This window comes from Ammodytes marinus (assembly GCF_949987685.1).
Source record: "Ammodytes marinus genome assembly, chromosome: 5".
Classification (NCBI taxonomy): domain Eukaryota; kingdom Metazoa; phylum Chordata; class Actinopteri; order Uranoscopiformes; family Ammodytidae; genus Ammodytes; species Ammodytes marinus.
In genome coordinates, this window is record NC_137234.1 from 16,013,181 (window position 1) to 16,148,522 (window position 135,342).

Here is a 135,342-nt window from a genome sequence, read left to right on the forward strand (position 1 = left end):
AACTCTGTCCAATCCATCAGGGAGCTGGTTGTAAATCAAACTGAGCAGTCCCTGGAGAAACACATTTCACACACTCACTTTCAAGGTGTTGCGAGGACATCCCCACCTGGGTCTCTGCTCCTACTGTAAATACACAGCATGGAGCCAGGCTTAACAGGTCAGAGTGCTGCTGTACAGCTAGAAGCATGTCACGACCTCATGTACAGTCTCTTTGTTCTCGGTGCTCCAGCCCTGTTCAGAGGAAAGGGTCATGGTGAGTTCCTGATGAACCAGCATCTGGTTTACATTATTGTGGTTAATCTGGGGTCAGCTTGTGTTGCTCCCTGACCAACAGATTGCCCTGTCAACCCTTTACATGGGAAAACATTATCCTTTAGAGCTGAGGTGCAGGCTCTTTTTGAAACTATGGGTTGATAGATTTGAAGGAGAGTGGAACTAGTTACTTAAATTTTAACAGTCATTAGTTTTTACCTTCATTAACTGTTCCATCATAGCCTGTTATTGCTCATCCCTGCTGTGTGAAACAACTCATTCACATAGGCCTACATGTATACTTAATCGCTACACTTTACAATTTCCCCAGCATTTACAATATTTGCATCATACAATATGACTTCCCAGCCTCTGTTTCCTGCAGCTGTGTTCCAAATGGCCATCAATCTGCACATCAACATGGTGCAGCAGAGACAACATCTTGCTAACAAGATTCAGCCCCATAAGTTACCACTGCTGCTAACGGCATGGCTCACAGTGTGTCCCTTGAATCTACTGATGATCCTCTTGGTCTGTTGCCTTAAATGTATCCCAGATGCTTCAGTCTCTCTTCTTCAGCTTCCTGGGTCTACTCTCCCACACAATTACGCATTCATTAGCAGCTCTTATTAGCTAGTTTAAAATTACTCTGGATAATGTGGTAAGCGCTCCAGTGTGGCCTGTTCTCTGTCCTGATGTCACCACACAGTGCGACAGTCGTGGGATGTTTGGCGTTGCACTGACACTGACCTGCTGGGACTCCTGTTGGCACTGTGGCTTCTTGTTGCAGCGGCCATTGCTTCCCTCTTAGCACAGGTTCTTAATCACTTCTTCTAAAAGCAATATGATTTATTGAAAGTCGGAAGTAGGATGATAAAGATAAAATAGATCAAATAGAATAAAATAAAATAGATTTGTCCCCCATTGTATCTTTGCTCTGCCTGAGGAAGTTCTTCCTTACTTCTCTAAAAAATCATGTACTGTATATCCTATGTCTTTCTTTCCACAAGTAGATTGTAACATTGAGGTATCAAAGCTTTTCAGTCCTCACTTTTTTAACAAACTGTGTAAATAGATTGCATCAGCATTGTACTTAAATTCCTTTAGAGATGAGAGTGTAGGTCAAGTTTATGGTCCGAGGACTGGAAATGAGGCATCTGACGTCCCTTGAACTACCACGAGTCAGCTGCTTGCTCTTGACTTCAATTTTCAGAGGAGATCTATGTTCAGGGTAATTTGATCTGAGCATCATCAGTCAGGAGCTGTTCCTTATTTATAATGTTGAAAATAATCTTTGTTTCTCAGTCTACCATGTTTGCAACAATAAACTAACTAGTTACCTTCGAAATAATTTGCCACTCAAACAGTGCATTTGTTTGCGACCGTGTTTTCTTGTAGTTCTGCCGAAAGTAAACAAGACCAGGTGCTTCAAATGAGGTCTATAATCATCTGATCTCCTGAACAAAGAGCCTTATGAGCCGATAAAGGCAGCCCCCTCAAAATGACACTGATTGAATCAGCCTGTTATAGTTGCCCTACAGAAGAAGGCACTTAGATCTTTGTCACCAAAGGACAAATTACTCCACAGTTCCCCTCTGGAGGGGATGTTCCACCCTTTTAATTATCCTTCTACTTTTTTTTGGACACAGACCCATCAGGAAATCAGCAGCAAAAGTAAATGACTCTTTTGAGCCCAATATAATTAATATCCCCTCTAAATATATTAGCCAACCAGTCCAGGCAGCGAGTTTTCCAATTTGTTTAGCAGTGTCATTTGTAGAAATTACTTTTAATTACATAATAATGGCAAGGGTCGCATATTGCTCACAGCTGCCAGAGGTTGAATCACTCAGTGTGCTGTGTGTGCACTTCAATCAAAGGTCATGGAAGTTCTCTGAACCAGACAATGCTGCTTTCTATGGATAAGAGGTCTGGTAACGGTGATACAGGGGGTCACACACCAGCTTGACCTGTAGCCTGTGTTTCCATCATCAGCCAAGCAAAGACAGCAAAGAGGAAAAGATGTATAGTTTTAATTCCTATGTCTTTAGTTACATTATACAGTATGAAAGGTGTGACAAATGCACCAGTAGATACTTTCAGTTCAAATACAAAAAGATCATTGCAACGGTTTGAAATATTCACATTTAGAAGATGTTTTAACTTCCAGATACAAGGTACATTATATTTTGTCTGTGGTGATCAAAGAATGGAGAAATCCGCAGTGATGTTTTATCCCAGAATACAATGACCTAGATACTCAGACAATCTGCAGATCTCTGTTTTCACATGAAAAATGTTGACACTGGGCTTTGCAAAGGGCCTCTCATGGCATGGATCTTACCTTATTTGCACATTGCTTTGGAAACACATCTGTCGAATGAATGAATGATTCAATTAATGTCTTTCCACTCATTTATTCACGTTTTTCCTTCAGTGTGTTACTGTACAATACAAATGTCTTTTGTATTTGAACCTACCCTATATATGCTTACAGTGGAAAGGCTTATGCGGCATCCTGATCTTAACCTTTTCCATATAACAGTGAAGCACTTTAAAGTAGTGACCAATCTATTATTCATAAAAAAGCTTTCTAAAGGTTCCTTCACAAGAAAAAGCAATATGAACAAGAAGTCTTAAAAAAACATATTAACATTGCTAATAATAAACTTAATTTGTATAGCAACTTTCATACAAGAAACACAGCTCAAAGTGCTTTACAATTTAGAAATAGAAAAGGAGTGGCACATTCACTGCGGTGTAAAGTAATGTACCTCGTCAGTAGTGACACACCAGTGACCTGCCTGCCCTTTCTGACACCCTGTCTCTGTGGCTGCAGCAGATACAAGCAGCTCTTCCACTCTTTAGTGCTTCCTCTAAAGCGTCCTGTCGTCTTGCCTCTTCCTGTTGTACACCACAACATTTCTGGGGCTGCATTGTCATGAAATGGCCCCTCAGGAATCCACCTCAGACAACAATAGAGGGGACACTTAAAGAGACAGTGGCAAGTTCAAGTTAGGTGCACTCAATAGAAAGAGATATTGCTTAACTTTGTTTGACCTCTAGCAGTGATGCTGCGTGGTCCTGGTTTTATCAACCAACCAATATTCAATTCACAATAAGACAAACAGAGAAAAGGAGAAATCCTCACCTGTAACCAGTGAATGTTTGGCATATTGTTTGACAACATATTTAAGCGATTCATCGATCACTATTTTTTGCTATTAACTTTCTTTCTATCAACTAACCACTTGACCAACAAATCATTTCAACACTACCAACCGCAGAAACGTAATAATTTATTAAAATGTTCTAATCAATAAATCAGGACACGTTATAATAGTTGTTCAGGCATAAAAACATTACAACCCTAAGTTTACAACTGTAACCGTGGTTCTCTGACAACATGATGGAGGCAGTTTTTTCAGCTCTTCAATTTGTTACCTCTTAATATTTCTTATTGGTATATTACAAGCGTACGATGCTGTATTGATGCCATTGAGAACACACATCACAGTAAAGTTGCTGGCCAAGATATATATTGGTAGCCTATATTTAATCAAGCCAGTTATTGTAGCGCTGTCACCAAAATGAGTAAGGTGAGCCCAGTAAGGTTGAGGGCCATCTGTCCACAGCCTTTAATCCAAATCCATTTGTAGCAATTCGGTCCAATATGATGTTGGTCCAATAATTAAGCACGCAAACAGACCAGAGTGAACTATTTGAATGTTAAATGTTTTGGTCTCCACCAACTCCTGAGAGAAATATCTGGCTCTTTATCTTTTTGTCTGTAAAATCCAAACAATTTGCAGAAAGACGCTAAGACACATTTTTGAGATAGAGATAGACCAATCGATTCTTGGAGGAATATGGTATTGTAATCCAATAAGTTTGATAGAAAGATGATAAATGTTTACCTCAAATTGTAAATGGAAATGTGGTTGCAAACCCTTCTGGACCTCTGTAATGACACTCAATTAGGGGCCGTATTGTTTTTCTTAGTCAGCTGTGGTCTTTAAGTATGACAGTGGTGATCCTACTCCAGAGAATAGTTGTGTAGATATCCTCCTCTGTGAAATTCCCTCTAAGCTTTTATTTTGGTTTAGGCTTTGACCTTTGTCTATCTTTCTCTGTAAATCACTGTTGAACTTGCCTAAAGCTCTGTGGGGAGGAAGGCTTGGGGGGAGGGGGGGCGTACCAGCGTGGAACAGCACTCCATTTATCCTGAAATGACTGTTAAAAGGAGAGAGAGAATGTTCCCAATGGGTTCATGTACAGTACGTATGAGCAGAGCCTCTTGTGGTTTCACAGACATATTTAACTACAATATGGCTCTCTGTTGCTGTGGTGAAGGACTGCTATTAACATGTTGTTTTCCCGAGGGAGAGGAAGTCTCTTAACCTCCTGCAACTACCCACCGAGGTGAGGTTATACCAGGTCACAAGTACTACTGTGCTTTGTATCAGTACCACCTAATGACACCTTGCTCTATCTGAACTGGATTAGTTTTACATCGGAAAGTGCTTTAATTGTAATTGTTACCACCAGCATCTGTGGTTTTAATTAAGTAAGTGTCTGCTGTCCCTGAGTCTGGAAAGTGAAAATTGAGTAAAAGGCAAATAATGAATTTTTTTTTTTGTGAATTTTATTTATTTATTTTTCAAAAAGCTGCATTTGTAAGAAGATTGAATTAGAAAAGAAGGAGGGTTTTGTTTGGTTTCTTATCTCAGATTTATTTATGATATCTTAATGGATCAAACTGATTAAACATTATCAAGTCATTCCAACTTACACCAAAATACAGGATTTAAATTGGGGGACACCATTTTAAACTCCTGAGTGCTTTGCCTCTTTTGGGTATGAATGATGAAATCGGTTGAATTAATTAATCGCTGTTATATTATCAAAGTTTTTGGTAGGAAGATGTTGAGTGAAGAATAAGGTCAAAAGAAAATATTAACAAGGGATAGCCTTGCTTTTATATGTTTTTATTTTAATTTGAAGTTAAACCCCCAGTTCACCCCAACTCCAGTCATTTGTGTACTGTGAACAACTTTCTTCTACAAAAAAATCAAATCAAATCATTGCAAAAACTCTATTGGAGAATCTCCCTCAATAAAATAAATAGAGTTCTTTGCTCTAATATTTTTCCCTTATTGGTCAAATTACAGTCCTGTATCAGAGCTTCAGTCACGTCAGGTCTCCATCAGCTCCCCGCTTCTGTTTATATTGGCATGCAATTAAGGCAAGGTGTTCAAGCTTGGCCAGCAGTAAAATATTCCAAGTTCCTGCAAGGTTGAGATACACACAGGCCTTTTAAAGCAGTGATTAGAAGAGTTGATGATTTAACCCTTGGTTTTGGCCAAGGGGTGTTAATGTGGTTGCAGAAAATCACTCATTACAGGAGAAATATGAGGAGTTTCCTCTTCCTGTTCGTTCATTCTACGTCTCTCTCTGATGAGGAGCTGACTGGATTTAGAAGACACACACACAAACACTGCACGTTGATTTATTTTTATAAGTTATTATTTTTATTGAATACCGCATGAGGCCCAGGTCCTTTGTTGTGCTGTAGATCTCCTGTAGTAGCTATTTTGTGATACAAAGTCTAATACTACTGACTCACACTGAAAATACTTCAGGTTTTTATATCCCCAAAAAAACACTGTTTCCGGAGCGTCGCTTGGAGATCTAAAATGTTGACCATTTTGCTGCAACATCCCCAACTGTAGTTGTCATTGAAAACAAGACAACTCAGTGATGCTTGTCAATAGTGGCACATTGTGCCAGTATGTCTAATTAAGATCATAGTATATCTGTGGCGGACACCAAATGTTATATGAACACATAATGCTTTCATTTGCATATTCAAGTGCCTTTTTTGCATTTATTTTTTCATTCTTCACTGGCTTATAATGGCGTTTATCAGTCATAATGTACTGTATCCTCTTCAAATCCAAAATTGTCAGAATTACACTTTATGTCTCCTATGTCTCTGTCCAGATGCAAAGGAAAGGACAACCAGAAGTTTCTCTGCCGGCAAGGTCTTCAACTACACCTCTCTGCTCCTTAGTAAAGAAGACAACATGCTGTACATCGGCGCTCGGGAGAGTCTCTTCGCCCTCAACCTCACCGATATCAGTGCAGTCAAGCTACAAAGAAATGTAAGACCCAATCGTCTTTAAACTGCAGTATCATATAGTACACTGTATCAATGTGAATGTAATTACAGTAGGATCCCAGAGGTACAATATGAATATGTTTATAAATGTGATATGATCACTGAAGTCTAATATGAACATAAACCACTTCACTGTATTAAACCTTCATTGTGAGTCTGACAGTGTTTCTCTCATGCAGCTCACGTGGGAAACTCCAGAGAAGAAGAGAGACGAGTGCAGTTTCAAAGGCAAAGACCTGCAGGCAAGTGAACTGCTGCTGTAAAAAAAGCTCAAGTAGTTTAACTGAAATTGCTTTGACTGTAATGACATGACTGCAGCTTTACAGCTTTGGTCAAGGTGACCATTGTTGCATGTCACTTTGTAAACAGACCCAGGGCAGAAAATTGCATGTCAAGTTGTAGCTTTCCATTCTCACAATGGATTTTTCCCCTTCCTTTCAAATATACCTTTGCTCCATTACACTCTATCTGTTGGCAACTTAGTGCACTACTTTCATATGAAAACATACAGTTTCCTGTTAGGGAACACTTAAGCAGGAACAATCTCGGTTTGTTTTGAATACTGAACTGTATCTCATAAATGCTTGGTAAAAAAATGGGAAATTGGATTTGAATGTTTTTCTACATAATTGGTCGATCTAAACGGCATAAAAGTCATCAGATTGTTTTTCAGTGTTCTTTAAGTTTTAATCTTCAGTCGCTAAAAGGCTTTTCTAAATGACTGCGTATTCAGACAGGATATAAGATAACTGTAAAGTATCAGTGTATATTTTGGTTAAAGGTGGAGTCAGCAATTATGGAGAATGCTTGTTGTCAAGATCACTTTTTGTCAAAATCAGTGAATATCATCTCAAGATCTGCTACCTATCCATACTATGTGTGCACTGACAAAATATAAAAATAATCTGGTGTTATTACACAGCCTAGGCTCTGTAAATGGGCATGTACACAAAGGCGCCCAACGTAGCTAGCGACATGCCTTGTTTATAGAGCATAGGCTGTGTATTAAAACTGGATTTCTTTTAATCTGCATGGCAGATTGCGAGAAGATTTTCACTGATTATGATCAAAAGTGAAGCGTTCTCTAGAATCGCTGAGTCCACCTTTAAATCCCCCCTTGAAATCAGCCCTGTTTATAAATACAGCCTTATCATCTATGTACAATATGTTAGTCACTATAAAAAAGTTATTTTCTACCATTTTCATGAAATGATTTTCTCTTTCTAAAACAGACGGATTGCTTCAACTACATCAAGATATTACTACGTATGAACAGCACTCATCTGTACGTGTGTGGGACATATGCCTTCAGCCCCACCTGCGCTTACATAGTAAGTGTTGATATGCAGTGGCCTGTGCATGCGCTGTTTTGTGAGGATCTAGAAAGCTGTGTCATCCATTGTTTTGTCCTTAGTTTCTTTTTAAGAAAAGTTGAATACACCATGCCTCTTGAATCTGTTACTGCTTCCTGCCTCTTATCTCACTTAGCAGTCTGGCTGAGGCCCTTACCCGGATAGATAAAATAGTATATATGTGCATTATTTTTATATCTCATGTGCCAAAGGGAAATGGATCAAAATATATAATACATGCAATCAGATTACACAAGAAAACGACCCAGTCCATAACAAACATATGGGGACAACCTGTGCTTCAACCTTTAACCCCCAGACACAGACGAACACCTTGTCACCAGCTCAACTTTTAGACTAAGCATATGGAATGTAATGTGTTTGTGTTTTTGTGTGTACGTTCTCCAGAACACTGCAGACTTCTCCCTCGTCAAGAGTGAAACTGGCGAGATTGTGACAGAGGATGGACGGAGCCGCTGCCCTTTTAACCCTGAATACAAGTCCACTGCCATCATGGCTGGTAGGTTCCCTGTTGTCAGTTGTCAATAAAATCAAGCTTTTTTTATTTTTGTGTTTTGATTTGTAGAAGCCACTCTCTCAGTAAATAGAAATACAGGTGCTTAACATGGAGGCAAACCTTTTGGATTTCATTAGGGTGTTTGATGCACAAGCCCAAACACTGCGATCATGCTGGTCTTCTTCTTTGCGTTGCAGACGGAGAGCTGTATGCCGGTACAGTCAGTAATTTCCAAGGAAATGAACCCATCATTTACAAGAGTCTAAGCCAAGGAACTGCTCTCAAAACAGAAAACTCACTCAACTGGCTTCAAGGTACAGCACTTTGGCTGTAAGGCAGTGCTTTTCGTCATGTCTTTTTATAATAAAATTCATTCATACTATTTAATGTTACATCTTATAGAAGATGAATGACTTGCAGAAACAATTGAATACTGTTGAACTGTTCGTATGCTGTATGAGATATACAGTAGTTGAAGTTGACACCATTAGATATTATGTCAATCAAACTTGTTAACCTTCAACCTGTCAAGAGTGCTTGGTGCAATCAAATTTTCCATGCTGATGTCAGAGGGATTAGGCACATCTGAATTTCATTTACTGTAGGTTGACAGCATTGTTCACGTTGTTTTTCTCCCCAGACCCATCCTTTGTTGGCTCTGCCTACATACAGGAAAGCCTGCCCAAGGGCAATCCAGTGGGCGATGACGATAAGATTTACTTCTTCTTCAGTGAAGCAGGAAAGGAGTTTGATTTCTTTGACAACACCATTGTGTCACGCATCGCTCGCGTGTGTAAGGTGAGTGATGTTTGAAGGCAGATGGTCCATCTAAAGGGGCCTTTTTTCCCCCTTAAGCTACATTTCCTGACACCCTCTTTCCCATCAGTATAGGAATCTATCATACCAGCAAGGGGAGGGGCGTGTTTGTTTTCAGGTTATGCTCCCGTACAAATGTAGGCTACTCAAAGTCTGAATATGATAAGTATAGCTTGCAGTCTTTCCACGCAGTGACGCAGAAGCTCTTGTTTCAGAAAAACATTCCTCTCGAATGTTCCCTCTGTTTGATTCTTTGACTCCAGATCCTCTCCTCCCTTAATCCTTATCGTGTTTCACCAAATATTTGTGTTCCGACAAAATGGCTTAGGCTTACTGTAGTACAAGATCCATGCACAAAAATTAGCCAGTAGATATTTGTTATTTCCTGGTGTGTGTCTGACAGTCATCCTGCTCTCACATGAAGTCACCTGCAGTGTGTGCGTCAGATATGAACCCCAAGGTGGTATCCTAGAAAGCCCAGCTGTGAATCACAGGCCTGTTTTAGTCACTACCCATAGGGTTGTTTTTACTCCATCTTTATGCAATTATCCACTCAGTTTTTCCACACATCCGATTCAAAAAATCATTCCAGTTTACAAAGTTATATAAATATTGACTCATGCAGCATGGAAATGAAGGCTTTTTGTTCTCACATATGGTTCAAATATGTGCCTAGCATAAAGTATTTTCTGGTACAGATTAACCCTTAAGGAAAAGAGTAATAATGTGTCACTTTATGGGAGTGTGCTTCCCAAACAAATGTGATTTTAACAAATGAACAAAACAAAGATTTGAAATCAGGTGAATGATCAAAAGATACATGATGTCAGTACCTTTTAAATAAATTAAATCCTATCTCCATTGCTCTTATTCCTTGTTTCGCTTACTATGATGGCTATCGCTTGTTTGTTGTTTATTCAGGTTTTTAGTGCGCAGGTTCCATTGAGGCTAACTATGGAATGGTAAACAGTGTTTTGCTTGAAACAAACGAAAACAAAGCATGGTCTCATTTGCAGAATAGTTTGGTTTCCCCAAAAATAAGCCATTACTGCCTGCCCAATTGCATTTCTTTTTGAAGGGGGGATGCTTTTTACAAGGGATTATGAAATGGATGCATTTGCTTCAATTATTCAGAAGTCAGTTTAAGTACAGAGTTGGATTGAATTCTAAAAGTAGGTTCAGCCAGTACTAGAGAATATACTGTATGTTGCTCATTATCTGCCTGGGTAACTACAGTAATTAATTGCTTTAGGATCTCAGCACTGGTCACGTGTCATTTCTCTTTCCTATCCAGCACTGCCATTTCGTCTGATTAATGTAAAACTAAAGTGGACTCAATTGAGGCTTCATTGTTAAGGGGTTTTATGTAGTTTATAGAATTTAGGATTTCTCTTTGGTCTTCTGCTCTGTACATTTTTGAAACTATTTACAGCCAACTTTCATCTTGTTAAAGCTATGCCTTTTTACAAAATTAATTGTTGCCATGAACTGAATGTAAACAAACAGTGGGATTTGTGCAGAAGACCATTCTCCTTTTTCAAACCCAGGTCTTTCTGCAGAACTAAAATCTCTTGGTGTGTGTGTGTGTAGGTTAACCATCTGTAGTCACATCTCTGAGGCCTGTAAACTCCCTGTGGAAAACACTCTGTTTTACACTCAAACATCAGATACTGTAAATTAATTTCCCGTTGACATTTAAAGATGTAGTGTCTCCCCAATTTGCACAAATATACTCTTGTGCAATCTCTGTGTAGCACAATTAGTCTGCATGTCATGGAGGCCCCGTGCCACACATCACTTTGAAGGATAATGCCAAAGGCGCCAAATCACAGGGTAGAGGGATTGTCACTGAAGAGGGATTGTTGGGGAGTAATGCCTCTTTTCCTTTTCGTTTGAAAGGATTTGCCCTGCTCAAAGCCTCAAGTCTTGCTTTGTTTTTTATCTTAGACATTTGTGATGATGTATGTATATTGTTTTCATGACCTACTAGTCTGCTGCCTTAGGGCATGTCTGTGTTACCGGAACAATTGATTTAGCTCATTACGGTTCTACCATACAAGGTTAACCTTTTCCAATTACCTTAATTCAAACAGCTTCACCTTTGCACATACTTTTTCTTTCCGTTTCAGTTTTTCTTTGTCATGATTACTACAGAAATCATGCGGATGTAATGTAACTTACAATATCTTCTGTATGTAATGGTATGCCATGGCAACATACCATCTGGTGAACATTATTATTTCATGCCTTTTACAAGCCTGTCAGATCTCATCAAATCAGACAACTGTTTTATTTTATCCAGAGGCATTGTCAACAGAACCGCCTCAGACAGGGACAGTCTTATATTCTTGCACCCTCTACTGGCCACATGTTAAAAAGCTCCGAAGTCTGAACCTCTAATGTTTGTGTTGCAGGGTGATGTGGGAGGTGAGAGGGTTCTGCAGAAGAAATGGACAACCTTCCTGAAGGCCCAACTCCTTTGCTCTCTACCCGATGATGGCTTCCCCTTCAATATAATCCAAGACATGTTTGTGCTGACGCCCAGCCCCGAGGACTGGAAGAACACTGTGTTTTATGGAGTCTTCACATCTCAGTGGTGAGGATCATCTTTCACTGTGTTGATTATCAGATTTGAAAAAATAAACAATGTTGTGACACCGTCAGATATTCTGTTTATTTTGGCAAACAAGATGGAATAAAATAAGTATTTTTGTCTGAAGAACGCTTTACAAATGTTCTGATCGAAGTGCAGGTGAGTCAGTAGATACCGTTAAGGACACAGAATCTTTGGGGGATCGTTTAAGAAATGAAGGATGGACTCTAAGAAGAGGAGTTAACATTGTACAATAACACACACTTATACATTTGTTTAGGGCTTATTTCTGATATTTTTAGACAGAATACTTTTAGGCATAAAATAAAATAAGAGAGTATTTTCACAATTCAGTATTTACCACTACAATTTACATACCTGTCACTGTTAGTGGTGACTTTGAAACAATATTTAGACCATGATGTATGGAGATACCACAACATAACAGAATATTAAAAAGTTTTAAATTGTTGGGTTTATTATTATTTTCAATACCGTTCGTGTTTGCTGTGGATGGAATTGTTCTTGGGGAGTTCTAATGTATTTGATTGAAATTTTTTTACTTTTATTTTGACAGGGACAGTCTAGAAAAAAACATACAAACAAGACAAGAGAGGAAAGATTGTGTTCCAGATGAGCTAGCTACTTTAAACCTGCATAATTTAAGCAGTAAAACATCACTACACTATTTCTAAAATCAGGTACACTCTAGACAGAGTGTAAGTTACATTGTAAATAATCCCCTCTATAAGGACACTCATAGCTTTTTTTAAAGGTTGTACAAGTTCAAAATTAAATAAACGATCACTCAGTTTTGTTAAGACAGTTGTGTATGTTTTATAAGGTATAAAGGGGCTTCGGGAAGCTCCGCAGTGTGTTCCTTTACCATGGACCAGGTGGAAAAGGTGTTCAATGGGCGATATCGCGAGGTCAACCGAGAGACGCAACAGTGGTACACATACAACCATCCGGTCCCGGAGCCTCGGCCTGGAGTGGTGAGTGCCTGTCTACTGCCCTCTGCTGGAAAATCTGTAGACACACACACATGTCTGCACTCAGCATTTTTTGTCAGTTGCGAATGAGTGAGTTTCATCCATTTCTGTATGTTCGTCAGTCAGTTTGTAAACAGCTGGATATGTTGCCTCCACAGTGTATCACAAATGCTGCAAGGGCTCAGGGCATCTCCTCCTCGCTACACATGCCGGACAAGGTGCTGAATTTTGTCAAAGACCACTTCCTAATGGACGGCGTGATCCGCAGCCAGCCTCTACTGCTAAAACGCAATGTTCGCTACACGCAGATCGCTGTCCATCGAGTCCAGGCAGCGAAAAAGGCATACGATGTGCTCTTTATTGGCACAGGTACGCCACACCCACAATCACACACACACACCCTATTAGCATCCACTGTCATCAATTTGTAGCATTTGTCAACAGCCCCAAAGAGTTTAATCTAATTTCAAGTTATACTGTGTGTCTCTCTCTAGATGATGGGAGACTTCACAAAGCCATCAATGTCAATAACAAGATGCACATCATTGAGGAGATAGTGCTCTTCCGTGATTCCCAACCAGTGCATCACATCGAGCTGGACATTGAAAAGGTATAGTGAAGTGGAAGTGCCAAGAGAGAGAAAACAAGCTCTACTTGTTTTAGAGAGCTTTCTCATGGTGTGAACTAATAACAAGCTCAGTAAATGCGTTAAGTGGCAGTTTAGAGATTCCATGAGCCGTGAAGAGTCACAGCCTTAAGCAGCCGTAATGTTCAATCAGATAATTACAACTTTTTTTCTCAGGGGATCTGCAAACAGCTGGGGTTTTACTAGTTGGAATTGTGAATGTTGGCTTAAACTGTATTAGATTATCTGCTCGTATTTATACATTTGAGCAGAGGAATTTATTTTAAACTGGTATTAAGAAAAGCTAAGTGTGTATTTAGTTCAGGGTCAGTTGAGGAAGATTGTGGATGGAAATTAAAAAAAAAAATTTAAACACAAACTGTATTTGGGGTCATTCCTGCTAGTCTTCTGACTTTTTATATCTCTCATCTACAGGGTCGGCTTTATGTTTCCTCTTTCTCTGAACTGGTGGAGGTGCCGGTAGCTAACTGCACTAATTATCAGAGCTGCGGGGAGTGCATCCTCTCCAGGGATGCTTACTGTGCCTGGAACGGGAAGCAGTGTGTGGATGTCAGACAGGCGCTACCAATCAAGTATGCATCCCCAATTTTTTTTTTCAGCTGAAACATTTAAAAAAAAACATTTGTAAAATTATGGTTTCTGATTAAATCTATGTATTTCAGTGCCTGGCAACAGGATGTAGACGGAGCAGACACATCAGCTATTTGCAACAAGACACTCCCCAGCCCACGTTTCTCTAAACCTCCATCTACACGTAAGTGAACTCCTTTTCTGTGGACTGTCTTAGATTTACAGAGCAGCACTCTGCGCTGGAATCTTTCCATGCTTTGCATTTCAATTTGAGTCACGATTGCCAATGCGATTTATTGTGTCAAACATTAACTATATTGAATTCTGCACTAGATAAGATATACATATATTTCACTGTCACGCATGACTGACTCTATCTGACTTTGCATTGCCTTTCCACAGGAATTTCTTTATGCCAGGTGATCATTATCCCAGCCAACACCTTCAAAGTACTGCCTTGCAAGCTGCGCTCTAACTTGGCTGAAAGGAGGTGGGAGTTCAGTGAGAGCGCAGGTCACTTCCACTACCCCAGCCCAGACGGGGGGCTGGTGGTGGTAGCTCAAGCTGACAGACAGGAGACGTACGAGTGCTGGTCAGTGGAGGAAGGCTTCAGACAGCTGCTGGCTAACTACTGTGTGAGAGGCGAGGCCAAGCAGGAGAGCACCACCCTGATTGGCCGTTCACGTACGCCACTGATCCCTCAGGAGGAGTTTGTCATCCTGCCAGAAGAGACCCATTCACCGCAGATCAACACCAAGACTTACTGGAACGAGCTTATTGTGGTGTGTGCCCTCCTGGCCTTCTCCCTGGTGGTTTTCTCTCTGTTTGTGGTCTACAGGAACCGCGAACATATGAAGTCCATGCTCAAGGAGGGAGAGTGCCCCAACATGCAGCAGAAGAAGCCCAGAATTATAGCGGGGGGTAAACCGGCCGAGAACTTGCCGCTAAACGGCAACGCGGTCACAGTGTCGGCGTCTGACCACAAGGGCTACCAGACCCTTAACGACAACTACATCTGCAGCACTCCGCCGCACGAGTGCTCATCACCCGACAACAGTAAGAGCTTCTCGGAGTCGGAGAAGAGGCCGCTGAACTTGAGAGAGAGCCACGTAGAGGTTTCACCCACATGCCCACGGCCTCGGGTCAGACTGGGCTCTGAGATTAAAGACTCAATAGTGTGAGGCAAGCAGTGAGTAATTTTTTAACTGAAACAAGGGAGTGCACCTGCTGAGGAGAACAAACCCCTATAAGAGGGGAGACTGAGGAATACCAGACTCTTCATGGAGAGAAATTTCATTACACAGATTTTGCACTTTGTTTTTTGTTTGTTTGTTCTTGTACCTGTGGTCCATGTACATTTCTCACTCCCAAATTCAAGTGCATTTCAAAGCACACTGAAGAAGTTCCAGTTTGCCTTCGCACTTTTGATGCTTTCACTTATGGCTCACAGGAATGTAACAAGGGTATAGAGTTAGTATCAAAACCATGATTCAGCGATTGAATTCCATAGCATTGCCACTCAGTCCGTCCATAACACCTATCTACTGGTAATGCTTTGAACGTGATATCCAAACATGTTCCTGCTAACAGCGGACGCACTGTTTGCTGTTTTATTTCCATTCTGTCACCTAGTAAGAGGTTACCCTTCACTGAGGCTATGCACTATGTACTGTTCTGTAGCAAAGTAAACACTCACACCAGAATATACACTAACAATCCAGTGGCAGGCACGAAAGAAGAAAAATGTCCCGTCAAGTGATTTTTTTTTTTCAGATAGCCAGCGTGTGTTTGAAGATGAATGTTAACGGTTTAGGTTTAAATACAACACAGCAACAGAGAAAGAATCCAGAGAAAAGTTGTGAGTTGATAAAGAAATGCATTTTTTAAATAAATATATATAAAATGTAAGAATAGACAAAAAAAGGAATCACCTCAGTGGAAATATTATATAAATGATTTCCACATCAATCTCTACACCAAAAATATTAATATTGTGTCATCATCAATTAATTCACACAAATGAAATAAAAAATGTAAAGTATTATTAGTATATAAAAATATTCCTCTGTGGAACCCTGACTTTTAGCAGGGGTTTCTTTCTTCAAATGTGATAGGGAAAATCTCATTCCAGGTATTATCATGCTGTTCTTAAAGAGATATGCAGTCTATGCAAAGCAAATAATGTGAAGTGGGGTAAACACCAAGAAAACCTCCCCTCGAGACTGAGTAAGCACAAAGGTGTTGGCGCTGTTAATTACTTTAGGATCAGTGGCACTGCAAACACACACCCATGCACAGAACCCACACGCACACTCGCTCTCACCACTCTTTACTCAAAGTATGAAAGAGATTTGAGTCATTTGGTGTATTTAAAGGAATTGCCAAATATTTATTTTACAGAAAATTTTTAATATTTTAAATATCTTTCCCTGTTCACGAAAGGAAATAATACATATTTTAATAATATACTGCACCTATTCATAATCTGATATAAAAAATAACATATCTGTTTAGCCTCAACGTTGATATATTACTTGATGAGTGATAATGAATAGAACATATGCCCTTTGCCTGCTTAAATGGCCACCATAATGGCAATAATTTCCATTGTCATCCAGTAATAAACACGTTTTAGTTTGATTATTCAGAAATAATTCATTATAAACCACACAATCCACCAAATTCATGAGTCAGATGTTGGAGTAACTTGAAATCATGTATCATGCCATACTATATTATTTAAGTCTTACTTGAGATCTGCTCTAGTGTTGTAACTTGGCCAGCAAAATTAAACTTTCACAAGAATGCAGGACTAGGCAAACTGTTTGACTCAGAATGCATAGGATTTGCACATGACGTTGAAAAGCCTTATTACAATGCGGGTCATGAATTTGATCAAAAATCTGCCTTGGGGCAAATGGAGAATGCCTTCTGAAACAATAATCAAGAGATGTGCCTCTTGGAAAAAAAACTAACCAGGTAGTAATGCTGTCGAGTCAAATGCTAAACTGTAGGTGTGTCAGGACTGGACATGCTCAGAGTCAGGAGTGAAAAGATGTGTAATTAAATACTGTAAAGGTTGTACATGATGTGCTCATGATGTGTTTTTTTTTTAAATCTTTTTTTTATTTATTTTTTATGATGGCTTCGACCTCAGTCAGTGACTAAATTGTATTCTAAAACTGTAGCACATAAATAACCACTGGCTGATGTTAAAATATTGAATTATAGATGAGCATTAGTATTATGTTACATTTCTTGTAAATGGCACTGCAAAAATTACTTTTATGTCAGTTTCAAAGACTGGTCAACTATAATCAATCCTGCAGTATGAATGATTCATGCTTTGACTGTTATTAAATACACAAATGGCAGCTTTTGGTGAAGTGGCTGTCACTGGGACAATATTCTATTTGCTTATTGCAGAACAAAAATAAAGTGGCAGCGACCCTTTCAAATATGTGCAGGTACTGAACATGCTTTTATTTGTATACAAGCCTAAACTAATAACGCCACAGTGAAAATTTTGTCGTCTGCTCTCTCTTAATGAACCACTATAGTCTGGCCTTCTATTTGTGGCAGTTCTAGTTGCTCAGACTCTTGTCAACATGTATTGTAAGTAAAAAGAGTTTTTATGTAAAATTGTTTTGTAAATTCAGCTGCCAATGTAAAAAAAATATTGTGAATTGTATTTTTTGTATCATACATCACTACTGTTTGTTTGTTTTATTCTTTTTTGTATTGTATATAAAAAGCACTTTATTTTAATTTTTCAAATAAAGATCCAATGGATAATTTTTATTAGGAGTGCCTGTCATCTGTCATCAGATGAAGGTAACTACTTCATCAGAAGGTTTAACTAGTAGCCTATATTGTTTTAATGTATCCGGGTGGAGTCAGAAACACTCAGCGAACTGAAGGCAACAAAGAGGAGTGTCTGAGATAAAACTCTCCCATGCTGCACCACACACCTCAAAGGCAAATAGACGCAAGCACCTGCGTATCTGTCGTAGGTCTACTGGATCACAGCTGTGCGCAATTTGATGACATACGCTATCAAAAGAAGCCAGGGGAATAAAATACAAAGTTAGGTTACCGCTGCATACGGTAGGCTACTGATGGATTCCGGTTAGGTAGTGTCACCCTGGATACCCGCCTATACCGGGACCTGGACCAATGAGCGGCTGTAAATTGACCAACATTGAGACTTTTTACAAAGGCTTTTATTTTGGCTGACAAGCAGCAGAAGCGTGGTTTGTTTTTTAACCTTTTTTTTGTGTGTTTTCATATTTTAATTTATTCATTAAACAATGGACCGACCCAGCCTTCGGAGACTATTTTCTGCATGTGATGTGGACAAGTCCGGTAGGATAGAGTACGAGGACTTCACGGCTGTTTGCCGGGAGCTCAACGTCCCTGAGACTGAGATCAAAACTCTGTTCGACAAGTTCGACGCAGACAAAGACGGTTACATCGACTACAGTAAGTTTTCTTCCGGATTTCAAAAGGTTTCAGAGACTCTGGACGTGGCGCCTTTCGGCGCTGGTTCGTCCCAAAACCCAGGCGGCCCTTGGGAAGAGTTTGTCGGCAGGATAGATGGGGAGTCTGTCCTCTCAGTCAGGTAAACACATCCGGTTGCTCAGTCGCTTTAACCAGGATTTTCAAATGAACGAGCCAGGTGATGACTCATAAACCGTAGCCTACACATATAACGTTAAACATCATGAGGCTTGAAGAAGGGCTCTGCTACAGCAGGTGTGTGAGACGTGTCGGTAATTTGACACTCGCTAATGAGGCCTAGGCCTACACTAGTCACTTCCATAACACCAACACTTTTTTCCAACATAACCTGGCTGTGTTCATATAGAGTGGGGTGGATTAAACTTTTTGTTCACACAATGCCCACCTTTTTTGAGCTTTAATTTTTGTTTGGAATTAGTTCTGTCATGGAGATGCCCCAGTTGTCGGATGGCCCTACTCAGTAGGCTAAGCCCATGTGATACGGTCGTGACAACTAAGCAAACACTATGGGGTGGACTTGATAAAAGTAATAGAGAACACCTCCTAGGCCAGGATAAGGTTATGTAGGCCTACTTCAGTATGAATCATGACAGAAGGGTTTGCTGAAGGGATCTTGTAGAGTGCATTAGTTTTAGCTATATATGTAACTAAAACATAGAAACTGAATGCTATTTTAATTCAAAAGTATATGTCTATAGACAGGTGTCTTTATAGGCATGTGGTTATTTTATTTTGTAAGTGCACTACAAGTGGCCATGAGGAGCGATAATGATAGAAAAAACTGGGATGCTAATGGATATGCTGGGGGGGATTTAAACACCCGGTCATATTTTTAGTTTCATAAAATGTTGCTACTGTCCAAGTAGGCCTATTTTCAAGGTTCATAAGCTATACCGTTTCAATAACAATTTTTTTCAAAATATGCTTTTCCCTCCAACAGTCTCAGGGAGCAGCTGGCTGATCTTTACCAGGCCATTCACTCCTCTGCAAACATGACTATGCTGCGGCAGTATGAGGAAATCATCCAGTCCCTGAGCAGTCAAAGCCTGGACAACATGACACAGTGTGAACGGCTGGAGACCAGTCTAAAGCGGTAAGGACAATGGAATCAGTACAGCTCAGGATATCTTCCCTGTGGAAAAGAAAAAAAATAGAATGATTATGAAATAATGGGCTGTCTAAATGAGTCACCATACTTAGGTGTATGTGTACTTGTGCGACTCATGTAATAAGATTTAGAAGTGACTAAAAAAAGAAGGTTGTACTAGTTGGAAAGTTAGTTTTTAGAGTTAAATAGTGCTTTTAAATGTCCTTACTGTAAACAAAGTGCATGTAGATTTATTTTGACCACAGAGCAGAGGGGAACTGCTGCCCTCTTGTGGCTGTAAACCACAGCGATGAGAGACCCTGATGCTGAATCCACTCCATCAACTTTTACCAGCTAATCGCTAACTTTGTCTGTTTTGCTAGTCACTGGTGACATAGAAAGATAAATAAATAAATAATGAAGCATCTCTGTGATTTTCTAAGTTGTTGGCAGGACATTATCAATAGCATTCACATGAAACTAACACACCATATGTTTGTCTTTGACCAGTTTATTAATACCATTCTTTGTATAAGTAGTTTATTAGATTTTGATAAATATTTGACAAATGGTATGAATTTCATCCTGCAGGCTCGGATTACAATATTGTTTTCACAGCCCCCCCCCCCCACCCCCCTCCCCATAGCAGCAGAGAAAATAAGCTTGTTTAAAAAATCAATTCAGGGGTTTTCACAGTGGTTACTGATATTCCAGTTGAGCAGTGATTGTAAATAATGTAGGTTGCATTTGAAAGGCTTACGGAAGATGTGAGTTAAGCCGTTAAATAATTCCCTTTTTAATCTACATTGAACTAACTATTGAATTTCAGTCCTAGACATGGGAAAGAAATGTCTTTTAGTTGGTTTTGTTTGGTTTCTCTCTCTCTCTCTCTCTCTTTGTGTGGTTCAGTAACTTTATGAGAAAGGTGACATTCCTTTTTCAAGGAAGTAGGAAGACTTAAATGTGCTGCCCTGCCTTGTTCTTTTAAGCCTTCAACAAACTGGATATATATGACACCTACAGTATTGTTCCACTATCTGGTGTAAATAAAAATACCTTTTTAAATCCTCACAGAGAACATGCAATAAAATAAAATAAATACTAGAGGTTTTATTGAGAAATCTCACCGACAAAGTTGAGTACACCTGTGGAATCTGCTTTTTAAAGTGTGCCCCTCCCTTTCAATCTGGTTGGTTCATGACGAGACAAGAGTAGAGCAGGCACAAATTCAGCACATTTAAACTCAAATGAGGCAGGAAGAATAGATGCATTGATGGATTCATATTTATTTGATATCTGGGACTACTGGTGGACAATCTGTTTGGATTTCAAGGCTGCCGGCACATATGTACATTTTCTTTCCAAACAGAGCTGAGGATCTGAACAACAGCCAGCTGTCAGAGCTAGAGGACGATATACAGCAGCAACTTGCCAGAACAGAGGAGAGGGTGAGAGAAGAGGTAAGTCTCAATTCTGCGGGATTAATAGTGGGTGATCGCTCCTTCGATATACTCCAATATTCATTTAAAAAAACTAGATGAATTGTCTGTCGTATAAGCAGCTGCATTTAACCAATAAACAAATTTTATTTCATAGTAAAGTGAATCTACACATTCTTCATTGGTTCTTGTGAGCTACCTTTTTACATTTGAGGTACAGCACACAGCAGCAGGTTTACAAGTCTCCTCACAAAGAGCCTCTGTGCAGTCAGATGAAAGCCCCTCTTCAAGGCCTGAGCCAGTCTGCACCTCTAACTGCTCTGGTTTCATGTTCGTAGGAGTGTAAGAAAATGGAAGGAATTTTGGCAGCCATGCAGAGGAAGCATGAGAATGAGCTCGCAGACCTGCATGCAAATATGGACAGACTGTTAAAGGTACGGTTTACACAACGTTTGCATTTACTTTGTTCTTCCATGGTAAACAGATTGTATGAAGGTGGCATGTTTTCTTACATCATGAAAAAGAGCAAAACAATTATCTGTACCTGGAAGACATAACATACAGTACACAGGAAAATGAAAAAGGAAACACAAGAGATGAGACATAACTAAGAATAATAATAATAGAGAAAGACAAACATGATGTTTCTGTTATGTTAAAGAGGCGGTCGGGGAAACTGCAGGGCAGCTTTGACCTATGATGCAGTTAGTGAAAGGGCAAGTATAGATATGCATAATGTTTGATAAGACTCCCTCTGTATACAACCTGAGGAATGCTGTTGTTAGCCCACTAGCCATGCTAGCTCCCAAGCTCCCATAGTTTATGCAGACAATTCAGCTGCATGCTATTTTTTGTCCGGCCTGACTACCTGCTGCCACCACAGCACACAAATACATTTCACACAGCATTGTACCATTAGTGGTAATTTTCACCATTTTAGATAACCTGTTAAAGAGCACCAAAGTTAAGTTCTAAATAGGAACAGTACAGATCTACACACGTCGATGTTGCCACCTACAGGTTGATCAGTACCTGCTAATGGCTACATAGACATGTCGAGGCAGCAAGCTGTGATTGATTATCTCACGCAGCTTGTCTTTAACGGATATGTACTCACTGTCAAACTGAATCTTACTTTGTTTGCCAATAGATGGTACTTATTTTTATGATTTAAACTCATTGTCTTGTAAAAATCTAAAACTGTTTAACAAATGATCTGTTCTGAAGAACCAAAAGGACTCCAACCGTTCAAAGGAGGATGTGGTGAAACTGAACGAACAAATCAGTGATCTCTCACAGGTAAGAAGTGAGTCATGTCTCATGCTGTTGTTGTTGTTGTACAGAAATGGTTCCACTTTAGTTATTCCCCCAAATCTCTGCACAGGAAAATGAGCAGCTGCGATATTCTCTGCTGCAAGCCCAGACAGACATCTCCATCCTGCACTCGGAGCTGGACAAGCTGAAGAACATGTATGCAGACCAGAAAGCTCAATATCAGAGGTGAGGCACCGTCTTTAAGCCCAGCTCCAGTCATGTCTGTTGACACCTCCAGCACACAACATGTGCTCTGTGCTTCTTCACAGAGAAACAGAGGATTTGAAGATGATGGTTGAGGAATACCAGTCATATTCCAGTCAGATTCAAGTTCTCCAGTAAGTCTGTTTTCCACTTGATGAAGCTGTCCATTGTGGATATTTAGTGATTTATTTTTAATCAATCAATAATTCCCCAAAACCTGTTTATCAGCAACACTTTTCTTTAACTGACCCCTATTATGCACTTTACTTACGCAGTTGTAAGTAGACAAACATGTTTATTAATGTCTTTTTTCAACCACTATTATATGAGGTATGCAGTAAAGCAATAAAGTCATACTTCTGTGTGCTCTTTTTCATGTGTTTTCTTACTCTGCATTTTCTAGATTGGAAAATACTATTCTGTTTTATGAGTCAATGTGTGTACATGTATCTCATCCTGTCTTGTATTTCCTCACACATCATAAGGGAAATGAACAAAAACCTGTATGACAGTAACGACGGATTGCGCTCTGCGTTGGCCAGTGAAACCGTTGCAGCTAAAAGGAGGGTGAGTCTCTTGTTTTGCTGATGACATATTTCCTCATACTCACTGGCATCTACATCAGATAGAAGCTGACAGCAAATTGCTTTTACTAGTTCAAGTGTTAAGGTTCCTCCCTGATATTCCTGATTTGCTCAACAGTTGTCTCCTCTCAATGAAATCCCAGCACGAAGAATGAAACCCCTCAGACAGAGCACGCTGAACCACGGCAGGTATAGAATGTTTTTTACTCTGAAATGTGGATTGATCTTGAGGAATTGAATTGTAACCGCTTATGCATGTATGTGTGTGTGTTTGTGTGTAGGGGTAGCTCAAAGCGGTATCCCGCCAAAACCACCTACTCTCATGTGGCTACTTGGGCTGATAAATACCTGGACAGTGGAGTCTCCATGCCGATGGACATAACTGACAGCGCATGCAGCGATTACGATAGTGATGACAGTAGGAGCTCTGCTGAGACTGTACACCACAGTTACTCATGCGTCCCGTCTGATGTGGAGGTCAGAACACACATTGGGCTCAAATAGTGGGGTCAGATCTCGCAAAACCGCTGTCGAGCTGTGACGGCTTTATATGAGTATTTTTTTTTCTCTGTTACAGATATCAGAAGTGAAATCTGAAGCTGAAGTGTCAATGTCTCCTAGCAGGGCGAGCTCCATTGCATCATCCCTACGAAGACGTTTGTCTGCATTTTCCTCAAAGGTAAAATGGCTTTTTGATGCAGGAGACCTCCTCATTTGTGTGTCAAACTTCTAGACGTCTTCGAAGTTCAACGCTAGCAGTGTGTCTCAGGGGCCCTTTACACGGTGAAAACGTGACAGTTTTCCCATTTTTGGTTTCAAAAGTTAAACCGTTCAGACGCAATTTATTTGAAATCTTCACTCGTACACATGTTTTCAGAGGAAACAGGCCGAAATCGCTGTTGTAAGCATGCCAAGCCAATAGTCAGTGGTGACACTTAGCCTAGTAGATAGCTCTTCCGGTACAATTTGATGCATAAAACCTTACTGTAACCGAAAATTAATGCCCCTAACGTTCATAAAGCATCTGGTGTAAGCTTGGGGTTACAAGTTTTGTAAATGACAAGGTTTCTGTCCTCTTATTTCCAGACAGATATATATATATTTTTTTGGCAGATTACTAAGTAAACCAACTTATTAAATGCTACCAATGCTACATGCTATACTTGTATTTATTGTAAACATTTAAACTTGCTAAACACATTTATTGTCAATGGGAGCATGTTAGCATGGGGTTGTTAGCATTTAGCCCATAGCAAGGTAAGTTTTACCAGGATCTTAATGAAAACATTTCAAAGTGTATTTAAAGAATTGTGGGGGCGCCCTTAGCTCAGTTGGTAGGGCGTCCCCCCATGGGCCTCGGCCAGCAGCGGACCCGGGTTCAATTCCAGCCCGCGGTCGTTCTCTGCAAGTCACTCCCCTCTCTGCCCCATTTCAACTCTGTCTCTACACTATCAATAAAGCATAAAAATGCCCAAAAAATATCTTAAAAAATAGAAATAAAAGAATTGCATAAAATCTTGTCATCTAAAATAAAATCTGTAAGATAAACTTTTAACTTCTTTTGACGTGTAATCAGTATAAATTAAAAATTAAAATCTCAATTCCAGTTTGACTTATAATTTGCTATTTCCAACGACACTTTACGCGTTTTATCAGTGGATGCTCAGTTGTCATTACATGAAATGAGCACAGAACATGTCATGGGTTGTTGTCAATGACTGAAATGTGATCAAAGGCTCCGGTAGAGCAATAAGTGGACCTTGAATTTAGGCAAAATGTTTATTTCCAAGACCAAGTATCAACATACACTCTCAACAACATAAATACTTACTGCAATCTTAATTACTCAATAAAACAAACTGAAAGGATTTTCACATACAACTGCTTCTTGTGTTTTGGTCCATTTCGGAAGCCTTCAGAAGCAGACTTAGAAGAACCAGAGGGACCTGTTCCGATGTATCGTCTGGTTTTAGCTGGAGACGCAGGATCTGGAAAGTCCAGCTTTCTGCTGAGACTAACGCTCAACGAGTTCAGAGGAGACATTCAGACAACACTGGGTGAGTGCAACACATCAAATTTAATCACATAACTAGACGTTAAAAAAAATCTTGATTTCAGAGGTATTGATACGGCGTGTTGGTTCTCAGGAGTGGATTTCCAGATAAAGAGGATGCTGGTGGATGGAGAGAAGACGAGCCTACAGATATGGGACACTGCAGGACAGGAGAGGTGTTGTACTTGCTCAAACATTCAAACAATTAATCAATCATTTAGTCCTCTGTCAAAAATGTCACTGTTATAATGCCTGTCTTCACTGCAGGTTTCGCAGCATTGCCAGGTCATATTTCCGTAAAGCTCATGGAGTCTTGCTACTGTACGATGTAACTTCTGAAAGCAGCTTCCTTAACGTCAGAGCGTGGGTGGATCAGATTCAGGTAATAGTTGGTAGGCTGACTGGCAAAGAATGAGTATATAGAGTGTATAATATGTTTTACAATGTCCTTTTGTTTTTAAACAGGATTCAACGGACGAGAAGATCCCCATGTGCGTTATTGGAAATAAGGTGGACCTCCGAGAGCAGCTTCCACAGGGAGGCAGTGTGAGCAGTCTGCATGGAGAGAAGTTGGCTAAGGTGCGTTAAAGTTTCATTCCACCTAATGTAAAAGTGTTTGAAGAGCAGCCCGGCCTCCCAGGTGTCTAAATAAACCAACTGCAGTCAGTTATGTGGATGTTTTGCTTGCAGGCGTACGGAGCCTTATTCTGCGAAACGAGTGCCAAAGAGGGAACCAACGTCGTGGAGGCTGTGCTTCACCTAGCGAGGTAGGATGTCAGAGAGAGAGTTTGAGTTGAGAAGTGTTTCTCTCCACAAACCATGGCAACACTCAGACTTGTTTTCTTGTTCACAGGGAAGTAAAGAAAAGTGTGACACTGAGACGGGAGTCAGATTCTCAGGTCAGACTGAGTCAATCCAACCCTAAGAAGACTCTTAACGCTTGCTGTGGACTGTAGGCGACTAATATACGTATGTACACACCTTGGAGCAATGAAGGACATTTTGACTTTTATTTTTTGATGAAGAACCTTATTTTACACATTTTTAACCTTTTTGAAATATTTTACTCTCACTCCTTGAATGAATTTTCATAAATGTTTATTCTATGATCAAAATGAAGTTTTTTCTATTGTTGGAAATTTGCACAAATATAAATGCACAAAATGTAATCACACTTATATTTTTCTTTGCTTTTGTATTTATTTGGTTGTAATGTCAATTCAATGAAGTGTATAAATAATGAATATTAAAGCCTGAATTGGGATTCAAGTTAAATAATTTTGAATGGTTAAGACTGGTTGAAATGGTTAAAAAATGAATGCCCTTTTCTTTTTTTTCAAGACCGCACTGAATGGAGGAGCACGTTTCTTTAAAAATCAAGAGAAAAGGACAAAGTACCTTTCTTTTATTTTTCAGTGTAAGCAGTATTACATAGCAGTCAAACACCTTAAATGATCCTTTTTACTAAAATAACTTAGTCTGGTTACAGTTTTTACAAAAGTTTATTTTTGTAATGTATGGGTCTTTGATACCAGAATATTTTCCTGGACCCATAATCTTTGAAGACAAACTGAAATGTAATCCCCCTTTCAAATAAAACAGACGTCCAGTGACGGATGACTGATGAAATGTCTGTCTTATCGATCAGCAGAAATCTTTTCTGGTTTTGTGAATACATCAGATGCTGTAATATCATAAATAATGTACACCTTCAGAGAAACTCCTGTTCCACTGTTAAAAAAAAATTATAATAATTTTTCAAATTAACCTGACAACAAACTCTGCACCTGCACATTAAGATGATGATGATGAGGATGATGATGTTGATGACTTTCAGTTCCTTGCTGTCATAATCACTGACGTCACTAAGCTGCCCAAGGCCACAACCAGAGCGCCGAGAATAAACTTCCAGGAAATTCCCTACAACACAGACAGTCAAAATCAAGCATGTTGGTCATTTGAATAAAACATATTGGATATATATTCATGTTGTGGCTTACAGATTCTTTCTTCTTGGAAGGTATCAGAAAAGGTGTTATATTGTCTCCAAGCATCTGCGCCGGTTTAGCTTTCAATTCCTGAGTGCCTCTGCCGCCTGACTGCCTTTGGACGAGTTTAGATAACTCAACGTGGATCGCCTAAGGAAAAGAAAAAAGGCAAACATCTTAACACATGCTGATAATGCTGTAAAGGCTGATTTCTGTAGATCAAATGTTGCAAAGGAGACATGAAAGATTTCTTCTTGAAAAAAGGCACGAGTTGCAGTTTTAAAAATGTCCAGCAGGTGAGAGCAGAGTTCTGAAACACAAACCTTCACTGAGGAAGTCCCAAAAATCTCGATGAGACAACAAGCCATAATAATCATGACATTTAAAATGCATGATAACCTTTATCCTAGATTTCCATGCAAAGGCTGGAAGGTCATATTTTGTAACTAGTTTAATTAGATCAGTCCTGTGATGTTTTAACTTAAATATTTAATTAAAATGCCTTAAAATGTAATTAAGCATCACATGTATGCTGGTTCATCAATATGCTTCATCTGTTCTGTGTTCATCTTCGGAATGCAGAACATTAACTTTCTCATAGAGCAGCCAGATCTGTTTTCTCCAAAGTATTTAATCCTGCATGGAGACAAGGGTGCAATTACAAGAGCAGTATATTTTAGTTTTGTCTCGACAAGACCAGACATATTTGTCACGGTGGCATTGTGCCCTATGGGTCAGGTCATTGTAATACTGGCAACAGTGTGCTGTAAACAGCCAATGGAAATGTCCTCCTCCACTTCATTAACCCAGCCGGAGGTCAGTGAAGCCAGTTAGCTAAAATAATCTTCATAAACTGAGATTAGTGTTAATTTTTGTTGCAACATACATAATGCCAGAGTAGTTATTTTAATTATACAGTGTATAGTCTACATTGTAGCTGCGGGGGAGTGTCTGGCTCTTTCTGACCTTAACTTTGACTACTTTTGGAGCGCAGGACTTCAGAGTGAAAGGCCTAGCTCGCATGTGTGTTATTTTTACCAAGTTGCCGGACAACACCGACCACTGTGGTCCACATCTGTAGACTGCCAGATGTGCAGTTTGCTAGACCCTCTGCTGAGGATTTGGCAGATTAGATGAAACACAAACAAGACAGAACAGGCCTTCGACAAAAGTAGCACACTGGGATCTGAGGCTTCTCTTTTCTTCGGTCTATTGGGTGAACAACTTTGTTTCTCAATTCTCTAAACCTAGGCTTGGCACATGAAACGGGTTTTCTGCATGATGACCCGGCATCCACATCTTCCCAGAGATGTTTCCTGGTAACTGAAAAGATGCAATGAAAACTTTGACAATTGAATATTAAGAACATAATGAGCTGATAATTGAAATTCATTGTGTTCTCGACTGTTTTGATTTGCAGTAAAGTTCAAGTCCATATTTAGACTTGACAAGGACTGTAGATGGAGATACAACTGAATATTGTTTTTTTGACAATTTGACATTTTATTATCTGAATATTGGATGGTTTGCGACACAATGTGGTAGACTAATTCAAGTTTGGTGATCCCTTAATGTTCAATTAGTGCAACCATCAGGTCAAATTTGTATTAGTCCAACACTTCGGTTTATGATCAAATACCAGCAATACTACCAACATTCCTATCAGCATTGCTGTATTTTGTGTATAGTGCTTATTGGCAATTGTTAGCATGCTAACATTATAAAAAATACTATGATGAACATGGTAAACAACCTGCTAAACATCAACATGTTAGCATCTTCATTGTGTTGCTGTACACTCATGTTCCATATAAATAGTGTTTATAAGTGGCTGTGTTTGAGTATATTTAATGTCAATGCTGTATATCCCCAGGGACATAGACACAGCTGGCTGTCTGAATTTTTGATAAATATATTGTCAGATGCCAGTACACATATTTAGATTTTGGTATTTTGCTGATTAATGTCGTTCAAATAATTGCATGAGGGATGGGGCACATAAATGATCATCATATACAGTATGCTCATTCAATCATCAATAATTTATGAATTCATTATAATACGCACGTTCAGGCCTGACAGAATTCCCTTAAGATTGAAATAAAGTCCATTTTAGCAAATGGAATCGGAAATGTATCCAAATGTTGTGGACCTATGTGACAAATGCCACGCCTCCTCTTGTAACTTGAGTCATATGTTTTTTTATTGTCCCAGACTAAACAGATTCTGGAATGACTTTTTTATGATCATGACAAAGGTTCTAGGAGCCCAAATTAAAACAGACCCCTTAATTGCAATATTTGGAACCCCATCTCAACAACCCCATATTACAGCCTTACAATCAGAAACATTATCCTCTCACTTGATCGGCTCGCAGCCGAGTGTGAAGCGGCTGGGATGAGGATCAGAGCCTCTATATTTGAGGCCATGGTTCTCGACAGGAAACCGATTGACTGCCTACTCGGGGTAGGGAAAGAGCCCTTAGCCCAAAATGAATGAGTTAATGTTCCTTGGGTCTTTTTCACGCGTGAGGGGACAATGGAGTGTGAAATTGTCAAGAGAACAGGAACAGTTTAGGAAGTATTGCATTCGCTTTAATGCACCGTTGTGAGGAAAGGAGAGCTGTGCCAGAAGGCAAAGCTCTCGATCTACTGGTCAATCTTCTTTTCCTAAACCTCACTATGACGACTGTTGGGTAATGACCAAAAGAACGAGATCGCGGGTATAGTGGCTTTTCTCAGGAGGGATGTTGGCGTCTCCCTTAGAGATAAGGTGAGAAACTCAGCCATCCGTGAGGAACTCGGAGTACAGTCGCTGCTGCTTTGCGTAGATAGGAGCCAGTTGAGGTGGTTCGGGTATCTAATAAGGATGCAACCTGGGCGCCACGTCAAGGTTGGAGGAAGCCCCAGGCAAGAAGCAGGACTAGGTGGAGGGTTATATCAGTGAGTGAGGGAGGGAGGGTGGGGATTCACATGCAGATTTGTAAGGAAACGTGGTGACGAGACGGGACGGGCTCAACTCAGTCACATAATCTCACTTTGGTGGCCGGCTCCAGTTTCAAGGCCCTCTTTAGCACCTCCATCGCCTCTTTGTATTCACCCTTGTCCGACAGGAGCTGAAAGAGAAAACCAAGGTGAGCAGTGCGGGAGGACCCATTAATTAAAACAGACATACAACAGATAGCAATAAAGTAGTAGCTAGTTTTATCCTCTTAATCTATTCCCATATTGAAAAAAAATCCTCTTCCTTACAGGAACCCTCCCTCGATAATAATTTATAGATTGATAAGGATCAAATCAGATACCCCTTGTAGTTGCAGTCATGTTGTTTCTGACTTCTGAGTAATATTGCCACAGGAATAGCCCTCACCTTCCCGGTCCTGTAAAGGGCCTTGACGTTATTGGGCTCGCAGCTCAGAACCTCCTGGCTGCTGTGCAGCGCCTCGTCATACTGCGCCAGTTTGAGCTGAGCAGTGGCCAGGTTGTTCAAACACTTCACACGGTAGCCCTGCACCTGCACCTCCTCCTCCACCTCTGCCTTCACACCGCCATCTGTGCAGAGACACACAACCCTGATGTTTGCTCTGCTGAGGGCATGTGAACTTGAGTCTATTTATTGGTGACACAAAAAAAGTTCAAGAGAAAAGTTTGACAGATATTGGTAATCTAAGAGGATTTATATAGTTCCCATTGGTGTCATTATAATGACAGTCCATGTTTTTACTTTTTATTCAGCTGGATAGTGTATCAATGTCCCCTGATGTAACTGGATGGTTTCAACATTCGATCCCAACAGCTGATCAAAGTAATGATAAAGCCATTTTGGTACAAATGCCTACTCATAATTGGAGTATAATGGATAGCTCAGGGATTATTTATTATAACACTTTACATCTTACATTTATTTTGAATTAAGCCAATTCAATGCTCTAAGTAAATCAATGCTCTATTCAGACATGATAAAGAGCGTTTAAACTGCCCACACTGATTTATTTACTTCCATTTAGACCCATAAAATAATTTCAAAGATCAACAGATGATATCTGTTGTGAATTAAAGCGAACATTTAATGTCACACGATCACGAGTCAAATCAATTTGACTTATTTGTAACCTTCAAGTGTGGTGAATCCCACTTGTAAAATAAATCAGATCGACCCAAAATGACCCATGAAGAGCTAAATGTTGGTGTCTCTGCTTCATTATATTATTTTCCTGCCCCTAGTTGTCTTCTCCACTAATTACACAATCTCGATGCCCTGATAAACTCCCCTCTTCAGTGCCAGAGCAAGTTCACTCCCTGGTCACACCATCATTGACACATTACGAAGCAGTTCATGCTTTTCTCTTCACTGACTTGTTCAGCTGCATTTCCCTCACAGGCACGCTGCCATGTCAATGATTGATGCGATTAAGAAGGTGGAAATAATAAGAAAGCTGATTAGCTTTGATTATGCAAAAATTAATTAAGCAAAAACATTTATGGTGGCACTCAGCTCAGATAGATGTGGCTGTGCATGGTTACGGTGTGATTAGTGTGGAGGAGAGCACTAAAATGTTATGTCATTCTGTGCTGAGATTGATACAGAAATGGTGTGGATGAAGTTTATCAAATGCTGTTTTATTGTATATTCCTGTGTGTGTGTGTGTGTGTGTGTGTGTGTGTGTGTGTGTGTGTGTGTGTGTGTGTGTGTGTGTGTGTGTGTGTGTGTGTGTGTGTGTGTGTGTGTGTGTGTGTGTGTGTGTGTGTGTGTGTGTGTGTGTGTGTGTGTGTGTGTGTGTGTGTGTGTGTGTGTGTGTGTGTGTGTGTGTGTGTGTGCGTGCGCGCGCGCTTGTGTTTTATCTGTATCCTGTTTCCATTTGAACCTTATCCCGAGAAGATAATGCACACATCAACTACTCTAACACATCCCTGGCACATTACAGAAATATTTCTCTATGAATAAATTGAAGTTTTGAGGCTCGATGTACCTTTGCTGCGTGTTGTGAGCACATCCAGAGCCATACTATAGGCCCTGGCAGCCATACTGTATTCCTCCCTCTGGAAATGAAAGTTTCCTCGCTCTCGTTTCTGGTTGGCGATGCGGAACCGGTCTGCAATGGGCACAGTTAACGTGACTGGTTTGTCTACGAAGTCCAGCAGCTGGAGCTGGTAGAGTAGTGGAGCCCACGCTGGAATATCTGGCTCCCTGTGTATAAGCAAAGACCAAAGGAAACTTATAAGCATAATCAATATCATCACAGAGTAAAAGAGCAGAGGAGCATCCAAGAGTAAACTCGGGGTCAGACAGACTCACCTTTTAAAGATGATCATTAAATCAATCAAGGAATCAATCTCTTTTGTATGTGGAAAGCAGAAACTAGCTTGTCAACATCGTGCACACCAAACTCAAAGCATTGTAACTCATCCAGGAAATTTGATGGCCACGTTAAAAATGTGTTTCAGTGTTTAGACAGATATCGTAAATTTGTACTAGGTGCTATGAGGAACTTTTAAATATTTCTGAAACAATCTAATTTTTCCTCTGATGATCATAAATGACATGTAACTGCAAACAAGACCATCAGTGCAAAACATTTTTTTTTTAAATAGTTTTTCTTAAGGCCTTTTTCATGGGAACCACAGCTGGCGTAGTAAAAAAAACTATCCCTTTTGTCCAAAGGGGGTTCAAGAATGAACACAAACTAAAATGTCCTCAGAGCACCTTTAAAAAGAGTGTTGTAAAATAGTTTAGTAAGGAACTTGTCTAAATTATTTGCTTTTTAAAATGTTGTATTTTTCCTTTCCGGAGACCCAGTGGTTGTCAGGGAGACCATGTTAACACCAAGTGTACTATATGCAGTAAGACAACTAAACCAGACTGAGTGAACATTGGGATGTGACCAGTTGTTGTATATTAAAATAAATAAATCAAGTTGGATTATAAGTGAAATATAATTTGGTTTATGCTTTTGTCACACATAATCATCTTCAACAACAGACAAACGACCAAGGTTGTTGCATCTTGGACCCCAAGAAGACGACAAAATGCTTTGATCAACACAAAGTCTCCCAGCAAACACACAAACTCAGAGTGCTCTGTGTTCTGCCAGACCCATGCTACAGTATATAACCGCCCCTCGTTTCTTAACCATCTATAATTAATAAGCTGTCTGTCTCCGATAAAAACTATTTCACCTCAACTTCCCTAAACACATCACACACACCATTCGCAGATACAGGACTTTAAAGTATGTATTTTCACCTCACAATACCCCACTATCATATGTACAAAATGGTGAAATGTTCCATTTAACAGTGTAACAAATGGAAGAGGACTTGTTTCTATCTTTCTAAACAAAATAATTAAATTGGCATAATATTTTTAGTGCAATAAACAGTTCAATGTGCACATCCTTATACACATCCTAAGATAAATATTAATTATATTAAGTGCTTGGTTAAGTACTTAAACACATACAAGTTAAATGTACATTCACCATGATAACTAGCTAGCACATCTGAACATGTTAATCAAAAGCCCCCTTCACACGCTCAGACATGAATGGTACATCTGCTGTGGTTTTATCGAAAACGAATAAAGCCTTGAGGAGGTTTGTTCCTCCGAGTGATGACTCAGTTGAGCAGAAGATTTTTGTGTTAAATCTGAAGTTATACATTCTCTAACTGGAGTGACTAATAGAAATAGGTTTATCCCACGGCTCCACTGAATACCTGAGGGTTTAGGTCATGGCCTCTTCTTGAGCATTTAATTTTTTTTTTTTTTTACAAATGCAAACGCAGCGTCCACTGCAAACTGTAGATATTTTTTTCTCACTTCAAACAGTTGCTTTTAAAAGCTGATTTGATTCGATTTTTATTTATCTAGAACAATCAACATTATTTAAAAGAAAAGAAAAAAAATCTGTCCGTACTTTAGAGTATTATATTGTTACAAAATAAACAAGTATATAAACGAGTGACTCGGACGTCTGACTCGTTTAAGCTGAGGAGAAATTGAAACTGGTATAAACCTGTGAGCCCTCGCCGGCTTCAGCTTACTCAAGAGTCACTCAGAAGGAAAGTTAATTTGGTTTTCAACCATCTGGCTCCTGTGACCACATTGTAACACAATGGTCCATTATTAGTGACTCTGAGGAGGTTCTGATTGTAGGAGTGTGTATGTCTGTAAGAGAGTGACAGAGGGAATAAATCCAATGATAGCTTGAGTACATTTTGAAAAGCTGTTTAAGGGGCCTACATTATTGATGACAAGACAAAACAAATTACCAAAATATAGTTATTGTTGTTTTTTCACAATAAAAAAACAAACAATTCTAATAGAACGAGCATACAAATCTATCAAGTTCAAAGAGGATCCTGTGGATTTTAATTAAGTCAACAAAACAAAGATCTGAAACCAAGTCAGACTCCACCCAGTCACTGTTTACTGAAAAGTGATAGCACTGGGAGTCATGTCCGGTCATAAATTATACAAACTGGATGTGTCAGTGACACAATTTATGTCCCTCGAACAGAATGTGTTGTGTCCCTAGTTACTGCGAGGCCGTGTCAGCAGGGTGGGATCAGATTACCCTTTCACCTCTCCTCTCTGGAGACCTCGTCCACTGTCACAGGAGTGTGAAACTGCCAGCTGAGCCGAGGCCTTTGGAAACCTGACCCAGGCCCCTGCGTTCTCCCTGCGCTGTAAAGGATGTGGCGCTTGGAGACGTTAACGCTTAGGGCCGCAAAAAATAAGTAGAAGAACTGCTGCATGTTTGCCAGAGGTCAGAGACGGGTTGTGTAACAGAGCAGCAGAGAAGAGGACAGTTGATTCATTTATGAGGAGCATACGGCACATGGCCGGGGTCGCACAGGGTAATGTTAGTGTTTCTAAAACTGGCGTCATACTTCTGATCATTAGAGATGGCTCTTTCTTTCCAGCTAATGTCATGCATACTAAGAATGCCGTAAGCATCACCAAACGAATCACTGCACAGTTTGTACCTACATATGAACAGACTGTGGATGTCTGTTGTCCTCAAATACTTTTCTCTTCTCTTATCTGAAAATATTACACAATATTCTGAAGGCTGCATATTATGTAACAGTGTTTGGTGTGTAACAATAACACACAGTGTCCTACCGACTGTGACCCACAAGGCCTGGCTCCAGCTTACATGGACTTCTGTGATGTCACCTCTGAACCCACTGCTAAAGAAACTAGTAGTTGTTTTGAAGTTACTGAATGGATTCCAGTGCACAATAAAAAAAATTATTATATGTGTTTACTATTCAATTTGATTTTAACTTGATTATTTGTAATACCTTTTGTCAGTTTTGGTTCTCCACACCACAGTTATAGAAAATGTGTACTTAAGAACAGTATTTGAGTAAATGTATTCAATGAAATAACCTCCAAAAGGTATTAACAATGTGTGTCATCATCACCAATGTGATGTAGCTTGTGACTTTCAATTAATTCATTTATCAGTATGTGAGCAGAAAGTAGTGTACATGCAGAAGGGACAGCAATTTTTAAGGACACTACAGTCTGTCACAAATTATTATACAAATTGGAATTAAGTGTCATAAACATTAAATTTTTTGTATTTTATTTAAACTCATGGATGGTATTGTGTCTCAGGGCACTTTGGATCATTGAAATCAATCTCAGACACCTGTGATAAGTTTGCTAAGTAAGCCCAATTAAAGGAAATCTACTTAAGAAGGACGTTCCACATGATTAAGCAGGCCACAGGTTTCAAGCAATATGGGGGAAAAAAAGGATCTCTCTGCTGCCTAAAAGCGTCAAATAGTGCAATACCTTGGACAAGGTATGAAAACATTAGATACTTCACGAAAACTTAAGTGTGATCATCGTACTGTGAAGAGATTTGTGGCTGATTCAGAGCACAGACGGGTTCGTTCGGATAAAGGTAATATGAGGAAGGTTTCTGCCAGACAAATTCATCGGAATAGGAGAGCAGCTGCTAAAATGCCATCACAAAGCAGCAGATAGGTATTTGAAGCTTCTGGTGCCTCTGCAGTCCTGCAAACCTCAAGGTGTAGGATCCAGAAGTTTGCAGTTGTGCATAAACCTATTATTCGGCCACCCCTAAACAATGATCACAAGCTGAAACAGTTGCAGTGGGCTCAGGAATACATGAAGAATCATATTCAAACAGTCTTGTTTACTGATGAGTGCCGTGCAACCCTGGATGGACGGATGGATGGAGTAGTGGATGGTTGGTGAATGGCCACAATGTCCCAACAAGGCTGCGACGCCAGACAGGAGGTGGCGGAGTCATGTTTTGGGCCGGAATCATGGGGAGAGAGCTGGTTGGCACCTTCAGGGTCCCTGACGGTGTGAAAATGACCTCGGCAAAGTATGTAGAGTTTCTGACTCACCACTTTATTCCGTGGTACAAAAAGAAGGACAGTGCCTTCCGTAGTAAAATCATCTTCATGCATGACAATGCACCATCTCATGCTGCAAAGAATACCTCTGTGTCACTGGCTGCTTTGGGCATAAAAGGAGAGAAACTCATGGTGTGGCCCCCATCTTCCCCTGACCTCAACCCTATTGAGAACCTTTGGAGCATCCTCAGGCAAAACATTTATGAGGTTGGGAGGCAGTTCACATCAAAACAGCAGCTATGGGAGGCTAGTCTGGCATCCTGCAAAGATATTCAAGCAGAAACTCTCCAAGAACTCACAAGTTCAATGGATGCAAGAATTGTGAAGGTGATATCAAAGAAGGGGTCCTATGTTAACATGTAACTTGGCCTGTTTAGATGTTTTTGATTGAAATAGCTTTTGATTTCACTAAACATGACCTCCTAATGTAGCCTGGTGCTACCAGACCATCGTACTTCATTTCATTTGTACAGAAGGTCTGGCAGTGCTGTAATTGACAAACGTTCACTCATGGAGGCGGGTGTCTGTTAAAGTTTAAAACTATTGGATCTGCCCAGTGCCACTCTGGATTAGCCAACCAATCGCATAACGTTTGGTCATCACGTGTGTCATGAGCCGGCTTCTGGCAACTGAAACTGGAGCGCGACTTCGACGTCATCGTTATCAGCCACTCGCTCTGTTCGCTGATTGGACCGGCTGTCGAATCTCCGGCAAAACTGGGAAATGGGCTGTACACCCAGACTGACTACTGAAGGGAAAATAAAATTTGGCCGGAAGTAGGCGGGCGGGCGGAGCCAGGCTACTCCTAATGCTGCAAATTGAACAAATGACCATTTTTAGTCGTTTACAACCTATAAAATGTTTTGAAACTCTGTTGTGCATAATGATTTGGAACAGTGCATTTGGAGTATTTTATTTTTGAAAAAAATACTTTTATTATTGTTCAATAAAATTCGAAATATGCTCTAACGGTTGATGACTTGAAAATTATACTGACTGTGATTTGCATCGACTATTTAGGAAAACCTGGGAATATCTAATTTGCCTTATAATTTGGAATGCAGTGTATAGTGCATACATTTTACCCAGAATTCATCAAGGGAAGGAAGGGATAGGGTCATAATGTCATCATTTCCAACTTGCCAAACAGTGTTTGGTTTGTAAACAACTCCTTAGCAAAAGCCCTCACTCATTATGTCATTAGATATTGATTCTATTTCACGCAGAGGAAGTAAACACGTTTTCCTCCTCATGACTCACGCAGATCGCAGACGCAATAGATGAGAAACGATGAGTCATTTCTTATTAATCGATGCAGGTACAGCTGCTTCAGTGCTAACCGTACAAACTCAATGTGCCACATCAAAACTGAATTAATCACAATTTATGAGGTGTAGACACACACACACACACACACACACACACACACACACACACACACACACACACACACACACAGGCTGCTCTCTGCCTGACAAGAAGCAATTCCTCATAATCATGACTCAACAGGTGACATTTGAAGCGTTGTGTCGTTAGGCCAAGAAGCTAATTTGAACCAGCACTAAGCAGGGAAAACACTGCAGTATATAGAACGCCAACGGGGGATTTATGTCTATGACACTGTAGAGTGAATAATGTGAACAACCGTGACCCAAGCTTCCACTGTTGCAATCATGAACATTAAAACAAAATGGGCATGACTGGCGAGCTGTCTGGTGTAATCTGAGAATGCAGAGCACTGACAGATCTATAAGGTTTACAGTGTCACGTGGGTCACTGGTGATTAGCGCCACACAAAGTGTTCTGCAGCGCTGAGCTCAGCCAATGAGCCCCCGGGGTCTTATTAGTGCAAACAGGAAGCAGAAACAGGCTGGTCAACGGGTTGAGATCCCTCCACATGGATCCTAGTGAAACCTGAACCTGCAACTTAAAGCCGGGTCCACATCCTCAAACCACAGAGCCAGCCTCACCGTCAGCTCCTGTCAGCCATCTCTCTGATGTTCTACTGTAGAAGGGACTCATCACATCAATACGATCTTTGCTTTCCAAGACAACCAGTAAGCTTGACATGGTTGTTATATTCATTTTGGGTTTGATTATTATTACACAATGGAATTTTAGTTGTGTATTTTCTCAGCCTCAGGGGTCAGGAATTTCATGTGGGATTGCAGAGACTGGTTTACAGTACTTGTGCTGCATTCGCGCAGCAATGGCGGAGTAGAAAAAACAGGAAAAACCCCCCGTCAGCAATTTTATGTTAACAATGGCCTGATCCAATCAAGTGCCCCAATATCTGCTCTGAAAGGGATCTATTCCCACTTGAGAACAAACAACTCCAAGATGGTTACTGCGAGCTTTGTATTTTTACACTGTTTATCTGCTGGTATCGCTGACTCGGCAGCTCATAAATACGGCCTAAACAAAATAATGCGAAAACTGCTTTAGGCACATCAGTGTTTTGAGCTGAACTCTAAAATCAGCACACTAACATGAACATAATGCTACATACTAAAGTTTAGAAGGTATCATGTTTACCAATTTCAGTTTCAGTGTGTAGCTAACATTTGCCCCACAAAGTAGAGCCAAAGCTGATGAGAATGTCATTATTATCTGATCTTTATCTTCATCACACAGGCCATGTGTTGAATGAGTAAGTCCAAAAATAGTCGTCTATAGTATTGGCACGTGTGATAGATTGATCCCAGTAATCATTAATAGCAGCATGTCAAACAGCTAGCCTGACTCCATCCAAAGGTTAAAGAAATCCCCAAACAAGCACCTTTAAAGTGCCAAAAAGACAAAGTGTAAAAACAACAAGTTGAAATTGTAAATGAGATGAAGTGTTGGGCAGCAAGCACATTGACCTCCTGGAGTCATATTGTCCCTATGAACCTGTTGAGAGGGGTATCAATCTTATCATTTTGGCGAATTCTCAGCAAGATAGCGATCCCTAATATTTTTCAAAATGTGATCTATTCCTTATGAAGTTGTTGTCAACCTGCAACCACCTGCACAGCTGTTTTGCCCTAATCCATGTTTGTGAGCATATTTTTGTGGCTTTATTTATTAGGCTATGGCAGGGGTTTTCAAAGTGGGAGAGAGTGAGCCCCCCCTCAGAGAACAAATTTCAGCGGAGCCCCCCCCCCAAAAAAATATCCTAAATCCCTGTGTGTTTCGAAAGATCTTTTAATTATTTTACAAATTTAAACATATTTTTGAAACATTCTAAAAAAATGTGTGCGTTTTTAAACAAATGTTTTAATACTTTTTAGCATCTTAACCCAGTGTTTTAATCCTGCTTCCTTTAAGCATGGATAGTAGGGACTGAGTGTGCAGCGGAGTGAGAAAGATAGGCAGACAGACTTGCCCAAATTATTGACAAGTTAAATTCACACACCCAGCAGAAGAACTCTTGTCCAGCTATGCCGTGATCTTAATATAAAAAACACAAACTCAGGGGGGACGCGCCCCACAGTTTGAAAACCACTGGGCTATGGTATGGCACAGGCAGTTTACTAGTCTGGTCCTACCAGACCATCGTACTTCTTTAATTTGTCCGAAGGTCTGGAATCGCTTAATTGACAAACGTAAACTCACTTGAAGGCAAGTCTCTGTTGAAGTTTAACTATTGGATGTGCCCAGGGCCACGCTGGATCTGCCAACCAATAGCATAACGTTTGGTCATGACGTATGACATGCGCCGGCCTCTGACTTCAACTGAAACTGGCGCACAACCTCAACATCAATGTTCTCAGCCACTCCCTGGCTGTTCGTTGATTGGACAACCAAAAATCTGCCAGGGAGAAACCAAGAAATCCCGCGAATATACCGAGGACCCAGACTAACTACTGAAGGGATATGAAAATTCTCATTAGACAGAAAACAAATGCCAACAAGTAATGTTTCGTTTGTTTGTATGAATGAAGATGATAAGGACGACAGGCTCTTCCCTCTCATTAAAGGGTGAATTTGATATGTGTGTTGTGACTGAGCAAACTTCCTCATTAAGGTGAATGATAGTGCCTCTGACTCACCCTGTTATCTGCCACGCAGGCCCCTCGCTGCTCTGAATGAAAGGACAAACTCCCTCAGAGGGAAAAGAGTGGTCACTTTGACGTCATACTTTCCTTTTTAAAAGATGGAAAGGCCAGCGATGTACCTCATATGGGTTTCCATGGTTACAACCTCAGATAGGGCACTAATACACGGTATAAAATGTGGCGTGCAGCTTGTGTGATGATACAAAATCTAAGAGGATTTATGAGGTTGTTTATTTTTTACAACGGTGAAAACAGATCTACTGCTGCTGTCGTTCAGCAGTCTGTTTTGACTTTTGGATGGACACGCCGCACAAATACAGGCGTGCAAAGCAGTTTAGCTATAATCCCAGCATTTTGTGAGACGTCACAGCTGTTTTTTCCTCGCATGCTGCAATACTAGTTAATTTGCAGCACAACAGCCTCCCATTATAGACAGAGTTCTAGAAACGAATTCACTGGCAGCAGCACACTAGTGTGGTGCTGATCACCAGTGACCCAAATGACACCTTTCAGCTGCCACCTCGGCATGTGCTTTCCTGTCCTTTTTGTTTTTATTTGCTCCTCCAGCAGTGAAACAGTGCTCACAGGGATCAAGGGCAGCTACTGCCTACAAACTGGCTCCTGAGCTCCTCAAAAGTCTCCATATAATCTACAGCAGATTTCCCTAGCCTGTTAAACTGAATCTAATCTCAGGCCTGGACTACCTGCAGGGCATATAGTGGCTGTTTAAAAGCAGGGATGTGTAGCTGCCATGAAATTTCACAGAGACTCTTTGGTCACACAACTTCATTAAACCAGCTTTAGGTCGAGAACATTTTGTATCTGCAGTAGTTCTGCAAATGGAAGTTTTTCAGTTGTCTGCCTAACACTTTTTTAATCAGGCCAGGTGTCCTTACACACATCTACACTTTCCCCAATTGGGACTTGGTATTGGCAAGGACTTCACAATACGATACGCATCTCGATACATGGGTCACGATACAATGAATTGCAATAAGATGCCTATTGCAATAAATTGCAATTTTCTGCTTTACATTTAGACAGTTTACAACCCGTTTAAAATACTATTTATATCTTTCTTTGTTTTTTATGTTGATTTTTGGAGCTGGAAATCGATACAAATTTCATGAAAATAAGTATCATAATATGTCGCCGTATCGATGTTTTAGCACAGCCCTTGCTGCATAACTACAGGAATTGTGTGTTAAGATCTGAGCGAAGCTTGGTGTAGACATAAAAAGTTCCTGCAGCTGCTGCTGCTCTGCTAATGTGCTAGTCACATTTGTTCGTCACAACACTACGCCTGTGTAGACACACATGTGTTAAGGTAACTATGGTTCTAGCAACTTGACTAATAAAAGTCTAATACTGACCAATTTTAGATCCTGTTTGGTCTTTAACAACTCCGGACGGAAAGCGTAAATTCGACTTTCCTCACCAAGCAATAATTTACTTAATATCTTTGCTGCTCCACTCTTTTGCAGAAACTTAAAATCATAGCTGTGCCAAATTGTAAAGAGCTGGCTGTATATTCTCTACAGACCACTTTTAATGCAACACTTTTTTATGTTACAGAGAAACATTTATATATATTTAAAAACTGTCACTTGATGAAGCATATAACAATAAATCCTCACACCACTGCACACGTTCAATAATAAATTGCCTAAAAGGTGTAATGACTGATAAAGATAATAATCCACCACACTAGGCTCATATTTATCAAATATTTCAAGTCTCACGTCACGCTAATTTATCAGTATAATTAGAGCGAGGTCAGGTGTGAACTCCACCTCTCTGTAAAGAATGAGTGTGAGCAAATCAATCTGTACAGCGTTAAAATAAAATTAAACAACAGCTTCGTTCTGACTCACAGGTTTCAGGTGCTACGTTATGCAATAATCTGAAATCCATCCACCGTTTGGGCTCTGACATGTGGCAGCTTTTGTTTGGAAGAGAGCAATCTGTTTTACACAGAAATATAGCACCTGAGGTAAATTAACTAGAATATCAGACTGGCTGTTGATTGAACACATCTTATCCCAGGATTGACTCTAAATCCATAATCAATCAATGGGAACAAGCAGATTTCTGGGAGGTGTGCACGGTGCGGTCAAGTGGCAATTCCTCAGAAAGCCCAGAGGACTGAGGTTTAGTTTCAGTGGATTTTTTCAGTGAAGTAAATGGGAAGCTGTAGTGTACACCAATGACAGCTCGGTTCTTTCTTAGCACAGATGTTATGTCTACTGCTGATTAGAAAAAATAAAAAAATATCTGCGAGTTTTGGATTTCACTTCTCAACTTCAAAGCGTCACAACAAATTCTGAGCAAGGAGCCAATAACTTTTTCTTTTTTTTAAAGATGAAAGTGCTTCTCTTCAATTACTGCATAATGCTTCACACAAGAGTCTTTATACTTCGGTTAACCAATAAAGCCCCAAATGTTGGACGAGTATTTTATGCTTTCTGTTTGGAGGAGAAATTTAATTTGCATTCAGATCAAAGGTGTACTTTTTCCAGATAGTATGATGTGGGCATAAAATATGGTTAAGAAGTCCATTGTCATACATCAGGGTTGCAGAGTTGTGACCATTAATGTGTGTGACCACAAGCTACACATTGCTTTATGTATGACATTCTCATAGGGGAATAAATGTCATGAAGAGATATTGATCAGAAATTAATTTCCCTTCTAAGTCCGAGTTGTCACAAACGCATGTGCTGAAAGCAGATAACTCCAGCAGAGGAAATGTCACCTTTTCTAGAATATCGTTTTGCAAATTGAGCGCACAACAAACGAACAGCAGTTATCACACTCCCTTGCCTGTTGACTAAATGAGATGTAACCTTAAAGCATGTCTGGCCTTCATGTCTCTGATGTGGGGCTTCCCTGAAGAGTAATTTACAAACACATACATTATGTGTACATGTTGACTTTCCTGAAGCTGTTCAGCGTATATACATCAAACAAAAACATCATCGTTATCATTCATTGACGCATTCCTGTCTACCAGAAATACGACTGCCTCTGTAAATGTGTGTGTCTGTTATAAGCCAATAAAGATCCAGCTTCCTTTCAGCAGCAGCCAGCTCCACGCCAACTGTGCAGTTTGTGAATCAATAGCAGCACACTGAACTCCTGACTTATTAGTCAGGTTGTCACTGAGGAGCAGCCTGCATCTGCTGGCTGAATAAAGCAAATGTAGCGGGGCCATTAGCACGGCGCTTAACTTAGTATCTCGCTGATGTCTGTGCAGAGCTATGAGACCTGGGGCATCAATCACCAGTCAAAGAGCAACATTTGTTTGGAGGAAGGGCGTGACTTTACTTGACCAGAGCCAGTGGCAATGGCATAGGTCACTCTCATCACAGAGGGCTTGAAAAGCCAACACAGGGAGCCCATCTATGAGGAATTTTGGTCCGTTTTTGCTCTTTTGATATTGAAAAAGCGGTTTGTTTTCATGCACAGATAATGCATTGTTTTGCCATACATGAGCTCGCTTGTATTGTCCTTTACCATCTGGAATGACAATATGAAACAATATCAGAGTGCGACTCATCCCATCAGTGCTAATAAACAACTGAGATGGTTTAATTCATAATGAGACCTACTGAGTTAATCCCTCAAGCTGGATCACTGCACATCTGATTTAGATTTTGCAGTGAGAACACTAGTGGGAGTCTGCCATTAATATACTTTGAGAGGAATATTTTGAAAGTATGTTGGGTGTGTGTGTGTGTGTGTGTGTGTGTGTGTGTGTGTGTGTATGTGTGGGTGTGTGTGTGTGTCCGTGATATACTGCTCCAGACAACTGACGTAAATGACGGTGCACTGACGTCTCAGCAAGGTGACTCACACTTCATATCCCCAATGACGGGGCCTCTTCATACACACACACACACACACACACACACACACACACACACACACACACACACACACACACACACACACAGTCACACATACACAATGGCCAAACACAAACACCACTTGTCTCTTCAGCTACATATCTCCTTCCATCAGGCTCGCAGGCAGGACCCGCCACCTCACATCCCTCCACAGCTGCTTAACACTGCCTTACAGACTCATAACTTTATTTCCTCACTTCAGCGTATTAAGTCAATACAAACCTGTTACAAGCCCAATGAGTGTATATGTGTGTCCACAGTGGGTCACTGTCAGTAAGTCCCAACTCGCCCATCCACTATCCCACCTCTTTCTATTCTACTGGAGATATAAATGAGCTAAATGTATAAAGTACAGCAACTCTGTGTTTGTTAACTTTAGGCAGCCTTTTTAAACTCACATTACAGGAAAGTTGCATTCTTTTGCAAAATTGAAAATTGTAAAATCATAATAAGAAATGACAAGTGGGACTGGGTGGTCCTGGAAGTCAAAGAATCGTTGTTTAGGCAATGACAAGGGAGATTGAAAGCAGCTATGAATACAAAGCAGTGAGTGCATTCTACAAGGGAGTCAAAAGGCTGGTCTATGCATGAAACAAATAAGTTTGTACAATGTGTCTTGGGCAAAAAAATGTGTCTTGGGAGAGGTGAAAAGCCAGCTGTCATACAGACGGGGCTACATGAGCTACATGCTAACGTCAGCACATTGCAATGCTAACATGTCTTTGCTAAACAGGTAAATTGTTTACCATGATTGATCGTTGCGTAAATTGGACATGATTATTGTTTTGTTGGTTGCAAGGATTGACAGGTGTAGCCCCCAGTGGGTGACATCAGAGATATATCAGGGAAAGTGTTTCGGACGCTTTGTGACAATCCAAAAAGTACCCAAGAATAATCCTTTTTTTTTTACATTTTCATAGAGGGCTTTTATATTTTAATTTGGACATGGTATATTCAAACACGGGTAGGCCTAGCTGATAAAACACAGCATAGTGCATGTGTGTTTGTTACCAAGAGGTTACTTTTAACTGACTCCTGTGCAACCATCAATTTTTTTCATATTTTATTCACTCCTCTCTGGAGTATTGTGTCTCTCTCTCTGTGTATTGCACACAGCAGGCACAGATGATTTAAATAGAGTGGCTGGCAAGGGTCAGAGATGTGCTGGTAGTGCTGAAGTGACATCCCCCATGTGTTTTCTCATGTGTGTACCTCTTGCCTTGCCTGTGGAAAACAGACTCTGTCGCAACATCATGGTTATACAACACAGCAGCCACTGACACAGCAGAGGAGATGCCAGTAAAGCATGACAGTGATGTCAGTGTTCTGCAAATCTTTATTTTTTTTAAATAACTTATACCATTCAAGCCAACCAAAATCGAGCAGCCGCTACTGTGAGTGAAGCATAAAAAATAGAAAGTTGCTGTGCACCTGAAAACTATCTACCTCCTGCTAAAGGATCAAATGGAAACAGAGCCACAACCCCAAAATACCACCTTGGCCTCTAAAACGCAGAGGTATGAGCCATCAGTATGATTTTTGATATTTGCCATCATAATGTACACGTTATTGGAAAAAGAAATTGCAACAAGGGGGTCCCTGCCAGAGGCTAATGTTATATGGGGGTCCTTTGCATGGCAAAGTTTGGGAACCCCTGGTCTAGCACACAGCATGTTTTTACACCACCAGAATAACATATCAGAGGTTAAGGGTAGGGCAGGTGTGAAACAGAGACAGCCTGCCTTCAAAGTCAGATTTACACATTTTAACTGCACATTTTTGGAGAGCTTAACTTAATAAATCAACAAACAGCCTTAATATTGGACATGATTCATAATTTTCATATTTATCTCTCTTTTATCATAGATTTTTTTGAATACATTGCAAGTCGTCTCGAACACTGGACATGTAATGTAATTCAGCACACCAAAGCGTCAGCTTGTTCCATTATCCAACTTGTCGATGGGAATTGAACAATTAAGTTTATCTCTCCTTATTGACCGATACTAAAATGTATGCCCTCGAATTTGCAGGCAGGGCGGTTTTCTTGACTTTAGACATTTCACTTCTTTATTTTTTTAACTTTTACCATTCAATACAAAACATCAATCTTCCTTTGTTCAAAGTGGGACAAATAAATAAATAATAATGACACAAAGTAATACAAAACTAAAACTAGACACTGCTATAAAAGCTCTGACCTGTTCTGATCACGTAATACAAAGCCAACTTCACTACACCAAGTGTTATCACCTCTATCTACCTAAAATTTAATAAAAGCACATTTTAGTTGACGAGATTTACTGTCCCACTAAACACCCCCAGACTGCGGAAAGCAGAAGTAGATATAACTGAGGGGAGAGGTATATTACAACCAAGCTTGTGTCGATGAAGAGATAAGCCTGCTGGCAGTAGGGGGAAAAGGTAAACATCCAGGGAGATTAGATGAGGGACATGCACAGTTCAAACACTGGTCTGAGTGGCAAATACTGCTCTAGCGCCAAAACAACACACCATCTAGTTTTCAATTGAAAGAACAAAGGATCTATCCTGTCTAAAATTAATTCATAAATATTTTTTCACTTAAAGCTTCAAACTTAAGTGGCAGAGGTTGTGACAAACAGAAGAGCACATGCTGATTGAGAGCTAAGCCCGATCTTATCTGGAGCGTGCTACAGCTGTCGGTGCATGCTGGCCTGCTCCTGGAGCGTGAGGTCTGGGTGTGGTTTCTTGTCAGCCTGCTGTTTCAGTGCTGGGAAAGAGGCGGTAGGGGCCAAAAAGCTACAGTCAAACTTGTTTAGATCACGTGACCACGCAGCCAAGAGTTCAGTCGTGCAGTCTGGAATCCTTTGATGACAAACGGTAAAACAAATAAAACATGTTCCTCATACTGGTCAGTTATTCCAAACAGCAGACTGTTTGGCTAGGGGGAACACTGATGTGGGGAAGAATGGTTTGGATTCATCATTGTGTTTTCCACAGAGGAGCGTCTCAAAGGTCACATTATTCATTTGACCCAGGTGGTTTTGCAGGGTGAGTCACACTACCTTCAGCACAGGGAGGAACTCCACTTCAGAGATTGTTTGAGTGGACAACATGCTCACATATCTGGAGACAGTGGGAGGAGGGCTCGTGTGCATTAAAGTGACAAACACCAGTCGAGTGAGTCACTGTACCTGTCTAATGCTATGAAAAGCAGAAATGCCAGTTTGTGGTTGAATCAAGTAACAACGGGTAAGCAGAGGACAGATTGGTTTGCAACAAGGCAAAGAACAACTTTTAATTGATGCTGGCATACACATACGAGGCAGTTTTTTCTACTAGTTGCTCAAATTTCTCACATCTTTCAAAAAAGATCGCTTCACCTGAAAGGATCCTCACTCATCATCAGACTGGAGGCCTGACACTGACATGTTGCAACTTTGCTCTGTGTATCACTTGGCTTGTTTGCATCTGCTTGGAGAAATGTCACTGTTACCTTTTTCAGTTGAATTCCCCGCTAGACACGGGAATTCATGGGTGCGTCTCAGAGGCCACTGGGAAAAGCTTCTACCCATGCCAGCTTCTTCAACAGTCAAGAAAGATTCTCCTTTAGCACATTCCCAAGATGACATTTCACTGGTCATTGTGTGTTGTCTATTAGTTCTTGGTAAATATTTGATATAATATGACAAACATAATGCTTCCACATGGACTACAAATAATTGGGACCTTATCCACATAATTTAATCCGAATGACATTCCAGTCTGAATGAAAAAAACTGTCTGATGTAATGGTTACATATAAAAACAAGTTTGTGTGCCAGCCTATTGATTCTGAATAGCAACTAAATGGCAAACTTATTTAAATTAGATTTATCTTTAGTGTGTCTATCTGTGCTATCCCACCCATGTGTGTTGCCCAGAGGTCGGAGGCAAATTACTTTGGTAATCCCCTGACTTTTATTATACTGTAGTGCCATTATGTTTGACACATTTACACCAACTACTCTAAACATCAGACAATGTCTGCTATGTCCTTTCCCACTATGATGGCCTGGCAGTGTGCAGAACCAAAAAAACACAAACCTGCAAGATCGAATTATACCTGTCTGTCTAGTAGTAACATATGATGAATATTATCAAATCACCATTAATCATCAAGGCAAGCATTATAGTTTACACTTTCCCACGAACCAAAGCTTCACTCAACTTGCCCTACCCTGTCAGTGCATTGCCAGATCAGTAAACCTGGTGTAATCAAGGCTCCAACAGCCATCACGCCCACCTCCCCTTGGGGGTCAAATAGAGGGAGATTCTTCTTTCTCCTCCCATAGTAGCACTTGTTTGTTTTTCTACCCTCAGAAACGTACGGTGATAACCATCTGACATGTCTCCACAGTGTCTCTACTATTCCATTAAAAAGTATTTTAACATTTGGACATCCCTTCTTCAGTAATGTTCTAGCTGGGAACCTGGGCCAGATGCTCCAATATGGTTCTCAACATTTTAAGATATATAATAAATTCAAATTAAGGCACTTCCTTTACACCATGCCTGACTTGGAATAAAGATGATCATACACTGGTATTCCCAGACTTTGCTCTGTTCAATGTCAGCAATTTAAATGTAAAATAAGAGGCAATATCAACCCTCATACTTATTTGTTATCGAAGCAAGTTCAGCTTATGTTTAAAGTTCTGCTTTGTTTCAGAGCCTAATGGGTGAGTCACATACTGCATAAATGCAACACCCCTATTTCCAACATAACAGCTAGGTGCCTGTTGTTTAATGTCTCTCGCCCCACATTTTCTCATCTTTTCTTCACGGTCTACTATTGAATAAAGCCAAAAATGCCCCCCCACGGCCCACATCATATTTTTGTATAAAACACTGTTGTACAAGCATCTTTCTTTAAACGTATACATTATTGAATAGATAAAATTGAACTATACAGTGCTAATCATAAACCGCACATTATCCCCTGATGACATATTAATGGCAACAGAAGACTGATAAACTGGCTGATATTGTCCATCTGGATTTGGATTACACTATTAAATGAATTTAAACACTTCCCAGTGGTCTAATTAACTCCACTTCAACATGTGCCACTGAGGTACCCACAGTAAAATTAAGACAACTCCTTTGCTGCCAGCACTGGGGTTTAAGCTTCTTATATGTTGACAGCCATCCAGCACAACATTTTTACTAATTGAATCTTATAATGTGTTGTGCAGACTTTAATATATGGCTTAAAACACATGCATGTTCTGAATAATGGAAGTATTGGCTCGTTGTATTTATTCAGACGAAATTAAAGCAGCTCAGCTGCCAGTGACACTTCATGTTGTTGACTTTAGCGCAAGGCTGATGAAGCCAACTCCTTCTGGACCCTTGAGGGTTTATGAGCATTAGAGTTGTGTCTGTACAGATATCAACAAAGTATAGCTCCCAGTACTCTGATAATGACCTGCTGACAGAGGGGATGCAGTCTGTTTTTACGCATGCTGCTGTTCCTTGAAAAGGCGAGTGCGATAGTCTCTCGTCACATTTACACTTTCAAAGACTCAAGGCTTTAATGACTCACAGGAAAAACGTCTGTGTGTCTTACAGTCAATTTACTCCCGAACAGCTTGTCTGTTGTAATCAGTCAGGTAAATGTGCCAGACTTTTCCAGGGGTTGCGTTTCAATATCTGTGTATTCACCTTTTTCAGGACTTAAAGCTCTGGTTGCATCAGACTGCTGCATCAAGCCCACCATCACCCACACAGCAAACTGCAGACCACTCCTGCTGTGTTGAATCATACTGTCTGACCAGCTTTGCACACTGTTCTGATAAATAACTGAAGTGTTCTTGGCAGCGATGTTTGCAACAGGCAACTGACAGAGCTCAATCAATGCATCTGCCAGAAAACAGAGAGAGGCTAATGTGATTTTCCCTCATTGCCTCTGTCATTTTACAGCACAGACACGCTGAGCCTGTCAGATCTATTCTGAAACATGATGTCTGTCACTGCTTTTCATTCTTGCGTATTTGCATTTTTTTTTTATTAAAAAAATTATAATTTTGTAATGAGGTTTAGCAGATATGTGTCACCATTGCCATAGTTTATTGCTAAGGTAGAAGTTCTGTGTCTTGCTGAAAGGAGAAATGAATGTCTATGGTAAATATAATGCTGTAGGTTAGCTTGGCTTAACACAAAGGCTGGAAACCAGGGAAATGGACAGCTTGTCTTTGTCTGAATGTCCCCTGGTGTCAGGAAACTATTCAGAGAGAAGAAATAGTTCGGCACCTAACATATCGTAAAATGTATTTCGTAGTCTTAGTTTTTTGAATAAATTAAACAAACAAGTTTCAACATGGTTATGAGTGAGTTTGAGATGTGCGTGTCCGCCTATTTCCAATCTTTATGCTAAGCCAGTTAACTGCAGGGCATAGCTTAATATTTCCCATAGAGGCATGGCCATGGTATTGATCTTTTCATTTAACTTTTGCAAAGAAAGCAAAAAAGCGTATTTCAAAAAAATGTCTAACTGTGCTTCTAAGGGTACCTTAGCAGATGCTTTATAGTTTTTAAAGGCTGAGAGCCATTATCGGATGACCTGTTCAACCTTTTTACTTTCGAGTTTAGTTAAGGTTTGAAACAAGCCGTTTCATTATGTGTGTTGTTGATTCTGTGTATTTTACTTGAGTGACTGGAGAAAATCACATTGAGAGGAACGAAGAACCTCAGTGACAGACTCATTAAAGAGCTGGCATGATTCTCTGATTGTCTACCGTATGGTACGGCTACATTTTGACTCCATAGCACACAACCCTTATCAGCCACATTGAAACAATCATTTACCAAACTCCTGCTGCCTCCTTCTTCTTGGCACACAATATAGGAAGTAACTCTAGACAACACCGCAGAGACTCCTCGTTCTTACCTCACACGCACCATGTCCCATTATCCCTGCACACACAGTAGGCCTATTACACTCACACTGAAAAAGAATGTTCGGTACCCTTTGAACATTATGTTGTCAGTATTCAAATGTACTGTTTTATTCAGCCTAATCCAAATCGTACATTTACCCTAAATGAAGCACCTGTTAAAGGCGTGTTTATAATGTGTTTTTATCAGGCTTTCATATTAGCAAAATGTCCTGCTTCAGTTGACAGAAGCTGACTGTAGGACTGCTGCACTCACAGAGCACACATTGCTGTAGGCTGAGTATTTATAACTAACAGTACTTTGAGTTTGTATTTACTATAACGGGTCTGTACTTAAATAAACACTGGCATATAGGGTTAATATGATCGCTTTCTAGATTAAATTAATATTCACAATTAAGCTTTTATTTTGTTAAGATATGTGACACAACATAACCAAGCAGAAAATAAATCAAATCACATTAAACACATTTGTTTTGACCTATTCCCTCTGGTCTGTCCTCAAAATACTTTGTTTTCACATATTTTCATTGATATCTTATGAAACACAATCTCGGCAAATCACATTAATGTCTCACTCTTGCATGCTCCGGTTATCTGAAGTAAACATGAAAAACTATTAACAATGGGTTTTCGTCACCAATCTCCTCTGTGTTTACACTGGCTCTCTAATGGTGTAAAGGTTATACACCTAGGCTATTGGCTGTAATATGAGTGGTGTCCTCCCATAGGTTGGGGGGTTACAAACACACTGTGGATAGGCTGCCTCTGAATGGTGAAAAGAGGAAGCCATCTGCTCCTGTTTATGGTTCATTAACCCCGCTGCCCCTGAATAACCAGGCTGCCCCCACAGCAACAGGTAAAAGAGGTCTGGGCTTCTCTTTGAGATGACACTTGATAACCAGCCCAGTCTTGTTCCTGCTTCAATGGGCTCTTAAATTATGTGGTTCACCATTAAAACAACAATAACTGGAAAATCCTTACCTTCCCAGAAGTCCATAGGCATACTGTGAATCTGCCAGCAGTAATGTGATCTCACCCTTCTGCATGGACATGGCACACTCCTCCAGGGCCTACAGGTGTCAAAGAACAACGTGTTATTCAGAGGACTGACTGCACTTTTCAAATATTAACACAAATACATTTTAGCATGACTTTGTCCTTCACATTTAAATGTCCATCTAAGTAGATAATTGTTTAGGTTTCAAGCATGTGGACTGGCTTTTTAGCAATGCTTACTCTTAGGTGACAATGTCGGTCAGTTGGTTCAGATTAGCAAAACTAATGCATTCAATGAGCCTCAGCTTTACTTGGTGTTTGTGCCTGTGCTAATAAGCAAATGTTGGCACGATGCTCATTGTGATGTAAGCATGCTGACCTTAGCATTTATCTCAGAGCACCACTGTACATAAGAACAGCATGCTAGCATAGTTGTAAACAGTAGTGGTCACTATTGCAGATTTGATGTAATATAAATGATCTACACTGGAAGCAACAAGCCTGTCCAAGAAAAAGCTTTTTTACCTGGTGAACATCTCCCTCTCCAATAACAAAGACAAGTTTACAGTCCTTCTCCACCACAGTGCGGTCTTCCAGGACACATTGCATCTTCACAGTAACCTGCTGGCCCCAGGAGGGGCTCAGGTCCTTCAGGGCGCTGGATTCCAGCACCTTCTTCCTCAAAAGCTGGTCCTCTGCACGAGGAAAGAGGAGGTTATTCAGGAGGAAGCAGGGTTAATCTGCAATTTGTTAGACGTTAAACACATGCTCAGAAACAGCCACAAACACACGCACGCTTGATCTCATTTACTTTAAGGTCACTCCAAATATAAAAGGGTAATGAAAAGCACTAGATACTGATAAGTTACCTACCAATTCTGAAGTGTGTCTCTACCTGCAATGCACAGTTCACTGATGTATCCTCACCTGTGATGTCCTGCCAATCATCAGCCATGAACAGCTCCTCAAAGGTTGAGGAAGTCCACTCCTCCACCACACAGTCTGGAAAGAGGCTCTCTGCCGAGCTGTCCCTTTCCAACACATCTTCTTCTTCTGATGGGTCTTGGAATCGTACCATCTTCCAGCTGTTTATTTTTTTCAGTTTCCTCTGGTTCTTGCATTCTGTTGCTCCGCTTTCTCCCTCGGGATCCGACAGGCTTTTTATCTCAGTGCTTTTAGTCTCTCCTGCACAGCTCTCGGTTTGAGCCGGCTCTTTCCCAGTCAGCCCCTCGCCTTCCTCTGCAAGCCCACAGGGCAGCACCATGCCACTGTTCTGGTCAGCACGCTCAGAAAGAGGCTCTCTTACCTCAGGTTCTGAAGGCTCTACTACAGGATCTTTATGCTCCTCACAACACAGCTCTGTCTCCCCTTCACTGCAGAGTGCCATGGACATCATCTCCAATAGTAGAGAGAATATCCTCTTTGTTTATCCAATGTTCCACTTGGCTTGCAGGTTGGTATGCCCCTGCTGTGAACCACCCTCTGCCCTCAAAAAAAAAAAATCTCAAGGAAGTAGTATTTACAAAAATCCACGATGTGTTTCATTGAATCCAACCCAGAGAGCATAGCGGAATCCTGGCTTCATGTACAGTTTTTTTAGAGGCTTTTTTCCTCCTGCAGCTGCATAGTTTTCGCAGCTCTGTTGCACTATGACCTCCTCTCACTCCAGCTTGTTGTCCATCTTTGTCTAAGTAGTCCAGTGATGTGGCAACAACATGAAATGATCAATGCAAAGAAACTGCCCGGCGCAAAGAAGCACTCGCAGCCAGCAGGTTTGTGCATGGGTAATCTGCGGGATTAGAAGAGAAAAACCTAATCTGCCAGAACGTCTGTAAGCTTCTTAATGACCTCACCGTCATGCCCCATAATGCAGTTTCCATGAACGCAATCCACCAAGAAGTTCTCAGGAGAATCAAGCTCCAACTTAATTTGCTTTAAATTAGGTTGAGGGATATTTTATTTTCACTTTTTAAGAAATGCCACAACAAGCATTGAAAGAGCAGTAATTAACCAGGGCTGTTAAACTCACACTGGATTACAGACCTCTACAGAAGACACATTTCACATTGTGCATAAATGATTTGGGAATCTTCACTTATTCTTGAAAGCTGAAAGAATTGCAATGCTTTAAGTCAAGGGAAGTAATTAAAAGGTGTCGGATATTGATAGGTTCAAGGAGAAAATGAATTGAAATTTTTTCTGAGCCTGAAATTTCACATAAAGGCTAAACTGAGTATTTAACCAAGAATGTGTTCATTTCCATAGGTAGATGTTACATTCTGCACCTCATTCAACCAGGAAGTTCACTGGAGTGCACAAATATTCATGGTATGTAAGGACTTTGATCTGGAAGGATTTAAGTGACAGTTTTAAGAAAAGTGACATTTATTATTTGTTCTAATCTTCTAACGAGACTTTTCTCATATGACTGAATCATACATTTGTCTAAGTGCTGAAAGCTTCTGGCCCATAGACGGGGATGGGAATGAGATCACTTCGATTAAAAGGTCATAAGACTGGTAAGGCTTTAATAGATGTTATTTTCAGCAAAAGTATGGCACAGATAGTCATCAAAATCAAAGTCAGGAAAAGTTATTCACCACTTCACGTTATACCACAAGGAATAACACATTATCCAACATTATATCAAGTGTTTGGTTGTCAGGTCAAGTGCCTAAAGAATCTGCACTCATGTAACCTAATAAGAATACTAGCCAGACAGAAAACACATATGATTTGAAATGAACACAGCATTGCTGACTGTGAGGCTGCTCTTCAATCCACATACACAGCATATTGTCAGAGATTACATTCATCTCTAATCTTTATTTGTTTTTAAATGTTTCTGGCACAAGGAAAAATTATTCACATACCAGAAGTAAAGGTGTCTTCCTTCATGGCATTTGCTTGGGGCTTGTTCTGATTTTTATTTTTTTTTTACATTTTTAATATCGTTATAATTTACTTGTGTTTCAGAGGAACACATTGCAATTTTGGCACTACTGCCTTTATTTGACAGCTGCAGTTACCTTTAAAGCTATAGTGCATAATACTATCAGCTCCACAAAACTCTCCCTGTATTTCTCAGTATGGCTGAGAAAACACCTAGACATACGCAATCACCGAAGGCTTTCCTCATGGAGATGCGCGTGCGTGTTGTTGTAATTGCTGATGGGGGTGACGGAAGTTCCGCACTATGCTATAGTTTAAATCTAAAGCACAAGATTAAATTACTCAACTGTATACTGGCTAAAACTAGCTCAATGCTGCTTACAAGTTCACAGTATTAAACTATCAATAATCTAATATTCCATTTTAATTAGAGCTGACACAGTCAGTCAGCAGAAAATTAATCAACACCTATTTTTTGATAATCAATTAATTCTGGTGATGTTTCAAAAAGAAATGTAAGACATAGTGAATATTTATTTGCTATTCTCCGTTGTCTCTTTGGAAAGTACAATTAAAATATTTTGTTATTTTACTATTGGTCGAGCAAAACAAGAAATGTAGATTATTTTTAAACGCTATGAATCGATTACTTTAGAAACCAGTCAGCTGATTTGTCAATGATGAAAATACAATAAACGTTTTTTTTTTGTATTAGGCCTAATAAGTATTTTTGTTAAAGAAACCTCAGTAAATATACTTGTACAAATGTATTTGAAACACAAATAACATTATGAACATAGGCCTATATGAATGTCGTCTTTCAAATATCTAATTTTGAACTGTAGCCTGTATTAAAACCTGTGCTGTGTCGAAGCCCAGAACAAAAATAGCTCAGAGGCAAGAAAAATACAGACTGGAAAGTCCGATGGCACAAGTGGCCAATGAGTGTGACCCATAGATAGTATGTGACCAGAAAAGCGAAAGTAAAATAGTTGCTTTACTTTGTACCGTGTAGGCTACTGAGCGTGTGTGTTTGTGTGCGTGCGTACGTGTGTTGGCCCCGCCCAGGCGCTCGTGACGTATCGGGACAGAATGTCGCCAATAGTCTTCAGTTGTAGAAATGGCAGCGCTGAGACAGGAGCATCGGTATGGACTCTCCTGTGGCAAAATCAACAAAAACAACCCAAATCAGACTCTGTACCACGTCAAACTCACTGACACTGCCATCCGGACCCTCGAAACCTACCAGAACCTGAAGGTAAGAAACATTATCGGGTTGAACTTTCGATCTTGCGTGTTTTTATTATTGTTTTGTTTTTTCTAGCTGTAATTTCAATCTCTTCCTCCAAACTCTGGGAACAGTAAAATCCCTACTGGAAACACAGCTTTATGTTTTTCTTCCTTTTGGTTTAATAACAGAAAAAGTAAAGTTGAAATAGTTCAGTAGGCTATAGGCTAGATCCCGGATTTCTCAAATCTCATCGACCAAGCGTCGGTCGCTGGTAAATGTTGGTTTATTCTGGCTGGGATACAGTAAAAGGAAGGCGAAGCTTGATTTATTGTGTTCATAACAGGCAATTCAATAGACTGTGATGAATGGAGGGATTTCATTAAATCATCCTATGAGCTCTTGAGTAAAATGTGTTTCGAGCAGACAAACAAAGGTCGGGGCTTTAAATGGTGCATGTCCGCTTGTTTACCAAAACCTAATCTCCCAAATAAAAACCAAACGGTATCAAAGTTCCCATATGACGGATGTTTGTCATTATGCCCCTATCTTAGAAAGCCTGCTGTTTGTTTCTGCTTTTCTTAATGTGTTAGCCTACATTACATCTGAAAATCATTATTTAGATCACGGGGGAACACTATGATGGTTGTCAGTCATTAAATGTTTTTTCCTTCTTTTTTTTCTGTCCGTTTCGCTCTCGGGAATAAATAGCCTAATGAACAAGCTATCATGCAAATTCGACTCCTCTGAATCGACAGACTGTTTTATTGCATTTATGGTCCATTAGATTACACCGAGATAATTTAGTCTATTCAAATGCTTTTCCCAGAGCAATGCCTGATAGTCCCACAGTTATGACTGCAGTTGGAGGCTCATTTGTTTTCCCCCCCTCCTCCTGAATGTGGGAATCGGTAGTTCAGCTGTAGCCTATAGTCCGCATATCGGACTCGACAAATTGTTGCTGGGCTCTTGTATTATTGTGACTTTGCCTTTTCCACGCCTGGAAGCCGGCCCAGCTCCGGTGCCCATTGGTCTGTGAAGCAGAGTAAACTAGAGCTCGCCCAGCCTGACAGCTCCCCCCCCCCCCCCCCCCCCCCCCAAGCCAAAACAGACATGCAGGCAGGAGAGGTTAGCCTGCTGCAAAAGTTTTTCCAAGTCAAAGACCGCAGGACTCATGTCCGCAGGAACCTCAACCTGACAGAGTGTATGTTATTTTATATGATTAATTTATGATTTTCATGATTGTTTTGGTAGTGAGGAAAGGGGCTTGTGCAATCTAAAAATAAAGAGTTCTAATACGCCTACAAGCAGTCTACTATTAAAGCTTTTATAGCCAACTAACTATTAACCTGCCGATTGTTTTCTCCAAGTCAACTAGGCCTAATTATTTAGACCAAAGAATGGCAAAATTACACAAAGCCCAAAGGCATTTGACTGGGGAAAACAAGCAAATATTCCGTTATGAGAAGCCAGAACAATTAATTAAACAATTAATACATTAGATTGATTTTCTGTTGATCCATTATTCTGTAAAACTCCCTATTAAGGCATACTTTGTGTTAAATGCTTTGCTAGTATAAATAATGACTTCATTATTGGTCATTAAATAACTTACTAATGCAGCATCAGTTACAAGCCATCAATAACACATTTTGGGTTGCCATGTTGGAAAAATCCCTTTGGTGGGTGTTTCATAATTTCTATTCTGAAATACAGCTGTTAGAAATGTTGGTCATCCATTAATAAAACCCTGAGTTTCTCACTCTCTAATTATCATGTCTGCAGTTATAAATGGATTGTTGTCCAAAAGGCTCCAGCTCGAGGAGAATAAACATCATGCAAAGGGGTTCACCACCTGGCAACCCAAAAAACTGATTTATGACTAAAAACTAATCTATGAATATTTTCGTAGTAATTTTACTGAAATTTAAACAGTTTTTTATTAAACATTTTTTTATTACAGCCTTCATAAGAAGTGCCTCATTAGACAGTGGAGCCAGCTAACCGACTAATCGATTCGGCTCTACTAAATACTCCAAAGTATTAACAATTATTTGCATGTTTTCAATTATCATATTAAATGATGAGCTGCTTAATTTTCCCACTTATGAGAAACCCTAGTGAGTGACCAAATTCAGACTTTTAGTCAGTAAGTCTGAAAGCCCTACGGCTGTGTTTGTAATTCCTGACAAACATGTGCTTTAATATTTATTATTCCATTCAATATTAAAATCTAACGGATGATGAAGAAAATCACAACAACACTCTTCCATAGGGAAGACATTTCACAAACCATTAATAATAAATTAAGAGCGCTGTCAATCACTGGCACACTCTAAGGCAGATATTTTCTTTTACGATTCTAATATTTTTTCACACGTGAAAGAAACAATAAGATGTTGGGGAGCTGAAGCCAGGTACACAGTGGTCCGGGAGAACACTGCAGTTATAAACTACAGCATGGAGGGCTCATAAAAAGTAACCTTTTCTTTCTACTAAAGAAATATAACTGGTTTCATGAGATGCTTTATCTTTTCTCTGAAGTCTGTTGTAGCGTTTTTCTTCATTTAATCATTTAGAGGTGGAATCAGCTAAACATGCCCAGTAAACTGATAGACATGACCAACATTTTCTGGAAGCTACAGATCCAATAATAACGCACATTCCTCTGAAGATTGGGGCCAGGAACCCGAACTGTATAGACAAAATGATAAGAAAAATATGATAGCAATTCATCGGGGGAAAGCCTGAATGGTAATGGCAGTTGTGCCAACATTTTGTCATTTTATCAGGAAAGTTTACCTAGCCTCGTCTTATCAAGCCAGACCGCTGTTATCAAGAGAAATTCACTGAGCAGAACGGGAAAGATGGGCAATATTTTTCTCACTTGTATTAGCTGTCTATTAGCTTAAACATGATTAACTGAATCAGTGACCAGATTTTTTTTCTTTCTGTCTCTCTCTCCTCAGGCATCGCTACCAAATCATCCAGCGATTTGCTTCAAGGGGAGCCAGGGGGTAAGATGCTATGTATACTCCTACTTACTCCTCAGAAACTGAATGCTCTTATTAGTTCTGAATAAGTGTGCTGGCACCTGTGACAGTTCCTCTGAACGACTGATTTCATTCTTTAGCTTTCAACAAGCCCACCGACGCACCCACCTAAGAGGTCTTTCCAAATGTCGGGATGATTTTAATGTCTGTGAATTTTTGTTACCTTGGATTTTTTTGCTAAACTGAAGTAGTCAAACGTCTAGTTTGAATGAACCAGAGCCTAAATCATTATTTGCTCAGTTATACTATATTGTGTCAAATATCCTTAACTGCATGTGTATATTCAGAGTCAAAGTAAATAGTAAACACTTGCACTGAGAGCAAGAGGGCATTCCTGCAAAGCGTCTGTGAAGAAAGATGCCTGTGTCCGTCAGATTAGCCGCTATTACACCCTCCCCAGCTCTGCCTGCTAGGCTGCTACACATTTAACACACAATCGGCCCTGTCTAAAAGGAGCTGTTCTAATCCCCGCAAGAGCCGATTGCACTGACGAAAGTGACTTTGCTCTGTACACAAATGCTGGCACTGTGTACTCACACAGGCCCTGGAAGCCCTAAGACAGGGTGCGCTATACCCTCAGGCTGCTAGCCAGGTTACTGGGTCAGGCTCGCAACTGGGGAGGCTTTGTTCGGAGGAGGGGGAGGAGGTAGGGGAGCTGACGAACCCCAGGGAGCCCCCATGTCTCCCCGCCTGTTGTCTCTGTGCAGACATGAAAGATTGGAAATACAGGAATGATACATGGAACAGTGGAATTTTGTATCCAGACAGCAGAAATAAACACATGTCCAAAACACAAACAATATGTATTTGAAACCTCTGTAAAAGGACGGAGTAGCAGACAAACCTGCTTATGAGAGGTTTTCTGTGAAGCTATGTTAAGTGAGTGCAATTTAAGTGTTATTTAATCACTGAATAGGATTTGGTGATTATATCTCGGCTGGCACATTACATATTCAAATTGCTTTGCGGAATTCGAGCATGGGCTCCCTCCCCCTCTGACAATAGTCCCCGAGCTGGACGATTGGGCAATAATGAGGTAGTTGCAACCATTGGTGGTGGGGGAGGCCAGATTAAGCCGTTGGTTGGGGGGAGGATGTTGGTGAACATGGCAGTCTGGCACAGACGGAGGGGATAACCAGCATCTGTGTCTTCAGGTTGATGGTTCAGGCATCAAACATTCTTCCATTACTTTTTTTTTAATAAGTGTTTGCTTTGCTGAAGCTCAACACTTTTTCCCCAAAAAGTTTGTGTCCAATGACAGTTGCCAGCTGTAGAGCTCCATCACAAGAGCCACGACTGCTTCCCTCAGATCTTTGTCTACCCTGGCTCATGTCACACTTCCTGTAAAAGGGGCACTTACAGGGCTGCAAAAAAACAGAGGAACTCTTTAAAATCACTGCCATGGCGTCACTCCAGGGCTCAGCGGTATCAGGGGCCAAGGTTCCTATCAAGAAATGGAACGCTGAGGTTTTTCTGTTGCGTGTCTCTCTGACCCTGCAGCGTTTAGCCATGCTATTGTAAATTGTCTGGCAAGCTTGTAATCATGCAATGGAAGACACAAGCTCTTGGCCTCCTATGGCAACTGTGAAATTCACAATATACAACTTTTTAATCTAGTTTACCTCCAACTTTTACTCTCTAAATAGGGTTTAAACAGACAAGAGAGAGAAGCGAATGAGTCGCATCAATAAGTTGTGTGTGGAGCAGTGGCAGGAAATGTAAAAAAAAAATGTAAGTGAAAACTGATGCAACTATTAAGAGTAGAAAAAGAGTAGTAGTAGAGAGGTTCTTTTTTCACAGTGGGTTAAAGCTGGTAGTTGAAACTAATTTAGATTCTGGATTACTATGAGAAAAAAATCACCAGGGATTAGGGAATATAATATATAGCTGGTCTGAGTTCCCATGGCCTGTAATTTCACATCCTAGTGCTCTTTTTCCTTTAGGGTTGGCAACGGCACCTGCTTGTTGGCATAATCTATATCCATTTAGTAAGAAAGGAAGCTTGTTTTTGGTTTTTAGATCCATCACACAGGGTGCATATTGATTAGGAAATGTGTTTTTATGTTGTATCCATTGTACTTTAAAAACGCATTTATTTTTAACTTATTTCTGTTTCTTGATATTTCCACGTGCACTTCTGTAAGGGGCTGGGAGCAGCCGATCTCACCTATTACTCTGCAAAGCTCTGGCACACCATTAAGTGGATTCAGTGTTATTTTGAGCCGCTGAGTTGAAGTTTATTGAGCGCAGTATTGTCCTCGTAAACATCGGCATTGCATTTGAATACAGTATGTTGTGCTGTGTCAGGTGTGGCGTCGGTTTCCTCCTCAGTTCATAAATGTTGAATTGCAGTCGCCAGAGTAATTGTTTTTGTTTATGGCCCTTTTTGTATTTATGTGCACAGCTGTCACGCAAAGGCAGCGGCTGTTGGATGAGGGGAATTCAGAGAGTTGCTCTTAAGGATATTCTCATGACGACTGTGTGTGAAGGCTGAGCTTCCCCTCGGCTCCCTCCCGCCTGCCCTCTTGATTATTTTGCCATTTCACCCCATGCCTTGGCTGAATCCTTGGGAGACATCAGGGCCTCTATCTCACACACGGCTGCTCCGACTCGACCCCCCGCCACCGCGCCGCCTTGCTTCGCCTCCCGCTTGCACTGCAAATAAGCTTTTGCAGTATGCGAGTGTGTATGTGTGTGCATGCACACATCATTTTTTTTCTTCCCTTTTTCTCCTGGAAGCCAATTAGAATAACAATAACAGGAATGTGGTTTGAGAGCCGTCCTCTCCCAGTGGCATAGCAGTGAGAGGGAGAGTTGTCCCACGTGTTTCTGAAAGGGCACACGCCGCTCTATTCATCCAGATGTGTTAAGCGAGGCAAAAGTCTTTGTGTTCTCCGCTCATCTGAGGCCAACTGTTATGCAGAGGCAGTTGAACTTAAGATCTTCAGATCATACAGTATATTTTAGGAACCAGCCTTATGAAATCCCACATTTAAAGAGCAATCTTCTTGAGCTAGCTTCTCTGTTATTATTGTGTTCTTCAGCTTCAACAAGGGATTTTGAAGGATGCCATGGTGACTGTGGTAGTGTTTAAGATATTTGGTTACAACAGTGCTGTAAAACATTTTTAAATCAAAAGGCAAAAACTGTACATAAAATATGGCAATATGTTCAGTAAGTATACATAAGACATATATTCTCCAGTATTCAAACTCAGTAAAACTAATAGATGTAGAGGTGTGTGTTCTTGTTGTGGCTTCTTTGTTGTTAATGTACATTCCAAGTTAATCTGGAATCACAGGGAGTAAAGGTCTACACCCTGAGAAAAAAAATATCACAACACAGCACAGGTTGTTTGATTGGTTGCAAAGTGATATGGTCATTAGAAGGAAATAGTGAAGTTGATTCACTGGGAAGAGCCACAGTTTGTGAGACATTTCAGACTGCTGATAAATGTTTGGGCAGTGTGGGTTTCCATGTGCTCATTTGCCTTAATGCCTATATTTGCCTCAAACTATTGCTCAGTACGAGTGGAAGAGCCCTTTGGCGTTGTTTGACCAATCAGGAAGACAGTGTTTGTTGACAACATTTTAACCTGAATTTTAAACTAAATATTCATGTTTATTGTGTTGTCAGAAACAGTATACTGCTTTGTAATATTTACACATTGCCCCTTCTTCTTAATTTAAACTCAATCTTTTACCAGCTTCAAGAGAATTGAGTTTAACTATGCCATCTAAATATGTTCAAATGAAGAATCATCAATCTTTCAAATATTTGGATGATAAGGAAGTTGCCATTTAAATGACCTTGAATAAATGTGACAATCATGTGCAAAGTTGTTGATTATCATTATCCAATAATTCCTTAGGTATGTAAAGATACAACTAAGTTGACAATAAGGAAATAGTGTATACAGTGTCTGCCCTGCCCTCTGAGTCTGATCACAACTATTTTGTTTTCATGCATTTAAAAATGCAGCACAACAGGATATGAGCAACACTAACACTGCAGTAAGCAGGGAAAGTGTTTTGTGTACAGTAGATGGGAGGGCTTAAAACAAATACCAGAGAGCTATTGTTTGACTTAAAGACAGGCAGATTTAACAGGCTTATGTAATTAGTTGTTGTGTTGGGAAGATACACACTGCATAAAAAGGACTATTTCAATTCTTTAGTGTGATCTCTAGAGTTGTAGTTCCCAAATCCAGAACATAAAGCATGTTTGCTGATGTATTTCACTCATCAATACCTGTTTATTACTTGTGTGTGACAGTTCCAGCACATTAAGTGGGTTATTTGGCTTAACTCTTCTATTCAGAACACTTGATTTTACACATCTCTCTTTTGTGCATGTTTGGGATTTGTATTCCTCTTTCTCCAAGTTTCCCTGCAAGTTAATCAGGTTTGGACATACTTCCCGCACAATCTGTGAATTGTTAAAGGATTACAGACTGCCTGCTTGCGTGGCGAGAAAAGTCCAATATTGGGAGTATAGTGCAATGCTCCAAGTGGTTTGTGGGATTGCTCCAACGGAAGGGAACAAAGTGCTGCTGCCGGTGCATCTGAGGTCTAATAACCAGCTGTGTAAAGGGAATTCTCTTCATTTCCAAAATAATCACCTTCTTATGCAAACTAGGCACAGTTAAGAGGGGAGGGGGGACCCTTTATAGAAAAAAAGTCTGAGTGTGTCTCTAGTTTTAGTTTAACATATGGTGAATACAGGGAAATGGTGTCCTATGATTTAACACAGGCTTAAAACATCGCCATCCCCTCTGTGTATGAAGAGGAAGACACCTACAATAGGGAGGGGTGGGGGTGACAGGGTGTGGGGAGACGGGAGTGTTTGTTGAGGTTGACAGATTAGCCCCAGCCTCTTGGAAAAAAACTGATTCTCCTTGGCATAACAGGCAGTACCTTGGGGGATGCTCGACAGTTGCCCATCCCCATATCCCCACAATAACTCCCATCAGTCCCCAACCCCCCCTTCTTTTGCTTTCCTGTCTCTACCAACCCCCCTCAACGAGTAGATCCTCAAGCACAGGAACCACCACATCCACTCGGCTGGCTCACTGAATGCACAATTTAGACCCCGTAAGAGGCAATGTCACACGTTTTGTTTGCAACAAATGAGTCATGGTGGAATTGTAGATCCTGTACTGTACAAAGCTTGGGGACAGTGAATGAGGATAATTAATATGACCCTTCTCACCCAGACACTGTTTGTCAGCAATACTGCACTCGCTTGGCTGCTTGTGACACTGACTGAAACGCAGCTGACAGTTTAATGTTTTCCACTGTCAGACCTAGACTTGTGGATTTGATGCTGTGTGATCTCAACTTTACACTGACATAAATATAAAAACAGCAACAAATACACTTGCTAAGGCCAGGATCCCCCCCTCCACCCTCCAACAACACACAGCCACACGTCCCCGCTGTTCATGAATAATCCAGGCGAGCCGACAGCCCATGCACTCAGTTTTGTGGGGGAAGACGCTAGAACAAAAGACGGGCAGCTCACAGAGCAGCTATGGCTGAGTAGGCTCAGATGAGAAGACAATGGTAACTAGTGTCAGTACAGACAGGGGCAGGAGGCAGAGACTTCAGAGTAAATCACATATCCATGCGCCCTGTCTCCCATCTCAGTGTTGCCATGCCAAATACCAGAGCTAGGAACCTTGCCTTCTCGCTTTCGTCCGCCGAGCAAAGAGAGGAATAACAGAGAGAGAAACTATCCACTGATCTCTTCCCACAGATGTTTGGCTTGCATAAGCGCAGGACTTTGGGGGAAAGTAAATCACTTTGACGAAAGCTATTTTTTCCTTCCTCAACAAATGGCAGGGTTAAGAACCTTGTTTAACCTTCCTCTCGTGTTAGGGTCGCCACCGACCCGTTTTGGTTTTCAAATGCATAAAAGAACCACTTATCTAAATCAAATCTATATGTTGTGTTGTGACTTGTTCTGGTTTTCATTGTGTGTTTGTATAATGCTGAAATAATTTTTTTTTTGCTGTTTTCTGAAATAAATATTTATGGGTCGTAATTGACCAGTACCACCGTAGATGTTAAAAAGGTCAATAATATCAATATGAAAAAATAAATAAAACAAATTTAGTTAAGAAATGTGTTCTCATACCCCTCATTGATAATCAGGTAACACAACAACCACATATTTATTTATATGATTCTCTTGAGGTTCATTTAACCATATTGAAATTGAGGCGCATACTGACAAAAAAAAGGCCCAGCCGCCTACACCAAAAGTATTAAAAACAATATTTTCATGGATAAGGAAGCCTAACAATGTAACCAAGAGATGAGAAACAAACTGGATGTAAGGTAATTGTTTTTAGTGTTTTTTACAGCTGATTTCAGACACGGGTCGAAACCGACCTGCTAACACCATGGATGGTAGCAGAAAGTTAACACAGGAGGAAGGTTAACCCCATCAAAGATGAGCAGTTTAAACATGCTCGGGCAGTTAAAGATGAAGTTTTACAAGGACATCACGCATGGTGTCCTTTGTCCTTGTTCAACTGCTGAGCCCCCTGCCAGGATTTTCTGTTCCAGTCCAGTTCACACCTTACAGCAGCTTGAAAGTATTTGACATCTCCAAACACACGGACCCTGGAGTAGCAGATGTGGCTGTGCAAAGGCCACAGAGGCAGTTATTGTGTCAGCCCGTACGCTCCGTGGGGTGCTGCACTGACAAGGTGCTAAGGATTGCCGTTCTGATGCCATTTGGTTGCTCTGGTTGTAACTGTCCAATGGCTAATCTTGATTTGCATCGTGATAATGGGCAGCATCACTGCATACAGCTCTCAAGGCTGAGACTGGTTATTAGACTGGCCCAAGTTAATAGTACACTCTGATGATAATAATACCCCATTAAGCTTTTCTCTCATTAAGGAATCATCAGATTAAAGGACCCACACGATCCTAATTAAAATACTACGGAGCATAAGTATTTGAATGAATGCTGTCCCTCGTTCCAGAGCTGGACAAATAATGTTAATTAAAAAGTTATCTCCATAATTCTTAATAACTCTTACAGTATGAGAAGCAATTTCAATACATCAGATTTTTTTATAGAACTGTTAAATTAAATATGATGAGCGCATATTTTTTTTCTTCTTATGAGCGCAATTTCTAAAAACAGTGACATTTATTTCATAATTAAAATCAATAAAATTGTATACTCCACTATTTGCCATATGCTATAAATGAAGCCTTATTCGTCATAAGGCAAGGCAAGGCAAGTTTATTTATATAGCACAATTCAGACACAAGGCCACTCAAAGTGCTTTACAGGGGTAAGATTAAAATACACAACACACATCAGAAAAGTGAATGAATAAAACATTTAAAAGCAAATTAATAACATTTTAATTAAACAAAAATGACATGTTAAAATGGAAACAGAAAAGTCTTCAGACTTGATTTAAAAGAGCTGAGAGTTGCAGCAGACGAATAGATAAGGTGCTAGTCTCATGTTGTGGCCCAGAGTACCACAACATTATCCCCATCTAATACTGTATGGGTGTGCCAAACAATCAAAGTATAGATGTACAGTAGATATAATTCAATTTAACCACTTAATAAAAAAATGCACTTTAAAACAATTAACTATTATAGTTGTTATAGAAATTAATGCAGTTTGTTGGAGGCATGTAAACAAAGGCTTGTGTCTGTATACATGACTAACAAGCCCTTGACCTGGGAGTATAGAGTTTGATTTTTCTATTAGCTATACCTGAACTCTGATAGCCAGCTTTTAAAAAGCCTCCTTTGTCATTGAAACACAACCATTTTAGCTCATGTTTATATTGAGGATTGCGAATAGTGTCTGTGTTTGTATCCTTGTTTGTTCAGTGACGAGCGCAAATGACTCCACAAAGTTTGACTGCTATTAGTCTCAGTCTGTTGACATGGGGGCCTCAACCGTTACCTTTGCACTCACTCCCTGCCTAATGGATGTGTGGGGCTTTCTCTGCCTAGAAACAGGAAAAGACAATACAATACAACGATACACACACGGCTCCATATGGAGATGTGTTTTACTCAATGTCTATATGTAAATCTACACCTACTACTTGCCCGACAGCAGCTACAGGATCACAACCCTGTCAGAGCAAGGGGTGTCACTGACTAAATACGTAAAAAAAACTGTTAATTTCATCAGGCAGGCTGGGATGATGATGATGAGGAGGAGGAAATAGGCCACTTTGCATAAACTCGCTGTGACGATTAGTGTTTTCTGCCGTCACTATTTAAAGCTATAATCTTTAAAGCTCAGGTTGTTCAGACCACAGAAAGTTGTTGAGTTGGTTCTTCTTGTTGTTGGTATGCAGCATGAAGTAAGAAAAGCACTGGCTTTATCAACTGAAGACTCAGTTATGGGGTCCTCCATCCTTATACAGATGGAGACAGTATAATAATAATTGAATCACTTTTATAATAAGATGTTTTAATGTTTTTTTAAGTTGTATGTTTTTTGTATTTTGGGCAGTTATTTACCAAAATGTCTTGCTTGGTAATCCCCAACATATGAACCAAAAACACAACATCTGGAATTATTCTATTTCAGCCCAGGAAATGTATCGGTCTGGGTCCTGTGGCTACTGTGAGCAAACTGCTAACGTGAAAGACTGAGTTGAATTGATGACTCTTCTCTTCTTACCACTGTTACACTGAGTTTTAACGGCAGACGACGTTCAGCTAAAGTTTCCCAGGACTGCTTCAACTGCAAATGAGCTCAAATACAAAAGACATTACATGATAATGAGTGAGTTTTGGGGTTGCTGGCGGCCATATTCTGTCACCTGTGTACAGAGCCAAGCTAGCTGTTTCCCAGTTTCTAGCCTGTATGCTCAGCTAATCTAATTGGCTGCTGCTCAAATTCATATTTATTGTGCATGATTTGATTTGATTTGATTCAATTTATTTCAGACATATCAAACATACAAAACAAAATGAAAAGCATGGAAATAAATAATAACAATAAACAAATTATGTTTTCACAAAAAAAAATAAAAAAATAAAACAAATTATCTGTATTTCTGAGATATGCCTGAAAAGGAGCAGGAAGAAGTATACACTTATTTAATCCTACCCCTTTTCCATAGTAAAAAAAATAAAAATATTTATTAAATTAAAAAAATTTAAATATTTATTATATTCGCTTCTCTTAATCCATAAACTCTCTGTACAATTGGCGATACTATATTATATTTGCCATTTACGAACTATACATACATACATACTACTTAATATACTATGATTTTTTTATATTTTATATATTTATATCATGCATATATCTATATTTATATTTATATTTATAAACAATCAATATATCCATATCTACATACATATCTATACAATCAGTAAATATATCCATATAATATGATTGTGTCATGAACCTCTAAGTAAAACTCTAAGTTTCAAGTTTAGCATCCTTTTTTGCAGCATTTTCAGGGTTAAGTTTGTGATCCCGGGGGTTGACAGACAAGCTCTCCTCTTGGGATCAGGAACTGGCAACTTATGGGTTAAATGACATATGGTTATGAAGCTTGAGAAGTAAGATGTGAATAAAACGGGGGCAACCTCTGAACAGGCTGACCTGAGTGACATTGATTAGAATTAGAATGTGAAGTGTGCACAGTGGCATGGATGGGACTGACAGGCAAATCTAATGCATGGCTGGAGGGGGCTCATACCGCTGCCATCAACTGAAAAGGGGGACATGGTGGCACTATTGCAACGCTAAATGTGTAAATGTGCACTCTCATCTTATCACAAGCTAGCCTTTGTTTGGCAGCCTTCATATGCAGTTCTTCTGCATGCCGTTCCCTACAACACTAACCCCAATTTAGTGACGTGTTGCTTCTAATTTTGGTCAAGGCGGCTATACTTTACTCTCTTTTAAAAAACAATAGGTCCTGAGGACATGTTTCGCTTTTCATCCCTGTTCAATTCGATGTTTTTTTTGGGGGGAGGCGGGGGGGGGGTTTCATCATCCTTAATTAGCGCAAGACCCATAGCAGACATATGCGAGACTCAGCTTTACCATGTCATGTTAACGGTCAGACATAAATAGGTCAGAATTAATGGTCAGCTGTGCATCTCAAGTGTCCCTGGCCTTGTGGGCTGCTTTGCGTTTTGTGTGTTGACATGGGTGGGCTTGCACACACGAAGGAAAGCTGGAGGCTGTTGGGGGTAGGGTGAATGGCATGCGTTGGTTTTAGGAGAGGAGGAGGGGTGTCGAGGAGAGGAGCCGTTCATTGGCTCTGTGCTGCAAAAAAAAGGAGAAAAAAACTGCTTATGGCTTTGCTGCATGACTGGGCATTTGTGACAGCTATAGACCTGCCTGCCACATCTGCCAGGGACACTGTGCTCTCAGCCAGTCAGCTTATAATCAATCACTTACGACTGATATCTAAAGAGGCAGCTTCAGGTCCATCTGACTGACATTTGTTTTTCTTGAGACCTGCAGTTAAAAAGCGCCTGTGTGCTTTGGCCTGAGGTGGTACCGCGAGGTCTGCTACAGAAAGAAGGGGAAAGAGAGGAGGAATTTGAGCTGTTGCAGCCATCTCACATAAAGCAGTCCTCATATGGAGGCACGTAGTCATGGGTTTAGAGGATGGGTTATAATCATCGGGCTTCTGTTGAATCTAGGACATTCTATCAACAATAGTATAAAACGGCCCATTTTCAGGCTGAAACACAGCTGCAGGCAGCGTAGACGAGAGCCGCAGCCAATTGTGTTTTAGACGACATATCACCTGTTGGTTAATGACTTTCTATGTTGAACAGTCTTTTTAGCGGAAGTAGGTTTTTGGGTCATTTTATGTAACAGGTTTCTGACAGAGATAGACTTCGCACTGCTAGCGTGTTTGTTGCTATGGAACCGGTGACAGAAGAGGTTACTGGCCAAATGAAAAAAGCCGTACTCTATACTATTGTTGTGTTTTGCCTTTCAGACAGGCTACTCACATGGCCGACAACAGGTCATCATCCATGACCTGGGGAGGTACCATGTTGCCTCTATGATTGGCCCAGTGGGACATAATTTAGGTCACAAATATTGCATGAAAAAAAAGTCCAGATTGCTAAAATCAGTTTCAATTAAAGGAGATGCTTTGTTGTTTTACTTTATCCGGGTTTTTTTCCACTTTCAGATTGAATCATATCAGGCTACATCGGGGAGAGACAAAACATGCTTAGTACATAACACACCACTCAAATGAGCATGTCAAAGTCTGCTCAAAATATTTTTAACTGAAGGTTAGAAATGGCCATGACTTGCTTTTGGAAACACAAATAAAGGACTTGTTCTGTGTTGTGTGTATTTGATATTTTATTCTTCTAAAAAATGTATCTAATAATGTCTCTCTCATTCTATTTTTATTTGTCTTGATAGTATGTAAAGATCCCAGCACCGACCCCTGAATCGCCAGATAGCTTCAGAGTCTTCTCGTTCTACCTGTCCAGTGACAGCAAAGACAAGCCTCAGTCCAGCTTCGACTGCATTCACCAGTATGTCTCAGGGTAAGTGGTGCACATAACTCTTTCCACTGTCGACCACAAATGGAATTTGAGGTAAATTCAATGTCAGACTGAGACCGCTGGGCTTCACTAAACAGTGGCCTTACTCTTCAATACAACATTGGCAGACAGTACCACTGCTTGACTATGTTCAAACAAGACTACAATAACACCCAAAGGCCGTCATGCTACAACAGACCTTGAAGGTGTGACCAGATATAATTGAGAACAGAGAGGTAGTGTTTGGTTAAAGGGTTGCTTTAATGCTGCTTTATTTGCTACTTTACAACTCATGCTTCTTTCCCTTTTTTTTACACAAGGCTAGAATTTGCATGAAGACACCAAGTCACAGAACCAGTTATATTTGTGTCTTAAAATACCCCATATGACAGCAGGAATCTCTAATCATTGTGTTTGACAAATGGCCAGTTAACTCTGCCTTGCAAGTTGCCACATAATCCTTTTATGTACAAACTTTTGAAGTGTTCTCTCTCCTCCACACAGGGAGGGCAGGGAACACCTGGAGGGCCAGGGCAGCATTCAGGACAAGATCACAGTCTGTGCCACAGACGACTCCTACCAGACGACCCGGGAGCGCATGTCTCAGGTGGAGAAGGACATCTGGAGCCGCTCAGCCATTGAGATCAAGCCGGGGCCAAGTAAGCTTTTGCTTAATGGCAGTTATCTACATTTGGTTGTATCTTCCAGCCTAGGTGGTAGCCTTCAAGCAGATATAGGGATCAAGGACTGATAACCATGTTCACAGAAAGCCTCTAAACCATTGCTTCTCATAATGTCCTCCTGCTGGTAAATGCCATATGGTGTGGAAGTTATCACATAATTGATCAAAGTGCTGCATTGCAATTATTCATGCGAGAGGGATGCCTCTCCGTCTCCTAATTTTCCTTTCATTTTGGCCAGATTGCTCAGGCGCTGTGCCAGCTTGCCTGGCAGCACCAATATGATTGAGTTTGCCAGAAGTATGTGCTAACAAGTCTCATGCTGTTGAAGTTTTGCCTAAAATGTAATTACACTGACTGAAAATTAATTAATTTCATCAGATAAAATATATCATCTAAAGAAAAGGTTCATTTAACCTGGAGTGATCTGGGCCTAACATCTTCTAGTTGCAGTACATTTTCTTTATTCACTTCCTTCTCCATGTTGGAGTCATGGTTTTAGATGGTTTTCATTGTCGATTCAATTGACCATGCTGCAATTTTATAAATGACCTAGCCATGAGACTCCATGACATTTAGAGCTCCCATGTGACTTTAAAAGCTTGTGTAGATTATATTTTATGAATGGAAACATGCTGTGTGGACCATTGCTACCGCAAAATGTATAGGGTAATTACTGTAGAAGCCAGCTTTTGGCACTGGTCCCCACACATTACATGCCATGCTTTGCTGCAGAAATAGTCACTCCGAGGCTTTTACAAAATAAATCTATCATATCTGGCACATGTATGGATCATCTGATATATTGTGGAAAAGACACTAGAGATCAACATGCAGTTGCCGGATATCCCATTTTACTTCAACATGTATTTTCAAGCATATAAATCTCCTTTCCTATCTCTGACATCATAAAGAAAAAATAGTTATGGAGCACAGCACATGCAGTGGCGTGCAAACAGTTGCTATGTGGTGGATGACTTTCTTTTTATGGTAGAGTAACAGTAAACTCATGAGAAAAAATTTCCATTTACCAACTCACAATTACAGGTTGCAGAGCAGGAAAATGCCCATAATTTACATAATAATGTATGAATTTTCAGTTGAATTTGTGCAAAATGACAGCTAGGCAACTGGAATTTGTGCACACCTGCTGTTGGCCAAGCTGCAAAAGTTTTTTAAACGACACTGATACTTTTGAAGGCATTTATTTCTTACTTCAGCATTTATAATTATTTTTCTCTATGATAGCGATAAACACCTGCAAACAGTTGCTAGTGTTTGGTCATTACTCATAGATAGGCTCACAGCACCGTAAAGCAAGTCAGTTATCCTAAGTGAGACATCAGTGCCATTATGGGTAGAATCATATCATTGCACATCTAAAGCTACTTTGAGAATCTTAAAGCTTCCCTCAGGCTGCTTTCATTTATTACCGACAAACAATGGTTCTAGTTGCTACTTGTTTGAAATGTGGCAGTACAGGTTTGTTTCAGTGCGGGAAGGATATTTGCCTGAAATCTTCATCCTGGTACAACTTAGATTTTGAAACATGCTCCTGCAATAGTGATGCATAATGTCGTAGTATTTTTAAAAGTGGTTCCATTTAGATCTTACAAGGAATACTGTATATTGCTAAAACTTACAAGTTAATGTATTTTTATTTTAGAAAGGGTGAATATCTACAGTTTTACCAGGAGGACTGTACATCCTGTATTCATGATATACTTCTAACATGTTGTCCCTGTGGAAGCACTCTTAGTTTTCGACCTATAGAAACCTCCAAAGTATGGCTTAAAGTTGTAATGAGATTACGGCAGATATCTATAAGCACTGCCTGCCTGGTTCCAACTAAATTAGTGCTGCACCAGAAAGAAAGAGCTTCTCTGTGTTAGTTACTTTAGTTTCCATTCTCCTCTGTTTGCTCAGCAGCAGGCTAACCCTTCTGTCAACCCCTTTAACTTTTTTCAGCTCACAGCACAGTGCCTCTGCACATAGACACACAAAGCTGCATGAGCACAGTACTGAGGTATTTAATTATGTAAATTGCTCTTTGGGATTGGGCTGAAAGTGTGCACATATCTGTTGCATGTGCATAAAGTACAGTGTTTGACAATAGAGAGGGACAATAAAGATAAAATGTATTAGGGTTGTCACTCGTGTGAAGGCCATTTTAAAACCAGGGTCTGATTTGTATAACTGGCTTGAGGATTGGATTAGGAATGATGTTGGCCGTGCTATTACAGGATGCTGTCAACGTATGTGAATCCTGTTATCAGATCAGTTGAAACCTCCATGCTCTTCCTTACTTTTGTGTCAGGTAGCAACTGTATGACCATTCAAAAAAAGCTTCTCATAACTTTTTTTTATTCATTGTCACTGAGAGAAGAAACTTGCTATTATCTACCACCAATGTCATGTTGAAACTCTGCTGCTTGTCCCCTTTGTTTTGATCTTAGGTAAGTGTGTGAAGGTCCAGAGGAAGCAGGGTCTGGTATCAGGCTCAGATAGCAGCAACAGGCACTCCCCCAGCAACAAAAGGAGTCTGGCTCCCAGCCCTGTGGCCCACCGGCCCTTAAGGGATCGCATCATACATCTCCTGGTCTTAAAGCCCTACAAGAAACCTGAGCTGCTACTGTGGTTGGAGAGGGAGAGAGCCAGTCCAAAGGACAAGGCTGACCTGACCTCAGTACTAGAAGAGGTGAGACATCTGGCAAATAGCTATGTAAACATATTGTCAACTGTTGATATGATATACTCGATGCAACAAGTGAGAGACAATATCGAGATATTAAGTAGGCTAAATGGCGTCAGTTATGTTAGGCATAAAAACTGCAAACATTTATTATTCCCTTGTTTCTATGTTGCTAATGACACACATGAACAAACTGCCACTGTACAGCTATAAAAGGTGATATAAGTACATTTTGGGCATATTTCCTGTGTTCACTGTGTTTGAGTGTCTCACTGCAATCATCCAGTGGAGACTGTGCCGCTGCTGGTAGCTGTAATTAGGGCTGTGCTTTAATTATCTTTGGAAGAGAAGATTGTGTTTTGACAGGAGAGGGGTGGGGTGTTTCCAGCTGGGATCTGACTACATTCAGAATTGAAAGTGGTTGGTTTAGCTCGATTTGTGTCAGCAGGATTAAGTTGTGTAAGGGCTGGGCTAAACTGTTTACCACAGAAACAATACAGACTCCATGAAGAAATATCTTGTTTTTTAATTTGAATATAAGGTGGTATTACAGCAACGCAGGTTAACACAGTTTGGTGCTTGTACGACCTCAGCTGGCCTCTTCTACTGTTGTTTTTATCCTCTCTCTGATGTATTTATTTGATTAACCTTTAGAATTATGGGTTTTTCAGGTTGGTAAACTGAACCCTAAAGACCACAGCTACTCTCTTAAGGATGAGCTCTACAGACAGGTCCACAAAGACTGGCCTGGATATGTAGAGGAGGAGAAGCAACTCGTCCATAGGCTCCTGATCAGGTTTGTACTAAGTTAGCCATATTACACACACACACACACACACACACACACACACACACACACACACACACACACACACACACACACACACACACACACACACACACACACACACACACACACACACACACACACACACACACACACACACACATTGTGTTCCATTGAGATAAGTGGAAGTGTATAACAAAATATTCCATTCACTTTTTTAAAGCAGTGGTTCAACATTTTGGGAAATAAGCTTATTCGCTTCCTTGTTGTGAGTCAGATGAGAAGATTGTCACTTTGTTGTCTACGCAAAAAAGCTACAGCCAACAGCAGTTAGTATTGCCCAACTATTGCCTTAAAGTTCTTAAAGACTTTTAATACAGAAGGATTTTTATACAGAAAGAGCTCTGAATTAATGTAGAAGGCTGCTGCGATTATGTACTGATGAATCGCTTAACGCATCCCCAGCTACCCGACTACTGCAGGGGCTCCCCCAACAATGATTTAATAGAGTTACGTTTAGCAAAAAAGAGATTTAAAAAATGTGTATATTTTCATGACCCCAAGTGTGGGACATCGGTAATGATGCAGAGCCCAAAGTGATGTGTCTAACGTTAGCTGTCAACACTTTTGTTCCTTTTTTTATCTGGGGGGCCCTGTTCTGTTTCTCTATCGCCCACAATGTCCCTGATCTGAAAAAGGTTGAAGACCCCTGTCTTCCTGTCATGTCTTCGTTAAGGCATAACGGGCACATCAAAGCAGAGGGAAATATTCACTGAACCGTGTTGCCAACTGGCTTTAGCAGGGCGGGTTCAGAGTAGCAAGGCCGATCTTTTCAGGGTGAGCTTCCTCCCCTCCAACGTTTCCTCTGCCTAGCCAGTAAACATGCAGGCCATGTGTTTCACCAGTCCTGTTGGCTGATTGCACAACCCTCTGTTCACCTCTCCTGCTGAGTGTAAAAAGCTTGCAATTGCACTCATCAAATTGTTTGCCAAGTGTGATAAAACTGTGATGGCCTGTGTATACTGGAAATTCCAGATTTCTTCCTTCTAGTTTAAATACTTCATCTTTTCAGCCTTCCTCACTATTACTGTAATTTCATTGCCGTTAATGTTAAATGGTTCTGAACTCTACTCACAATTACCATATTAAGATTGAGAGGGTTGCAGGAATCCACTTGGGGGGAGGGGGGTTGCTGTGACTTGAAGCGTCTGTTGGAGGAAGGAGCTGTAGGAAGCAGATTAACGGAGAAGAGGGTTTGGTCCTACAGAGGTTAAATCTGCTGCTATTGTTCTGCTCACTGGACTGTGTTTAGTCTTTGTGGTCGCCTCCTGTAGATTGTATCACCAGAGACACCGAACAAAACAAAAAATAGCACATAAACTTCCAGAACACTTTAAAAAGCCTGAAAGGAGATTGACAGTTTTGTAATGTCAGTTATTATTTTGTCCGTGGAAAAGCTGCCACCGCCGTCTTTTCTCTGTGTGTCATAATATAAGATAATTGCCAAAGCAAGCTTCATGACCTAAATACTGCCCCTTCCTGTTTAGCTTTACAGGCCATTTACCTCACAGTTACTGTCCAACTGAAGGTGCTGTGTTCTTAATCTTTCTTCAGGAAACTTCAGCCACTCCACAGTAGCCAGTTGAGAAGTCCCCAGTCCAACCATTCATTCCACAAAACCTCCGGGGACTCTCCCTCACAACTCAGTCCTGCCAAGAATCTCTCCGTGGTAATTATTCACCTGAAATGAATTGTATTTCCCCCTGCTTCTTCTCTCTTATATGACTGAATAGACAGGGTATGTCCTCTTTTGCAGTACACACATGACTGGAATAATATTTCTGCTATATTTTGCGTAATGACATTAATTTGCTTCAGACTAAACATAGCCCCGACTGGACTTAACATTCACATTCGTATTGAGAGTGAGATGAGTTCCGTACCACTCATATCTCTTGTACGGTGAATTTATAAGCAGCATCAACACATTTAACCTGCAGATATGACAGTGATGTCAAGTCTCATTGAAAGTAAGATATTATTGTAAATATATTTAGGCACACGTTACAGATACTTTTGGCACACCTTGTATACTTGCTGTGTAATATCTCAAAGTTAAAGCTAATACATCCTGATGTTATTTGTTCTCCCCTCTAGAAACGTCCATTGCACTCAGACCCATCCAACTGTCAGACCCCGAAAAAACAAAGACTATTAGACCAGTGTTTGCCTCTGCAGTCGCCATCTCATGTAGACTATAGCACCAATGGTGCTGGTCGCTCCTCTGGTCATGGAAACTCTAGTGTACAGATCAAACTGGAATTTGACAAAACCAGCATTCATCTCCAGGGAAGCCCAAATCGTCTGTACTCGCCGCACAAACTCAGCGGGTCATCTGCTATCCCCAAACAAGAAAGGACAGAGCCAGCTCCTACTGCACCCAGCCCCAAGCGCCCACACACTGACACCTCTATTTGCACTGACCAACAGTTAGCCAATGGCCAACATAAAAAGAAGAGGTCTAAAAAGCACAAAGACAAGGAACGGGAGCGCTTGAAACCAGACTGGATTGAAACAAGTCCAGACCTGAAGCAGAACCAAGAAAATCTTAAAGGTAAATGGAAGCTATCTGGAAGGTTGACACACTTCTTGTATCATATTTTGCTGACAAGAATCTGTTTTAAAGTATTTTTCCAGCCATGCCATTATCACCTTTTAATAGAAAAAAGGAAATAATCCTCATGGTTGAGTTATTATTACTTCTCAAAGCCCACAAGAAGAAATTCATATATTCTCCCTTTAGAGCAGAGAGTGTTGTCATAGGACTTTAACACTTTCACCAGCCACCAGCACTCACTAGTCGCTCTAGTCTGTTGATGATTGACTGAGAAACAGCTGTGTGACCTACGGTCGAGTGAGTCAGCAGGCAGCATTGCCTTCTACTCTAGGCTGCTGACGTCACTGCTTGCCTTGGATCAGATCTGTTATCGCAGACAGTGATAAATGATTCCATCGACCTAGATAAGATGGGCACATTATCGAATTAGCAGTGGCAGATTGCTTTAACCTTTTTATTTTATGTGTCTGTTTTTCTTATTTACAGACCACAAGGGAGAGAAAACGACTGTCAATCGAACCGCAGCAGAGGAACTTCCTGACTATTTAATGTAAGATAAACACACACTGTGCTATATATGTGATAATCCTAGATTCAGAAGGGATTTCCGATTTAGTAACCAAATCCTAATAATTGTCACACAACATCAGTGGGTCCACATGTTGATATAATCCGTCACTGAGGAGTTTGGGTTTCAGACTCTCACCCACATGTTGTTGAGAAAAGAATTCAACTTGACCCAAAATGTTAGGTTCAGCTTCATAACATTTACGTAAACATAGAGGGTAGTCAAACACATTGCTAAATGAGTTGTCACAAAGCTTTCACTGAGAATAACTTTGCAAACAAATCATCTTATAGGTTACGTTAAGACATCTGGTCAACACATCATGCTGTTAATTCAGTGACGTGTCAGGCCCCTCACTCCACCACTCTGCAGTGCCATCTAGTGGAAGAATAAGGAAACAACTTGGCTTCAAAGGATCACTTCTGTTTTTTGTACAGCTTTTAACAAGTTTATGTTTTTTTCTTTTTCTTTTTTAGAAAATACAGCACCATAACAGCACTGGAGCAGCGTCAACACTATAAGGACGACTTCTGTGCAGAGTACGATGAATACAGAGCGCTTCATGACCGGATTGGGGCTATCACAGAGATGTTTGTTCAGTTGGGCTCAAAGATCAACACTCTCTCCCCGGGAACACAAGAGTACAAGGTACTGTCTGGAAGAAGCGCCTTTAACATTGCTCTGTAAGACACGGAACAGTGAACAGTTTAGATTTATGACAACCTAACACTTTTTCTTCTGTAATCTTTTCAGCTTATGGAGGACCAAATACTACAAAAGTACCGAAAGTATAAGAAAGTAAGAATGATTTCAATTTGATCTCATTTCAATGTAATATGCGCAGTACTACACACTGGGCCTCATGCAATAACCCTTCACATAAATTAATAATCGTCCATGAAAAGATATATAAGTTAACTAGTCAAGTTTACCAATTTACTCGTATTTAAAGATTTTGAGTGAGTAATAGGGACCAAAATATGAAACTGAAATAAAAAATATACTGCAACGTTATGTCATTTTAATATATTGTTCATTGAAAGGGGAATAAACTTTTCCTTTTAGATTTTACTGGTATGTGAATGTTTGCAGTTTATAAAGCTCAGGAGTTATACATATTTATGTTATAAAATATTTATATATAAAAATAAATATTTCCTCAGTCAAGGTTTTTCTGCAGGTTGATGTCCAAAAATACATCCTCTGTCGAAGTAAATGATATTTTAACATTACCTGTAGCCAATCATCAATCAAGCCATGTCCTCTGGACAACTTCCCACGTTAGTCTTGGACTGCTTCACTTTACTAAGCAAGACATTTGGAATTCCATTTAATGGCAACCCTTTCTTTCATTATTTCTGACATGGCTTTGAAAGCTGTGGAAATATTGTACATTCCCTGTATAACAGTAGTTTACTGACTCAACTACATTTTTGTTAGTGAAATCTGCAAATGGATTGGAAAAATGTGTCTTATATAATAAAGTGGGGGCTTCGATTATGCTAACATGCTAATATGAACAGGTTAAACGAGCAATCTATAAAAAGTTTGGACACTTAAAATATCATCATACATTAACATGATAAAAATATGAAATTCATGCATGAGGTCCACTATCTTGGATTTTTATGTGCATTACTGAAAGCTCACTGGTGCCCCTTTTGTAATTTTCAGAAGTTTCCTGGGTATCGGGAAGAGAAGAAGCGATGTGAATACCTCCATCAGAAACTGTCACATATCAAAGGCCTGATCACAGGTTTTGATCAATCACAGGGACTCTCCTAGTGATTGGCCTCTACCCTTTGCAGGGTGTGTTATGAATGGACCAAAAGACTCCCAATGGACCCAAAGACTGCCCAGCTGGGTCCTGGAGTCGCTGAGACACTATTCACTTTACTCCTCCGAGTGTTAATGGAATCGAGGAGCAAGGTTGTTTGTCAAAGGAATTGGGTGGAGACCACCGACTTGTGATCAAATGCTGCCCTTTAACCTTGTGGTTTTCAGCGATGATTATCGCTGGAATGGCTGGAATTTGTTCTGCTGTAAAATGGTGAGATGACTCAGTGTAAGCCAAATCCATTCTTCCGAAATGCAAAACAGATGTGATCCCTCCTGCTTTAATGCATTTTGATTCTATCCTTTATTTTGTCAGAGCTAAAAAAGCTTTGATTTATGAAAAGTATTCAAATTGATGGTACAATCAATATTATGGGAAAAAAAATTCTTCTAAAGTCTTGGTAGAGGATAAGAGGATTTTACTTGTGCTGTTTGCGGATAGCTAGGGAAGTGTTCACCCAATCACATCAATTATTATAACAATAATAGGATAACATAATGAGCATAATATGGTCCTGCCTTGAATAGTACATCTTTCTTCAGACCACATGCAATCAAAATGTATTACTCATTTAAAAACCTATATTTCTGCAGGACATCAAAGGTCATCATCTCAATGTACCACCACAATGGTCAAAAATGAAGTTATAGCATAAAATGCAGTCGAGTTGTTCCAGAAGTGACAAAACAAAAAGTAGTGTTTTCACCCAGCAACCGTCGTTAGGATCCTTTACTGTGAGCTTTGATCCTTAGGAACTTAACCACGTAGCCGTCTGCCAACGTCTGGTTTCATTTCTAAGACATGTCGGAATGCAACAAAGCCACTCCTCCAAGAACCATAGCGCTGGTTTCCACATGTAGCCTGCCATGAACTGCCTTTTCATCATTCACTCCCACGTCTCTCACGTATGCTGGTTACTCGGTACACAATGACCATCCTTTGTTTACGCTGTAGATTATGGTAATCAAACTTGTCCACACATTTTGATTCAGTATGAATTTGTTTTGTTTGAAGTCTTGGTAATGTTTGGGATTTAGTTAAAATTCAGTGAGTGTTACATTTGGATGATATTCTGCTGGATGTGATAGAGATGCCTTTAACAATTTGGACTGTTATTTATAGCTATGTATGTAAAGTGTGGGGATGACAACACTGTAGGTCGGTCACTTAGCTCAAACCACTTTGGCTCAGTTGGGTGTAAGGAGCCGGCTGACCTCTAGGGGCTGCTAGCAGGGCTTTTTACTCACTTGAGACTTTCTGGAATAATGTGTACCTCCAGGTACATCTGAGTACACACAACCTGTAATTTTATTTCATCATAGTTAGCTGTGGCCTGAAGTAGTACATAGTGATCAGATTTCTGTGTTCTCTGATGTTTTGCATCAATGTAGGTGTACTCACAACTGTTGTCTTAATGTTTGCTTAAAATGGGAGAATTAAGCTAATATTTGCCTTAACATTTATGCAGACATTTCCAAGATGATCGTGTTCTGAAATGCTCTTGGTCTAACCTGCACAGTTCAAAAGCGTTCTAGGACTACTTCTGTAAATGTCATTTACTTTGAAGGAAAGACCAGTTGCTGGATAGTAGTTGTGCTACAGTTGTCGGAGATGAGTTGTTTCTTGTTTTACTTCTACATACGTTTTAATAATTTTATTTTTTAGCTTTGTTAATTGTTTCATAGTCTATCTGATAATCACAAACTGTAAAGGAATTTAATTCACTGTCCAATCGTATTAAGCACAACTATCAAAAGAAAGAACGATTGCAGAAATCTATACAAATAATGTGCTCTCTTTATCTGGATTTCTTAAAGCAAATACTCAGTGGGCAAATTGTCACATATTTAGCAGCTCTTTTGCATACGTCAAATGTAATGTTTTTATTTTACATTTGATATTCTGGGATGTTTGAAGGATTTGAGACAAGCAGTAATTGCTCTGTCTTGGCACATATGAACGTTTCCAAAAAGGGATATTTATTAGCACTGACTATTTGGAAAATAAGAATTGAAAGCATGGACGATGTTTACCAATTTGGAGAGTTAAATATCATTCAAGCTAATAATTTGGACTTCTTAAAGCTCTGGTACAACTGCAGAAAATATTTTAAATAATTTGGGCGTTTGGATCTCTTCTTAGGACTGGGCCTCACACGTATTTGTGTTTCTTTTCTCAAATAAATGTTGTTGAGCAAATGTACTACATTTGGCTCCACCAAAACTGAGAAAATGTCTGATCAGTCAAAATGACTGAAAACAACTCTGTGTTATTTTCTGGTACTGGAAATCAATGATGCATGGTTCAATTGTATTTAAAGACCATGAGTACAGGGCTTGAACACATACACAGTATTGCATTTTCACAGATTTTTCATTCAAGTCAGAAAGGTACTAAAACATTTGTTTTTGTTAATGGTGAAATGGCATGATAAGACCATGATAGCCTAAGTTACATAACTTATTCATTTAAAGGGCTTCACTTTTACCACTAAAGTGGTATTGGTTTATTGTTCTACATAAATATGTTATCAACCCATTTGCAAAATGGGTGACACTCCTTGGGGAAAATATCAGTCTAATCGAAATATGACTGACACGCATTGTACAATTCATGTTACCATAACGTTTTTGGGAGACCGAACCATTTGTTAAAAAGAAAAGAAAAAGAAGGGCTAACTGATGTTTCTTAATTGTTGCAGGAGCTTACTACTGAAGGTGCCTTTTTTCATTCAAAAACTATGATCGGTCTTCTGAAAAAAAGAAAAGAAAAAACAACAAAAAAACAGCAGTATTTATACATCTGTAGTTTCACACTGTTGCCACTTTTTTTCAAAGTGCTTTGTTCATAATCTTTTCGATTTGATTGATATCAGATGCCTTGTAAAATGTATGAAGTTATTTGGCACTGACATGATATATTAAATAATTTGCCACACATAAAAACTCAACATTTTAAAAGTTGTTCGAGGACACCTATTAAACCGCATTTTATGTTAGCTTTTTGCATCCAAGTACATTTGAAAGAATTACCTGGGTTTTGTTTTTCCAGCCTAGGAATTATTTCTACAAATGACTTACAGGGTTTGTCGGTAATGGAAAAATAATGTCTCAAAAGGAAATGTGAAATCAAACATTATGCCTATTATACATCCCTGCAATTGACCTACCTAGAAGAACAAATTTCTTTATTTATTGCTTTGTATGTGTTTGTCCTTTAATAGGATTCATCTTACGTAGTTCATTTTTTTCACAGCAAAACTCAAAGCAAGGTGAAAGGGAAATGGATTATATTTTTGCAATTTTTAATGGTGGATGCCTCATCACAATGGCATCCTCTTGAAAAAAGCTTTCGGAAATCAATTGTATTGTTGTCTCAGTATAATTATAAAATAAAGCTCTTTTCAATTCAAGAAGGTGTCGCATTTCCCCCCACCTTCCCCAAGAGGGCAGTGTTACTCTGTTTTTCAACTCAACCACAACTGCTTTCAAACTAATTAAAATACATGTAGTTTTCCAAAAGCAGTTTAAAATATGAGTTATGTTTATTATATAATATTGTATTAACCCATTCAACGTTTATTATATCACATTTTATTAACCCATCCAATCAACTGAGTAAAAACATTTAGTAATTCAAAGAGGGTGACACCACTGCATGATGATGGGCATATTAAGAAAACTGTCCTCTAATTCATCCTTCGGCTCATTTAACCTTATACTATAGTTTTTTGTTTCCTTATTTTAACTACTGTAATTTGGTCTGGGCAGCTCCATATCATAACCGTCTCAAGAAATGATGTATCATTCAGAAGCGATTCTTAAGATTCATCTCACATTCAAACAGATATGCTCCATCAGCACCACTTTTTATAAATGTTTCTATTTTGCCAATTCACAAATTTAATATCTATCAGATATGATTGTGTATTCATTCACATGTTTATTTACAGAAACCAAGATCTCCCTGAAAGCTTTCAGACTTTGTTTACTTACGCGTACACTCACATTGTACTAGACACAGCAATAATAACAACCTATCTTACCCATTTCCCACACATCACATCATCAATTTAGTATGTCTTAGAGGCCCTGCATTATGGAATGTCTTACCTCCCCTATAAAGATCCATATCATCCCATTCATTCTTTAAAAAGCAGCTTTGAAAACATCTTATCCTGAATCATCTAATCACCTCCTGTCGTCTCCATTGCCCCACATCTTTTCTCTATCCAACACATGTATCTACTAGACTCCTAGACAATATATTAATACTTTGATAATTCGGCTCAATTAAATAGTAACACAATTAGCATGATTTTTGTTTATTTTGTACCCTTTTATAACACTTTCTTTAAATTCACATCAAGTATAATCCACAGGCAGCCAAGGTCCCAGGCCATACCTTGAATGACAGAATGAAAAATAAATAACAGGTGAAATAACCCCCTGAAATCTCTCGGCTACCTTTTTTCTACTTTGGGGCCCTTTCGGCTGAGAGGGAGCTTACTGTCTCAATTGTTGAGGTAAATTCTTTAGCAGCATGTTCACAAATCAGAGAGCAGACAGTGGACTAGAAGTGGCAACATGATTAAGATCTTATTTTTCTATAATATTGGTACAAAAGCAGACGTGAAAGCTCAAAACAGTGAGGAACCCTTATTTTTTAAGTAGAATAGTTAAAAAACTCCTGGAGTTATGTGCAGTGTTGGAGAAAGAAATTCACACAGGTATAGCCTCAGCTCTCGTTTACAAAATATGTACAAAAATACTGAATAAACTTGATTTGCTCCATCTCAACCAGTGTTTTCAACTTTAACTGGTCCCTTTTTAAAGTAGGCTATATTTGTGTCCATTTTAAAAGCATGATGTTAAAAATGCAATTGATCAGTTGATATGTTACAAAACAAATCAAATCCAGTCATTCCAAAAACCTACAACAAGCCTTTCAGTTATTGCTGGCTTGAGTTTAGTGTAAAATATATATGCTACTCTAACATAGATATTACAAGATATGTTAGCAGCTAGATAAATCCTTGTAAATCCCTTTAAGATTCTGCCTTGACAGACCTTTTTATCTGCAGTCAATCCACCCACGTTATCATGGTTTGATTTTTAAATGTGGTTGTGTGAGGGTTACAATCCCCATCAAAGAGGATATCAGACCACAAAATCCCACGACTCCTGCATTTGACTGGTATATACCCAACTTGTCCAAGGGAATGAAGAGGTCACAAACATTTTTCAGCGTGTCAAAGGCAACAGCCGGGTTTGATTTTAGGGCCCCCAGCAGCAGATAGAGGAAAGCATCCAGCTGAGGGATGACAACCTCAGCTACTTCAGGATTCTCATTGAGATGCACATCCATTTTCTGTCTGAAGTTTTTATCTTTCGCTTGCTTTACCATTAACTGTGCAACTGCATAAACATCTCTGGTCAGATTCATAACTAGTGAGAGGAGGTAGACGCGAGAGGCATTTAGGCTCCAGCGTTCCTTGTTGAGATCGCCGATAAGACCCACACTTCTGGCCCAAAGTACATTGTCACAGATAAAGTAGAGGGCGCGGTTGATGTGGGCCGCAGTAAGGCACATACACAGCACTGGGTCAGAGAGTTGCATGGTTCGCTTAGCAGCCTCAATGGAATTTACAGTGTTTCCGAGCCTGAACACTGGCAAAGGAGGGAGAGAAAAAAAGGGTATTAGAGTAGTAATCAATATAATATGAAATGTCAGTCCAACATTTCTTAGTAGCAGTCCTCTATGGACAGCCAAACACAGTGAAGCTACAACCTAACCTATGTCTTCATTCATCTTATTACATTCCTCTAAGGGAAAGAGGTCATGGTCTCTATTAACTCTATTTACAGCTACTTGAGGGGAGGCTTTCCGAACTGCACAGCTTTGGCCTTGTACAGCTGTACTGCAACTCTGCATCCAGGAGGACAAGGTCCTTATTACATAACCATGCTCTAAGGCAGTGCACGGACATGCTTTAAGGCATCATCAGTGTAACAGCACAAAGTGCAGTCAGCCCGCCACACAATGTCTATCTTTATTTTTCATATCTCACAGTGGGGCAAAAAGCTGTACACTCATACACAGAGATGCCCAAGAGAATATGAAATTTCCAAATTGTATCCCACTTGTAAAAATGGCAGTGCAAACTCTGATGCAGTTACTTCTATTCAGTAACAATATTTATTAATTTAGGCTATATTTGGCTGCTCCAACTCAAGTCAGCCCAGCCAGACGATAGTTACGTTTCAGTTTAATGTTCATGTCCGTGCTATACAGCCATTTGGACTAGCTGATCGGCTCCCGACAGTGGGAGTCAGTCAATCCATCTTAGTGTCATCATCTAAAATGTCACAACCTTTGCAGACTTCTAATGGTGTTCTATAATCTTTCACAACATTTGCCCAGACACAAATGTTCAACTTGTACATCCTTTTCTTGATATGTCCAGCATGTCTTGTTGCTCCTGTGCCCAACCAAAAACTCACTCTGACCTTGTTGAGTCACATTATTGTGTTTATAAAGAAAATTCATCCGCAAGAAAGGGGTTTTGAAGGCACAGAAACAGTGGCTTCAGGATGAAACAGTTGATTTCAGATCAATATGCCAAAGGAGACAGTGCTATTATATATTGACTCGACGTCATTGAAAATGAGGGTCACCCCTCAACTGATCTTTCGAGTATAAATAAAGTTTAACTGGAATGAATCAATAACAAAGTACGGAATAACGGAAAAGGGAAGCCGGCTTTGTTCGGCTTCATGTGTGCATGCAGGTCTATAAAAGTAATGGTGAAGAATATATAGGTGGATAACCGTTAAACTTTCTAGATATCTGAATAAGCTATATTTGGCTTTGGTGAGAGTCTCAGTTTTTCAGCCATGTCAGCTAGCTATCGCCTAGTTAAGTTAGGTCAGATTTCTGTATAGAGTGAAAATAATAACAGTTGAAATTGTGAATAATTTGATAATAGATAGATATTTTATCATTTCAAATAATGATAATATCTCAATGCCTTTTCGCTTTCCATTTGGTGGCCTACCTATACATCTTGGCATTGTAAAAATTGGATAGGGCTAAATGATGCATTCATGTGTGCACCATAGAAACCATTTTAAATGTGTTGACAGCATTCATTTTAAACTTGACATTTCTGTTTAAAATAGGCTATAGCTTTGTTGAGTTTGAAAGCATGTTACCGCAACTTCCCACCTTGCTTGCATTGAACTACCTATTCGACTGGGTATACAGTATATGTCAGAATCTCTGCTGTGGCACAAAAACTGAACTCGGGGGAGCTCTTCAAACACTGCTAAAATCTCCCCTGGGCTAATCTATTGAAAGCTGAGAAGCTATGCTAAGCACAGCCACATGAAACTCTAGACCTAGAATCAAGACACTTATTAGAACATTAAGAAATTAATTCTGAGACATTTCTAGAAAATAGTGCTCGTCATCCATTAGTCAAAATTGCACACACATCTCCTATTTCAAAACGTATTGATACTTCATATTGGAAATGTTCGGGTTTCTTTTTCATAGAGTGAAACACTTACATTTACGTCCAGCGCTCATGGTGGCTTCCAGACTCTTCAGCTTTGCCACAAGGTCCTTTTTGTCAGAGTTGCTTCGAAGTAAATATATCGACAATGTACATGCATATTGGGTTGCCCTGAAATAAATAAAGTAGGGAATAGGAGAAGTTAGAGGGAGAAAGTGTATCAATCAGTTAGCTCTCAGCGCGCGTTGCCTTTTTCCAACGCTTGTATGGTAACTTAACCTCACGTTACTAACAATAAAATACACCGTGGACAGTTTACAACATGCCAAAAAATACACCAAACAACTCACCTAAATATACGGTCCCTTCCTTGACTCTGGCTCGTGAATTTTACAACCGCATCCATGGTTAAATCGCACGAGAACAGGTTGTTCTAGTTGGCAGAAATGCACCCGACTCAGAACGAAGTACGTTAACGTAAGTTTCTTGCTAAAATGTCACTTGTCTTCAGTTTAAGCACCAGCATCTAACGTGGTCGATTAAAATTCAAACAGATTACCCTTATTTTGAAAACTTCTTCAACGTTCAAACTAGGGTATTTTTTCAATTTGTCATGACAGATTAGCTGAAGCGTAGGCTACTTGTTTCTCTACGGGCAGAGATTCAAACGGACCAAAAGCCGAAAGGATTTGATCGACGGACCAGCGCGTGACTGTTCGTTACTATGGTAATGGGGTAAATCATTTCTGTCCATGGGGTAATCAGAGATATAATGGTGGTAAATCATGATACATTCATGAGTGAATGTCATTCAGTTTATGCCGGTAAATGTACATCTTACCTCGCAGTTTGGGTTTACGCAAGAAAAAAACCAAAGTTCCCTGGTGCGTTCCATATACATGTATCTATGGATGCGTTCATGTGAGAGAAATGGCTCTTTGTAAGCTAAGATATCGTGACATAAAAAGGAACAAAAAAATTATACTCATGTCATGTTATAGCCTACTCATGTCATCTGACAAAAACTGTCAATGTAATTCACTGTTGATTGTCGTTGATGGGTCATTCTTCAACTATATGATTTTTGTGACCCGGGCAGATAAACAAAAGCACATTTCTTATTTGTTATGTTTGTCACACTTAATTTACACTAAAATGCTCTTGTAAAAATAAATGGTGCATCAGTCAATATTTTTATACAAAACGTTGTGTTTTAGGCTAAACGTAGGTTAGGCTATCCGTTGTCCCAGTTTTGGACATTCATCCTTGCTTAATTGTAAAATTAAATACTGATAGGCCTCTAATTATTGATTTAGTCGGTGCAACCATGTAGGTTCAAAACAGTATCTCTCAATCTTCCTCTGTGTCTCAATTTTGTTTGCTAGCTGTCTCGTCTCCCGCGTAAACGGACACCCGCCCCGTGTGTGTGTGTGTCAATATTTTTGCCTATGAGTACGACGATGGTGAATGAATCGGCATAGGCATCTGTGGCAGTGCAGCGCTGTCTGTTGTGGAGACAGAAGTTACGAGAGACGGAGAGAGAGAGAGAGAGAGAGAGAGAGAGAGAGAGAGAGAGAGAGAGAGAGAGAGAGAGAGAGAGAGAGAGAGAGAGAGAGAGAGAGAGAGAGAGAGAGAGAGAGAGAGAGAGAGAGAGAGAGAGAGAGAGAGAGAGAGAGAGAGAGAGAGAGAGAGAGAGAGAGAAGCAAACTGTAGCAGGCTATACAGCTGTTTATAAACAGGTATAAAAGTGTCATAAAAGTATGCGATTAATTTAGATTAATTAATCACAGAGCCTGTAATTAATTAGATACATTTTTTTAATCGCTTGACAGCCCTAGTTTCTACACAAGATGGAGAACTACAACATATCAATACATTTCTTAAATCAATATGTTAGATTTTTGTTAAACTTTCAACACCAAAAGTGCCTCAAGTTGAAGAATGACCCTAATACAACAGGAGCTTCACAGTAAGAATAATGAACGTTTACGTATTGGGGGAAAAGCCAAGATTTATTTAACATTTTTAAACGACAGTGGGCAAGGCAGAAGTTGTTAAACAGGTGGCAGTGCGATAAACAAACATTTTTTTATTAACAATTTTTTATGCCATATATTTTTTTTTATTATGTACAGTAAGGGCAGGTGGATCCTACACTGGTTATTATTCATGTTTGGTTTGGAAGTTAAGATTCATGGCTTCTGTTTTATTGCTTATCCTACTCACATTTATCATGATTAGCTCACCAGAAAAAAATAGAAATGGAAATAAATAATGATGATAGTTTCATTCCGAGTGGCATTAAAGTCTTAAATCTAACTTGCCTTAAGCTGTAAGAGCTTTAGAATACAATGATAACAAAGTGTTCAAACAATTTGCCTATATTTGTCAATAAACATGATTATCTAAACATTAAAACATTCCTGTTAGTTGAAACTTTTGAGATTGATTATATTGTCTGTCCCTTTAAACTGCAAAAACAATCCATTTTAGGTTAATGCATTCCATGCACCCCAGCCAATTAAATTGTGTACCAGCCATGTGGCCTCTGTTTTGTTTGTTCAAAGGCAACTGGTTTATGTGACAGTAATAAATAACAAGAGGAGTAGCGGCCACATTTCACATGTCATGCATAATCTAATATCTGGACAAAGAATATAGTGACAGAGTAGAATTAATGTATCAGGCTGTGACTGTTATCTAGATGCCCACAGCTTGCCAGAATAAAAAGTGGAAGATTTATCTAACTCAAGCGTGCCATTTTCCACTGTCCCTTTTTTACTCCACTGACTAAATGCTAATTTGCGTTGCAGTGGGATGTGGAGTTAACAAGCCTACAGCATTTTTATTTTTGTCCTGTTTTTAGGTCCTTATGTTTTATTGGTAATTTTTTTGGGGGGGAAAATTCACTTGAAAGTTCTCACATCCTCCGTTGCTCAACATAGAGTTACACGGATAATTTACCATCATTATACATTTATTGGGCTATTTTGTTTGTTAATTCACAACAGAAAAATTGCTAGTCTTTTCATTAACTAACTAACATTAAAACATATACAGTAAAATGGTTCTCTTCTAACTTGGGAAGTAGGGAGGCTCATGAGGAAACCATTAGGACAGAATGAGAACAGAAAACGTAAATTAGACATTAGTGTCAGTGAATTTTACTCTTCTTTTTTCCCCTCACACAAGCTGGTTTATTGCTTCCCTGTTAATGCTTGTTCTTGGGATTGACAAGCCAAGTTTATTTACCGTCAATGGGTTCATAAACAGGTAAAGATGCTCTTGTCTGGTATGAGAACACAGGCTGGATTAGAAAATAATCTTATTTGTAGCCTATGCTGCATAATGGTTTCTGCCTGCCACTATTGAACTGCCCTGCCATCAGTAGACATAGCCCTAGTTTGATGCTCTCATGTATTACAGTTTTTCACGATTGCTTAAACACATTTCCTGATAGACTACCTCACTTTTTCAAAACCCTAACCACAAATCTCAAAACTCAAACACAAAATCCTTCACTTCTCTTGCAAAAACACACTTTACCCACAAAACAATGTTAACTCTTCACTAAATGGTGTTTTCTTTTCAAATGACAAACACATACATCATATGACTAGACATTTCTAGCACTCATTGAACACTGGTGTGTTACGGTGACGACAGGCAGACAAGCAGGACCCAAATGCAGAAAGTTTCAAGTGAGGGTAATTTATTGTCCAAAAAACAAAAAAACTCCAGAAACGCAAAAAGGCACATAGGCAAGGCACATGGAACACAGGAACATACAGGGACAGACTCACCCACAGTTACAATGCAAAGACACAGAACAATGACACACAGGGAGTTAAATACACACACAAGACAGGGTAGACAACGAGGGACAGGTGTATCACATTAGGGGAGGGAGCAGTAATCACACAGGAGGGAAACTTGACAGTACATGGGGAGGAACAAGACAGACATACCACAATAAAACAGGAAACATGGGGAACCACCAAAACAAGACAAGACAAAGACAGACCATGACAGTACCCCCCCCCCTCCTAAAAGGTCGACTTCCAGGCGACCACACACTGTAAGAAAAAAAAAGTCAAACCCAAACAGGGTGGGTGGAGGGGAGCCAGGAGGAGGGAACCAAAAAAAATATGGCCTGGGGCAGAGCACGGGGGTGACTGGCTGGTCAGGGAACTGGGGTATGGTGGAATGGAGGGGTGTCAGGCGGACGGCCAGAAACATGCCCCAGGGCATGAACGGGAGCCTCAGGCGGCCGGCCTGGGGGGTAAGCAGGGGCACGGCAGGGAGCTTCAGGCGGACGGCCTGGGGGGCAAGCAGGGGCAGAGCGGAGGTGGAACCCTTCAGGAGGTCGGCAGCAGCGAAGACCCCCAGATCGCCGGCAGCAGTGAAGACAAACCCTATCAGGAGGTTGGCAAAGGTGGAACCCCTCAGGAGGCCAGCAGCCACGGTGATGAGGGCGGACCCCTCCAGGAGGCCGGCGGCGGCGAGGCAGAGGCAGAGGGCGGCCACCCCCTGGAGGAACGCGAGGCAGAGGGCGGGCACCCCCTTGAAGATCTGGAAGGTCTGGGGGGCAGGCCCCCTCGGGCAGGAGCGAAGGGCGGTCCCCCTCGGGCAGGAGCAAAGGGCGGTCCCCCTCGGGCAGGAGCAAAGGGCGGTCCCCCTCGGGCAGGAGCAAAGGGCGGTCCCCCTCGGGCAGGAGCAAAGGGCGGTCCCCCTCGGGCAGGAGCAAAGGGCGGGGCCCCTCGGGCAGGAGCAAAGGGCGGGGCCCCTCGGCAGGAGCAAAGGGCGGGCCCCCTCGGGCAGGAGCTGGCAGCTAGCATACTGGGGCTGGTAGCTAACATGCTGGGGCTCTTGAGGTTGCTTGGGCTGGTAGCTAGCATGCTCGGGTTGGTAGCTAGCATGCTGGGGCTGGTAGCTGGCATGCAGGTTGCAGGCGGCCGGGGGCTGGAGCTCGCTGCTGGAGGCCGGGGGCTGGAGCTGGAGCTTGCTGCTGGAGGCCGGGGCCTGGAGCTTGCTGCTGGAGGCCGGAGGCTGGTAGCTGGGGTCTGGGAGCAGAGGCTGGAAGCCGGAGACCGGGGGCTGCGGCTGGAAGCTGGGGACCGGGGTCAGAGTCTTGATGCTGGGGACCGGGGGCAGAGTCTTGATGCTGGGGACCGGGGGCAGAGGCTTGGGCTTGTGCTGGCAGCTGGGAGACCAAAACTCCGGAGGGTATAAAAAGTTATTTGCCCACTCCGGTAGGGACTCCCTGAACCAAGGCTGTAATTCTACAGCTCGACATGCCAGAGTCAAGGCTGCCTCTCGGTGGTCGAGTGTGGGGCCATTCTCCCAGGCTTTCTTGAGGCAAGATATTGTAAAAATTACCTCTTCACGGTCCACCTCAAAAGAGCTGTCTGCTGGGTCCATTTCTGGTCTTTGCATTCTGTTACGGTGACGACAGGCAGACAGGCAAGCAGGACCCAAATGCAGAAAGTTTCAAGTGAGGGTAATTTATTGTCCAAAAAACACAAAAACTCCAGAAACGCAAAAAGGCACATAGGCAAGGCACATGGAACACAGGAACATACATGGAACACAGGAACATTAGTGATGGGTCGGGCAACACCGATGCGTCGGCGCATGTGTCGAGCTCATAGAGCGAAGCCCCGTGTCGGTGCGCGTATCGCTTTAAGAAAGTCACGTGACCGATACAGCTTCAGTATCGCCTGTCGATGCGGCTCGCCAGGCGCGCCAAACTGTGTTTAAAAGGAAGCGCATCTGTAAACGGTATGCTTCTCTGCCAAAACAATCACTCATCATTTCAAACGAAAATCTTATCTGCAAGCCATAATGGAGCCAGAGAGAAAAAGAAAAGTTTCCGCCGTGTGGGACCATTTTGATCTTATACCCGCAAATAAGGTATTTGTTTTTATTTCCTTGTAATCTCATATGGTTCTTCCCAGTTCCCACTTGATCTATCAGAACTCAACACCAACTTTCACTACAATATCAAAGATATTCAGACTTTGATTAAGATATGAAATATTACAATATAAAATACAATAAGTTAAATTATATTATTGTAAAGCAGGTCTTAAATCAGTATGTCAGTTGAGTCTGTCATTGGGTTGCCGGTGATGATTTTTAAGATCCAGCAGGTGTCAGTATTGAGCAGCACAGTTACACAGTACCGACACAGTATCAATACAGTTTGGGTAATGTGTCGCAACGCTTCACGAGGCCTCATCTACCCATCACTAAGGAACATACATGGAACATACAGGGACAGACTCACCCACAGGTACAATGCAAAGACACAGAACAATGACACAAAGGGAGTTAAATACACACACACAAAGGTAGACAACGAGGGACAGGTGTATCACATTAGGGGAGGGAGCAGTAATCACACAGGAGGGAAACTTGACAGGACATGGGGAGGAACAAGACAGACATACCAAAATAAAACAGGAAACATGGGGAACCACCAAAACAAGACAAGACAAAGACAGATCATGACATGGTGTGCAGAATGGAAAACACTATAGTATAAATGCAAACCACTATATGAATGCTTTATCAGTAGAATTATGCCTTTGCATGTTCATACACTTTCACCTACAGTAACAACAAATACTTTACGGTTTTTGCCAAATGCTAACACACATGTTGCAGAATAGTTTATTTTGCCATTTCAAACAAACACAATGAATAGGTAGGACTGCAGTTCAAGCAATTCAGTGTGTCAGTATAAACTAAGAAATAATTACAGAAAATTAGGGAACAATGGTAAAAAAACAAACACCGTTGTAAGGAATTGGGTGGTTGGATTATGAATCCTTTTATGGATACCGCCTCCTGTTTGCGTCTGGCCACATCGCCTCATCAACATCACACTCAATGTCATCCTTTGAGAAGCAACAGGGAAATGATATCCAGTCTAAATCTCCTAATTATGGAGCGACTCAGGTTGGGCTGCACTCTCTGTCCAGGCTCCCTAGGCCATGATCTATAACATAGTCCACTATAGTGTTTCTGTTGTATGTGTCTCCTTCTGTTACCTTCTTTGTCCTCGTACTCCTGTCGCTCTCTCTCCTCCTCTTTTCCCTGACTCTTACTGTTTCAGAAAGGAGCTGAGCTCACCTGGGGTCTATTTGTAGTGCTAAGGTATAGACTGATTGGTATTCAATTTGTTTAATTTTTTTCAAGAAGTGTGTTGGAGAATTTCAAACACAGTGCAAAGCATATATCGTGTTTGTGGTTGGTGCTTTGGTTTAGGGCATAGTTACAAAAGTTAGAGGTTGTGATGCTGTGGTCATAGCAGTCACTTTTAGTGTTTACAGTATTCGGCAAAAACTGTATTTGTACCATAATGTGCAGTCTACTGTAAATCACAGCAAACAGGAGCTCATCTCTGACCCTTCTATAGCTAACTGCACAAAATCCTTTTGAGTTTCGAAATTTGATTGGCAGTGTGTTCTGTGTGAATACCATGAGAGAGAATTCAGGAAGAGTGTGCAAGATATAGAGAATTGTGTGTAGTGTTGTGGAAAATGTGTGTTTTGGAATGAGAATATGAGTCTAAGGCTGGAAATTTGTTTGGAGTTCAGCAGAATTAGTTAAGCAGTTGGTAAATTAGTTTCAGATTGTGCACATTGTGTCTGATGTTCCAAAAAATGTGTTTAAACAATTGTGAAAAACTGTATTAGCATCATATTTCTGCATCGGATCGGATGAAAAAACCTTTGAATTTGACTTCAATTATAGAAATAGCAGCTGGATGGATAATATAACCCTGAGATGGTTCAACACAGACACCTGCTGTTATTTCATTGGTGTGTAAAACGTATACTGCTGTAAGTTGTGGATGTGGTAATGACACAGTGGTATGCACTGTGGGAGGTAAAAGGGTAATTTGTTAATTTTGTGTGTGTACCTTGCCAGCCTCATTGAATTACATATTATCATCAATCAATTATCAATTAGTTGTTAGTTCAAAATTACTGATTCAATAATCAATTGAAGTGATACAGAGCATACAGTTCTTGGCACAAATAGAACATGATCTGATTACTATAACGCAAAATGTGTACTTGTTTTTGGTTTTTCATTTCATTAAGAAATTGAAGGACTTGTGGGGAGCCGGGTTTCTGGGAATTTCTTTGTGAAGGCTCAGCTAGGCGATGTTGTCCACAGCCAGTGTATCAACTGCTATCTTTCCAAAACTCCACATATTGATTCAAACATTAGGAATGTGTTAAATGTTAGGTTTAAACGATCAAAAGGTTAACCCATAGGCTATGCTCTTTGTAGATATGGGCCCACTGTGCTGCAATATTAGCTGGGCTCATTTCCATAAAAGCTATTGTAGTAGGGGGTTGGGGGAGGAACGAGTGACCTTGAAACAATTCCTTATGCTTGCTCCCAGCTTTGATGAACATTTCTCATATATAACATATCTTCAATTACAAATTTAATTTGACTGTATAATGTATAACTTATATGAAGCAAACTTCAGAGTATTGCTTTGGATGACATTTCAAAGGTTTCTGCCAACCAATACATTTGCCATACCATAGTTTCCACAATCAAAATGATTGAACACCAGATGAAGTGGGCAGCTCGCTGTAACCATTCGAGTATTTAAAGTTATTCTAGCAGTGTTTTCATCAATAAAAGTGCTTCCCAATATTGAAAAGTAGAAGATGAAACAGCACAACAAAAAAGCATTGTCCTGAGCCCTGTTTCAGATAGCAGGTTTTACAAACTCTGGGTTTAATCCTGCACTCTGAGTTGCTCAACTCAGAGCTGAGCAACTCTGGGTTTTCGGTTTCAGAACAGTGGATCAGCGTTGGGTCAATCAACTCACTGCGTGTTCACTCTGGGTTGATCGCGTGCGTAAAAGCCATCGTCAATGGATCGCTGATAACATGATTCACCATGGAAACAGAAGAAACAAATGCTTGATCCTCCCACTTCTCCGCTCCTCCCACTAGAGCAAGAAATATTAACGAATGAGTTTATGGTATGGAGAAGAATTAACGGGGATATTATCTCATAACTCTGATCTAATCACCTCGGCCATTCAGAAAAACAACGGGGGGAAAAATGTTGTCAATAGAATCATTACGCTTCCGTATGAGAAGCAAGTCTATTTTAAGAATTAAGTTACGCATATCAGCAGCAGCAAAAGTGTATGGCGCCGCAAAGCATTACTGACAGTGTTTTATATTCGCTGTATTATGTAGTCAAGCTATAATACCCTACTGTGCAGTAAACAGACTGTCGCTTCTTTTAAATGAGGAGTCAGACACATTAGATGACAGTTTCCATTGTAGAGCCTGATTGATGTATTACCAGATTCCTTGTCCTCAAGTGATCACAGTTTAAATTATTATATTATTTCTATATTTATATACGGCTATTTAACGAGGCTCGTCTGTGACTTTGGGATGACACAAGTGAACAGTAGCGATCGCGTGCAGCCCCAGCCGCAGAATTACATTTCAACCTGACATAAATCTGTTCAGTGGCACAGACGTTAAAAAATCCCTATTAATAAAAAGAAGAATGATATAGGCCTACATACAATACAAATAGGTTTATTAATCTCAATGTAGAACATCTTCACGATGTGTAAGGTGGCCGCCATATGAACGAACGAGGGCTGAGAACAAGGCTACTGATCAGATAAATGATCGATCAAACGTAAAATCATCAGTACATGATAAAAACATCCCGATGGAGATTTATATGGATTGATTTAGCTTTAAACTGTACAGGGACGCGTTGTAACAGTGACTCTTTCTTCAGTCGGAGCTGCAGCGTAACAAACTCAGGGTAGGTTTAACCACCTCCCGAGCAGGTTAGACCCACGGCCTATGTTGCCGCAGTAATTGACTCTCGGTTGCGCTGAACCTGCTACCTGAAACGGAAAACCGAGAGTTTCCACTAACTCAGAGCGAACAAACTCTGGGTTGCCTCAAAACCAGCTACCTGAAACAGGGCTCTGGTGTTGCCTCATATAAGCAACTCTTAGAGGAAGCATTTTGTCTGATATCAAAATAGAAAGAAACAACACAAGTTAAAAAATTAATTAATAAAAAAGCAACTGTTTCCCTTACTAACAAGGTAGGTTGATAAACATGTAACTTGAACTGAATACAGATGCTGCTGGCACTGGCAGCACTGCAGTAAGTGATGTACTGTAATTGGTCCAGCCAAATGATTGGAATTGGACCAGCATTTATTTATATGCAAAAGGTTAACATAACCTTGGCTTTGATGAATAGGTGCAGCTAACAACACATTGCACTGTGAGAGTGACCATGACTTAGTCACGCTGCCAAAACCCCTGATTATTGTGTTGATTCAGTAATATCAACATGCACAACTTTTTGTATAATGAATGTTAAAGCTATGTTGATCTCTGTGTTTAAAAGCTATTTTTGTGATACGGTTATTTAAAAGGTTGCTTGGTTTCAATGGTATGCATAAGAGAAAAGCTAGTATTTTTCTGACCATGTAAAAATTAAATACTTGTGTCACGCGCCCATAGCAGCTTTGGATAGGCGATAGCTTTATTTCCATCCAAACAGGGTGCCTCATGTTTGTTTTGTAAACCTTTTGAGTTTTGAGACGTCTGCTGAGTTGTAACACTCCACACTGAACATAGCACAATGCCATACACATTAGAAGTGCTCTTGCTATACCTCAGTATCATTATATAAAATAAAATAGTCAGTATTCCCCAATGATGTTTCCGTTATCTCTTTAAAACAAAGCTTTCTCGAGATTGCCCAATTAGGAGGAAGTAATCCACATACATTTTATTTTCCCCAAAGCAGCCGGGGAGAATATTTCTTCAAACATCCATGAGTCAAAGTGGAATTACTGGTTTTAGAATACAGAAAAAAGTGAATGAAAATACAAGGAAGAATTCATTTATAAAACTCAGAGAGACATCGGGTATTTTCAAGCCCCTCTCATTTCCCCTTGACTATGAAGGAGAGGACCTTATGGTGCTGTTGTAAGCATGTTTTTTTTCACAAAAATATGTTTTTTGCATGTAAAAGTACATTTTCTTGCTGTCAACTTAATTACCTGTTGTGCTAAAGCAAATTGATTCAGGTCGAAAAACTTCTATCATACATGTTGTTGATGAACTACCAACATATGAAACCATGTGATGATGCTGGAGATTAGCCTGAATTGCTAAGAGAGGTAGTTTTTTCTCAAATTGTGGCGGTGGGGTAAAGTGAGACAAATGCTGTGGGGTAAAGTGAGACAGTGTCTCTGCCCTCTTTTAATGAATCCATTATATTTAAGGTAGCAAGAGAGACTAAGTGGGTTGGAGGTGGTGGGGGTTGAATGGTTGAAGGGGTGCAAGGGTATGTGGGGGACAGGATAATTAACTTTAACATCTATGGACTCTAAGTAATATCAATGAATGATCCCAATAAAAACAATTCAGAAAAATATTAATCAAAGACTCAAAAGATGGAAGTGAAAAGTGTGTTTAGTCCTGTGTTCCGAGTCCCAGGCTGTTCTAGCTGGTTCTGATTGTCCTTTACTTTGACCCCCAGACACTAGCTGGCTCTAAGGGCCATGTGTTCTGACCCCTAGACTGTTTTAATAAAACTGGTTCTAACTGTCATTTGAATGTTTATTAAAACATTATGGATTATATGTTGTATTTGATTGCTTAATTGACCGAACCCCATGATTCTGTTACTAGTCCAACATTAGTTCTGGAATGTGTGGTTTTGAAGCTAGCTGTCAGGATTATAACTGTTACAACATGTGTTGTTATGGTAGTTTCAGAGTGGAAAAAGTAAGTGGATCAGTTTACCCCCTTGATTTCTATGGTCTGTCTCAGTTTACTTCTAACCTGGGGCAAAGTGAGACACAAGACAACTTTTTTTCAAAACATAATTTCATGATAATTTCCATTGCTAGGAAACATCCTGAAATAATGGGAAATTTGACTGATAAATCATTTAGCTCGCTTAGATGGGAGCAAATGTAAAAAGTGTCTCACTTTTCCCCACTCTCCCCTATGTGGGTATAGCGATGAAAAAGTGTAACAAAAGTAAATGTATACAATAAAAAAAGTTTTGTTGACATTTTTCCAAACGTTCTGTGGCGCCTGCTTTATTATTTTCTCATTATAGTTAAATATATCATGTGTTTCTTCAATCAATTAGCCCTATGTTACATTCACACTTTCTTCAGGGTGATTTCAGAGAATTGTGTTTTAGGACAGTATATATGGCAGCTATTGTCTACAGTGTTACATGGACTCATTCACTCATTGCTGTTATTATATGTTCATGCTTAAACCCAAGAACGCTCTTAACACCAGAGGTCGATTTATGTGCAAGACACAAGCAAGAATATCTGTATAGAGAGTTATAAAACAATCGATAGACTAGATCAATACAAGCACAAAAATGCTTGAGGGGCTTCGGGGTCAAGTTTGAGCGTGGGAGTTTAGAATTGTAAGTAGGAGCAAGCTCTTTCAATCAACAGACATATCGAATTATTTGCTCCATAATTCGATATGGAGCAAAACATTCAGTGAAAGTGACCACATTTCTTTGCAAAATCCTCAAAAGCACTGCAACCTTGTTTTTAAAGTACCACATCTACAGTAAACTTTATTACATAAAATCAGATTTAAAGAAATTTTTCAACACTGGGTCCAGTTCAGTGAATAAAATCATTGCTTAGTTTTATCCAAGTGTATAATTAAATAGTTTGACGCACATGCTGTATATGCTGAACTGATAAATAAACATGACGGTGACATTACATTTAATTAATCTCACACACGTAATCATTTTCAAAGCTCTGAAAGTGATGACATCTTTCAGTCGTTTTTCATGAAAAGGAACATTGATCTCAATGTTGCGCTGCCGTATTTGGGGTTACAGTTTTTGCCGAATGCTTACACACATGTTGCAATGCAGACTTTGGCCCACTGTGTCAAAACTTAACACACAGACCGAATAGGACAAAGCACATGAAGATAAACTTCTAATTTATACAGCAAAAATTAAACTCTTGAAACAAAACCTAACAATCCCATTTCAAAACTGTTTTTAGCATCAAAACAATACACACATGCACTTTTGAATTACTCTTTCCTAGCAGCAACAACACACAGATGTGCTTTATATGAAACACAGCTGTATTCAGTACTTTGGATGGTTTCTGACTTTTGTGAAAGATTGATCCACTACAGTTGATCTATACACATGAAAACAAAATGTTTTCATGTGTATAGATCAACTGCTGCTACAGATTTTTTATTTTATCTTGCCATTTCAGGTTTTTGCAAAAGTAAAAAAAAAAAAAAAACGCAAAGACACACAATACATGGTACCACTAGAATCTTCTACAAAACATAGTGTTGTAGGGAAATGATTGGAAGACATTTAGGCTATGGATCCTGTCTCCTATTGGCATCTGACCACATCACCTCATCCACGTCAGAGGCAATGTCCTCCCTTGCCAAGCAACAGGGGAAATATCGCCTTGCATGCTGTATCCAACCTCTTGCAGAATTCTTTGGAAAGATTGATCCACTATATTTTCAATTAGACACATGGAAAAAATATAGAAAAGCTTCTGAAAAAAAGTTTATATTGCAATTTCATGGTTTTGGCCAACAAAGAACGAATAGGTAGGATCGCAGTTCGCAGTTCAACAAGCAATTCAGTGTGTCACTTTGAACTCTGAAAGAATTACAAATTGCCGCTCTCTCTTGACCTCTTCCCCTGGCTCTTACTGTCTCACAAAGGAGCTGAGCTCACCTGAGGTCTATTTGTAATGCTATAGCTCACACTGATTGGTATTATGGAGCTATTGTGTTGTTGGGCTGGAATCTCAGACCAGCCTCCTACAGTATATTGTTTGGCCATGATCTATAACATGGTCCACTACAGTGACCCTGTCTCCGTCTGTTGTCTCCTTTGTCATCGTCCTCCTGCCTCTCTCTCTTCTCCTCTTCCCCTGACTCTTACTGTCTCACAAAGGAGCTGAGCCTACCTGAGGTCTATTTGTAATGCTAAGGCTCACATTGATTGGTGTGGGAGTCTGTATGCTTTTCCAATTTTAGTTGTGTTTTGTATTTTAAATAGATGTGTTTTCCCAATGATTGCAGGAGATTTCATTTTTGAACAATGTGTCTTATGTGAAAAACAGTGTGTAGTGTTTTGCAAGAAGTGTGTTGGAGAATTTCAAACACAGTGCAAAGCACTTATTGTGTTTGTAGGGTTGGTGCTTGTGTTTACGGCATGGTCACCAAAGTTAGAGGTTGTGATGCCTTGGGCTTCTGTACAAATGAAATGAAGTACGATGGTCTGGTAGCACCAGGCTACAACATAGTCACAGCAGGTAACCAAATGCACCAGACGCAATACATTGTCATTAGAGACAATGTGTCATTCCACCATGCTGCTCTGGTCCAGAACTGGTTTCAACATCATCCACACTTCACAGTTCTATACCTTCCACCATACTCTCCTTATCCAGTTTTTCTCTGCATGGCGGTGGAAGGATGTGGATGAAATTCTCTGGACAGATCCAGCTAGGCGAAGAGATAATGTCCATTTAGTATTTTCTTTACTGTATTTTCTGTTTCCTTTATCAGATTTTTTAAATGTACTTACAGTATTATCTGTAATTTGTAACCTGTACTGGATACAGTATTGTATGCGTGTTGTTGTTTGCTGGGATAACAGTGTTACAGTTTTTCTGATTGCTTAAGCACGATTTTGAAAACAGGGCCCGATTTCTCAAAACACTACACACAATTAGCACACCAATTAGCAAAACACCTCAGACATTTTGCAAAATTAAACATTCCTTTCAAAACTATACACTATTTTATAAAAAACATGTTTTGTCACCATATGAAACACACACGCTTCATATTACTTAATTATGTCTGAACCAGTTACACACTGCTGTTGCTAACCTTAAACACTTTTAGTAATTCTACTTCTCAGTGATTTGAGTAATGTATATGAAGTACACAGAGAAAGTGCAAATATACAATAAGTTCACCAAACACCTGACTAGACAAATGCTGCACACTGAGGAAAATATATATATATATTTTTTTACTTTTATTTTAGTGGTTTTATGTTTTTTTTACATATGGACAAAAAAAACAGAATAAGTAAACACATACAATACATACACAACACCCTCTCCCCTCACCCTTCCCCTCCCCCTCCCTCACATAAACAGACAAGGAATACAGAAAAAAATGTGAAATAAATAACTAAGACAAAATGATTAAGAAAATAAGCTATAAGTACACAAGAAACAAAACAAAGCTAAAACAAAAACAAAACTGGGGCAAACCTCACACCTTTTGGTTCCCTAAGTGCCGAGGCACTGGGCCCCATATAGCGGGGAATTTATGGGGGTGACCTGACAGCTCATGTCGTAGCCTTTCCACATGTAGAATGCCCACCATTTCCCTCAGCTAGGTTTCGAATTGGGGGGCCAAGTCGGACTTCCACAGCCTCAGGATACATCTTTTGGCAATAACCATGCCATACACCATGATTATGCGTGCATTGTGGTCCAATTTTCCAGGGCTGTGGAATGTCCGAACAGGGCGGTTTCCGGATCAGGGGCCGTATTCACAAATCATTTTATCTTAGCGCTAAGAGTACTCCTAAGGAGCACTAAAAGTTCTTAGTAAGGAGTAATTTCTTAAAACCTATTCATAAAGCTGATAAGACCAACTTTTACTAAGGAATGGGAGGGACTACTAAGCTAAGATAAGGGGGCGGGGTTGACCCTGTTGCTATGGATGACGTCATGTTCATACCTTCTATGCCCACAGTGATTGGCTGAAAGGGAATGAGAGCTAAGAGTGAATTTATGATAGAAACACTGTGGGAGATATCCATATCGTGTTGCTGTATTAAAGTTAAGAGTTTTTAATACAATTAATGACAAGTGACACTGATTTAACATGAAACCAAGATACTGCAGGGTTTCCCACACATTTGTTCACTATTAACCTATAGGCTACAATAGCGCCACATAGGTCTATTCATTTTACATTTTACAATGATTTGAATCGGGACAAATATCCTCATTGAACAGCTGCACGCCATGCACTCTCACTGTATTTCTCTCAACGGCGACTATGCAGCAATAGTCAGACAGCGACAAACCAGGAAATTCACAATTTGGAAACAACAGCCGGCGAAATCGTAAAGTGCATGCGGAAGGAAAAAGGCGAGACGCGCACCTATACAGACAGCGGACCTGTGGAACGGAGGAGATGCTGCGAAGCGCCACATAGGCTATAGGCCTACTCTAGTACGAAATTAAACCCAAACGTGACACCAACAGTAACTTTCAGCACATCGTAAACCCAAAGCAACTGCAGGAAAAGGAACTTAATATATATATATATGAATTATATGAATATAATACATATAAATGTGTCTATACTTTCTAAATATAACTTCACTAAGATCATTAAACCCTCACAGTTATTAAAGGTACCTTTTGTTAAGCTCACTATCATTAAATCTCTCCAAAATGCCATCAAATGGTTGTCTGTGAATTACTCTTAGTGACTTAGGAGTCCTCTCGAGGACTCTTAGCTTTTCATAGATTTAGGAGCTAGTTTTAGCGCTAAAATGCTTTGTGAATTAAACTTATCTTAAAAAGTTAGGAGTCCTAAAATTAGGAGTGAAACGCCCCTTATTTTTGAGAGTTACTCCTAAATCAGCACGTTAGGACCTACTCTTAGCCTTAAAATGTTTCGTGAATACGGCCCCAGGAGTTAAAGACACATTTAAAACATTAGAATACCATTGAAATACAAGACACCAAAAGTTGTAAAGATTTGGGCATTCCCAAAAGTGGTGAGCAAGTGTACCCTCGGCAATCTGTTACATAAAGGCGAAAGATCTGGGAAAATGTTATGCAGTTTAACCTTAGAATAGTGCAATCTAAGTGTGACCTTAAATTGAATTAACTGAAGCCTCGAGTTTATAGAGCAGGATGTTATGCTTTTTAGCGCTCCCTCCCAAACATCGTCAGCTATTCCAATGTTTAGTCTTTTTCCAAGGCTTGCTTTATTTTGAAAGTAGATTTGTCCTGCCGGTCTAAAAATATTCCCACAAAAGATGAAATCAGGTTTTTAGCTTCTGGTGAGTCCAGTAAAATTTTGGAAAATGAGTCATCTGCGGGCAGGGATTCAAAGGATGGTATATTCTGTCTGACATAATTCCTTAACTGTAGATACCTGAAGAATTGAGCTTTCGACAGTGAAAAGTTTGATACTAGCTGATCAAATGAAGCAAAGTGACCATTTATATAAAGGTCCTCAACTGTTACTATTCCCTTCCGACTCCAATCTCTGAATGCTGAATCTGTGAACGATGGGGGGAAGGCATGGTTTTGCCAGATTGGGGCATGTATGGTCGTGCTCGATAGTTCACAGGCCTTCCTAATTTGGTTCCAAATTCTCTGACTGTTGGACAAGGTAAAGTGGTCTCCTCTAAAGGAGGCAGGCGGTCTGGGAGAAGAGAAAAGGAGGGCAGTGAGAGAAGTTTTTGGGGCCAAGCTTTTTTCAATTGCCAACCAGGGGGGCAGATCAGGTCTAATGCCTTTTTCATATGTAAATTGCCAATACACCATCACTCTAGTATTGGCAGCCCAGTAATAATGTAAAAAACATGGTAACCCCAGTCTGCCATGCTCCCTGGGTTTCTGAAGATGGGCTTTTGAGATCCTATGTGCTTTATATCCCCAAATGAAAGGCATTATAATAGATGCAGGACTCTTATTTTGATATTGCTAAACCGGATGTAACAATGCCAACTGCCAGCAAAGAATTAAGCTAGACTTGCAAAGCCAGACCAAACTACAGCAAGTAGTATCGGCTACGTTTAACATTATAATAGGTACCCTGCAAGAAAGATAGCCAGTCACAATACTCCCGTGCCATGTGTTTGTATAATGTAATTAACAGCGTGGGCTCCCGCTATCTTAACATAGCGCTAGCATTAGCCTGCTTGAGGTGGAAGCGGAAATCTGCGAGTGAATGTGTGAGAGTGACAGACAGTAGTGAGAGCCCCGAGCGCCGTCCCCCTCAATGTGGGCTTAGGCTCCCCCCCTCAATGTGCCGGCCACCTCAATGTCTCCTCCCCCTCAACGTGGGCTCTGCGAGCCGCAGTCAGGGGCTTCTTTTAGTCCATTAGTTTTACCTTTCTTCTCGACCAAAGGCTGACTTTCTGCCGTCTTCTGGAAGTTTTTCAAAGCTCCCGGCAACACGCACCGTCTCCATCCTACTCTGCACTGTTAAGATGAAAGCTAAACTATCAGGTGAGGTGAGGGAGGGGTCGATCGCAAGGCTGGATGAAAGGTTCGCTGCATTTAAAAGCCTTCACGTGCGGTAAAATGATAGTTTAACTAGGAATATTTTGTTTTAATGATAGCGGGAAGCAATGTTTGTTGTTATCATTTAGTCGCAATGTGTTCTCTCCTCCTGTCGATCATTCACTGTGTTAGTTTCCGGTATTGTGCCGTAAAAATAAAAGCCCCCCGCGATATTTCTTTTCTTTTCTCTCCTTTAGCCTATCTATTTTTTTACTCAGTAACGCAGGTGATATAAAATGTAGCGAAGTACAATACTTCAAAATAAACATACTCAAAGTAAAAGTAAAAGTATAGGTTTTAAAAATCACTTAAAAATTACAAGTAGCCTACAACAAAAAACTACTCAATTACAGGAACGCGAGTAAATGTAATTCGCTACTTTACACCCCTGGTTAAGGGTTTTGAAAAAGTGAGGTAGTCTATCAGGAAATGTGTTTAAGCAATTGTGGAAAAACTGTAAAATACTGTATCCAGTACAGGTTACAAATTCCAGATAATAAATAAATAAAAAAATCTGATAAAGGAAACAGAAAATAAAGTATAGAACATACTAGACATTATCTCTTCGCCTTGCTGGATCTGTCCAGAGAATTTCATCCACATCCTTCCACCGCCATGCAGAGAAAAACTGGATAAGGAGAGTATGGTGGAAAGCCCCTATCTCACTGGGCTGCGACTGTTTGCGACAAGTTGGAGACTGCATTCGCAAACCAGTCTCTAAACTGTCTCCAAACGTTCGCGGAGGTCTCAATTTCCTCGCATGAGTCGCAGAGCCGCGCAGTCCTGTTGCATGAATTTTGAACATGTTCAAAAAAAGTGTGCGACAAATCAGTCTCAAAATAGTCTCAGAGTCGTCGCAGGTGTGTCGCACGCGTCGCAAACCCTTCTCAATTTAGTCTCCGCGAGTCAGAAAGTGCGAGGAGTGTGAGACAACTTTGCGAGGGTTTGGCGAGTGTTTGGCGACATGTGAAACTAAATTGCGACTGCTTTGAGACAAAAATGAGACTGACATTCCGTTCGTGCGACACTCGCCAGACGTTCGTGAGACATAAATGCGACCTCCCGGCAAGGACATTCGCAAACATGTCGTAAGTAGCAACTCAATGAGACTGCAAGTGAAAATTGTCGCAAATTGGCATATTTTGTCGCAATTTTGTGTCTCCAACTTGTCGCAAACAGTCGCAGCCCAGTGAGATAGGGGCTGAAGGTATAGAACTGTGAACTGTGGGTGGTGTTGAAACCAGTTCTGGACCAGAGCAGCACGATGGAATGACACATTGTCCGGATGACAATGTATTGCATCTGGTGCATTTGGTTACCTGCTGTGACTATGTTGTGCAATCAGTCTACAAATGCGAGTATGTGAGGTGAGTTGTAAGGGCTAATATTGGCATGACGGAGGAGGACCCCATCTCCTATGTGGATTCCCCCTCTCACCTGATTGTAGTGTCTACAATAAAGCAATCATGTGTTTGCGCACCTAATGGCTGTGTTTACTGACTGGCTCATGTGTTTGGTAGTTTGACAGTCAGTGCTTTGGAATTGCAATGAGGTGACATCATGATATATGTACTTCTGTGTCTAATGTATTTAAGTGTGCTTAATGTTTTGCAAATCACTGTGCTTATAGTGGTGCACATATGGGCCAGTGGTTTGCTTCTTGAGTTTAAGGTTTTGATAATTGTGTAATACTTTTGATTTTGGTGTTTGCGCGATCGTAAAAAAACTGTATGCAGACAACTGCAGACATGTTTTGTTGTGATTTTCCATATTGAATGATTTGGGTGTATGGAGAAAAATAAATTATATTTTCCTCAGTCTGCAGCATTGGTTTTGTCAAGTGGTTGGTGAACTTATTGTATATTTGCACTTTCTCTGTGTACTTCATATACATTACTCAAATAACTGAGAAGTAGAATTACTAAAAGTGTTTAAGGTTAGCAACAGCAGTGTGTAACTGGTTCAGACAGAATTAAGTAATATGAAGCATGTGTGTTTCATATGGTGACAAAATATGGTATTTATAAAATAGTGTATAGTTTTAAAAAGAGTGTTTCATTTTGCAAAGGGTCTGAGGTGTTTTGGTATTTGGGTGTTTGGTGTGCTAATTGTGTGTAGTGTTTTGAGAAATCGGGCCCCGTTTTCAAAATCGTGCTTAAGCAATCGAAAAAAACTGTAAAAGAGTCCCCACGAGAACATCCACACATCCTAAAGATATAAAGTCGCCAAGAGGAATGAAGGAAAATTCCAGTTACACAGTTTGTCTCAGTACATTCTCAGTTTTTTTGGAAATGACTGAATGCAGTTAATCGTCATGTCCCTGACACTTTCACTTTCCCTGAGTACTGCAGATCATCTATCACTCTTTATTTTTTTTACTCATCATTTAAAGTATACTTGAAAAAAGGTTAAGCAATGTTGTTTTGAAAAATCCAGAACTGGATGATTTTTTGTTGCAGCAAGTCTTTTAACATATCGAACATGTGCAACTCCAAACAAAAGTTGATATTCCTTCAGTGAGTCAGAGGGAAATATGATATTTTATTCAACATATTTTTTTATCTGTGTCTTTTTGTTCTTTGAATCTTCACTCTGCTATGTTTTCACAAGCCATACATCCTTTCTTTCCAGTCTTTGTATTAAAGATTGCACCACGACAAGGCCCTCCAGCATGTGAGCTGTCAATTACATTCATCAGCCAGTGTGTGTGTGTGTGTGTGTGTGTGTGTGTGTGTGTGTGTGTCTTTTTGTGTGTCTTCAGGGCAAACAAGACGGATTCATAAAAAATAAGGCCGGGGAAGCTTTTTTTTCTTTCAGCTCGATAACTGTACAGTCTCTGCATATATATGAAAAATCAACATCATTGAAAAAACCAATTTGATGAAGATGTTTTTTATTTATCAACAAATCATAACATCATCAATAGTATCACGAGTATCTCCTCACGATCATAGAAACAGCTTAGGAAAAATTCTATTTCTCAGTGAGATAAAACAGAATTGCACAGCAATACTAACATGGAAACCCTTTCATACCAGAGCTATTTGAGTACAACACTACACTGAGCATATTGTGCATTGTGTGAACATTCTTTTAGACCAATAGTTTTTCGCAACTGAGGATAAATACTGTAATCAAAATAATTGTATCCTATGCTTTTCTCAACGTAACAGCTTGAAAAAGAGAAACAACGCAGAGCATTTAGCAGTATAAGTTATTAGTCAGGAAAATAAATGGCAAGACTTTCTTGACATGTTGTTGCTATGGCATCTACAAGCTGTAATTTGGAACTTTGTGAGGAAGATTACAGAGAATGACAAAGTTAGCCTGTTATTTCTCTGTGTATATAGACCATGGAAATCACAAGCTAAATAAAAACATAAATGGGTGCAGCAGTCATGACAAGAAACTGTCATTACACAAAACTTATGTATACATATTGTAACTGGTATAAACTCTTTGTAACGGAGGCAGGTTATTTGTAAATGGGGAATAAGCTTTGACTTACCTGATGATGACTGTCCCAAATGTGTCTCAAGTTACAACTTGCTCAATGTAGTAAAACGTGTCCTCAATATAGTTTTTTTTTCTCTCCCTCTCTCTGTCTCTCTCTGGCCACCCCGGGGCTGTGCACAATAAATGTCCACCACCAAGTCCTAATATTGATGCTAGCTGCAGTTTACTTTGAGGATGAAACCTGTACATATGTTTTAGCAGTCTATATTTGAACAACCGGTGACACACAGGGAAGCAAACTCCAAACAGAAGCCTTTTTTGCCCTCAGAAAGCTTTTACCAAAGAGTAAGCCCTTTTTATAGGCCAGGAACTAGATTCACACACTGGTTTCAAAAACTGTTCACCAATGTAATTACAGCTGACTGCTTGAGATGGGATCATTTAGGGCAAAATATGCCGTCCTATTACGAGCTGTCAGAGATAGCACAACACAATGAGACACATCCATCAATGCCAAGAAATAGCTGATCACAGCCTGCATCAAGTCCTGACAAGTATTTATTTATCTTTTGATAGTAATACCTTTTTGTATGCTTTCAATCCATGTTCCTAGGTCTGGACCACTGTTGTCACTGTCTGTCAATGTTGTCAATGTTGTCTGCGTGTGTGTGTAAGCAGCCAATTATTTTTAACTGCAACCAAATCTACCCTTGGGTTCAAATAAAGTTACCTTTTACAAACCAACAAATATCTAGATATGGGATGATGTGACACAGAAGCTTGTTTTGTTTTTTTAATTTAAAAAAAACAAGAGAGGAGCATAATGACACCTGTCAATGCTTACATGAATTTATTTATCTAATCAGAAGACATTCATCTGGGGCGCCCTTAGCTCAGTTGGTAGGGCGTCCCCCCCCCCCGGCCGGGCCCAGCAGCAGACCCGGGTTTGATTCCCGCCCGCGGTCGTTCTCTGCATGTCACTCCCCTCTCTGCCCCATTTCGACTCTGTCTCTCTGCACTATCAATAAAGCATAAAAATGCTAAAATATCTAAGACATTCATCTCACAATCTGACGCGTCTCAACACTGATATCGTACAGTCTGGCACACAATGTGTATTATCATACAGTGCATTGTGGCATACAAATATTTCCTTACTGTGTGTTTTATGATTATTGCTCATCAGGGACCATGCATATGAACCTAAAACTAAAATGTTGTGTTCATTCCAAAACAGAGCAAGAAAAGAACATCTCAATCTTTGCTTAACCGAGCACACATGCTCACGACTCATTGCCATTCTTACAGTTCACCATAAATAGATGTAGAAACGACCTTAAAGAGCTATTATACTACTTTTCTGGTCTTCATTTCTTGTTAAAAACTGCTAAAGAGCAACCTGACAAGAATCACATCGCAAAAAACTATGTAGATTTTCGGGACACTCTTCCTCTTACCCTAGCGAGCACAGCAGTCTCTCTCTACACACTGCTTTGAGCTTCTCCGCTCCTCCCCCCCCCCCCCCCCCCCTGCTGCAAACCCCACTCCGTTGTGATTGGTTACCTTCCTTCCAGCAGCAGGACATTTTCAGGAAGCTGGGGGCATGCAGCCTGAGCGGCAGCATTACCATACATGGAAACATGACAGAAACGACCCGAGCGTGACAGAAACAATCCAGAAATTTGAACGAGTTCGGCTCGACCGGCTGCCATAGTGTTTAGTTCTCTGCATAGCCACCCCAGACGGTCAGCAGGGAATACGTCAAAATGCATGTACGTAATTATTTGATACTCTAGTATGGTTAAACATGACTATAAATCATTATAACAACGTTTATAGGTCATAAAAGTCGAAAAGTATCATAGGTCCTCTTTTAAAACCCAAGTGCAATTTGCTATTTGTGCCACCACTCATTTTAACTGTCAATATTGGCGCTTTTCCACCGCATGGTATCAGCTCGACTCGACTCGACTTGACTCGCATTTTTGGCTTTTCCACCGCAATTTCATGGTACCTGGTACCACGTAGCGGCTGCTTTTTTGGTATCGCCTCGCTCTAGGTTCCAAGCGAGCTAAGCCGATGCTAAAAGGTGACGTCGGCAGACGGCCGGCCACTGATTGGCCAGAGACTATTGTTTGGCCAATCAGTGGCCAGAGACTACCGGCTTCATTCTGTTGTTTATTCTCCCCAACTCTCCGGCACTTTTGAGTGTATTTACGCCGCGTGCAGCCTTCTCTGGCTCTCTTTCATTTGATTTGCATCACAGATCCGAATTTATTTTCCATATATTCGCTAAGCTCACCCAGTGTTGGTTGTTGGGGAAGTTACTTAACATACGAGAGGAGACATGTAGGGCAGCTAGCATAGGCTAGTAGCCAGCTGGGACAGACATGATAGCGAGCGATTACATTACAAGCCTCGGACTGAACTGATTACCTCAATAAAATATTCAGGCTGAGACACGGCTTGCATTTGAAAACACGTATCCTGAAACAAGCACTAAACAGTCAACTTTATCATGCCCGTGTTTACGTAGGGATGTACGTGACGCATCCCTACAGCTGACTGTGTGGCACACATCGGGACAACAACCATCCCTTTTAATGGCCCGTAGCAATATTCTTCTACTTCTTTTAGCAAACAGATACAAGGGGGGTGTTTCTTAAACATTTTTCATCCGTGTTTTTGGCGGTTGGTTCAGTTAATAGTGCAACAACTGCTCGTAATTTCTGCTTTGCTACTTTGCTCTGGAGTAGGCTTTCAGCCCCATACGACAACCCCGCCCACGTTCAGCAGGTACTATTTGCGGTGGAAAACGACCCGTGCTGCTACCAAACCAAGTTGAGTCGAGTCGAGTTGAGTCGAGTCGAGCTACATGTGCGGTGGAAAAGCGCCATAAGAAACACAGAAAAGAGGAATTGGTGTCTCATTGTATTGTAACTTGTATCACAGAGATTCTCTGGAACAATGTCCATTATGCATGGCTGTGGCTCAGTGGCTCATCCACTGACCACAGGATTGGAAGTTCGATCCCTGCCTCCTCATGTCAAACTTGTGTTGGTTTAACTCCTGTAAACTGAACAAACAGAACTGACTCTTGCTCAATGAATAAGGAGTGTATGTGCTCATGCTAAAACAACATTTTGTTTAAAATTATATGTGGTACAAGATCTCTGATGTAGTTATATAGACAATGACAACCATTGATTGAATGAATAGACTGGACTGACGGATCATGAGAGTTGGAGACGGGGCTCTTCGAACCAGCGGACATGGTGAGCATAGCTACACTTGGCCTCTGTCTTATCAGCTCTTAGTTTGCCTTTTCTTTTGGTTCCTTTTGTTGTGTTGCAGGAGCGGCAGTCCAAAAACCGTGCTTGCCACGGCTGTGGTATAACAGTATTCAAATATCATTTTTTTTTCATTATAAAACCTTTAGACCTCATGTTGATCGCATTGAAAAACTCAAAATGGGATTAATCATGGAGATGTAAATGGGCTATTTGAAATCACAGTGAGGCCTACAAAGGACACAATACACAACAGTCATGCACAGGAATATGAACTGCCCTTAGCAAGAATGTATAGCACATTAAGAGGCATGCTTGCTCCCCAATGAGCTATCCCTTTAAAGATTATAACTTGTTCCTGATGTAAAATAACTATCCCGCTGGACCTGGTTCAGCCACTCTTATTCATTCATTTGTCAGCAATACTTAACGTTTCATCACAGATTGGATTTTGAAGACAAAGTATTGCAATGTTACAGTGGCAAAGTGTGATGGAAGTCTCCCATTGTTATGTTCTCTCTGTCTATTCAGTCTATTTTTCTTTCTTGGGCTGATTTTATAGCCATAAACCATCTTGACACTTTCGTTCAGGGCAATCACTTTCCTGTTGATGCAAAGTTTAAATTCAAATCATGGATCATTGTTTTATGCTTGTTGATTGCCTAGTTTTCAAAATGAAAAAAAAAATACATTTATGTGTTGGTAAGGAATGATAGACTGCTTTTCATGACATGTCCTCAAATGTCCTTTATCGGAATCCATTGATTTGTGCAACATTGTAATCGTGTTGCTTGCTTCTCAATCCTAGACTGCTTTACCACTCATCATCGACCATAAATTACACTGTACAAGCTGGCAGGCAAACAACAGAGAACAAAGTTTGATTGGTCACATATTTTTTTGATTTCCCTAATGAACTGAACATATGTTTACACTGGTCATACTGACATTAACAACATTGTTCCTCATTTATTAACAGTGTTTACAAACAGAATCATTCAAAGACCATGCATACAAACGTTTAAAGCACAAATCCGGGATTTATCAATATTTTTGTACCTGAATTTCTTTGTATTCTGAGAAAATGTAGAACTTCCTCAGACCCTGCAAACTGTTAATTTAATAATGCATTGGCCAAATGTATTGAATAACCATGAAATTGATGCGATTTCATCTTTATAATTTATTGAATTTGTCATAATTAAAATATTCAACTATAAAAGCTGAGTTCCCAGTCCTAGCTTGCAATGTAGCTTTATGAGAATGTCCACATTGAAATATAACCATTTAGTGTTGTTTTTTTATTGTTTGCATTGCTATTTGCTTTCAAATAAATTGTGAGTGTATTGATTTCATTGTGTTTGTTCATTTCTAAACATAAGCAATTGGAAAATATAATCTTAGAATTACAAAATAAATTAAAACTGCGAGCAGTGATGACATCCTGGCCGGCCTCGGCGCTCCGGGCGACCGCGTGAGAGAACGCGCCGCAGTCTCCTCCTCTTCGGAGCACGCGGTACAGTAATACCTGTCACCGGAAGTGTGGAAGTTGCCGCGACGCGCTCGATACGGATGTGAGGAAGTCCTCAGGCCTGGGCTCTTACCAGGCAGGTGAAGTTTGGAGCACATGGGACAGTGCAGAGCGAAATTACAGCGACTTCCTGTTTCGTGGCGATGACGTCGAGAAACTATGAAGGCCACGGAGCCGATAGAACCGGCTTCCCATGCTATCATTGTCTCTAGACCTCCCTGAGCTGCTTTGAGGTTGATTTGATCAAGTGTGTAGGACTTGAAGGTAAATAACTAGCATGCAATATTTAGTTGACCCAGCAGTTGGCGCTCTCACTTTTTCTTAATATTATTGTGTGGGCTTACTCAGGCCTTGGGTCTCATTAAGCATATCAAATGTTGAGAAGATCAGACTGAGTATAGTGGAGTTACAGCTACTTCCTGTTTACTGGCGAAGACGCCAAGCTACGGCGAAGGCTTTTTGACAAGTGGCGCTCTCACTTTCTATGAATATTAGTGTTCGGGCTTCCTCAGGCCTTGGGTCTCATTAACCATAAGAAATTTTGAGAAGATGAGACAGAGTATGGTGGAGTTAGGCCAACTTCCTGTTTTTTTTTGGCGAATATTTCAAATTAAAAGATTTTCTGTTGATTTTGGGGTGGGGCTTCAAGAGGCTTTTTTGTTTTTCCTGGGATTTTACATTGCTATATCAAATATTGTGCATCTAGGTGTAACACAGCCTGAGTTATGATCCATTATAGGGTTCATGAGGTTTGTTTTTGATGTTTTTTGGTGAATGACGCGCCGGTGCTGCAAGACGGTGATTCCGTTTAAAACGAGCTTTCAGGTATATCATCTTCCATGTCTGAGGACTTAACCTATCATATACATTACATTACATAACTATAATATTTTTTTTGCACAGAAAGTTGTTATGAGTCCACTTTACCCTGCAATCCTGCAGAGTAATGTGGAATTATGACATTTGAGTGAATTTTGGCGAATATTGGCCTGCATTTCGTCATAGTTATTCGGAATCAAACTTTTTTTGGTGTATCTTCCATGTCTTATGAGTGTCCCTAGAGTTTTCGTTTTGCTAAATATGTTCCTGCTAGGAGTTTTGAATTTTTGAACATTTTGATGATTTGAGAGTCAGAAATTCACATATTTCAAATTAAAAGACTTCCTGTTGATTTTGGGGCGGGGCTTCAAGAGGCGTTTTTGTGGGGCCTGCAAAGATACAATCGGGGTTTAAATTTGGTGCAGCTAGGTAAAACACAGCCTGAGTTATGATGAATTAAAGTTTCATGAGGTGCGTTATTTATGATGTTTACGTCAACTTTGACCCCCAATAACTCCCTGGTACTATTGAAATTTTGAAATCTTTTCGCAATTTAACATCGGGCAAGCATCTTGAGTATTTGAGAAGTGGTTTGACGTTCCTGGCGTAAAAACTCTAGGACGAGTTCGTCGATATGTGAAAATTTGTAATATGGCGATTTTAGGCACTAAATCCAAAATGGCCGACTTCCTGTTGATTTTGGCCCTGGACATAAAATTGCATTTATGTGCGCCTTGGGCCATTACATGTTGTCCTAACATTTTTGAGCATGCATTTCCTGAAAAACTGGGGGCGCAGTTTTTTTTTTGGAAACCAACGATAAGTTGCAATTTTTTGCAGGTCTGATGGGTACGCAAAACATTTTCAAGTTATGCATGACGGGAAGGGGGTGAAAAGTGCCAAAAACCACTAAAAATAATGGGAAGAAGAATCCTAGCGATTACAATAGGGCTTCGCACCAGTCGGTGCTCGGGCCCTAATTACCTTTGGCAGACAGTCTTGTTGGATTTCATCACTTTCTCCCTCATGTGTTGGCAAAATACCACTGATGGACGTTTGTCAAATTATTCCTGTCATTCTTTCATTTAGCATTGACAGATCAGGTGGCCCATGTCCTCCACTGGTTTAAATTTTTCACTTTTGACATCAAACCGTTTGTTTTTCACCTGCAGCAACGTATCTCAGATGAGACAACGTTTGACGTTTCCCACCTCCGTTATCCCACGGAGACAGTTTGAGTTCAGATAAGCAAAGTTAACTTCACAGTATCCACTGCAGTTAACCACTAGTCCAAACACTAGAATCCCATGAGAAACAGGAAAGGCCCTGTGTTGTCTCTAGATGAATTACAACATGTTTTTTTCCACTAAATCCCCTTTAATCAGACACAAAAGAGCTGTGTGTGAGAGGTACAGACTGCTACAGGCCCTTTGTGTCTCAACCACTCACAGAAAAACCATCACAAACTGTGTGGCCCCCAATGCAAAGCCTCCCACGACTCAACACGTGATCTGTGAGCCGGCCCGAGGCATAAGCGAACTAAGCGGTAGCCAAAAAAAAAAAAAATAATAATAATAATAATAATAATAATTAAAACTGCGAGCAGTGATGAACGGGCCCTCGCACTCTCGTGCTGGACGCCGTCCTGTCCTGCCGGCCTCGGCGCTCCGGGCGACAGCGCGAGAGGACGCGCCGTGGCCTCCCCCTCTTCGGAGCGTACGGCGCAACGACACCTGTCGCCGGAAGCGCGGAAGTTGCCGCGACGCGCTCGATACGGACGCGAGGACGTCCTCGGGCCTGGGCTCTTACCAGGTGGGTGAAGTTTGGAGCGCGTGGGACGGTGCGGAGGGAAATTACGGCGACTTCCTGTTTCGTGGCGACGACGCTGAGAAACTACGAAGGCCACGGAGCCGACGGAACCGGCTTCCCGTGTTATCGTTGTCTCTGGACCTCCCTGAGTTGCTTTGAGGTTGATTTGATCAAGTGTGAGCCGGCCCGAGGCATAAGCGAACTAAGCGGTCGCTTAGGGCCCCCGACCGCCAGGGGGGCCCCCTCCAAAAAATAAGAAAAAATATATATATATATATATATATTTTTTTTTTTGTGTTTGATGTCAACATCATATTATGCAAATGTAAGTTATCATACAAAAAAAGGAATAAAATGTTTTGGTCTAGATAATTAATAGCCTAAAAATTTAATCAGTTCATCTGGGAGGTAATCCGAAATTATCTGATCATGTCACGTTCACATCCATGCACAGTGTGTATTGAGTTTATTTAAAAACAATTGGAAATAGGACTACCCTCAGTTGCCCATGCACTGTGTATAGTCTATAGCCTATTTCAGCCTCGTCTGTGGAAAAAAGAGATACAGTAGCTGGACAACAGAGTTCTTCTGCTTCGTTCCTCTCACTGCATTTACATGCATTCATTATATTACAGAGAAATATGTCCCGTAAAAGAAAAAGAGCTCCAAGCCCAACCCAGAGGACCCTGCATAATATTTTATTTTACATTAATATTTTTATGGAAAATCCATGTGTCCTTCTTCAATAGCTTCTAATTCATCAGACCCAGTGTCTCCAAATTATTTGTTCACACAAAATTCCTCATATTTAGCCTCTTAATTTTCCTCTGAACCAACCAGGGCTCTTAGGTCGTCTGGGACAGGTCTTCTAAAAGTCCCCAGAGCTAGGACTAGACAGGGAGAGGCGGCATTCAGCTTTTATGCGCCGAATGTCTGGAACGGACTGCCAGAGAGTCTAAGGTCGGCTGAAACTCTCAGCTCTTTTAAATCGGGTCTCAAGACTTTCCTGTTTCCCTTTTAACCTGTCATTTTAATTTTTTGTTCAAATGTTTTATTTATTTTATTTAAATGCTGTATTTTTATCCATGTTTTTAAATTTGTTTCTTTTTTGTGTGTCTGTTCTATACTTGATGTATTTTAATTTTGACCCTGTGAAGCACCTTGAATGGCCCCGTGTCTGAAATGTGCTATATAAATAAAGTTGCCTTGCCTTGCCTTGCCTTCTCAAAGTGCACCAGATTCATGCATTTCACTTTAAAAAGGTTAAAAAAATCTCCCGGGGGGGCATACCCCCGGACCTCGCTAGGAGGGCCTGAATCTCGGCTATTTTCGCACAGATTCACAGTGGAGGCACTAGCGAAAAAAACTTGTGTGTGAATGATATTTAACAAAGGTCTATAGTTTCAGCAACGCTAACATTGGAGAAGGGCCCCCTAATCATATTTCGCTTAGGGCCCCATGAAGGCTTGGGCCGGCTCTGAGTGTGTAGGTCGTGGAGGTAAATCAACAACATGCGATATTTACTTTGCCCAGCATGTTGCGCTCTCACTTTACATGAATATTAGCGTGTGGACCTCCTCGGGCCTTGGGTCTCATTAACCATAACAAATTTGGAGAAGATGAGACTGAGTATGGTGGAGTTAGGCCAACTTCCTGTTTTTTTGGCGAATATTTCAAAATTAGACACTTCCTGTTGATTTTGGGGCGGGGCGTCAAGAGGCTTTTTTGTTTGTACTGTCGTCCCTGCCGTAAAAACTCTAGGAGCCTTTCGTCGAAATGCGAAATTATGGTTTTGGCGGTTTTAGGCACTAAATCCAAAATGGCCGACTTCCTGTTGATTTTGGCCAATGACATACAATAGCATTTATGTGCGCCTTGGGCCATTACATACTGTCCTAAAATTTCAGGCTTCTAGCCCAATTGTTGAGCATGCATTTCCTGAAAAACTGTTTTTGGCCATAGGGGGCGCCGTTTTTGAGATAAAATCTTGAAACCATTCAACTATTGCACCAGGGGAAGGGTGTGAAAAGTGCCGTTAACCCCTTAGAAGAAAAAGAAAAATAATCATACCAATTACAATAGGGCTTCGCACCACTCGGTGCTCGGGCCCTAATAATATATATATATATATATATATATATATATATATTAGGGCTGTCAAATTAACGCGTTAATTTCGATTAATTAATCACAGAAAAATTAACGCGATTAAAAAAATTAACGCAGATTAATCGCACTTCTATAATGCCTTTTGACCCGGTGCAAAAGTGGTGCGGAGCTGCACCTGTAGCTCGCCGGGCCGGGCGCGTGGGTTAAAGGGAGAAAGGTAAAGAGAGAAGCAAGGGAAAGGGGCCGACTCGAGGGCTCTATGGACGGTTTATGGGATGCATGAAGGTAGGAAGACATCTTACTTAATTCTCCGCAGTGTCCGTGCATTATTTATTTAGTGGGTGCAACAATGTAGGCTAGGTTCAGAACAGTAGGTAGGCCATATCTCTCAATCTTCCTCCAATTTTGCTTGCTAGCTGTCTAGCACCCGCCCCGTGTGTGTGTGTGTGTGTGTGTGTGTGTGTGTGTGTGTGTGTGTGTGTGTGTGTGTGTGTGTGTGTGTGTGTGTGTGTGTGTGTGTGTCAATATGTTTGCCTATGAGTAGGCTACGAAATGGTGGCAGTGCAGCGCTGTCTGTTGTGGGAGATGGAAAGTCGTAATTTTGTCTGCTTGTTTTTTTGAGAAAATTCGGCGCTAGTTCATGTATAAAGCTGGCTGAGGGGAGGAGACAGAAGTTACAAGAGACGAAGAGCGAGCGCGCGCGAGAGAGAGAGAGACAGAGAAACAAACTGTAGCAGGCTATACAGCTGTTTACAAACAGGTATAAAAGTGCCATATAAGTATGCGATTAATTTAGATTAATTAATCACAGAGCCTGTAATTAATTAGATTAATTTTTTTAATCGCTTGACAGCCCTAATATATATATATATATATTAGTTTGTGTGTTTGATATTAACATCATATTATGCTAATGTAAGTTATCATACAAAAAAAAGGGAATAAAATGTTTTGCTCTAGATAATTAATAGGCTAAAAATTTAATCAGTTCATCTGGGAGGTAATCCGAAATTATCTGATCATGTCACGTTCACATCTATGCAGTGTGTATTGAGTTTATTTAAAACAATTGGAAATGGGGCTGCCCTCAGTTGCCCATGCACTGTGTATAGTCTATGGCCTTTTTCAGCCTCGTCTGTGGAAAAAAAGATACAGTAGCTAGACAACAGAGTTCTTCTGCTTTGTTCCTCTCACTGCATTTAAATGCATTCATTATATTACAGAGGAATATGTCCCGTAAAAGAAAAAGAGCTCCAAGCCCAACCAAGAGGACCCTCCATAATATTTTATTTTATATTAATATTTTTATAGAAAATGCATGTGTCCTTCTTCAGTAGCTTCTAATTCATCTGACCCAGTGTCTCTAAATTATTTGTTCACACAAAATTTCTCACATTTAGCCTCTTAATTTTCCTCTCAAAGTGCACCAGATTCATGCATTTCACTTTGAAAAGGTTACAAAAAATCTCCCGGGGGGGGGGGGGCATACCCCCGGACCCCCCTAGGAGGATCTGAATCTCGGCTGTCTAATATTTTCGCACAGCTGCACAGTGGAGGCACTAGCTGAAAACACTGGGTGTGTGAATGATTTTTAACAAAGATCTATAGTTTCAGCAGTGCTAACATTGGAGAGGGGGCCCCTAATCATATTTCGCTTAGGGCCCCATGAAGGCTTGGGCCGGCTCTGTGTGTCAGAAAGAGCCAGGGGCCTCATTTATCAACAGTGCGTAGAAAAGGTTCTAAATTCACTCTTAAGAATGAAATTTAGTATGTGCTTAAGTACAAAAAAATCGGTATTTATCAAACGTGCGCTGGCCTATCGTACGCACACCAGTAAGTCATCAATCTTGATAAATCCCACATGTTCTTAAGTGTCATGCTCGTTCACGCTCATTCCATTTGCATTCAGAAACGCCTCCAATTAACCATATATGGTCACAACACATCCCTTTATCAACCATCTGAATGTGTTTTACCCCTCTCCGCCACAATGGTAAAGAGCCGAGGGTAACGAAAAGAAACTTCTCCAACACAGAAATGGAAACCCTTGTAAACGAGGTTGAATCGAAGCAAAACATATTTTGTTGGCGCACTTAGTGCAGGCATTAAAACAAAAGAAAGCTTGCTGCATGGGAAAATGTGATATTTTCGAGCAAGTTGTAAGGCAACGGCATTGTTTGCCGCGATCTGACAACTTTACGTGCAGTCATTCATAAACTCTTTCAATAAAAAAGAGATGAAGATAAGCTCCTAACAACAATAGAGTTAGCCTACTAAGTGAAATGAGTGATTGGCGAGTCTGGCGAGTCACCGCGGCTCGTCCAGCTCACAGCTGAGTGCTGAGACGCACAGAGAGCATCGGAGGGATCCTCCGCTTCAAAACATGTAAACGTGACACATTTAATGAATAATCAATTAGAGCTTACCTAAAAATAAGTGTGCCATATAACTATTTATTGCATTTAGGATGTTAGCTCATTTGGACGCTGTTTTGACCATCTGTTTTCATTGATGTATTGGCGATATTATATCTACTTCAGTTTCATTACTGAGTCGTGATCAGTGTTCTTAAAGAAACTTAGATTATAAAACAAGAGGTCCAAAACACAGATGATGATTAAACAAACAAATATATGACTTTATATTACCCTAGAAATGCACGGGTGGATTTGACGCGTGGCGATTATAGATATAAAGAGAACGCTGGCGGTTCTAGTGTTAATGCAGACGTTGAAACTCTTAAATGCTTTGCTTTGTGCTTGTGTAGTGTATTAACTTCTTAAAGCACATTTCTGTAGACTGGCTGAAAGGCCTAACAGTTTACCAACCCCCATTTCATAGGAATGTGTAAGTTGGCGATGAGTCCTGAGCTTCTTTAAATCACCTTATCTGTGTTTAAGTTAAGACAGACACTTGCATGACTGTTTTATAGATTTGAGTTAGCACAAGCCGGATTCGGGCTTTTCCCACCCATCAGGAAAGGGTATAATATATGACAACTGTCCAAAATTGTTGGTATTACTGGTCAAGGACCAGACCTGGAGACGCCAGCCTAGGCATCGCCTCTGTCAATCTATTCCACAGATGTTTAGAAGTGGTGATTGCGCAATAATTAAAACTGACCAATCACCACAAAGAAGGTCGTCTTTGACGACCAATCAACTTACTGAACCCCTGAATAAGATAACGAGCAAACGGCATTTCGGGGGGCTTTTTACGTTTGACCAGGAACTGTCTACATGTCTCTTCCTCTGTTTCAATTTGGCTAAAATACTCTGACTTTTATTTGGCTTCGTTTACTGCAGTATGAGATTTGTTGTGTTAAATAAATTAAGCTGTTCCTGAAAGCCTCCTCAAACCTGCGTCAGCTGTCAACTTCTTTCATCACGCCACACCACCACCAGAACCCAGAAACTACAAAGTGACGTCACTGAACACGGAGCCATTTTTGGACACAGGAGAGACGCTGCCGCGACCGGGGGCCGAAGCCCTGCTCCGACCCGGCTTGAGGTGAGCTCCCTTTTGCCCTGTGGTGCTTTGCTCGTGCCCCCGGTGGGGAGCGTCTGTGTCTCCCCTGTCTCTAGGCATTAATTACCATCGAGATGCGGGGACAACCTTTGGTGGTTTGGTTGGATGAACGATGAGGCTGTCTTAATTATTGTTTTATTTCGGTTTAAACAAAAAAAAAAACAAAAAAAAAAAAACAGAGGAATGCATATCATTTAAAGGACTTAGCTACAGGTTGTATATATGGGGAGGTGGTGACTTAGTGTTTCAAATGGGAAAATAATGGGATGCCATGGGGTTCTCGGGGAGGATGTGACTTATGAATAAACGATTTGGGTTTAGCGGGGTGCCATGAGTTTCAGGGTAATGTAACAAACTAACAAACTATATAGGGGCCTTGGGGTAGGAACTTGTGGCTTACTGAGGGGATATTTGAGTAATGGGGTGTCGCTGGGGGATATGTGGACAAGTGGCTTTAGTTGGGGATTTAATTAGGTTTATAAGGGTGTCACCGGGGTGGTAGAGTTTTTGAGGGGCCGCGGCCCGGGCTATGTGTTAAAGTTTATTTTTGTGTGCGCAATCTCGAGTTTCTGTATAAATGCTTATCTGTGTGTCTGTCTGCAGTGTGCTATTTTCGTTGTTTGTTTGTTATTTGCGTGCTCTGAGCAGTAGCTGTGTGTTCTATGTTTAAGCATTGTCTGGTTGTAATGTAGACCTATATCGTGATAAGTTACATATTCTTGTGTTGATGATTGTTATGCATTGTCGCGGATTACTCTTTCCGAAGCTGGATGGGTATTCTCCAATTTATGGCTGTGTTATCAGTTCTGTTTTCGGGAGGAAATAGGCTGATTTCTGATGTTGATTGGTGATGGCTGACTGTAGGTGCTTCGATCGGGTGCCCACATGTCGGATTGTATGATGAAATTGCTATAGAAGTAAGAATAGATATTTAAAAAAAAAAAAAAAAAAAAAAAAAAGAGAACCGGTTCTTCCACCGGCTCTTCCTCATAAATGTATCCGAATATAGTGCCTGTCACCCGGCCTTCTGTCGTGCTTCGCACGGGTATGTTCTGGAGCTCTATAAAGTGCAGAAGAGGGCGGGGCTGTTGGCCCATTCCTGTGTGCATGCTGGCGCGAGCAACACTTTCATAGTCGCCTTCATAGCAACTCTGTTTGATTTTACCTCAATATGAGGACAACATATTATACAAATGATTAATGAAAACTGATTTGATTTGATTTTGATTTGATCCTTGCGCGCTCTGATAGCGGGCCGCAGCTGCATATTTAAATAACAGGATTTATGTTTGAAAAATCTGTCCACGCTCTGTTCTAAAAATGAAAATAGCTCCTACCCAGGACTAATTGTTAGACTAATTAAGTTGTGCTCCTTTATTGAGATAAAGTAAAGGGTTTATAGATATATATTTGTGTATATTTGCGCCTTGGCTGGCTTTGGTCCACTCCAGCCGCGTCGGTTACAGCCATTTGACAGGCTCGGCATGTTGCTGCTGCCGTATTGCGTTTTGCCTCTTAAATCCAACAGTGTTTAACTTTGTGTAAACTATTTTCTGGGGATATGAAGCTAAAGTCTTCATTTATGAAAAGACCTGTGTGTTGCCAGATTAAACAATGTTCTATTGAGGCAGCGCTTGCAGATCCCTCCGTGCCTACAGTGCAGCATGCAGGCAGGCGAAGCACTCTGAGGAGCAAACGCTCAGTTTAAAGAATCATTGTGTAGCTTATAGAGGCTGGCTTGTTTTCACCTTAAAAACACGATAAAAAGAGATATAAAAACTAAAATAGAAATGTGAGGAACCTTTGGTTTCTCCAGAGCTATGTTACATGCTTGAAGGGATGTCAAATATCACAATTATTTTTCTGTTTAAATTTACAGCTCTAATGCGTAGATACAAGAATAAATTGGATTTTTGGCTAAAACCTTTTGGAACTTAGGTTATTCCTCAGCAGTTACTAGCTGATTGCATGAAAACAATACAAAAATCGAATTAGGTAGAATGTACCTGAAATTATAGGACTTTGAGACATTGATTATTTCATCTCCTTACACACATCTGCATTGTGGGTGTAATTATGACTGTGTTTTGCTGACAATGTACAAGATTTCCACTAATTGAGAAGCAATTACATTTGTCACCTTAATTACTGTCTGCACGGACTTCATTAAAGCCCGCATGTGTGTTTTCTTTTCTTTCTTATGTACACTATTGGGCCACGAGAGTCTAGGAAGGAAGCCGTGACAGCTAACATTCTGAGTCCAAGAGACGGACCACATTCCGGGACCTCTGATCAGTATAGGCCTACTTCACTCCCAACCCTGACCTCCGTCTGCGCGCCCTGGACCCAAAACCCAGGCTAGTACCATTTTGTCCACAAAACTCTTGATTACACATACTCAATTACACACACACTCATCCACCTACATTCACACAACACATTAATGATCTCACAATTGTCCACTCACACATAAATTGAATGCACACTGGCTATTTTTTTTCATTAATCACATTCATGACATATATCAAATGCTTAGCTTGAAGTAAGGGCTTGGCAACTGACTGGTCGCTCTAAGGTATACTAATTTGTCGGTTGACAGTGATTTTTGCCTAGCATTTACGTCTCATTTGACGGTGAAGGTTTAACTGTCTTATTTCTAAATTGATTTACGACTGGGTCTTGGCGTAAAAGCTCAAGGCCTCAGTGGTGTTTGGGGTTTTTCAGTTTCAGCAGTAGGTTTTCCTTGACATTTTCAATATACCTTTTGGTTTTACAGGTTTTGACATTTGTGCCTTTTTCAATAAAAGAGTGTTGATTTTATACTGCTGTTGCGTCATTGATTCCTGTTTTCTGGGAATGGTAAGGCTGCTGTGTTTTCACGGGGTGTAGTTGTGGTGACACTTGCTCTGTAAGCAAACTTCTAGCTGAACACAGTTTAATTACACTTAAGACTTTGTCCATTAGTATTTCACTTGATTAAGACAAATTAATTCCTTTACAGTGATTCTTCGATTTACTCATTGTTTTGTAATCATTTAGAATAGCTTTGAGTATTTCATTTATTGATTATCTTCCATTGTTTTTGACAGCTTTTGACTACATTTCAGTGATTTTAATTAATTGTCCTTCATTGACTTTTACTATTTTTAATAATTACTATTTCAATACTGATTTTTAGTCCATTTTTGGTAAAATAATTCTATTAAACAGTTGATTTTAAAAAAAAAGAAAAAAAAAAAAAAAAAGAAAAGGGGGATAGGCTGAGTACACGTTTATATTATACAGAGCCAAAAACAAAGATGAGTTCTGCAGTTGCAAAAACAGATACACCTGTTGACGTGGTGCAGGGAAACAACCCCCTCATCAAGGGGATTGCGGAAATGTCACAAAAATGGCATGATCGTTGGTCAACTATAGAACATTCCTGGCCAATCAACGGTACTTTCAATTCTGATGTAATCAAAACAATGCGAGTGCTTGTGTCCTCACACAAGGCAAAACAGAACCAGGGCAAAAAGGGGAACAAAAGACAAGAAAAGAGACGGATAGAACTGAGTATTCTGGACTTGTTTGATAACGAGGGACAGAAATGTCTGAAGGAATCTAGAGAGATGAGGAAGTGGATGAGGATGCAACAACCACTTTTTATACGACCAATTCAGTCTCAGTTTCAACCGCCACAGCCATTCCCTTTTGTTCAAACATCACGGCCATTCTTCAACCAGACAACAACATGGAGAGGAAGCGGACGAGGATACTTCAGAAGAGAAGGAAGAGAACAAGGTAATCCAGGCGTCCGGCTATGTCCAGGAGTATGCTACAATTGCGGATTGATGGGCCATATTGCTCGGTTCTGCCACCATCCAAACAGTGGTAATACACGAGGGGGCTACAGAGGGGGATTCAGGGGGCAAGCCCAGCCACCCCAGAGACCAGTTAACCCTAATAGGGGCCCGGAACCGGGATACTAGGGGTGCCCAGATAATCCACCTTCTCATGTCCGGTAAATTTATACGGACAGTCGGGTTTGAGGGTGTGAAACAGCTGATCCCTTTCACAAAACCAATTGAGCTCCGCTATCAAGACCAAACGATAAAAATACCTACATTAGTCTCAGAACACACACCAGTTGCACTCTTGGGAAGAGATGCTCTATGTAGGTTAAACTGCACAATCAGGTGTACACCAGACGACTGTCTGATTGACATACCACCTAAGACTGAACACCAACTGCTCATGACAGCAAGAACAGAGGCCACATCAGTATTCTGGCTTTGTTTATCTGGGCCAGACCATCACTCAGGGACACAGAAGTATCTCTGATGGCCACCTGAACGCTATTCAAAAGGCTCCAAGAGCCCAGAACAGTTAGAGAAATGATGACATTCCTTGGTATTGCTGGCTATTCATCGGCATGGATTGAAGACTATGCAAAGCTAGCAGGACCTTTGAGGACCATGATCAAAGACACAGGAAATGACAAGCTCCACGCTTTACCTGATCACTCTAAGAACTTTTTGCTATATGTGTCCACGTCAACAGGAGGTAATTTTGCATGTGCAGTACTCTGTCAGCCAACAGGGATGGGGACGAAACCTCAACCTGTCGCCTACTACTCCACCGCTTACTCAGAGGTGGAGATGGGGCTACCACTGTGCCATAGAGCTATGGTTGGAGTCTATTTGGTGTATGAAAAAGCATCAGCGGTGACAATGGGTTATCCAGTGACTATCCTTACACACCATAGCCTGAGAAACTTATTAAATCATGGTAAATACGCCTTGACTATGTCAAGGCTCAGAGACTATCACAGACTTCTGGAACAGGAAGATGTGACTTTGGCAAGGTGCACTACGGTAAACCCAGCGGAACACTTGCCATCCCTAGAGGACGGTGAACCGTATGATTGTGTTGAACAAGCAGACAGATATTCAGGACTCAGATCAGTTAATGTCCTTTTGGTTACTCATGAGGTCTACTTAATTAATTAATTCCTATGCAGGAAGCTGTCCTTTGCCAAGTTCTTATGTAGAGGGTTACTAAGCGGATGGGGACTTCCCGATCACATATCCTCAGATCATGGAAAAGGGTTTGTGGACAAAACAGTAAAATTAATTCGGGAATTAAACAACGTTTAGGAGCAGTCTATCACACGCAAAGCTAAAGTATTTGTGAAAGTATGAACGGTGTTTTAAAATATCGCATTGTAAAGATTTGCCAACACACCGGTCTGAATTGGGTAAGAAAGCACAAAACGCCGACACCTTGGAGTTAACTGGTACCACCTATACAACTCCAACTTTTGAACCAATTAGAATAGAAGCTGAGTTAGGGTATTCTGTTCATTTACCATGTAACTGTACGAAATGGAACACTGTAAGCAGATATCCTCCCATTTGGAGAGACAATCAGGATAAAAGAATAGAGATGTCAGGAACTGTTGTTGATGGTGTATCCGTAAAATATTATTTCTTTATTGATGACATACGGGTTAAGGCTGAAACTGATTGTTCAATTGTATTAATTGATGCTCAGTGGGAAGACCAAGGGGAATATGCTTGCACCTACTATGCCTTAAAAAGCAAATTTGTCTCTGAACACAATTTATGGGTGACGGGTTATATAACTCGCAGAGTACTACTTGAGGTAAAAGACAGGAATCCCATTCCCTCACCTTCAGAGGTTGTATTGGAAACTACACTACATGCTATAACAGCAGGCCGCACGATGAACATTACTTCAGAAACCACTAACAGTACTCATGCACCGACCCTAGCTAATCCTACCTGCATGACCTTGGAGAAGGACAGATGTCACACCGGAGTTTATGGTAACTCCCATCTCTGCTACTCACATTGATTCTGACAGTGAGGATGTGAGAGTGGAAATGGAGGGCGAATTGTTCGATATGTACCCAATTTGAACATCTGACCTTATTATATTCTATCATGTGAGTGTTTTGAAGTCACCTTTAAACGTTCATTTCTCCATTATTTTTGTAGTGAATTTCATTCATTGCTTAAGGTCATACTCAAACCTTCATTTATTTTTATTTTTAAGGGGCATTATGTTCATCTCTTTGTTTTTGTTTGTTTTCTGTTGTTTTACATGAATTTTGTTTTTCAACTTGTCGTTGGTTATCTGACTTCTTAGGTGTCTTTGATTACTGTTACTGTACAGCGTTGCCCGAATATGTTCAAACCTTCAATGGGATTTTGTTTTGACAAGGGGGGAGGTTAGACAAATAAATAACCTTTCTGGTCTGGAATTTTCAATCTTTTTAATATAAGTAAATAGTGCTAAGATTGCTATGGGAGATAATACTATGGAGGTCAGCGCACCTCCAATTTCCCACAGCAGAACTTTGAGCATGTTCGGTCTAGATAATATGGGGATATTTACACACAATGCATAAAATAAGTTGATGTTCCTTTATTTGCAAAATACTGGTTCCTGTTCTCTTCTTTCAGAGAACGAGTGCTTGTCCAGCAGGACGATGGACAATCAATGGACTTTGTAATTCAAACGGACTTTGGAATGAAGGGAGGTCCTGAACAGGGCCTCTGGACTCAAATCAGAATGCACTAACATGGACATTGTGGATAATCACCCCACACTAGCAACGCTGCTATAATTTGAAGTTTGGTTGACACATCGACACATTGAAGTATACATGTTTTTATGCCTACATATACTGGTATATGTTACAATGTTGAAGTTATATTGTCTTGTTGTAACCTGTGATATGGCGGTTATGACTGTAATGTAATCTTTAAAGTTTTATGCAAATATACTCATCAATAAGCTTATAATAATAGGTTAATCTGGTTTACTCTCTAATACATGTATTTTTTTGATAATATTCTAAAATAGGTTTAGACTCTAATGGCCGATTGGCACATGGTCATTTAATCTTAGGTTAATGAATAATGATAATTGTTAAATTTAAAAGGAGTTTCCCCACCTTAATTGGCTTAACAGGTGCGGACTCTTCACGTTGGACAAGAAAGGTCTCCTAAAATCCTTTTTACGGCTTGTCTAGACGGGACGGTTTTGGCTTAGGAGATCATCTTATTTGCAGGACTATGGCCACTCCATTGAACTTTCTTGAATTTGGAAAGAGCGTGCCTTTTAGTCTTGCAAGTAGGCTAAGAGTAGCCGAATTTGATCTTTACCAAAGAATTAAGCATTTAGCTTTCTAGTCTAATTTAAGCCTAAAGTAATGTGATGGAGAGTAAATAGGACATAGACAATACATTTAATCCCCAAAGTCAAAGTTCAAATTAGGACTCTGAAAATCTTAGAAGTTTAATTTTTTGTGGAGGTCTTTTCTGAACAGCAACTTGTGAACTGCAGTTATGTCTAACGAATGCCAATCATTGAAATGTGTTTTTGTATCTTTTTGCGAGACATTAATTTGTCTCGGAGTGGGGAATGTAGTGTATTAACTTCTTAAAGCACATTTCTGTAGACTGGCTGAAAGGCCTAACAGTTTACCAACCCCCATTTCATAGGAATGTGTAAGTTGGCGATGAGTCCTGAGCTTCTTTAAATCACCTTATCTGTGTTTAAGTTAAGACAGACACTTGCATGACTGTTTTATAGATTTGAGTTAGCACAAGCCGGATTCGGGCTTTTCCCACCCATCAGGAAAGGGTATAATATATGACAACTGTCCAAAATTGTTGGTATTACTGGTCAAGGACCAGACCTGGAGACGCCAGCCTAGGCATCGCCTCTGTCAATCTATTCCACAGATGTTTAGAAGTGGTGATTGCGCAATAATTAAAACTGACCAATCACCACAAAGAAGGTCGTCTTTGACGACCAATCAACTTACTGAACCCCTGAATAAGATAACGAGCAAACGGCATTTCGGGGGGCTTTTTACGTTTGACCAGGAACTGTCTACATGTCTCTTCCTCTGTTTCAATTTGGCTAAAATACTCTGACTTTTATTTGGCTTCGTTTACTGCAGTATGAGATTTGTTGTGTTAAATAAATTAAGCTGTTCCTGAAAGCCTCCTCAAACCTGCGTCAGCTGTCAACTTCTTTCATCACGCCACACCACCACCAGAACCCAGAAACTACACTTGTAATATCGCTATTCTACCACTAGATTATGTTCGTAAGCATGGTCAGAGTTGTGCTTACATTTACACACATTCATAAGTCTAAGTACATTTTGGTAAATGCCATACTTTGCGTGGCAATGTTCTTACGCCCTACTTACGCACAGATTTGTGCGTAAGTACGGTTGATAAATGAGGCCCCAGGTCTCTCAAACTCATTGAGATGCAACAAAATCTATTTAAAAAATTGTATGGTGTAACATTGGCATGTTTGAGCCTACATTCAATACAAGCTAAATACTCTTCATATTTAAATAGTTTGAAAATCAGATGCCTTTGTACTTTTACTCAAGTGGAATTGTAAGAGGTGACCTGTGACTTAACTTGTAACGGAGTAATTTTTCTTATAAGGTATCTCAGAATGTTGAAGTTTGCATCTTTCTACTGAAACCTGAAAGTGAACCAGGACATATTTGAACAGACAGTGTATTCATGGAATCTTCATCATGCTCTGAAACTAAAGTCTAAGTGAAACTGGCACCCTTTGTCTCATTAACATTGATTCCAGTGGTGCACACAACGAGTGGCATAGAGACACCTGCACAGAGCTGAGTATGTCCTATATGTTTATATAGAAAAATTTACTTTTTCTATATAAACCCCTCACTGCTGAAGCAGAGCGTTGCAAAGGGAAAGATCATCCAGGCAAACTGCCTCAGTAACGCTCTGTATGATGAAGATTGTGTTACACATATCTCTGCCCATAAGACTGGCCTTTTCCCTTTGCGCTTGAGAGTCAAACACCTGAGCTAATCAAATTGTGATGCAGAATAAAAAAAAATTTCAGCGAGGATGCTGGATCGCCAGAGTCATAGGAAATTGAGATATTGGATGTGCGTTTATGTTACTTTTTTTTTAGATATTTTACTTTGAGGGCTTGGCGCAAAAAGGGCGTAGGGGAGAACGGGGTAATCTGAGCCACTTTTTACATTTGCTCCCCTCCAAGCGAGCTAAAATGATTTATCACTCAAATTTACACATTTCCCATTAATTCAGGATGTTTCCTAGAAATGGGCATTAGCAGAATTTTTTCAAGACAAAGGGCAGTGAAAATATGATTGTTTTAAAAAAAGTTGTCATGTGGCTCACTTGAAGTATAAATGATGGTCTTTTCTACAATCCCTCCATATTGTCAGCTCTTTCGCCTATTTATGATGCACTTACGCCTTTTGTGCGCCAAGCTCAGTGCACTTACGCCTTTTTTGCTCCAAACTCAACCGAAGGTTTCCACTCATGCCTTTATGTTTTTAGCCTTTATTTCAAAAAGTAAAATGTTTAGTGACGTTATTCTTTTACCATTTGATAGAACTTATCAAGACCTTTAAAATTATATATAAAAGTCATTTTCGCAAAATATGTCACTTACGCCCCTTTTGCTCTAAGCCCTTGGTCTATCTGGCTCTCATCTGTTTTTGCACCAAACATTGATTTGGAACACTTAGCCTTGTAACTGGTCCACCGAAATAGCCAGACCTGAATTCCTCCTTTCAATTTCATCAGTGAATGTCTACCAGCTAAAGAGCAGCCGAGGTATTTGTTTTCCTAAAAGGAATACCCACGTGGCATGAATAATCTTCTGCTAGGCTTTGGTTTAATGTTGTCACTCAGCAATAAGACACCCTTGAGGTATATATTAATAAACTCATCATTCGCTGCATGGCATATGCTCTACACTCTAAAAACAGATACTGCATATTACTTAATTTAATTGATGTAACATTATTACACTCAAAAATATGGAGTAGATTTCAAAGCTTAGAAATCAAGTAAAACAAACCATGAATAATGAGTAGATTTACTTAATATTTTCTATTCATAGTTTATTCTCAAAAATATCAATGAAACATACTGTAATTATTCTAAAATATTTACACAATGTAATCTGTCAGTCAAGTAATACATTTTGTTGATTAAATAAACTTACTTTATTTATTACATTTCACACAAATATTTCTGTTTAATTTTTACTCATGAATTTTGATTAAGTTAACCCAAATGCTCATCAAAATGATGTTTACTCATCTTTTTCAAGCAAAAAATACTTTTATATTACTGTTACATTTACTAAGCCCTTGAAATATTTTTTAGAGTGTAGTCTACAGGTCATTGGCGAGCATTTCACGGCGCATACCTAAGCGTGTACCTGTCATCCACATCCTGTCAATTCTTTACAGGTTCAGCAACCATCCCCCTGAATGCTCTGCTTAGTGTAGAATGTCAGGCATATAAAAGAAAAAAAGTGGTTCACATCTGGTGTATTGGAGTGTTAATTTTCGCAAAAATAACACTTCATTATCCACAAACATCATGCTTTTTTAAGGTTAAACTTTGCATAATTACAGTATGTGCCACAATACCGATGATGAATGATGACATGAAATATCTTGAAACAAATCTGTGTTTTAGCACACAATACCTCTTAGACACAACACGCAGTACTCTAATCTTACAAATTCCTAATAAAGATTTTTCAGAAAAATTACCCTTGTAGCAGTGAACATTGAATAGCAATGTTTAATGTCATTTTAAGACTGAATCCCCAATAAAACCTAAACAAATGTGGTTTAATATTGAATCTGTCAAGGTATCCGTTTTCCTTTCCAAGTAATGACTGGGGGGAGGGGTGGTTCGGGACACAAGTGCGGACCCAGGGGTGTCTTAAAGTTATCCCCGGAGGGATAACCACTGAATCGCTATAGCGAAGAAGGGGAAGGGGAGAAAACAAAAACACACAGAGCTTTAAAGGGCCACACAGGCTACCTTTAAGATGAAACACTAAACCACAAACTAAACCACCACTGCCAAGCAGTTGAAAGCATACACAAGTAGCCTAACTCAACAGTTATCTTGGGAACTCTAAGCACAGCGAGCACTACGAGAGAACCTCTCACTATCTCAGAGGGCGAGACAATGAGCAGCACAGAGCACTGGCGTCTCAGGGCATATACAGTATATAGCCTCTTCACACCTGGGCTCAATTAGCTCCACACACACCTGATTGTAGTGAGTGAATCAGTCGCCATTCTCACGGAGGCGAAAGATTCCATGCCCTCACAGGGCTGAAATCTTCCGTGTCCTCACAGGACAACCCCTCTAAGGAACGGCACCTGACGCACCAACAGAACCCTGCACCCACCCCGGGTGGAGGCCTCCCTGGAGGTCCCAGTGCACTGGAGCAGACTGGCTTGAGGCGGGAAACACGAAACGAGGGGTGAATCCTCATGGACCAAGGGAGTAAGAGGCGAACAGTGACAGGGTCACTGGGGGTAGCACAGGTGAGGCCTACTGAACTGGGAGATTTTGAGGCAGAGGCACTAGTGGCAGGAGGCGGCTCAATTAATTATTAAGACTCTGCAAGACCTCCCCAAGGTCTGACACGCCTACCCTGATTCCCTGCGTATTGTGTTTCTGCGTTGAGGGGCACTGGCGAATGTAGTGACCCACAATCCCACAGTATAGACAAGCTCCACTGCTCATACTCCTCTGTCTTTCCACGGAAGTAAGCCGTGTGCGTCCTATTTGCATGGGTTCCTGATCATCATTGTTAAGGGAACCCTCAGGCAGGGTAGGTCCTTCACAAGGGATATTAAACTCATCTGACATTTGGCGGGTGTATGCCTGTTTTCTCTCTCTATTGCGCTCACAAATTCTGTTGTCAACTCTAACAGCCAATGAGATTAAATCCTCAAGTGAATCTGGAACCTCATGGGAAGCGAGCTCATCCTTAACTCTCTCAGACAAGGCATGACTGAAAGTGGTCACTATAGCTAAGTTCGGAATGGAATTTAATGGAAATTCTGCAACGCTTGAAGAGCCCTGACGTAACCTAAGAAGGCGTTTGGCTGCTTCGTGGCCACTTACATCGTGGTCGAACACGCGCCTCATCTCCGCCATGAAGAGGGGAGCGTCAGCGTAGACTGAGTCTGCCTATCCCACAAGGCTGTAGCCCAGGAAAGGGCCTTTTCCGAAAGAAGGGATATTATATATGCGACCCGGGCTCGGTCAGTGCTAAACATAGAGGGTCGTAACTCACACACTAAACTATATTGGATGATAAATCCCTTACACCTCCCTGGATGCCCGTCATATAGCGGGCTGGGGTTGACAACTTGGTTCAGGACACAAGTGCGGACCCAGGGGTGTCTTAAAGTTATCCCCGGAGGGATAACCACTGAATCGCTGTAGCGAAGAAGGGGAAGGGGAGAAAACAAAAACACACAGAGCTTTAAAGGGCCACACAGGCTACCTTTAAGATGAAACACTAAACCACAAACTAAACCACCATTGCCAAGCAGTTGAAAACATACACAAGTAACTCCACAGTTATCTTGGGAACTCTAAACACAGCGAGCACTACGAGAGAACCTCTCACTATCTCAGAGTGCTCAAGAAAAGTAGGAATTTGAACATCCACAATTCCAATACAACAGGGCAATCTGATTACCAACTAAACTAAAAGAT

At 40.4% G+C, this 135,342-nt stretch overlaps 5 protein-coding genes across 5 annotated transcripts in view; 3 read left to right on the forward strand and 2 right to left on the reverse strand.

Moving 5' to 3' along the window:
• The window catches only part of sema4ba (sema domain, immunoglobulin domain (Ig), transmembrane domain (TM) and short cytoplasmic domain, (semaphorin) 4Ba), a gene marked incomplete at its 3' end in the record, with an annotated part of 20,204 nt that extends 5,104 nt beyond the window's left edge, over nt 1–15,100 (forward strand). The window contains exons 2-14 of the mRNA XM_080028289.1: nt 6,256–6,416; nt 6,613–6,675; nt 7,666–7,764; nt 8,194–8,305; nt 8,500–8,616; nt 8,943–9,100; nt 11,533–11,714; nt 12,556–12,706; nt 12,862–13,072; nt 13,198–13,313; nt 13,764–13,921; nt 14,012–14,103; nt 14,322–15,100. Coding sequence (XP_079884415.1) covers nt 6,256–6,416; nt 6,613–6,675; nt 7,666–7,764; nt 8,194–8,305; nt 8,500–8,616; nt 8,943–9,100; nt 11,533–11,714; nt 12,556–12,706; nt 12,862–13,072; nt 13,198–13,313; nt 13,764–13,921; nt 14,012–14,103; nt 14,322–15,100 — 2,399 coding nt within the window. The remainder of the gene's footprint in view (nt 1–6,255; nt 6,417–6,612; nt 6,676–7,665; nt 7,765–8,193; nt 8,306–8,499; nt 8,617–8,942; nt 9,101–11,532; nt 11,715–12,555; nt 12,707–12,861; nt 13,073–13,197; nt 13,314–13,763; nt 13,922–14,011; nt 14,104–14,321) is intronic.
• A 2,899-nt stretch (nt 15,101–17,999) lies between these two features.
• On the forward strand, nt 18,000–27,049 carry rasef2 (RAS and EF-hand domain containing 2). The gene is made up of 17 exons (XM_080027504.1): nt 18,000–18,540; nt 19,381–19,533; nt 20,897–20,987; nt 21,305–21,400; nt 22,194–22,265; nt 22,351–22,466; nt 22,550–22,618; nt 22,970–23,051; nt 23,187–23,257; nt 23,350–23,545; nt 23,646–23,747; nt 24,981–25,125; nt 25,216–25,297; nt 25,389–25,503; nt 25,587–25,700; nt 25,812–25,888; nt 25,975–27,049. The coding sequence occupies exons 1-17, from the start codon at nt 18,230–18,232 to the stop codon at nt 26,075–26,077; spliced, it is 1,995 nt and encodes a 664-aa protein (XP_079883630.1). The 5' UTR covers nt 18,000–18,229; the 3' UTR covers nt 26,078–27,049.
• Nucleotides 26,955–53,770, reverse strand: fkbp16 (FKBP prolyl isomerase 16; the record flags this gene model as incomplete). The annotated part of the gene is made up of 8 exons (XM_080027505.1): nt 26,955–27,041; nt 27,122–27,259; nt 30,147–30,224; nt 30,479–30,660; nt 32,079–32,296; nt 52,360–52,448; nt 52,900–53,069; nt 53,302–53,770. 8 exons carry the CDS (start codon nt 53,768–53,770, stop codon nt 26,955–26,957), a joined length of 1,431 nt encoding a protein of 476 aa, XP_079883631.1.
• A 2,588-nt stretch (nt 53,771–56,358) lies between these two features.
• Nucleotides 56,359–82,787, forward strand: LOC307250998 (RNA polymerase II elongation factor ELL; the record flags this gene model as incomplete). Its single annotated transcript, XM_080028290.1, is given in 13 exon segments — nt 56,359–56,369; nt 56,371–56,524; nt 59,464–59,511; nt 70,969–71,096; nt 71,598–71,752; nt 74,230–74,471; nt 75,137–75,261; nt 76,867–76,981; nt 77,410–77,866; nt 78,356–78,419; nt 78,914–79,085; nt 79,191–79,235; nt 80,112–82,787. Coding segments are annotated over 13 exon segments (1,827 nt in total). The 3' UTR covers nt 80,223–82,787.
• A 1,692-nt stretch (nt 82,788–84,479) lies between these two features.
• On the reverse strand, nt 84,480–88,425 carry pex11a (peroxisomal biogenesis factor 11 alpha). The gene is made up of 3 exons (XM_080027309.1): nt 88,141–88,425; nt 87,846–87,961; nt 84,480–85,943 (listed from the first exon to the last, which is right to left on the reverse strand). The coding sequence occupies exons 1-3, from the start codon at nt 88,194–88,196 to the stop codon at nt 85,375–85,377; spliced, it is 741 nt and encodes a 246-aa protein (XP_079883435.1). The 5' UTR covers nt 88,197–88,425; the 3' UTR covers nt 84,480–85,374.
• Between the last annotated feature and the right edge of the window lie 46,917 nt (nt 88,426–135,342).

What these genes read in the sequence shown, in the direction of transcription:
- rasef2 (XM_080027504.1), top strand. Translation starts at nt 18,230, where the DNA reads ATGGACCGACCCAGCCTTCGGAGACTATTTTCTGCATGTGATGTGGAC. An exon ending in AGTCAGATTCAAGTTCTCCA is followed by an intron (nt 22,619 to 22,969) that starts GTAAGTCTGTTT and finishes ACACATCATAAG; the next exon opens with GGAAATGAACAAAAACCTGT. An exon ending in CCGTTGCAGCTAAAAGGAGG is followed by an intron (nt 23,052 to 23,186) that starts GTGAGTCTCTTG and finishes TTTGCTCAACAG; the next exon opens with TTGTCTCCTCTCAATGAAAT.
- pex11a (XM_080027309.1), bottom strand. Translation starts at nt 88,196, where the DNA reads ATGGATGCGGTTGTAAAATTCACGAGCCAGAGTCAAGGAAGGGACCGT. An exon ending in GGAAGGGACCGTATATTTAG is followed by an intron (nt 87,962 to 88,140) that starts GTGAGTTGTTTG and finishes TATTTATTTCAG; the next exon opens with GGCAACCCAATATGCATGTA. An exon ending in CATGAGCGCTGGACGTAAAT is followed by an intron (nt 85,944 to 87,845) that starts GTAAGTGTTTCA and finishes CTCCTTTGCCAG; the next exon opens with TGTTCAGGCTCGGAAACACT.